The sequence below is a fragment of the Ananas comosus genome, linkage group 17 (assembly GCF_001540865.1).
Source record: "Ananas comosus cultivar F153 linkage group 17, ASM154086v1, whole genome shotgun sequence".
Classification (NCBI taxonomy): Eukaryota; Viridiplantae; Streptophyta; class Magnoliopsida; order Poales; family Bromeliaceae; genus Ananas; species Ananas comosus.
The window spans coordinates 1,665,981-1,784,163 of NC_033637.1; the positions used below are offsets into that span (position 1 = coordinate 1,665,981).

Sequence of the window (118,183 nt, forward strand, 5' to 3'; positions counted from 1 at the left end):
TTGCAGCTCACACACATTTGTTTTATTATTATTAGGTAGGAATTCATATGAGAATCTGTGTCCCATTTATAAGGATCCCGACCAACTAAGCTGCTTAGTAGTGGTATAATATTAATTTTGTTAATATCATCATTCTTTTTATAAGAAATTCAAGTGGGCTAAATAAATGATTTGGCATTTTTCAAATGGTTGACGAAATTTTATCCCTACTTTGAAAAAGCTGATAACGAATTTCGACAACTCAATTTTTTCCTCGACATTATTAGAAAACTGGGGAGAAAAATAAAGGGTGCGACCAATACGAATTGATATAAAATTTTCAAACAAAAGAAAGTTTATTTGAAAAACACCCAACCATAAGAGGAACGCTTCGATAGTATTTTTAAACCCATGTAGTCACATTTTTATATCCTATGGAGTCGCTACAATATTGGCGTATAACACACGTTCTAAGAAATATTTTATTTTATTTTCCTAATTACTAAAGTAGTAAAGTAACTGTATTTACTATTCAAAATGTTATCTAAAAGTTTTAACATTCTTAGCCGTATTAATTGTAAGGAGTTTTATAGATAAGGTCAGGGAAGAAATTTGTCCTTATATCCATTCTTATATAGATGTTGATGGGCAGCTACTCTGTATTCAAACAATAATTTTATCGTGAGGAGAGATGACTTGATAGATAAGCAACAAAATTAGTAGGTGAGAAACAGAAGAGTATTACTATATATATACTTAGGCTGTATTTGGTTGGAGAACTAAAATTTAAAAAACAATTTTTATTGTTCTCGAAAAAAAAAATATATTTCTACACAAAATAGAACAATTAGAAATTTTCGTTTGGATGCATTCGGAGATATTTTAGAGGATATCCTTAGTAGCGTTTGGATAAAAAATCAAGAATAATGTCTAAATATATTTTCAAAAATAAAATAATTAATCTATATTAGTATATTTATATAAAATTATTTACAAAATTATTTCATATAGTAATTTATAATATAATATTTTATGTAACAATTTAATTTAAAATAGTATATTTATTTTATTATATATAATAATTCATTTTATGTAATTATTTATTATATATAAATTATTCATAATATATGTAATGAATAAAGTATAGTACTAACAATATTCTTATAATTTTAACTAATAATAGTATAAATTTCAATACAAATTAAAAAAAATATATATAATACATAAAAAAATAATTTTTTATATATAATACTTAATATAAAAAATAATTAAATATTAATATATAATGAAAAAACTTAATAAAATAAATAATATATCAAATTTAATTAATTTATATTATATAATAAAATTTAAGTATAAATATATTATTATTATAAAAATAATAATATTTATATTAATATATTTATTTATATATCCATTTATCTACTAAAATATAGAGAAGAATAAAATTGTTCTCAGTTCAATTCCCTTAGGAACAGTTTTTAACAAATTGGACCGTCCAGAACAACCGAGAATAATTCATTCTCCGCAGTTCTCCTACCGTTTAGTTACAAATTGGGAAATATCTCATTTTGTTTCGAGATATCCCTTCTACCAAACGCAGTCTTAAAGTGGATGTGTAATTTAAATTATTTCAATTTTTTTTGTTATATATAGTAATTTAATTATCTTCTTATTTTTTAAACTAAAAAAATATATTTACATTTTTTATGAGTTGAAGGACAAATTTATGCTTTTTTTTGGGTGTACAAATGAATTTTCTCGAGATGTGCTCTTTTAATTGGTGCAGTTGATGGGGGATATGTAGGGCAAATTACTTACGCAACAGGTGTATTTGTGTACTTCTCATAAATCGATTCGCAATTGATATTTTAAATTAACAAAGTTAATATAATAAATATATCTATAATTTAAAAAATAAAAATAAAAACTATAAGTGGGAAAACCTTATTCCTAGACAAGAAAGAGAAAGAATTTATTTGAGTAATGAAAAATACCTAAAATTTATAATTTTTAACATGTAATTTTATAAATTTTATAGAATATGTTTAGTAAATTAAATTTTAATTTTAAAATTGTAACAATATAATTTTAGAGTACAGTTTAAGATGCATCACAAATATTCAAAATGTCTTGTATGATATATTGAAATTGACTAATAATATTCCAAAGAGTGAACAAAAAATAATTAAATCTGTCCACAACGTAACACTATTTTATTCCCTATTTTTTATGTAATCAACATGAATCCCCAAATTAGGTGTACTACTTCTTTCTAAAAAAAATTATGTGAATAATAATGGGTTAGGCTATCAGGGAGATTTCCCAATCTTTCCGTCTATTAAGGATCCCACCGAGGGCGCCTTCTACTTAATTGGCTGGGTACAGTGGTATACACGTAGAACTTTATTTAATTATTCCATTGAATGTGATGTCCAAATTGAAATAGGCTTTTGGATAAACTAAAATTTACGTAAAAATTAATTTTCTTTCACTATTTATTTTTCTCAATCCTAATATTTGTAAATAATATAAAAATTGAAGGTGTGGAAGATGAGCTAATATTTTATTATTTATATAATTAAATTCAGTTTGAAATGAATCGAAGCTAATTATATTATTTCAGAGAGTTTGGCTTTCGATCGAAGGTGAAATTACGGGAAACAAAATGGTAAAAGAGAATAAATTTTTATCGAAACTTTAGCTCGCGAGAAAATTTACTGGGTCTATCTAATCAAAGTAACATGGAACACCATGACCACCCAAGAAAGTACCTTCGTGGGGTTTTGCCGTCTTCACGAGGTGCACATTTATTGACAAAAACTACAACAGTTACAGCGATGTATTCGCTTGTAGGATCCGAAAGATCTCCTTTGTACTACTCTAATCACAACACGCTACTCGGTCCATTTCTCTTCTCTCCACTCCGTATCCTCTCTATCCTCCTCTCTCTCTCTCTCTCTCTCTCTCTGTTACTCTCTCTGTTACTCCTCTCCCCCCCTCCTTTATATATACAAGTATACAACACCTCGGATCCCTTATTAGTTTACTCAATACACACACACTCTCTTTCTCTCTCTCTCTCTCTCTCTCTCTTTCTCGCGCGCGCGCGCGCGCGCTCTCTCTTTGGTCTCAGTGAACTCGGATCGATTAGAGAAGGGGCGGGGATGGCGAAGGAGGGGGCGAAGGGGGAGGCGCTGAGGGGGAGCTACGGGGCGGGGAGGACGAGGAGCTACGAGTGGAGGGTGGCGCAGCTCAAGGGCATCGTCAAAATGGCCGAGGAGAGGGAGAAGGACATCGTCGACGCGCTCTACGCCGACCTCGCCAAGCCCGAGACGGAGTCCTACCTCCACGAGGTCGAATCGGATCCCTCCTCACCCCTTCTCTTTCTCTTTCTCTCTTCTTCTGTTAGTTTCTGTATCCTCTCTAGTTGTTCTCAGATTTTTTGGGGTCTAATTGATTACTATTTTATTAGTTTTATTTTTGATTTGAGTTGTGAGAAATTTGTTGGTGTGAGTGGTGATGGTGTTTTCTCAGCAAAGTAAAGCTGAATAGTGAAAAGGAAAGAGAAATACCTGGATTTTACTCGAATTACAGCGTAAAATTTAAGATGTTGAGATTTTTTTTCCAACTGGACGATAATTCCGTGCCCGTTTTCAACAATTTTGGCTCGCTTTGTTACTCTTGCCCTTTGATGTGTTCGGCTCGACAATTAATCGTCTTAACAAGCGACTGACCAAGTTTACTAGAACAGATACTTTGAAGTGAATTGCTACCAAATTATCAATTACCATAGTTTTAAATTTGGGTGGTAAGCTGCAGTTCGAGCAAACATAAGATGGTTTTGGCAATTTTTTCCCCCGAGTGTTATTGTAAGTAATTGAAAGAGCGTAAATACAGCTGCACATTTCTTAGCTTGTACTTGGTGGTTTGTAATACATTTTATTTCTCCCATTTAGTTTCTTTTCTTGTTTCAAATATAAGAAAGCAAATGAGAATGGGAAGTGGAATCGGATTGCATTGGAATGAACAATGGAATGACGAATCATCTACAAATATTTGGTTTATCATTGGAATGAAAATCGGCATCAACAATTGTGACACCTAAGATTTTGAGAGAAGGTTTTTGGTTAAGGGAGGAGAGAATGATGAAGGGAGAGGAATGAGGGGTGTTTGTGAGAGAGAGTTTTGAGTGGTTAACTCTAGAATGAGTCAATCGACAATTCAAAGATAGGGCTAATTACCATTCCGGAGTGGATTGGGAATTGAATCGAAATCCAATTTCTGTAAAACAAATTGCAACTATTCGAATCGGTAAATATCATTCCGATTCCAGAGTCTAAAATAAGTGAACCAAATAAGCCCTATTAATTTTTCTAGATCAACATTGTATTGGCAAGAAGTCCTTTCTGCATCAAGCATGGATTACTGACTTGTTTGTGATATCTTTTCTTTTAACCTGTTCAGTTTATATATATATATATATATATATATATATATTTTATCCAATGCATGATCAATTGTTTATGATGCAGATTTCATTGATAAAATCTTCGTGTAAGTTTGCTTTAAAAGGACTAAAGAATTGGATGAAACCAGAAAAGGTAATGGTCAAAAACATCTTGTGGTTCGAGAGAAAGAAGCATTGACTATTCGCGTATTAATTCTGATAAAATTCTTTTGCTAACATCATTGACTTTAAACCAATTAATTCGTATGCAGGTGTCAAGCTCCATCACAACATTTCCGTCAACAGCACTAGTTGTACCCGAGCCACTTGGTGTTGTGCTGATTATGTCCGCATGGAACTATCCGTTCAGTAAGTCATGAAAATCCAATATATTTTGCACTACCTACTTATTAGCTTGACGAAAATACTAAAACCTGACATGCTTACAAGAATTGACTTTCTAAAATCATTTTATCATATGTAATTTTACCCTAAAATCAAATTCACTTATTTTGAAATTGCGCAGCTGCTACAACCTTCGGGGATCATTTGACTATAGAAAACTGGTATTTTGTCTTTCTTTGGTGTAATATCTCTGTCTGCCGAACCAATTTGAGTAAAATTTAGGGGCTATCTCCTTAAATGCATCAGAAGCTTAGGAGACAACTATGCTGGAACCGTTGATGAATAGGAGGTTTATATTTTCAAAGGCAAAGGATATTTAGGTGGTCTAATTTCCATAATTGTTGACAAGAATTGTGATTTTCTGTACATTACTAATTAGAATAATGCAAAAGTTGAATTTGAAAAATATGCTATAAATTTAACAGAAATGTCATAAACTAGATGGATGGTAGGATGCTGTTAGTGTTTCTTTTCCCCATTAGTAAAGATTCTGTAAAACTGATGTGTTATCTCATTCTTGGTGTATATTTGCTTTTTGCAGATCAAAGTTAAAATACTCTTATCTCATTCTTGGTGTATATTTGCTTTTTGCAGATCAAAGTTAAAATACTCTTACCAAATTCCTCATTTGCTATGCATCTTAAATTGTTGCTCAATTAGTACACTAACATTTAATTGTATATGGATAGCTTTTTCTACTGGGCAAAAGTATTAACATAGGCTGTTCCAAATCTGTACAATCTGTATAATGCCTAGAATAGCAGGTTGGTGTGCAATGTTATATTTTCTTTATGAATCACCTGCTCATTTCCTAGGTTTCCTCAATGTTCTTTAGGTATCCACTATATCCTAGAACCAAAACATTGGTCTTGAAAGCTATTTGCTTACAGTTGGAGTTTTCATGTAATGGGAAAAGTTCATTATCTCAATCAGAACCCCGAAACTTAAGAAATAACCGTTATCTTTCTACTTTTGACAGTATTATCTCTTGACCCACTTATTGGAGCTATTGCTGCTGGTAATGCTGCTGTGTTGAAGCCATCAGAAATTGCACCAGCTACATCATCATTATTAGCGAAACTTTTACCTGAGTATTTAGATAACTCCTGTATCAAAGTTGTTGAGGGGGCGGTTCCTGAAACAACTGCGCTCCTGGAACAAAAGTGGGATAAAATATTTTATACAGGTTTTTCCCTTTTCTACCATCTTTTTCTCTGTACAGAAAAATGTAGCTTATATCTATTGTATCTTTATAATTTTTTATGTTTGAGAGCGTTTAAGTTCTGTTATTTTTTTTTCTTCTATACCTGAGGTTGTCAAATTCCTGCTCACTCTTTGCCATCCTTGCTTTTTGACCTTTTATTGTATAATATATTTAAGGCTATTTTTTCAAACTTCTTATGGAGACAATGTTGTATTCTTAAAAGAAAGTAAAAAAATTCCTTGCTGCAACAATCCTAATACTGTAATTGATGACTAAGAACCTGGCATACATTGCAGGTAATGGAAAAGTTGGTCGTATTGTAATGGCTGCCGCAGCAAAGCATTTAACACCAGTAGTTTTGGAGCTTGGAGGAAAATCTCCTGTTATTGTCGATTGTAATGTTGACCTAAAGGTAAAATCTTTTCCAGTCTGTTAAGATATTATGAAATCTATCATGTTGTTCCTTCTAACTGATTATTCTATTTAAGCTGATGTGGCTACGCTCATTTGTTTTCAGGTTGCTGTTAAAAGAATTGCAGTAGGCAAATGGGGATGCAATAATGGACAAGCTTGCATTGCTCCGGATTATATTATCACAACCAAATCATTTGCACCAAAACTGGTAAAATAAACAGATGGAAGTAGCTGAAGAATTTGTAGAATAATAATTCTAATTTGAATATGAACTTTTTTTTAAAGGTGGATGCTTTGAAATTTTGTTTGGAGAAATTTTATGGGAAGGATCCATTAGAATCAAAGGACATTTCCCGTATTGTGAATTCAAACCATTTCAATCGCCTGTCGAATTTATTGGATGATAAATTGGTTGCTGACAAGATTGTGCATGGAGGCCAGCGAGATGAGAAACACCTGTGAGCATCATGAAATCAGAACTCTTTTTTTTATATATGATAAAAGCTATATGAATACAAGAAAATTGCTCTAACACCCGATTTTATCGCAGGAAAATTGCACCTACACTCTTATTAGATGTTCCAGATGATGCACTGATTATGAAGGAGGAGATATTTGGTCCCTTGCTTCCTATCATCACGGTTAGAAATTTTGTTGTAATTCTATTTTCCATTAAGAATAGAAAGTTGAAAGCTGTTATTTATATACTCGAAACTATCTTTTTTGAATTTGCATGAGAAACTAAGCATATTTGGTTTATGCTTGATTCTCAAAGCATGGAGTGCATTAGAAGCCAACTCTAGTATTGTCTAGTGAGAGAAAGTAGAAAGATTGTATATGAAATCAGGATACAAGCATGCATATACAACTTAGACTAGTTCTAAGTTAGAGAATAAGAAAAAGGAAATGAAATAGAGTAATTGTACATCTGGTTGAAAAGGTTGTTTGCTGAAGTCACCCAATTTTGTTTTAGGCAATTTCTAAGATTTCTATACTGTTTTAATTAGGTCGACAAGGTGGAAGAAAGCTTTGGTATCATCAACTCGAGGACAAAGCCTCTTGCTGCCTACCTATTCACTAAAAACAAGAAACTGGAAGAGGCATTTGTTAGATCTGTATCTGCAGGGGGATTGCTCATAAACGATGTAGCCTTACATGTATGTTTTCTATCTTTATTTTTCTACATTTTTTTTGCGCTGCACATACATATATTGAAAACATTATTTTTTGTTCATCTGATAAAAACTGTTAGGCTCTTAACAGTACTAATGCTGTATATCTGAAAATCAAAAAACATTGTAAGGTTATGTAGTAATGCGCTGTCCTTCATGTAAGATCTAGACATTCTTACTAAAGATTAATTGACTAATGTCCACAGGCAATAAACATTAGTTTTATGCAATTTTTCATGCAACGACCCGACACGCTAACAACAATAACTCGTTGGGCCCAAACCACCGGCCAAAAATGCTTAAGTCCAGTTATTATTACTAGCGTGTAGGTCTTATATAAACTGATCGGAATCAGTATCCCATCCGATGTGGGACTATTGGGGCGTTACATTCCAACAATAAGCCACCGACCTAAATCAAATATCCATCTATTCTCTTTTTGTTTGTGATGCAGCTCGCCAACCCTCATTTGCCATTTGGAGGAGTACAAGAGAGTGGAACTGGCTCTTATCATGGCAAATTTTCATTTGATGCATTTAGTCACAAGAAGGCTGTTCTATCCCGCGGTTTCGGAGGGGAAGCTTCAGCGAGATATCCTCCCTATACACCACAGAAGCAGAAAATTCTGAGGGGGCTGCTGAACGGTAGTTTCCTAGCCCTAATTCTTGCTCTAATAGGATGGCCCAGAGATTAAGCCCCCCTTGATGTATTCGTTGTATCCCTATTGTCGTACGCAATAATTGCCTTAACTATGACGGTGTAAGGTAAAACGCTTGTGAGCGTGCGTTCCTGCATTTTATATTTGGAGAAATAATATACACTATACAGTATGTTTGGAAACACGCTTCAAGCTTTTGGCTGCAACTTTGTCGAGACATTGCAATGGGTTTGGTATTACTCTCTTTGAACTTCTTTGTTTTTTCAGTATTGGAAAATATGAATATCGCAAAGAAGTCGGTACCTGCTTTGCATTGCCTTTTGAGCTTCTCTATTATCAAATATGCGCGAAGCATGAATGTCTCTCTTGATCAAGCTAATAAACAATAGCAAGCATGTTAAATTCTATCATTGATGCGTTAGATAACATAAAATTTAGAAACAGTACGTAAGAAGCAACGTCAAACAACACCTCACACATTATTTATCCTAAACGTTCCACATTTCATGTTGCTTGGTCTCTATATGTAGCCAACCAATTGAACAGCTGTTCGTGTGAGAAATAATTATGTTATCAGTGAGGTCTAGCACACGAATGTAAGAAATACTTGTGCTATTTTAGTTATTGCAAAACAAATTTTCACTCTTCGCAACTAAATACCGTGGCACCATTAAGAATAAGCAAAGCAGAGAGCCAGATATAAGATTCTATTTTGTAATTGTACATATATAAGAATGGCCCTCTCCTTGTCCAAAAGCAATATGCCGCCAGGGGAACATTAAAGACAAAATAAAGGCATAGAACAAAGTTCAATTTCCAAGTAAACATATCAAAATGTAGCCTCAATTTTATAAATTTTCTCTCATCTTCACCAGAACTTAAGAAGTTAAAAGTATTTACGCATTGTTAAAAAAAAAAGCGCTTCGTCTGATATTATTAAACGATGTGGCAGAACAAAAGATGATTGCTTTTTTTTATCCCTCCAAGCCTTCAAGTCTTTAGGAAGCAAAGCAGCATGTCTTAAGCTTGAACGACTCCTTGAAGCGGTAGGAGGATACACATAATAACAAAACACAGAGTTAAGAAGCTACCAACTTACTTCACCATACGGTGCTGGAGCCTCCGTGTCATCATATTGAGATACCCTGCAGCATTTCCAATGAATACATCTTTAAACTCAAGAGTTCCCTTAAAATGATTATATTCCGAGTTACTAAATATTCCAAGTTACTTTTCAATCTCTTCTTCAATGATCTAACTTACTTATATGCCCTCACAAAATGATCTATTACATGGACACCCTGTGAAATCTTAGTTTTGTATATATCCTCAAAAAACTTGATTTCTTGCACGCATACTTCTAAAATATTCTTTAAAAAACTTGTATTTATACAAAACTAGCTTTTGTCATTTCCCCGAGTTGGATGACTCTTTTGTAAGCGGGGAAAAAAAGAACTTGCGAGGGGCATATATGAATATTCAAATTTTACACGACCACATATAAAAATAGGTAATTTTGCAGGGGCATGTCTATTGAAACCCTTTTTTGGCCAAGATGAAGGCTTTGCTAATAATAGAAAACATTCATAAATTTTGATTTTGCATGATAAATTACCTCTGGAGGTTCAAATTTTGCACCAAGATTACTGAGCTTAGCATGAGCTTCAGCATAGTCCTCAAAGAATGCATCTTGATCCTCTGCATATTTCTCAGCATAGACCTGCAAACAACGGAGCTTCTTGTGGTAAATAAAGGTCGAATCCTACTGAGTAGCAGTGATTAATCATCAGCATTCACCTTGAATGATGGGTCCTCAAATAATACAGCGTCAGTGGGCAAAACTAGAAGGTCTTCATCTCTTCGTTCTTTGACATCCTACATGAATATCCTTGTTGAACTCATTTCATATTATTGGATGATTGAATATAGTTATCACAGCATTTAGAAGAGGATTTATTACAGCATTACAAAAGAATCTTACCTTGAAGTAGCTATTATCGAACTTTAACCACTGAACGGTCCACGACTGCCCCCCAGGTGCTCCAGGTCCATCTTTCTGTTAAGCAACGAAGACTGAATTAATGACCCAATATTCACCACCAACCCAGCATTATTTCTTAACATTAAACTGTGCATGTTATTGAATTAGATATAAGAAAAGTTGAAGAGTTATGTGGCAGTAAGAAACATATAACTAGTTTACAGGACACAAACAACAACAGTATCACTTGTGAACATAATGAACATTGCACAATCAGCAATACCACTGGCGGAACAAAATATTGACCAACATCCAAAAAGCCATTGAGAATGTCATTATACAACAAGCAAAGCTTAAAGAAAAGAATAGAAAACCAACTAAGCTTCCTTGCTCTGATAAGAAATTTGGAGGGAAAAGAAAATTTGAATTATTGAGCAATTTGCTTTTGCTCATATTTGAACAAAGAGAAACTGAGGGCCAGGTTATATCCGTATAAATTCGCAGGCTTTCAAATTTTTGATCACAAGCAGAGAACAGAACAGATAGATCATACACACTGATGAAAAAGACCTCATGCCAGAAAAAGAATTTCTCTGAGGTTTGTCTATCTTAATAAAAAACCAATGTTGATTAGCAACTGCAGACCTTGAAGGTTCCAGTACGGCAGTACAAAGTAGATGAAATAGGGCAATAAAAGGAAATGGATAAGAGGGGGCAACAGATGGGTAGAGAAAGAAATCGGGAAAGGGAGAAGAAGAAAAGCAAGAAAGGCACAGAGAGAGACCGGAGCAGCACCAGAAGAAAGCGAAGAAAGTATTGATGTTTTTATAAATATTCTGTATTTTGAGCAAAAGCCTGGGAGCAAAACAATGAGAATAACATACTGTGTACTTTGTTTCGGGCTTTCCCCAGCCACTTCGCTCTGGTCTAGCCCTTCCCAGTGTATGTGCTCCAGATAATGCAACTATCTCCTGCAAACAAACATCATACATCTTGAATTATGTACTTTGATACAAACAATTATACTTGCAAGGATTATCATGATCATAATAAACCTTGTCTGTTAGGCCCATTCTGTAGAACACCTCCCTTAAGTGATCAGCAGGTGAAGGTGGGCCGGCAGCTGAACACAGAAAAATTTTAACAATATTATGGAATGTAAGAAAACAGAGCAAGAGCAAGAGCAACTAAATGGTAAAGTCACAGCAATATTGGTAAAGTTTCAACAATGATTCGGCAAGATAATAAAAAGCATAAAACTAGTATAATAAAATGTACGAAGATTGTTGTAACTATTGAACCGCGGGTCAAAATGACAATTTGGCAAGAGAAAGAACGCATAAATTACCAACAGAAACTTTCAGGAAAATGCTGTGATGACCATGCCATAGCCAAGTTATTGAGCATTCTTATGGCCAAACCAATGTAAAAGCAGATAAGCTGATCCTATACCTTCTATACTACAGTGACACTAAGATCCAGATGTCACTCAAATCCTACAGATCATACACTTGGTGTAACACAGAAATGTTAGAACAAAAACACGAACTGTCCGATCAAATAAAACTACTGACCGGGAAGCCTCCCCTCGGGTGGGCATTGTTCAGGTCCGCTAACGTCAACCCTCCCATACTTCATCGGAATCTTTGGTCCACCAGCTTCCTGAGATAAGAACAAGGGGAAATATGAAATTCCACAAAGTATAAAAAAAAGGGAGTTTCATCACTGTAAAAGTCTAAACAAATCAAAAGCCAACTAATTCATTGGAGGAAAAGACCTCAATGGCTGTAGCACTGGCTAGCTGGAATAGATCTGCATAAGTTATGCCAGAATACTTGTCCTTGATAGGCTGGATAAGCTTTAAGGCATTTACAAGACCTGCAGTACAGTATAAGAATCCCTCCATGGCAGTTTAATAGTAGATTGAATAGGGTACAAAAGAAAAAAGAAAACTACCAGCATTTGCTCCATGCTTCAATTCTACTTCAAATCTCAGGCTTCCATTAGCTCCTCCTCTTTGCGGCCACTCTGTGATGTTCTTGTCATAAGTACCAGCATCATGCCATCCCAGACGAACCTGCAATTGAATGGAATCATCACAGAAGCTAGATGCGTCAAATAGAGAAGTCAAAAGTTAAATTTTATGCATCAATAGTGGTAGCGCTTAAACAATATAACCTTTACAATAAAACCCAAATGGAACATAAATATTTTGATTTTGTTCATTTTAATGTTGTTCAATTCAGTTCACTTCCAAAATTTGAAAGCCAAAAGTTGCAAACCAGTCAAGTTGTCCTCCAGATTTTGCTTAACCCACTAAAATGTATAGTCACGTACTAGTACCAAATACTTGGCAAAGCCATTTTAGAAACACATAACACGTTAGAGGAGCTACTTTATTGTAAAGAAACCTTGAATACTAAGTGTTCCCTACACTAATATTCTCTCAACCTTCCTCTAAAATATATTGAATTCCTTTCCCAAAATATTTAGGTTTAAGCTGCACTACCTAACAACTGGGCCACTATTATCTCCAACCTATAAATTAAACTAAAAACCAGGTAACATTTAAGTTCCCAAGTAGCAATTTCAACTGATAGTGAGATCAAAAGAACCTTCCAATCTACTTCAACAACTCAAATACAGCCAATATTTTCTCCGTCGAGAGCTCGACAAACCAAATCAAAGCACACAAACAAGATGTTCACCAAAGAAACCGAATCAACACGAACGCGATTCTCACCAATAGAAACGAGAACGATGACACCATACCAGAATCGGGTGGCAAAAGGTGGCCTTAAGGAGCTCCTTGATGTCCTCCCTCGCGCTCCTCAGCTGCGCCGGATCCGACGACGAGAACGTCGCCGCCGCCGCCGAGCTGATCCCACGGCCCATCGCCGGGATCTGCGAGATCCCCAGTACGATCACGAACAAGGAGATCTACAAGAGACTCTGGATTAGGGTTAAAGAGTGGAGAGAACGAACCTGTAGGATGCGGGGGTGCTGAGAAGAGAGTGGCCAAGGGGAGCGGAGGAGGGAGGAGGAAGAGGAGGAGGTGGAGAGAAGGGATCGGGCGATGGAGGGGCGAGGGGAAGATGAAATTAGGGTTCGGGGCTTTGCAGCGCCGCGCTTGGGGAGGAGGGAGGCGATGGAGGTCGCGGAGGAGAAGAGGCGCTGCGCCATCGGAGTAGCAACGACGTGTGACGAGCACGCGACGCCGCTCGGATTGGTTGGCTTTGTGTGAAGTTAGGACTCGGCGAAAAGTCGAGCGTTGGCTCGATGACGACCAATTAATAAGAGCAGGACATAAGGTGTGTGCGCGTGCAGAAGCTTTGGTGATCAGTAAGTAATTGGTCGAGCTCATGCGTATTATTGGGAATGCACATTCACCGAGACTGGTCTCAGCCGCCCAAATCAGCCTCGAGATTCGTGGCCTCTCTTCGCTTCTTGTTTTTTTTTTTCCAAAGGCCTCCTCGCCTCAAGTTTTCCTACCTTCTAAATAAATGAAACCATAGTATACTATCAATTCTTTTTAAAAAAATTTGATATATAGATAATTTTAATATTTTTTAAAAAGTGGTGAATAATTGTTGTATTTAAAAAGTGATAATTTATTAGCTGCATATACTTGGTTTCGTAAATAAAATTTTTATTAAACTATTTTTATAATTATTATATTTTTTAAACCTTTTAATAAAAGATGTTTTTTTAAATTAAAAACTTGTCACGACCAATTTTTGTCAAGTTAAGCCTAATTGAATTAGTTACCTGGTTAGATTGAAATATGGAGAGTAAGGCAAAATTTCTTGACAAAAAGTGAATTGAACTGAACATCATCATCTCTTCACTAAACGTGCCTTGAAATTGGATTAAACTGGCGCGCGTTGTTACAATGACTAAGACATTTTTAATATGATTTCGAACTTCCATCCGAAAGGAGTATTTGTGATTTGAACAATGCACTCTATCATTATTTGTACATCCAAAGACTAAGCACAAATTTTATACTTTATTCATAAAAAATAATATTTTTACGCCAAGCGTATCAATTTTTTTAATATTAAAGTTTAAAAAAGGTGTGTAAATTTTAGACGAATGGACATAATATTTACATTAATTTTTGAATATACAAGCAGCTAGCATAAATTTTATAGAAGGCTCAAAGTTTTATAGAAAAGGTTTTATTTTAGCCTCTTAAAGACTAGAATTTCTAATATTTTTATATTTACTATGCGTAATTATTAGAGACTAATATGTAATTTTTAAAATTCTCAGTGGGATCATAACCACTATTATGCTTCTTAATATAGCTCCATCCCCGCATATATGTATATTTTATTTACTGTATGTCCGGATTTCATAAAAATAAATTATATTCAAAGTTAAAACTTACTTTATAAAATGTAGAGGGCCGTAACATTCAACAACCTTATGGAAAAGCATAAGTGCAGCAATTATATANAATTTTAAGGCTACTTGATGTTGAGACAATAAACATTTAAATTTTTTAATTTCATGCACTTTTGGTATTATACATCAAATTTTAAGGCTACTTGATGTTGAGACAATAAACATTTAAATTTTTTAATTTCATGCACTTTTGGTATTATACATCAAATTTTAAGGCTACTTGATGTTGAGACAATAAACATTTAAATTTTTTAATTTCATGCATATATATATATATACTCCTAAATTTTAAGGCTACTTGATGTTGAGACAATAAACATTTAAATTTTTTAATTTCATGCACTTTTGGTATTATACATCAAATTTTAAGGCTACTTGATGTTGAGACAATAAACATTTAAATTTTTTAATTTCATGCACTTTTGGTATTATACATCATATTTAGTAAAGTAAAATTTAATTTCAAACATATATTTTAAAATAATACGCTTGGTTCGTGCAGGTCAACAGGTTCGTCCGTAGTATATATTTATTATTGTCCAAAAGCAGAGTGGATTTGTCTGCGTCCGTTCCAGTCGCACTGCAATACTGCATGCCGCGTCGCGGGAAAGCCATTTCCCAACTTCGCGAGGAAGGTAAAGAAGCATGACCAACCACCCCTTTCCACTCACGCCCCTCCCATCTCCCAAAATTACATGCCCGTCCTAACTAGAGTTCACTATAAGGCCCTCAAAATTGAATTGATCCTAGAGTACACATTCACTGCAGATCAGGCCTACACAATAAATTTTTTTTCATAATTTAGAAAACTAAGTTTATAATTAATTATTGTACTGCTAAATATGTATGCTTTTTTATTTTAGAGAGAAAGCCAGCATACTATCCGTTTTATTTATTTTTTTAGAAATAAATTTAACTAAATCAGTCATTTTTTACCACTTGCGCTAAAACCTATCGATATATATATATATTCTTTTAGATAATAAATATGAACTTATTTATACCGACATATCAATCATACATAAGGCTAAAGTATTCATTTGGTTTTTTCTACGAAAAAAAATTCTTACGGCCGATGGGCTGCTTAATAGAGGTCGGTACAAGTGGAGCAACTTTGCATTTTCTGTGCTTTCAATGTGGAAAGCTGCGATCACCTCTTGTGTAACTGCATGTTTGTTCGATATCTTCTTTTTTGTGCGGATGGTTTGAAGGTTCTTGCTTAGGTCTTGGACGACGTTTGAATACTCTGGTCAAGAACATCTAATCTAAATGATATTGTAAAGAGAACAAAAGGTCTAACATTTTTGTCGACAATCTGGTGGGTCGTTTGGATAGAGAGGAATAATATTATCTTTCAAGCGAAACTCCTCAACCTTATCGGATCTGTTGAGCATGTCGAACTCCTAATGGCCTTTTGGAATGAGATCCACTGACCGCTGACCGCCGACTGCCGACCCCTATATTCGTCTTCAATTTTTTTATCCCTTAATTTTTTTAAAATTTTTTTTTTCTTTTACTCCTCCTTTTTTACACTTCTCCTCACTCTTCTTTTCTCTTACTTATGTCTCACTTTTTTCTTCTTTTTTTTTTTTTTTCAAAAGTCCTAACATCTTTCATCTTATATACTTAACTATATAAAAAGACATTATCTTACACGACACGGGTCAAGGGCAATTTCGTCAACACAATTGTCGGTTTTAGGTAGCTGCGGTACGCTGTCCTTTTCGTCGTACCAAAATTCGGTCGCCTTCCAATTGTCCTCAAAGAACACCTTTTCTTAAAATGATCCTACAGCAAACGACAAAATATGGTCGCTTACGATTACAAATTCACCACCAATAAATGCGGGGCTTCGTGTGGCCGCCCCCTCCCCACCGTCCGCTCTCTTCCTCTTCCCCTTCTCCCCGCCATCGAAATAAGCGAGCAAATCCTCCCCAAATTAGCCAAGAAATGATCCATTCATTTTAAGCAAATAAGAAAAGGAAAAAAAAGAAAAGAAAATTGTATTGTTCAATCCTCCTCTCTCCCTTTTCGTTAATTTACTTCGGAAGAAACTTCACATTTTAGCAGAACAAAGGTATGCTTCGAATCTCGTCGCTCTCCGTCTCGGATCCATGTGCTATTATTTACGCATTTTCAGTGTTTAGATTGGCTTAAATTAATGCTTGTTATTGTTTGGTGTTGACGAGGGATTTGAGGCTGTTCTGGTGCATTTAAACCTGTTGTATATTAAATAGATATCAACGCTTCTTCTAGATGCTTAATTGCATTAATGTAACTTTTTTGGGGTACCTGTAATGCTAGTTTTGGTGGTGATATAGTTTTATTTATGCTGTATTTGGCACCGTATGCAATCTTTTGGTTTACGCAATGAACCTGCATGGAAAGTGATTAATCAGCAGGCTTATATGCGGCTGTGCAAATTTGTATTCTTCATTTCCAATGTGTCGTCGATCGTTTATTGTTTTGCTTTCTCAATTAATGAGGAATTTTAGATCATTTGATTGTTGGCGGCAATCTATTTAGTTCTGCTTAGTTATTGTAGTTTGAATCTCTTCTTTGCTTTTTCCTCAGATTCAAAAGAATATCGCTTCTAATCCTCTTCATTATGTAAACTGTTGAATACTGCATTACCGCACAGTTTTTAGAGCTGTTTTTTTTTTTATTATTATTTTGATTTTGCCTCTGATTTTTCAGATACTTTTAAGATCTTTTTTATGTAATAAATGGCCCTATTCGGGAGAAGCCCACGAATGGACGGTAGGAGGTCGTCATCATATTGTTCAACGGCGACTTTTGTTGTATTCATCGCTCTTTGCTTGATTGGTTTATGGATGATGACGACTTCAACCGTCATTCCTGTTGACATGTCTTCATCCAAAAACAAATCTGACATGAAATCAGAGATTACGGAGATGGATTCGAACACCGTCGAGGATAGGTCGATCGACACCTCTAGTAATCCAGTCCAAGGTGATGCCGATCGTAATGCAAATGATTCTCCAAACGAGGACGGCTCTGATTCTGCTGAAGAGCAGAATGTGATTGAAAAAACTAGCGAAAATTCAGTTGAGAAGAGTGAAGAGGAGAATCCAGCTAACGGGAATGATGGTACGAAGGATGATTCAGATAAGACATCAAAGGACCAGTCATTTGATGATGCTAATGGTGGTACGAAGGATGAACCAGACAACGCATCAAAGAACCAGTCATTTGATGATGAAAATGGGAAAACAGAGGGTGGAGAGTTAGTAAAAGGAGGTGATGAAAATGGAAGTGGTGAGCGAGGTGGCCAAGATAAAGACGCAGAAGTGAACCGTGAAGAGGTTAATAATAACAATGGGGAGGAAAAGGAAGGGCAAAGTCGTGATGACACTACCGATAAGGAGCGAACGGAAGACTCGGATAAAATTTCAAGTGAAAATGAAGTTAGTAACAAGCAGGATACTGATGGCGAGAATAATTCGGAAACACAGGAAAAGGATGAAGATAATCAAGGTCAGAAAGAGGAGAAGGAAGAAAAGAACCAAGACAAGGATACTGAAAAGGATTCTGGTGAGGTGAGAGCTGCAAACCAAACAAAAGACGAGAGTGCGAGCGAGGTTTACCCAGATGGAGCTCAGTCGGAGATTCTGAATGAGACCACTGTACAGAATGGCGCATGGTCGACACAGCGCGCGGAGTCGAAGAATGAGAAGGAATTGCAATCCACATCTTTGACAAAGAGGGGAAATAGAGTGTTCAGTTGGAAGCTTTGTAATGTAACTGCTGGAGCAGATTATATTCCTTGCCTTGATAATGAGGAAGCTATTAAGAAGCTCAGAAGCACTAAGCACTATGAGCACCGTGAGAGGCATTGCCCTGATGAGGCCCCCACCTGTCTTGTTCCTCTTCCTGAAGGGTATAGACGGTCAATTGAGTGGCCAACCAGCAGGGATAAGGTACATAAATAAGTCATTTACATCAAAATGTATATACGCTGTCCCTTCTATGAGTAGGATATTTCATCATTTTGATATACACTGCAGATATGGTACCACAATGTTCCTCATCCTAAGCTTGCAAATGTAAAGGGGCACCAAAACTGGGTGAAAGTTTCTGGAGAGTACCTCTCTTTTCCTGGTGGTGGTACTCAGTTCAAGCATGGCGCACTTCACTACATTAATTTCATTGAGGAGGTTCACTTACTTTCTCTATATCATCTCAAGTTTAGTGTTTTTGGCATATCTCGCAATTTCAGACAACACTTGATCAGAATCTTCTTCGTAGTCAATGTTTCTTCAAACTGCAGATATCAAATTTGAACGAGAATTTATCTCTGTATGTTGTTTGAGAGTTCGCGTTTGGTTAACCCCAAATGTTGACAAAATCCTTCTTTTTTAATCCGATTTGCCATTCAAGTGTAAACCACTTTGATGAACCGAATGAATACGTCTATCTGTGTCAGATTCTTAGACCATCGTAGTTCTTCTTTTTTAAAGAAAGTAAATATCTCATCCTGTTTCTAATGTGATTGTGCTCTTTTCAACAGTCTTTTCCTGATATAGCCTGGGGAAAAAGAAGCCGTGTTGTATTAGATGTTGGTTGTGGAGTGGCTAGCTTTGGAGGCTATCTTTTTGATAGAGATGTGCTTACTATGTCCTTTGCACCAAAAGATGAGCATGAGGCTCAAGTCCAGTTTGCTCTTGAGAGAGGAATTCCAGCTATATTGGCAGTCATGGGCACCAGGAGATTGCCATTCCCCAGCAGGGTCTTTGATGTTATTCACTGTGCACGGTGTAGGGTCCCATGGCACATTGAAGGTAGTTACTTTTGAACTTGAGCTATATTTCCTTGTGTAGTTTTGTTAGTTTACTTAGATGGTAGCTCGCAGGTGGTATGCTTTTGCTGGAGCTGAACCGATTGCTGCGGCCTGGTGGTTACTTCGTATGGTCTGCTACCCCAGTTTACCAAAAACTCCCGGAAGATGTTGAGATTTGGAAGGGTTGGTATTTCTTTTTACTTGAGAGTTTTCTTTTTCGCGGGGGAGGGTGGGGGCATGGGGGGTTAGGATTTTATATTTGCATCTTCGCTCCAAATCCTTTCTCTTCCAAATCCTTTGGTTATCAATTATAGATTAATGAAAGTACTGTAAAAACTGTTATACACTTTGATGGAATAATTCTTGATGGCAATTCCTGAGCAGCTGCCTATAGCGACCTTCTTCATGTTTTGCTGATTTATGTGTAGTTCTTCCTTTCTTCTCTTTTCTCTTTTCGAAATGCGGCTTTACAGGTAGATAATAGTACTGAAGCCTTAATCTGTTCTAATTTCTTGCTCTCTAAATATTGATTGCAGCCATGTCCGCGCTAACAAAGTCGATGTGCTGGGAAATGGTCAATAAAACAAAAGACTCGGTAAACCAAGTGGGTTTAGCTATATTTAGAAAGCCTTCCAACAATGATTGCTATGAGAAAAGAACAGAAAATGATCCTCCTCTCTGCCAAGAATCCGATGATCCAAATGCAGCTTGGTGAGTGTCCTGTGAAAAAGAGTACATTATCCTTTTCTACTCTTCTACATCATATACCTTACAAGGAAATATTTGCATGTTATAGGAACGTATCTTTGCAAGCATGCATGCACAATTTGCCTGTTGATCCCAATCTTCGCGGTTCACAATGGCCTGAGAAGTGGCCTCAGAGGTTGGAGGAGACGCCGTACTGGCTAAATAATTCTCAGGTTGGAGTTTATGGTAAACCTGCTCCTGAGGACTTCAAAGCCGATTATGAGCATTGGAAGCACGTCGTAAGTAACTCGTATGTTAATGGAATGGGAATCAAATGGTCTAATGTGAGGAATGCAATGGACATGAGATCTGTTTATGGAGGGTAAGCAATACTCATGAATTGATCTCACAGCTACATTAAAATGATTTCTGAAAATAATTCATTTGCAATGGACTCTGTCTGATTAAAACGTTCTGCTTGAAGTACTGATGATTCTAAGATCAGCAACTATGTTCAACACTACTTTTCCTTCTCTTTTTTTTTTTTTTCTTTTTTTTTTCTTTTTTGTGGAGAGGTTAACACTACTCTTCCAGTATTGTCGTTATTGTATTACCTTTTCGTAGTATTATATTTACTATATTCTGCTTGTGATCTTAATGTTGAGCTTCCTTTCATTAATGAGTAGTTTTTGCACCTGAAACTACTGTTTATGAGTCAGCTTATAAACTCTTCTGGCTTGGAACAGTTTTGCAGCAGCTCTTCGAGACATGAAGGTGTGGGTCATGAACATTGTAACAGTTGATTCACCTGACACTCTTCCTATTATTTACGAGCGTGGATTATTTGGGATGTACCATGATTGGTGCGAATCATTCAACACCTATCCGAGGACATATGATCTACTCCATGCAGACCATTTATTTTCGAAGATAAAGAAGAGGTCAGCATCATCTACTATTATCTTCAGTTATCTGCAATAATTTAACCAATTGCCGAAAAAAAACCATTTGTCTTTTTCTTCAGTTCCACTAACTGTAAACTATAATCCTTAGCATAATTTGTCATCCTTTATGAGCACTTAGCCAGTTCGCCTATATACATTGCATCAAGATTATATTCCCACCAAGCCTTGTGTTGCATGAATACATAAAGATTCTTATCTGTCCTTTAAGTATTGGTTTTTCAGTCGATTCCACTTGATTTTGCCTTTTTTGCAAAATATCTTATTCATGTCCAAAACTCCAAGCTTTAGCTTTTTCGGGTCAAAACTAGGGTGATCCTTGTTGCTAATGCTTTAAAGATAATGTGTCGCCCCACTTTCGAGGGAGTCATCCATTTTAGGACTACTCTAGTCCTAACGCGCTTAACTCTTTTAACCTGTTGCGTCTAGCCACCGCCCAAAATGCTATAGTCGAGTTAAGAATTTTAATTAGTCCTATTATCTCTTATATATAGGACTACATGGGGTCTCACATTCTTCCCCCTTTAAGTCTTGACGTCCTCGTCGGGCTCAGAATCTTATAGCCGGAATAAGAGTTTTTAGCCGTTTTATCTCTTAACATATAGCTTTTATTTTTGGGGTCTGGAATCTCAATGTTCGTCGTAGGCTTTCAGCTTCTCATCACAGTAAAGGATCTAGACTTTCTGTTTGCCGAGACATCTAGTTTTTGCTTCTCGAAAGTTGTTTCAAAGCCAGGCCAAACATGCACTGAGTCGTTTATTTTGACAAAGTAATAGTGCTCTTCTTTTGCTACATTTTTCGCTACGTATTTATATGTGCGCAGGCTTAAGAGCAGTGTTCTCGTGCAGGTGCAAACTGTTGTCAGTGATAGCTGAAGTGGATCGCATACTGAGACCAGAAGGTAAGCTGATTGTGAGGGATGAAACAGAGATCATCAATGAGGTCGAGAGCATCGCGAAATCATTGCAATGGGAGATCAGAATGGCGTACTCGAAGGAAAATGAGGGACTTCTTTGCGTTCAAAAGACCATGTGGCGGCCTAAAGAGTAGAGTCCAACACCGCGCCCTTGTCCTAGAACCAATTCCGTAATTTAATTGGTAGTCATTAATTCTTTTTCGTCATTAATTTATTTAAAATATATTATTAGAGCTGTTCATCTCCTCCATCGTGGTCGTTCCATGTTAGGAGTGGGATCGAGTGGAGGAATCACATTACGTTTTGATGTAGCATTTATATATTGGAGGAAATGCGATTGATTTATATTGCAATCGCTTATACGCACAAGTAATTGATTTATGTAGTTGTCCATGTATGGCATTTTTTTTTTATTATTATTTGATTGTTTAATTTTTTTTATAAAGTGAATTTAGTTAGAAATATAAAGCAACTAGATTTTGAATTTGAAATTTTGGATATCAATCATCAATCACTTAAAGAACTACAGTAGGTGTAGTTCATTTGAAACAAAGTTGATAAAAATAGGATATAGCCAATTTTTGTATGCGGGAACTAAATTATAAAAGAAAATCATGTTGCTTTTGAATAAAATATAATTTTATTGCCCTACATAATACGATGGAATTATTTATAATTAGTTATAAATAGAAGCAATTTAGTCCTAAATTCAGGATCTTTTTACATGCATAAATATCTTATTTGATACATTCGTTTGGTTTACTCAAGAATAATATAGCTTTCGGTAGATGAGCAGGCGGCTAGAGTGTCGCAGACCTTCAACTCAATTTTTAGAAATAAGATGAATCGCCTTATAGATATAATGTACTATATTCTACTAAATCATACACACTAAGATTTTTTAAGAATAAAAATTAAACTCACAACGGATCATTCTCAGCTCAAGTGACAAAGGGCTGTATAGCTAATACTTGAGATTTCAAGTTGAAAGTCTAATCGTTTTACATTTTTAGTTAAGTTTAATTTTTCAAAAAATAATCTTATCTTTTTTTCTCTCCAAACAAAGAAAAAATTTGAGTTCACTGCTTCTAATTGATATGGAACAAGTGATCAACTAAATATTTTATTTCGACAACCGAATATGCCTTTAATCGGCGTGAATTGATGGAGTAATATTTTCGGCACAATTTATTAATTTATATTTGATGAAAATAATAATGATTTTGAAGAAATATTCATGAAAGAGTCAAATTTAAAACTGTCTATATGTAAGGGGCCGTTTGATCAGATGTAGTTACAAAAACAGTATAGTTTGAAAAATATACAGTTGCAAATGCTGCAGTAATAACTATACCTAATCTGTTTGATTTTATACAGTTGCACTTACTGTAGTTACATTTATTCTGTTTGGTAGGCTGCAGATGAGATTTGTATTTGTAAATTCTGTCAATTTTTAGATAAAACGGTAAGATTACTTTTTCTGAACATAACATAATCATGAAATCTTATTATTATTAATTAAGGCTTTTATACCTATATATAATTTATATATTATAAAATTATGTATGAATTTAATGAATTTTAAGTACAAAGATATTATAGATTTGATCAAAACAAAAATTAAGATATTATTAAACTAGCATATTGGAAACAAAAACGTATGAAAAAAATTATTGAACCCTAACAAATATTATTAAACTCTAGCAATATTTCACGAATAGGTATTTTAGAAAAAAAAAAAGTTTTAAAAAAACGTATGGAAAAAAATCACACTTTATTTTCTTTTTAATAGATGAGCCAACTCCGACCCAACTACTACAGTTAGACCTTGTCGTATAGATACAACTACAGTAATTAAACATAATTATAGTAAATTAAATAAAAATTTAATAGATACATTCAAAATGTTACTGCAGTTAGACCTTGTCGTATAGATACAACTACAGTAATTAAACATACTTATAGTAAATTAAATAAAAATTTAATAGATACATTCAAAATGCATGCAACCAAAATACTGCTGTAAGAGGAAACCATCATTCAAGCCAATGATATACTAAGCGGAAAGGGACAAAAGAGGGGAGCAGAGATGACGTCATCGAACGACCCAACGCGACAGCACACCGTGCGCCGCTCGTGCGAACAGCTGGGTCACAAAACAAAAAAAAAACAAACGCCCCCTCGCCTCGTCCGTGGACCGACACATGGGCCCCGCCACTACCGCGGGCGCCCCCCCCCGAGCCCGTGACACAAAAACCGCGACCCGGTGGCGTTGCACCAAAGCGCACCGAATCGGTCCAAAAATAATCCCTCTGTGGCTCTGTCCTCATCCTCCGAATCTGCCACCTCGAGTGCGGACAAACATCAACCGCGAGGGCGCCTGCACCGTCCACCCTGCGTCACGATCCGCGCAAAAATACTTCGCAGCGCTTTAAGATTCGTGCGCGGATTCAGAAAAAGACAAACGACCCGTACGATCATTGTTATATTACTGTTATTATTAATTATTAATTATTAATTATTATCGCTGCTGTTTTGTTTTGCATTAATTTCGTCCGTTACTCGCTGCCTATTTTGTCCTCTTCTGTGCATCGAGCGTTTCTTCCTCGCGCATATAAATGCCCACTCACCCACACTCCACTCCCTCCTCGTAACACACCACCCCCTCCCCCTCCTCCTCCTCCTCCTCCTCCTCTCACAGTTCGAACCATATTGTTATTCGCCTCTCTTTGTGTTACTGTAAAATAAATAAATATCATCGCCTGATCTTATGGCTCTCGATGCGGAAAAAGGTGCGCGCCACTACATTTTCGACTCCTCCGTCCTGAGCGCCCAAACGAGCATACCCGCGCAATTCGTGTGGCCCGAGGACGAGCGGGTGCGCTCCGTCGACGAGCTCGACGCGCCGGTCATCGACCTCCGCAGCTTCTTCTCCACGGACGCTGCGGCGACGCGCGCCGCCGCCGACGCGATCCGCGCCGCGTGCACCTCCCACGGCTTCTTCCAGGTGGTCAACCACGGCGTCGACGCCTCGCTGTGCCGCGACGCGCTGCACTGCGCCGCCGAGTTCTTTCGCCTGCCGCTGGTCGCGAAGCTGCGAGCCCAGCAGCGGCCCGGCAGCTTGTGGGGCTACTCCGGCGCCCACGCCAATCGCTTCGCCGCCAAGCTCCCCTGGAAGGAGTGCGTCTCCTTCCACTCCGACGCCAGCGCCGTCGACTACTTGGCTTCCACCTTGGGCAACGACTTTCAGCCCATGGGGTACGTACGTATATACGTGTATATATATACTGTATATGGCCCCCCAGTTTGATAATTAATTAACGCGCGTGCATGCTATATATTCCAAAAGCAATATTAATTTCTACACTGTAAAAACATGATCTAATAAAAAGAAAGCAAAAAAAAAAGTCTTTTATTTATAGTATTTTTAGCCATTGTATTATCAAATATGGCGCTCTAATTAATTATAATTACCTGCTGGATGATCAGATTGGTGTGCGAGAGATATAGCGAGGCCATGAAGAAGCTAACGCTCTCGATCATGGAGCTTCTGGGAGTGAGCTTGGGATTAGAGAGAGAGCGGCGTTATTATAGGGAGTTTTTTGAGGATATGGAGTACATAATGAGGTGCAACTACTACCCGCCGTGTCCGGAACCGGACCTGGCGCAGGGGACGGGCCCGCACCGCGATCCGGTCGCAGTCACGATCCTGGCGCAGGACGATGACGTGGAGGGGCTCGAGGTGTTCGCCGAGGGCACGTGGCGCTCGATCCGCCCCATCCCCGGTGCTCTCGTGGTCAACATTGGGGACACTTTCATGGTACGCTACCCTGTTAATTCCTATATATATATATATATATATCTTTATCAGTATAAGTAGCATTTCTCTCGTGAGTATGTGTGCGTGCATGGTGCTGCGCTGGTTAAAGGCAAAAACAGAAAAATATGGTTTTCCCTTTTTGGGTCCGGGTGGTTCTATAGATAGCAAGTTGTCCACTGGTGTCGTGGCATCCAAGTTTAATTTAATTTTTTTTTTTAGAAAAAAAATAGTATGCTATAACTTCATTCAATTAGACAGTGAACTTAACTATACGATAAAACAATCAGACTTTGAAAAAAATATGATAGTGACGTTATATTACTTTTATTCGGTTTGCTATCAATAGCATTCCAGCTCAACTCTATATATATATATATATATATATATATATATATATATATATATATATATATATATATATTCTTTTCTCACTGCTATATATAAGATCACTGTCATCCATCGATCCCATCATGCATTCCATTTTACTTAAACAGTACTAAACACACTTTTACCTATTGAAAAAAAGGTTGATATAAATTCTATCTTATTAAAGAATTATGGCTTTTTCGAAGCTTTACTTTGGGAACCTATGCATTGTATCGCGCCGCCACGTGTGATAAACATTGACGAGAAACGCTGCAGCAGTGTTGCAAATAAATACAACTCAGGTGGCCTTTGGAATCTGACTTGGCCCTACGCAATATTTTGTGCTGGCCCTTTACCTAGCTATGTATAGATAACATACGTCGACGTGGTATTTATTCCTCGGTTTGGTTTCGAACCGAATCATATCTCATAGGCCATATCTCAATAGCTCCGATCCGCACGGTTCCCCCTTTTTTTGGATATTAGTGGCATTTACCAGTGTTTTAAAATTTAGGACTCTCCAAAAAGATTACAGAGTCGGTTTACTAGTACAACCACTGAGTTGAATGCCATGAGTATAACATCATAAATATTTAATTATTTTTTATATTATATATAATAAATATATATTCTAAGTATAGTGTTCTATTTTATTTTTAAATATTAATGTATTATATATACTATTAGATAGAGTCTGGCTATTATACTATTGATCCTATCGAATATTTAGCCGTTAGATTTATTTTTTGATCATTTCTATCTGTTAAATTATACCATTTATTCTTTGCATATATTTTCATCCAAGAGCCGAAAATTTAATAACATCAATGACTTTGTGCTATATATATATATATATATATATATATGTATATATATATAGTTAGGCTAGAATACTATCGATAGCAAACGGGTTCCGTTGCCACCCATTTGTTTTCAATGATGGAGCCTTCAAATTGACGATCGGCATCGTTGAACATGATCTATACCACTTGAAGTGTTTAGAAATCAAATTTCATATATTTTCGATATTGTTCTTTTATTTATCGAGTGGACACAAAAATGAACGGCTGAAAATGAATATTCTTTAAAAAATAATGATAGGAGTTTTGTAGTCAAAATTAAGAGTATAGATCTTGTTTTAAATAGTTTAAAAAATTTTATAATAAAAATTCAATTGATTTGGATATTTTTACGCCGTTAAACGAGAAAATACCTCATATCAACCATTAAAATTACAAAATTTGAAACCCTTTGATCATTAGGCAAATGATGTCGAAAAGATTTGAAATTTGATTTCTAAATACTTCAAGTGGTATAGATCATGTTTAACAGTGCCGATCGTTGATTTGGAGGCTCCATCATCGAAACCAAATGAGTAGCAACGGAGCCTGTTTGCTATCGATAACATTCTAGCTCAACTCTCTCTATATATAGAGAGAGAGAGAGAGAGTCCGGCTGCTATGCTATCGATAGCACTAAGCACTTGGTGCTATCAAGTTTTCTGCCGTTAGATTAACCCCTTTGATTATTTTTACCCGTTAGAATATTATACTATTCAACCAACTACCCACTCAACCCTAGGGGGCTCACATCATCCTAACCGCACATTTCTCAATCCAAGGGCTAAAAAACTAATAGTACCAACAACTTGGTGCTATTGATAGTATTCCAATCTAGCTAACTTTTATATATATATATATATATATATATATATATATATAGCTAGTATAGGTCTCCTATACTATTTATAGTACCGGAGCCTATATATATATATATATATAGCTAGTCTCCTATACTATTTATAGTACCGGGGCTCCGGTACTATAGTCCAGTTTTCTATCTTAGGATATTCAAATCAATGATCCACACCGTTAAAACTGATCTAGGGTATTTAAAGTTTTTAGAAATAAAATTTTATATTTTTCGACATAGTTTACTTTATGATCAAACTATTTCAAAATTGTCAATTTTTAATGACTACTATGGCGAGTTTGGAGTTTGACGGTGTAGAAGAATAAAAATTTCTTCAAATTTTGATAGAAAATACTTTAAACTATCTAAATTAAGGTTGACATTCTTGATCTTGAATTTAAAAGTCTTTTGTTCAAATTTTAAAGATTATTCAATTTTCACCATCTATTTTGACATAATTTAGTTACTAAGTAAACGATGTCGAAAAAAATTAAAATTTTATTCCTAAGAACTTCATATATCCTAGATAATATTTAACGGTGTGGATCGTTAATTTGAACACTCTAAGATCGAAAACAACACTATAGTACCGAATCTCCGGTACTATAGATAGTATAGTAATCTAATTCTATATATATATATAGAGTTGGACTGGGCTACTATTAGTAGCAAAATTTCATTGTTGCTATCAGTTTTTTAGCCTTTGGATCAACTTTTTTCCTTATTTCTAATCATTGGATTAAATACTATAATCTAGTGGGGACCACTCAACCCTAGGAGGACCACTCAACTCTAACCGACTAATATCATCCTAACCCTATAATTTTTCATCCAAGGGTTAAAAACTTGATAGCAAAAAGAGCGTTTTACTATTAATAGTATTCTAACCTAATTTTATTTCTAATCATTGGATTAAATACTATAATCCAGTGGGGACCACTCAACCTTAGGGGGACCACTCAACTCTAACCGACTAATATCATCCTAACCCTATAATTTTTCATCCAAGGGTTAAAAACTTGATAGCAAAAAGAGCGTTTTACTATTAATAGTATTCTAACCTAATTCATATAGAGTTGGACTAGACTACTATTAGTAGCAAAATTTCATTGTTGCTACCAGTTGTTTAGCCTTTGGGTCAACTTTTTTCATTATTTCTAACCATTGGATTAAATACTATAATCCAGTGGGGACCACTCAACTCTAACCGACTAATATCATCCTGACCCTACAATTTTACATCCAAGGGTTAAAAACTTGATAGCAAAAAGAGCGTTTTACTATTAATAGTATTCCAGCCTAATTCTATATATATATATATATATATATAGAGCTAGGCTACTATACTATCGGTAGCACGGAGCGCTCCGTGCTACCAAGTTGTTTTCGATGATGTGGCTTCCAAATCGACGATCGGCTCCGTTAGAGTTAATCTACATTATTGAAAGTATTTAGAAACTAAAATTTATAATTTTTCGATATCATTTACCTATCAAACAAGTAGTCTAAAATTGAACGGCTGAAAATAAAAATCTCATAAAAAATGATGATAAAAGATTTAAATTCAAGATCAGATATACTGATCTTACTCTAAATAGTGAAAAGAATTTTCTATAAAATTTTCATCGCATTTGGATTGTTTTACACCGTTAAACTCACAAACACACCACATCGGCCATTAAAATTGTCAATTTTGAGATCTTTTGATCACTAGTCAAATGATGTCGAAAAAATTTGAAATTTAGTTTCCAAATACTTTCAATAGTGTAGATCAAGTCTAACGGAGCCGATCGTCGATTTGGAAGCCGCATCATCGAAAACAACTTGGTAGCACGGAGCGCTCCGTGCTACCGATAGCATAGTAGCCGGACTCTATATATATATATATATATATATATATATATATAGAATTGAGCTCCTATGCTTTTAAAAGTATCAAGGCATTGGTGCTTGTAGATTTTTAGCCATTGGATTAAGAAATATGCGGTTAGGATGATGTGGGCCGCTTAGGGTTGAATGGGTGGTTGATTGAATAGTATAATCTAATGGTTGAAAATGATCCGTGGAGTAAATCTCACGGTAAAAAACTAGGCTAATATATAACTAGGATAATATATATTAATAGCACCAAGTTATTGGTGCTACTAAGTTTTTGGCCATTGCATTAAGTGATGTGCGGTTAGGATGATGTGGGCCCCCTAGGATTGAGTCGGTTGGGTGGTTAGTTAAATAGTATAATCTAACTGGTGAACATGATCAAAAGGGTAGATTTAACGACGGAAAACTCGGTAGCACCAAGTGCTCCGTGCTATTAATAGCATAGTAGCCGGACTCTATATATATATATATATATATAGTCTATCTACTATCCTATTAATATGATTGAGGACATTGTCCTATCAAGTCGTTTTGAATGATCGGAACTTCAAATTGATAATCGGCACCGTTGAAATTGATCTACACAATTAGAAAGGTTTAGAAACCAAATTTTATAATATTTAAAAATTATTACGAAGTTCATTGAGGAGTTGAAAAATGAACGGTCATAAATGAATAACTTTCTTAAAATAGAAGTTTGACTTTCTCAATTCATAATCAGAGTTATCAAACATTATCTAAATAGTATAAAGAATTTTCTATCGAAAATTCAAGCAATTTGGATTGCTCTACACTGTTAAACAAGCAAACGGCTCATATAGGCCGTCAAAAATTGTCGATTTTACGACACTTAATTTGATCACCATGTAAATAATTTTTAAAATTTATGAAATTTAGTTTCTAGATATTTCAAATACTCTAGATCAACTTCAACGGCTCCGATCATCGATTCAAAATCTCTATCATCAAGAACAACTTGATAGGATAAGTTCTACTATTCTTTTAAGAGGATAGTAGCTCCGGCCTCATTATTAGTATATATATATATATATATATATATATATATATATATATATAAAGATAGTTAATAAAAGAGAAATATGGCCGGATCTTATAAAGCTAGGCCGATCCAAAATTTTTTTTTTTTTTGAGATATTGATAGCACGCTACGCTTCGTTTATTTCATTTAGAAATAAACTTAGCTGGAAATGTAAATCAAATAGAATTCGAACTTAAGTCTCGATTACCAACTACCAAATCCTTTGCCACTTACTCTAGGGACGGTCGGTGCCGATCCAAAATTTTACTGCATGAATCAAGAATAGATAGACAGGATGTTTAAGCAAGTCTATTTTTATGGAATGAATCGAACCGATTTAGGCACACTGGGTTGTGGTCCGGCACACTGGGTTGTGGTCCGGTGCGACTCCGCTTTTAAAACAAGAAAATTCTAGAACGGAGAGGAACTATTAAAAGCCTATATATATGTGTGTGTGTGTGTGTGTGTGTGTGTCTGTGTGTGTGTCTGTGTCCGGGGGTATGTGGGATCGGGAATTGGTGGGTGACTCGGGTCGCAATGGGGGGCTCACTCACCAACTCCATTTATTTGCCCCCACGAATCGCTCCGCGCCAGCGGTTCCCCCACCACCGATCACAATTTAATTCACAACACCCCCCCACTCAGCCCCGACCCTGCAAACAACATTGTCGCCACTAACCAACGGTCCTAGCGCAAATGATAAAGAATTTGATAGTTGGAATTCGAGATCCTAAGTTCGAATCCTAATTGATTCACATTTCTAGTTAAATTTATTTTTAAATAAAATAAACAAAACATGTAGCATGCTACTTATTTCTCAAAAAAAAAAAATTATCACCACTTTACATTTCATCTACTGTTATAATTTGCACCATCTCCCTCAAACCTTAAATCATTTGGATTCCCACGCCCTCCCCCCTTTGTTAATAAAGAAATAAACTCAGCTGAAAATATGAAGTAATTAAATTTTAAACTTTGGACATCGAATACCAACGAACGGTTAATTTTACTATATTAGATATTCAATTGTATCAGAAGTTGTTGTGCTGGGCATTGAAACGATTTCTAGCGCATGCGTCAAAAGATTTGATAATCGGTATTCGAGATTTCAAGTTTGAAATCTCATTGCTTCACATTTTCAATTAAACTTATTTTTTAAAAATATTAACCGAAACATATAGCATATTATCCTTATCTCTCAAAGAAGATAGTTTCTATCCAAAATCAATAACTTTTTTTACGAAAGCGACGTGACCAAAAATAGCTAACTAAATATTGAGAAAATTGATTGATAAAAAAATTAAGAAGTGGGGACCAAAATTCAGAATTGTCGATAATTGCCATACGGTGCGTGTGTAAATTACATGTGATATGTAGCATGCCATTCGTCCATCTATCTCATACGTTAACAAATAAAAGCGACTTCGTAGTACTCACAATGTTTTTCTTTTTAATTTTCTCTGCTCTTCTTCTACATATATTGTTGGTTAATTTGCAATGCACTCAGGCTTTGTCCAACGGGATATACAAGAGCTGCCTCCACCGGGCGGTGGTGAACCGGGTCCACGAGCGCCGGTCCATCGCATTCTTCGTGTGCCCGAGGGGCGACAAGGTGGTCCGGGCGCCCGAGGAGTTAGTGGGCCCAGGGCACGGCCCACGAGAATACCCGGACTTCACGTGGGCCGAGCTCGTGGGCTTCACGCAGAGCCGCCACCGTGTGGACCAGAAAACCCTCCAATGCTTCGTCCACCATCTCCAATCCACCCCCGACTCATCAGCCTAATTAATTACATCGTACCCTTTCTTTTAATGGATTAATTTCACCGCTTATCCCAAATTTTTATCTTAGGTTTATGCTTTGGTCTCAAAGATTGAGTCTCTTCTATCAAAAAATTTATCAACTTCGAGATTGTATTGTTGATGTGGCAAATTTTCTTTCGAATTAATTGAATTTTAGACCAAATTAGCAGAACTGGGATAAAAATTGGTAACTTATGGTGAAATGAATAATCGATGAACCTGGGCGCGCAGATACTACTGTGCATGTGGATGTATTTATTTGTTCAACCTTAATAAAGAAGAATAATCGGCACTGTTTTTTTATTATTTTTTATTATTGTTTTTAATACTATTCTTTGAGGCCATCCTGTTCCAGTTATTGCTGAAGCTCACTTGTTGGTGTTAGGATTTTGTTAGATTTGTAATTGAATTCTAATTGGATTAGAATTAATATTTAAATCTATTTGATTAGAAATTTGGTAGCTTTTGATATAAGCTATAAATATAGCATATGTACTATTATTTTGACGGTGGTGGTACGGAATAGCTCCATCCATATGGTATGACTAAAGTGGTCATAATTTTTGATGCACCTAATGCATGGGTGCAAGAGAACGTGAGCGGAGAAGACGAGAGAAGAGTATGAGAGATTCAAAAAGAGAGCTCGGGATTGTAGCTACTCTGTTATAGAAAAAGAGTCAGGTGTAATCTTCTCTTATTTAATGAATACACCTTCTCTTATTTAATGAATCTTATTTTATCTGTTTGATCGTTTTCTCTTTTTTATGATTGTATCAGTTTTTGCTGAGGAGACGAGTTTATAGTAAAAAATCTGATTCGACGCTTCCGTTGCGGAATCCTAATAATCGGTACCAGATCAATAGCAATCAGTGTCGGAGCGGATTGCGGATTCTTAAAATTCAATACCGGGGCGAGTACTGGATTCCCAACACTTGGGAGCTTTTTTTTTCCTTCCCTTCTGTTAAGGTTTGCACTGTCTCACCGATGTTGCTAAATTTATAATTTTAATGAATGAAACTTATAGAGTGCTATCTTTTTTTTTAAAAAAAAAATCTATGAAAAGATTTAGTAAACAGATAAGCAGTGTGTGATACTGATGGATTAATAATTTTGTCTTTTCCTGTCAAATCTTCCAAGCGGCGGGTAGCAAATTCTAAGCTTTTTGAAGTTCGCAAGTAGCCATAAATGTTTTTAAGATCTATTTAAGAGTTACTTGGGATCGTTTGTAGAGGTATACTTGTAACACCCTACTTCAAAACAATGAAAGTGATCGTTTATGGCGAAAATAATTTTCCTTCTCTATACTTTCACTCTACTTCCATCCAAACAAACATACCTTAATTGTCTCATATTAAATAATGGGGAAGAACGCAAGGGACTTATACGCGTTTGGCATATTTTAAAATTAATAAAGAGTTTTAAGTATTTTGGGTAAGTGGTTTAAGCCAAACCACCGAGTTATTAGAATATTAATGGGCTAAGCAATTACAGTTGGTATCAATACTAGTCCAACAGCTAAATTTTCGACTGTATGTGTGATTGACTGACGAAGATATCAAGGTGTAAAATAAAGGGCGACATACTTGAAATAATAATTTTTTTTTTTTAGTATAACATGAAATAATAACCAAACTTAATTATTTCGGATAAGTGGGTTGAATCATTATAACACTAGCTACCATTGTTATCTTTGTAAATGAGTTATACAAAGATCTTTGCAACCTCAGGAGGTAAAAAAAAAAAAAAAATTCACAATCTATGTTTAAGAAAAAGCGAGTCAAAAAGTTCTGTAATTCAAAAAATTCTGTACAGATCTATGTTTCTAACTTTAAGCTGACTACACATATACTTCCATTCAAAATAAATTTTGTGCAATGTACAAACTATAAGAAGGGACGAGGGTTAGACCGATAACGTATTCCACATGCGTTGCAAAGCGTTCCCGGTCCGTTCGGGCCCATTCGCCACTGCGGCGTGTTTGTCGCGGAACAATGGCTGCACTGCCGTCGGCGTTCGGCCGATACGGGCGATACCGAATTGTCTTGCGGCGGAGGTGACGACGTCCCAACCACGACGAGATCCTGAAACTGCGTTCTTCTCCGTGCGCATCGTACTCTCCACCGCCGCGCCACGTTCGCGTGCTTCTCTGTTGAGTTCGAGTTGGCATGAAAAAAGAACCCTGGATTTAAACTATGATTCGAAACTTGATTGAGTAGATGCTCATCAAAGTGAGTCAAAAACCACGGCACGTTCTCTATCGGGTCGGTCGGAACGCCGAGGATCTCGCTTTCTGATTCATCTGCTTCTGGCTCCAAACTATCTTCAAGAGAAAGAGAGTTTGTGTTAGTAATTCTATGTCTCATATAGAAGAGTAGAATTGTGCTGTGTTGGGGCTGCACGGTTCAGTTTTTGTTGGAAAAGTAGGCCTCTCTTCTTCTCCTCGCACATACTAGCTTGTTGAAGGACGACTTCAATAGTTTATATTTATATATTATACATTATGTTGGGGCTTTATACGTATTTGAATATATTCTGTTCTAATACTGTATAACAGAATAATTTTAGTTGATATAATATAATCATAAGAAACAGTGGAATCTTAAAGAGAAATAGATGATAGAGACGGGGATTTTTTTTTAAAAAAAATGTACTTTTTCACTGTTTTAGATAACTTCATATATACACTTTAAGCTAGCGTATTACTACGTATCTATTGTGTAGTACGAGGGCCCCAGGGGCAAAGACTAGAAAGAAGAGGCCTGTGTAGTACGAGGGATCCAGGGTCAAAGACTAGAAAGAAGAGACCGCATTCTAAGCATGATATTCGCTTCATTTATTTTATTTAAAAATAAATTTAGCTAAAAATATAAATCAACTAGAATTCAAATTGAGATCTTGAATATCAACCACCAAGTCCTTTGTCACTTGCGCTAGGGACGGCCGGTAGAGGAGGCTGCATCCTCAGGCAACAAAAATTTATATTTTCGGGCTGAAAATAAAATAAAAGAATAATATCTAATAATACTCTTTAAAACTTAAAAAATATCCTATACTCTTACTTGACCAAAATGTCCTAAACGATTTTCAAAAATTCCTTCAAAAATTCTCAAAATCATAGAATTTATTAATAAATTTTGAAATTTAGAAAGATATTTTGAGTATAGAAGGATAAATTTTTAAAAAAATTTGAATAGTAGTCAGGATACATAAATAAGCCAAAACCCCTACAATAGAAGTGCTGTTCAAATAATATAACAGAGTCATTTTTCTGTACTCGGACTGCATGAAAGTAAATATCATGATCCAACGGTCGCAGTTCGTGGTGCACAGAAGCAAATCATTAGGATCAATTTGAATTGCATGTTTTGGCATTAACAGCAGTTTGGCACCGCTGACAATATCTTAGGTCGAACTTGATGAGAATTCAGCTTCTCATTTATCTCTCTAAACTTCTCCTTCAGCCGCTGAATCTGAAGACAAGGAACAGTTTTGATTCAATTCTTGTGAACTCGCCGCAGGGAAAGAAAAGTTTCAAATCATAACATTATAAAAAAGAATACCCGTTTTAACTCGATTTCTAACTCCCGCTTCTGCTGCCCTAGCTTATGGCGCATCTGCGTGACGTCGAAGATGCTATCTAAATCATCTTCGAGTGCTGACTCGAGATCTTCCCTCAATAAGGCTGGCAGCTTGTCGACAACCGGCATGAGGAGAAAGCAATTAAACTGCATTTCATAATAAAAAATGAAATAAGATTAGCATTAAAAGAAGGGATAATAGTAGCAAAATCCACCAAGTTTCTTCCTATTGTAATAAGACCACGGACTTTACTTTGGCGCATCAGAACCCACTAATTTTTTGTTGCAATTTGGCCAACAGAGATTGATTTAGTTCACAAAAACTCCGCATACTATCTTACACCATGGTTGTTTTCCTATCAAATCATACTTCACGGGCCAAGTTTAAAGTTACACGCCTAGAAGAAATTTTCTAATAAGCATGATTTAGAAATAAAACAACTATGAGAATTGATTAGTTTAGATGAGGATAAAAGGTTTGGTATACTAAAAATGGTATACTAAAAATGGTATACTATGAAAATGGTATACTAAAAATGGTATACTAAAAATGAGGCAAGTGTTCTTCAAAACCGGCTTGATATTGAGAATAAAAGGTTTGGTGATTGCTAGTAAAGATTGATGGATACAGAAATACTATCAAAACCTAAATGAGAAGAGAATATAATCATGGTATATGGCTGAGTAATATGATATGCTATGAAATGATTTTAGATGATACGAACATGTCATGTAAGCAAGAGGACATCCTCTGTGATTTCAAAACAAACAAGGATATAAGTAGAGCATAAGAGCAAACCAACGGATAGCACTGGCGCATTACATGGTATCCATTAGACACCATATTATCTACATTATATTTGCCGTTTGTAGAATCATAATTAAAAATATAAAAAAAACACCACAGAGCAAGACATGAGAAGAAAACAAAACTGACCAGATATAGCATGATAATAAAATTATCAGTAAACATAAGCATGTTTTTCTCTCTGATAACACTTGATCGGAAGTAATCTCGTAGTAATCTCGTAGCATTAGAAATCAATTAATTAGAATTGATTGTCACAATAACATGACTCTCAACACAAGTCCAGAGAATTAAGCGACCATAAAAATGACATAAAAATTTTATTAAAAAGACCAAAAAGGAAAACAAGGGATAAGGGAGAATACAGCTACCGACCTTAAGTTCTGTGGAGACAAGAAAATGCTCTTTAATTCCATGGAAAATTTGATGCACCAATGCATAGACTAGCCTTTCGGATGAAGGTGCGAGCCTTCTATTCCAGAGTGTGCTATCTAACAGATCAACAAGCCTAGTCTCTGATACAGGAGAAGTGGAGTCAACAGGTGTGGAATTATTGACTCTTGAATCTGCTTTAATCCTGTCATGCTTATTCTCAGTGGCTCCACAAGGTGACTCCATCTGGACGCCTAAATAGGCAGTATTTCCTGCAGAAGAAGAGTGTTCTGTTCCCCCAAATGAATCGAGAAATTGACGTAATCCAGCTCGGTTCTGTAGATCATATGTCAATAAAGGTTAAATTATTGCACAACAGAGATGCCAAGCAGGGAGAGATTATTGCCTGTGCCTGATTCACCATGTTATTCATGCACAGGTCAACGATCCCTCCTTCCCATCTCTTACTTTCAATCCTCTAGTGTTAAAAATTATCTTCTTTTCGATAGTTGGATTGAAATTATCACATGGGATGAACAGCGGATCACTAGGTGGTGCACAGTCTGACGGGTGCACAAAGTGCAGGCAATAATTTCTCCAAATCAATGGTCATAAAGTCACTGACCTTGTTGTGAAGAGACCACGTGACATAACGTGTAGTGCTTTCTAGATCCTCCATGCATCTGCAATATTTTTCTTTGTTAAGGATATTGATTTCTTCTTACATACTTTACAAATTACCAATACCTTTCAGGTATCGCTATTGTGCTCAGTAACTAAAATAACAGAAATCATAACACCATGTCCGGGTCAATCTTACCGGTTGACTTAACTATTTTTTCAAAAAAAAAGAAGAAAGAAATCATAACACCATGAGCGTAATTAAACTTCAGATTGGCAAGCCTTGTAGTTTGACAAATATTTGTTCTTATAGTGCTTACAGGATATAAATCCCTAGTATAGGAAAGGAATTGATAAGTCAGTAGCTTGAGAGTTATCACGGCTATGCGTTGTTTAAAAGAGACCTATTGGCATCTTCTCCACCAACCTGGAGTTAAATATTACACCAGCAAGAGAACGAAGTCTTGTTCTACATTACTGATGTTAGATGCCTAATTAAAGAGTGTAACCACGGAAAGGACAAGGTTTGTTGAACATGCAGCATATCCAAAATAAGAAGTAAATCAAGTCCACGTGAATTTTTTGATTAAGGGAAGCAAATTTTGTGATATACATTTAACATGTACATATATTACTGCAGAGTGAAGAACATGGACAATTTCAACTGTAAAAGAAAAAAATCATCAAATGACAGAACAATAAAGATGTTAATGTATGAAGGTAATCACTTATCACGGCATGACCCTTCAGTAGATTCAGCAAAATTGGTAAAGGCGGTCTCAACACGCCTTAGAAATACTTCATGACTGCTAAGATGCTCGCCATCTTTCTGTTTGTAGTCGGTCATGAGATTAATGAGGAAACAAGAAATCTAACCAGCAGCAAGTAGTCTAGTAGAAGCAATACCTGAAGTAGATATACAGAGATTGGAAGTAACCTCTTCAATATATACAAGAGCCTGCAGCCCAACTGTATTAACAGAAAAGGTCAAGAATTTTACCAGAAAATAGTACAGAAGAAAGGTGTAGAGGAAACTTAATTATGTATTCATATGTTTACAGATAAGTTAAACACAAATTTGAGAACACAGCTTCTTATTTTTGGTTTATTGTGTCAAGTAAATGTTCCAAAACTATTTATTAAATGGGTTCTAAAAAATATTAATGGAGCTGTGAGGCTTAGTTGTTTTGACTATCTCAGGTGCATCTATTTGGTAACTCAGGTCTTATGGTTATTGCTACATGATTACCAGATACAATAAGAATAGAACCTACTTATTGAACCACCAATTCAGATATTTAGGGGCTTTTCTTTTGCCATTATATTGAGAAGATGAAAGCAGATAAACGTTGATTGACACCCAAGAAACATCTAATTTCATATCCTAAAGCAAATAGTACAGTATGATTAAATATTCTACTAATAAATATTTTCCAGATGAAGAGCAGAACCACACCAACTAAGCTCATATGAAACAAAACAGAAGAGAAGTGTAAATACACATGTAGAACAACAGATCAAAATGGTGCTAAGCACCAACCTGGTGAAGAAATGGTTCAAAGGTGTCACGTGCTTTTGCCACAGCAATAACACAAGCAGTCCTAGGATATCAAAGTACGAAAATAGTTACAAGATACTCTTTTCAGGAATTTAATAGAGTATTATTCAAACTACAGAATAAAGTACCTAGAGTAGTTGGTCCCATCATGAATATCTTCAACTCCACAGGCATTTACAATTTCCTCCCTGCTAATTGGAGGACACTTAACACCTCCAACCACTAGACGGAATTCAGCCATTGCGCGGTGATATTGCGCACCACCATAAAGACGCATTCCAGCATTCTAAGAGGAAAAAGGAAAAGAAAAGTAATAATTAGAAAAGGATTCCAGTATCCTTTTCCACCTATAGCCACGTTATTCGTTATGTTTCATTCTATTATAGGAGTATATACTCCAGAGTAACTGGACGAATTATATACAGGAAATCTGTCTAAAATAGCGCAGCTGGTAGTTCAAAAAGAAATTCCACAATCTTAATGGCATTCTTGAACAGTATTATAATTTACAGGCATCATTTTGTGCGGAAGTTGGAGGCTGTCAGTTCCGTTGAATGTTCCCCCGTTAACTCGTTCGTCTTGTAATGTTTCTCCTGCAACCAGAGATTCCTTATGAATTTAATACCAAGAGGAACAATATGTAAGCTTTTTCTGTGGACAAACAATTGATATCAAATGGAATTATTAAGCCATTGATCGATGAACAGACATGAGAAGATCTTACCGAATTTGTCAGGAGGTGCCACCACCGAGCCTTTCAATAACAAAGATAACTGAGATAAGAATGATTTTGCCATCAGCATATGATATTCGAGAACAAAGAGTTTGACAGTACATACTAATGTTACAAAAATCCAACATAATGGGAAGCGGTAAATAAAAATTGCTCAAAACCATGAAAGAAAGTGTTTTTGAAAAATAGTGAAGTAGTACCAACCTTCGTCAGAAATGAATCATGAAATGCACGTCCCTTCTCCTTCAATTTCACTTCATCCAAATTGCTACATGATATCGCATGTGACGGACATGTGAGGGAAAATATTAGTTGGTACACACAGTTTTGAAAAAAAGGTATATGACCTTAGGTGATTTTTTCTATGAGTCACATTGGTTCTGTGCCCACTAATTTGTTGAGGAACATCATGTGTGACGGTAATTTTTTGCACAATGGTGTGCTGGGGAAAGCGCTTGGGTAAGCGAAAAGCCTCTTAAAAGCCATTTTACTTCGATCAAAACAGAATCCATAATTTCTGAAAGCTAAAATCTTTTTTAACAGAGGACATCTTAATAAGAGCAGATTCTTAAAAAAATGTTTAATTATAGAACAGACTACCTGATTTCTTGATTGACCATACGCAGCTTCCTTGTTGCACTTCGGTATTCCCTTTCAAGGAGTGGAATAATTAGTGGAACACTGTCCATGTACCTTCATAACAACAAAATGAAATCACATGAACCATTTAAAAAGAAAATCAGCTGAAGAATAATACGTGGGAAGAGCGTGTCTCTCCACCTCTTTTGCAGTAGTTCTTCCAAAAATAGCCTTAGGCTGCTCACTCCAATTCTACTCCTCTCCTCTTTTGACAATGACCTGCCCAATTTTTCTTCCAGAGATGCAATATCTTCCAACTCCCTTAGTGAAATGGCCTGAATTAATACAAGCTAGGGCTTAGTGTCCTTGTTGTGTATTGATGATGCTTCAAACTTAAATGATTGTACATCGGCGGATTTTGAAAAAGAATTGTACTTTTTTGAATTCTTCATTTGATCTAAAGACAGCTTCATGTCCAGAGCCAACTCTCCCAGAAGGCACAGACGTAAAGAAGGGTGAATCGCCCAATAAACAACCATCTAATATACAAGCGGGCGGTCGAAGAAAAACTTCCACGTCCGAGGCACGGGCAAATTGTGGAATTTTTGTATCGAGCTTTGTGGAGACTATTACAGTCCTTGATAGCTCAGGGTCAATCTTCACAACAGTGCAAGAAAACATTTAATAGCCAATACCTCTTACCACATGATTTCAAATGGACAAAAAAACTGAAACGAAAAGAATAAACTGATCGAAGAAAAATGCACAAACTTGCATCACTACTCTCCGCGTAGTTGCGTTACTCCAATCACTGCAATCTTCAAGGCACAGTATTATGAATTCCTTATGCTGCATTTTGGCTCGCACTAGTGCCTCCACTGCGCGAGCTTGGCCCTGCAAAGGCTTTGCTTATTAAAGGAGGCAACATTATGTTCGGAGATACCGCCAGCTTACAAGACCTAGTCAACGTGACTTAGTTTGGATCTTGGAAAAGAAGAATTTATTGTTTGACAAGTCAAGCTCCAGCTGCGGACCGATAAATCATCCGCACAAAATCCAATATATATATATATATATATATATATCGATATGCAGTTAGAAAATCTTAACATGTAGATCGTACCTGCAAAACTCGATTTTTTCGACCGGGAGCTGGAAGGATAAGTCCTGGAGTGTCGATAATGGTCAGATTTGGGCAGTACTTGTACTCGACTTTAATTATGATTTCTTTCTCTGAGAACTGGCAAGGATCACTCTCCAACCGCATGTTTTCAGCTTCAATATATGCCTACGTTCAGGGCAACAATGAGACAGACAGAAGGGACGCAAAATAAAAGATACACGTGTGAGGAAAGAAAAATTATAAATTACGGCTTTGAAAGCAAGTGTCAGAGAATTGCGTAATTGTCTTACACCTTTTACTTCACCGCGGGGGGACACTCTCATCATTTATTTAAAGCACCCTCGTTCGATCATGCAGTTTTTTTTTCTTTTTTTTTTCGATAGACAGCAAAAATTAGATTTAGTGATGCTTTCAAAATGGCGTTATTCTTTCAAACTCAAGGAAAGGAATTCTTCCGTAGCTTTCACATAATTCGATTCAGCTGTCGTTTCTAAATGGTTTGTCTCTTTAATATTTAAGAAACACTTGAACCTAGTTCTTACATACGTTCTTTACCGAACACTTTCTATGCAGTGCATTACGTGAAACAACCTTTTATCTAAAAAAGCTTAGCTTGTTCAATTATATGAACAAGCTGCCTGATGTTTGGGCTCGAAAACTTTTGGTAGCTCAAATCATGAGAGCTTAAAAATAATAATAATAGCAAATCAAATGAGTTTAGAAAGCTGGAAAATACTTAAACTGGGGATCTAGAGCAGTGCTCAAACGACAGAACGGTGTTACGATATACATTATTAAATTCGGTAAAACGGGGCGACCTGGATGTCGGGGAGGGACATGGGACAGGCGTGGTCGCGGTCGGGGTCGGGGTCGGGGTCGGGGTCGGAGAGGAGGCGGCATCGGGGGAGGTGGGCGGCGGGGTCGTAGCGCATGTGGAGGGCGATCAGCGCCTCCACCAGCGCGCTCTTCCCGTCCGTCTGGTGCCCCACCACCACCACCGCCGGCGCCTCCACCTTCGCCTCCAGCTCCCCCGCCACCCCCTGCAGCTCGTTGTACGCCTCGTACAGCCTCCCCGCCACCTCCTCTTCCTCCTCCTCCGCCGCCGCCGCCGTCCTCGACGGCGACTCCTCTCCCCCGTCCTCGTCCTCCGCCGCCGCCGCCGCCGCCGCTTTGGAGACTACGCCCTTCTTCATGGGAACGGGGATGGTGGCGTGGGGTGTGATTAGTTCGTTGTGTTATCTTCAGTGGGAAGCGCTTGGTTCGGGAGCGTCGTCCGGGGTTGGTTTGTTTTATCTCTCTCTCTCTCTCTCTCTCTCTCTCTCTCTACCCCTGCAGAGGAGACACGAAAAGGGTATAGGGGAGGGAGAGATGGGGGATCCACCGTTCGTATTATGTGTTCATTGAATCTTCACCGTTGACTGTGTTGTCCAGAGCTTGGAGCATGGGCACGAGTAGGATCTGTCGCTTTCGCTCGTTGGTTTCCACGAAGTCGGTGGCCTAGAGGCTTCGACTGCCGTCTTTTGCGTTACGACGCGCTGAAGTCCCAGGCGTAGTATAGTAACCCAGGATGCCGGCTTCCATGTGGGCATCAGCAGTCAGGGTGCGGCCCAGAAACAATGAAGCCGGTGGCGTAATGCGTTATGACGCCGAATTAGAACAAGGTCGGTGACGAAGCAGCTTGATTTGCCGGGTTCCAGACAAAAATCCGCTGCCGCAGCCGCAGACGGAATTGCGCACAATGCCGACTTGCTAATTATGCAGTCTTCTTTTTTCACTCAATACAGAAATTACAAGGAAAAGGTTGCTCTCTGTTTTCTTATTTTGTGATTCCTCCTTCAGTTATCTAGTGTACGCAGAAATAATCTTAAATGTACTATACTTTCAACAGGTTGATTTATCAAGACATTGAAATGATCAACAGAAATGCAAAATGAAAAATCCTACCATGCAAAAACCAAAAAAAGAAGGAAAGAGAGAGAGAGCACACATAGGATACATTCATCAAGTGAAAAAAAATATATATATAAAACAAAAGTGAAACAAATTAAGGCAAATGAAGCAGCAAAACTGTCTCCGGATACCCATCAAAGCATCTATTTCTTGGATTTTATTCCGAAGTGTCACCTCCAAAGACAAATGGACTCCATTATGCAGGGCCCATGCGAAATAATGTACATTTACTTGATCTTTACTTCTTTACACGTTGTGTTGTAAAGAACCAATGATATAAACATAAGCATGGAGTACAAGCAGCCTGCTAAAATTCCTTCGTGTCATCAAGAAGCAGTATTTAAATACTCCGGAGTTCTTCTAAGCATTCTCTTTTTGAGACCAACTACAATAGCACAGGATTATCTCAAGCGCCTATTCAACTGAGACTAGGCACAGCAATGCTTCCCATTTCAAGCAATCTGGGCAGTATCTGCATGGAAAAGAAAGAAATACAGAATCACAAACTTATAATGCACATTCATTGGGAAGATATTTTCAATGCTAAACAAAACAACCAACCGACCTCCCCACATCTCGCGCTTATTTTCAAGGATACAAGATCATCAGCTCGCGTCTCACCAATATTGATAATTGCTATAGGTGCATTTGCTTCATGCGCAGCACTGCAGAGTTAGAAAGCTGTCAACAGAGCGGCAATTTGAAATTCTTTAACCACATCACTCACAAACACATTAGTGAACGTAAAATGGCCCTCCACCAAATAAAATCGATTAGTGAGTTGTTTTCCATAGAAGAATAAAATGATCATTTCAGAGGACTGGGCTTCCCTGTAGAGTACATGACTTATCGGACATTGCCTAGTAGAAAGAGCCAATTAGACTAAAATGTTATATGAGAGATCAGGAACTAAGTAGTATTGTCACAAAAGTACGGGGACTATCAATGCATTTTGCCCGATATTAAAGAACCATTAAAGTTTTTGATACATTGTACACCTACCTGACAAGTCTATAAGCAGACATTGTCATCAGCGATGAACCCAGCACCAAGAACGCATCACATCCTCTTGCAGCTTCCATAGCTTTATCAGCTCTGTCTTTCAGGACATTATCACCAAAGAAGACTACCTACAATTTTTACAAGAAACATCATAGATTAATTTTGCTTCCATTTGAACAATTAACAAAATTGCTTTCCCCATTTGCAAGGACAACTATGTCAAAGGTTCAACCAGTAATATATGTGTAATAATAAAAAGGCATGCGGACATAACATGGATAAACCAACAAACACTCCCAACAATACAAATACTGCACCATGACTACCACTTACATCAGGTTTTAGCATTCCACCGCACTGCTGGCAATTAGGAATATAAAAATCTTCTTCCCAAAACTTCTCATTAATCTCAATGTCGCCATCAGGGCGTTGTTGCATCCCAAAGCTTTTGTCTGAGCCTGGAGGACCGCCTCCCAAGCTTTCAATTGCAGAAGCCCACTACAAAATATACACAATATAGAAAGTAAGATATGCAAACTACCAACCACAGATTACCAAGAAATAATGAACACAGAGTAACTGATTTAAATGATCCACTAAGTTGCTTAAGATATGTACTAAAGGTAAGCGTATTCTGAACCATTACTAACCAATACTGACAAAAGCAAGCTAGACCAGTTGATTGGACCGGAATAACCCTGAACTATCTCATATTAGAGAAGAATAAAGACCACAGATTAACTGAAGTAAAATAATTCACTAAACTGCTCAAGATATTTCAAAAGTTAAGTCAGCATATCCGAACCACTAGTAACCAATAATTGCAGGACCAAACAGAAGCAGTTGGTTGGACAAGATTACTCGTGAACAGGTCACCACTCGATTTAATTCAGTTAAGCAAACTGCTAAAACAAAAACCAGACAGAAAAAAATAATTAAAAAAAAAAAAATCAGACCTTTGGATTGAGGGCCTTCACTTGCTCTTGGAATAATTCCCTGCTGATGGAGGTACTACAGTTTAAACATATTACAGTGTACACAGTTCCATGCAACTCGAGTGGGTTGCTTCCGGCTCGATGATGCAACCTGAAATTCCCATGAATAAGTAACAAGGCAAACAATGTTACAGGAGAAACACAAATACAAAAACTAAAGAATGAGTTGCCTCACCTATCAACATTTTGGGTGACCATTAAATTGACACGGCCAAGCTTTTCCAAAGAAGCTAGGGCATAATGGGCTGCACTTGGTTGGGCTGCAGTAAACCTTCTCCATCCGGCATAGCTCCTAGCCCAGTATCGCCTCCGGGAGCGGCTTGAACGGACAAACTCCTGTTTATTTCGTTCAAATCAGTAGTATTACAAAGATAGAAGTTATTAGAAGAAAGTAAATGAACACTAGTGGGTGCAAGTTCAATTGGGATAGCATAGATGAGCAGTCAGCAGGTGCCAACTTTAAACATGGCCAACAATATAAAACTAACAGCTGTTGCTCAGTCAGTGATAGACTGCCAGGAACCCATATGCAGGAAGGCTTACATGCTTTAAGTTTCATTAATATGTGATATGTACATTTATTTATACTCAATTGGATAGTTGGAATTCAATCTAACATTATTCTCCTTTAATTCTATATTAAAAAGAGTGCAAATACATTACAATAATATGCTGTTAATATGCAACTAAAATAGATTTAGTAACTTATGCAACTTTTCTTGGCTGATGATTCACACATATTACTGCATATTCCAACAAATATATGACAAAAATTATCGGCATGAAACTGAGGCCACACCTGATGAGTTATTGGTTTGAAACCAGTACTATAAGCTCCATTTGGACTGCCATAAAAAAAAGCTCATATTAGTGTCATCAAGCAAAATGAGAAATGAAGCTAGCTGTAGAAAAAAGAGTTACAAAAGTCATTAGATAAACAAAGGATGCATACCTTCTATAATCAGGAATCCCAGACTCAGTGCTTATTCCAGCTCCTGTTAACACCATGACCTTGCCACTGACGCAATTAATCATAGATGAGATCTAAATCACCAAAGTTCAAAAAAACAAACAAAACTATTCTATAGAAGTAGACGGCTATCATGTCAAATTTACCTGCGATCAAAAAATTCATACAGAAGGTTCATATCCTTAGAGCTTGGAGGATCTGAATCAGGAACTATCTTCTTTTCCCTTAATAGTTGGATAGAAGGTCTGCATTGATCCTTCAATGTGACGCTAGCTGCAGAATTGCTGTAGGCCACTGGTATATGCCTAATGGGGCATTTGAAAGGAACAATACTCTTCCTTTTATTGCAAAGTGGACCATCCTTGAAGCTTCCTTGATTAGAATTTACATGAAAATGAAACCCTGATAATTTAAGACCATGTGAAATGCAATCCCGCCGAAACTAAAAAAGCTAACTTTTCTGAGTGAACTTGCCTCTCGATGCCGCTCGAAGAGCCTCTCTGACACCTGCAACGATCTGCAATCCTTAACAGGTAAAAGAAATGATACCAATCAAACAAAGATCGCAGGTAACCGTGTACTCTCCTCTACTCAGATAATAACAACATGTGACTTGAAAAAAAAAAAAAAGATCACAGGGCATAGACATGCAATTGCAAGACAAAATATGAAGTTATCAACTTGAATAGACTAATTTCATTACTTCAAATAATTTCCTCACTATTACTTTACGCAGCCTCTTGCTGTTACAAATTTCACAAAGCAACAAGCATACATCTCGCTACAAAATGGGGAGAAATAAGGGATTAAATTGGGCCACAACAATTCGCCTCTTGAGACCTCGATCATAAAATTCACCAAAATGACCATCGAATTCGCCGCAAAAGCGATAAATAAGGGATTGAATTCGCAGCGAAGAGTCGGGGAAATGTTAGAAGCACACAGCGACTTACGGTTGCGGAGGGGCGGGAGGTGTTGGTCATCATCATCGCCATGAGAGGAATTGGTTGAGCTCGCGATGCTTTCAATGGGAGGCGAAGGGTTCGAGAGATCGTCGGAGGCCGCGAATCGCGAGCTCCACGTAGGGGGCGTCGTCGCCGAGTTCTCAGCCGCAGGATGTTGGAGGGCTTCGTGCTTTCGCAGGGAACGGTCGTTTACAGCGCGTGTTTGGAGAAACGGTAAGTAGACCTGGTTCAGTGGACCATACCAGAAATGCTATTCCCTTTTCTTTTTTTTTTTTTCTTTCCTTTGTCCCATAGACATAGACTGAACTCCCACCACGCACAACCGAGCCCTAACTAAGAAAGACCAAAGAATGAATCCTGTAATATAACCGGCCGTCTCTAGAGCAAGTGGCAAAAAATTTGATGGTTGGTATCCGAGATTTCAAGTTTGAATTCTAGTTGATTCATATTTTCAGCTAAATTTATTTTTAAATAAAATAAACGAAGCAGGTAGCGTGCTACCTATCTCTAAAAAAAAAAAATTCTGTAATATAAGTACCAACCACCAAGCCCTTTGCCACTTACTCTAGAGACGCTTGGTAACATGCAGGAATTGATACCCCTGACCTCTAAGTTATCCCCTTGTATATATACAGTAGCTGGCGCACTAATTATATATAAAGTTTCTATATAGATTATAAATATATGTATAGAGTTCGGCTACAATACTATTGATAGTACCAAACACTTGGTATTATTAAGTTTTCTACCGTTAGATCAATCCCTTTGATCATTTTTATCCCTCATATCATATTATTTAACCAACCATCTACTCAATTCTAGAAGACCGCTATCATTTTAACCGTATATCGCTTCATCCAAGGACCGAAAACTTAATAGTACTAATGACTTGGTGCTAATAGTATTCTAGCCTAATTCTATATGTATAATATTTGATCTCTGGTTCAAACTGTTTAATAATTTTTTCGGTCAAAATATTAAGTCACCTTCAATCTTCAATTTAGGCAAAAGTTTTTCTTATCACACTTATTCCGTATAGAATGTATAGTTGTCTAATAAAAAATTTCCACATTACACATAAATAAAATAATTTTTTAAAATATAATTTTATTATAAAATTACCATATTAGTTTTAATTAAAATTATTGGTATCCTTGATGGCACAATAGTATTAGCTAATAAGTGCACAATAGTATTCCCGGTCCAGGGTTAAAAAACTCCCACCACTAAAGCCCACTGTCCCCTCTTTTGTTCTACTTCTCTCGGCCTAGCTAAGATCCTTTTGATTTATCTTTTTTCCATGTTTTTTTTTTTCACATGAAATGAATTGTTTAAAATATAAAAGCAACATATTTTGACTGTTTTGCTTATATATATATTTTTTTTGTAAAATGAAGATATTATTTCTTTATTTATCTATTCAAGTCTTTTTTGAGAGATAATTAATTCAAGTCTTATTTATCTATTCAAGTCTTGAAAATTAATTCATATTTAATTGTCTAGACAATGGTTCGGAGAGATTACCTTGCTGTGCCGATCGAGAAACTAGCGAGCCGGTGTGACGCACCAATTTGTGCAGGTTTGAGGCCGGAACTTTAAAAACTATCGCTATCTGTGGTACAAAAAATACTTTTCTTATAATTCAATAGTTATATTTTAACTTTAAAATTACAAATCATTCTTACCTTTTCATAATTTACATTTTTATTAATTAAATATTACTGTATATAAGCATAATATTATTGCCGTGCCACAACCTCGATTCAATTTCACCTACTGCTGGTGGTGGAGAGATTCTACTGTATATCTGTCATACCATATCAGTTATTAACAGCCTATTATATTATTTATTTTAAATAAAAAATATTATAAAATTATTTTTTTAACAATTATCACAGAATGTGTAAATTAAAAAAATAATTTAATTAATTAATTAATAACGTAGTATCTACAATGTAACTAATACATTTTAGATTTTTTTTTCATTGATGGCATGAGAATTGCGACAGCATATACCTTCTCTCTCGGAAGAATAAGGCTTAGTTTGGTATTGAGGTGGATCTAACGTTATTAGATAGAATGGAGTTGAGAAAAATATGTAGGAATATGCTTCTACGTTTTTCGATAGGATCGTAGAAAATATATCGTAACCTACTGACCACAATATACGGAACGTAATATTACGTACGGAAATAAACAGAATATTTTTTTATCGTTATTTTTTATCTCACGTAATATAATTTTTCCGCAATTTCAAACGAAACCTAACTAATTACCGTGCACGTAACGCCATCTTTCCGCATTCCCAAAATGAAGCCTAACTAATTGCCGCATAAGGCGTCAGCTGTCACCAATAAATAGCACCCAGCAAATAACTCCCCCAAAACGTACCCGCCACTGTTGAAGCCCAAAACTCCTTTTGTCTCGGTTCTTTTGAATCTTTTCTCCTCCTCCGCACCTAATCCCACGTTTCCTCTTCGTTTTCATTTCACACTCGGTGGATTCCTCGTCCATTTTCGTAGTCGAGCCCTCCCCGATCTCTCCCAATTCGTAACCCTAGCCGTACCCCGGCGCCGCGCCTCCTCCGCAGCCGCATCAGCCCTTCTTCCCCATCTCCGGCGCCGGCGACGGGGAGCTTCATCGCCTACCTCCGTGGGTTTTCTCTATGGTCGCTTCTTCTTCCGTTGCGAGATTCCGAAGCAGATGCAGTGGTATGCAGTGGATCTGTCTCTCTTTTTGCTGGTATTAATTGGTTTCATGCGGTTTCTTCGTTTACGTTAGTATAAGTTTGCAATTTGGGGAATCAAGAGTAGGGAACTGGAATTTGGCGTATAAAGAAGAAGGATTAGAAACGCAGATAATCCTGATCCGTTAGGCTTTGAAGCTCGGAGTTGACTTTGAGATTGCGTAGATCTACCACTTTATTGGGTGTTAGTTTGTATACATATGCAATGTTGATAACTTTTTGATGCATCCTTCTTTTGTTAAATTGGGTGAGGCCACTATTTACTACAAAATGTATACTAAGCCTGAAGAATGTTACTATTGACCGGATCAGCTACTATTGTTCTTTCTAATCTAGTTATCATCCTTTTTGGTGCAAATAAATTGTGTAAACTGTGTAAAATTTGAAGAAAACTATTGGGTTAGTAGTTTTGGTTAGATATTATGATGGCTAGGGTATTTGAGGTTAAATTGATGTTCAATTAAACAACTTAAGTATGTTGAAGGGCAATAATTCCTTGTAAGCACTCCTTCAACTCTTGTCCTCTAATTTCCATCAGAATTTTCTGTAAAGTAGCTGTGCTAAGTTACACATGGAGAATATTTAGACATTCTAGTTGTAATGTTTTGACAAAGTTACTTTTGTTCTTGAGTTTTTGGTGTCGTTGGTCTCTTGCTTTTCAGAATGCTTGATACAATTTTATTGACCAGTAGCGCTCTAGGTTTTTCTATTCTTGGAAGACATTTCATAATTCTGGTTCTTCTCCACCCTTTCTTTGGTTCTTACCAGCTAGAAAGCAACAAAAGTGATTAGCTATTTGGATGGGGTGAAGCTTTATGTCAGTACACTCTGCTCTCCCTATCAGATCTACTCAAAATAACTTTTTTACCTTCCAGTTTCCATAGTATGATAAAATGGAAAATACGAAGTTCGCTTGCAAAATCTTAGAGATATCAAATGGGCCTTCTCCTTTTTCTTTCGGTTGGATTCATTCTTGGTACCTTATGTGTTTAGTTTATGAACGTTGTTAAATGATTTTAAAGTCTTCACTTAATCAATGGAATGTGTTGACACATGTTGGCGGTGGCGGGTGCCATCTAAGTGATCACCTCTAAGTTGATTTAATCAACAATGTTGACCTGGACTTGTATTGTTGTGAAATGACATGTTTGTACATTGTTCAAAATTGATGTTCACATCCTAGGCATTTGGTCAAGGTCCTCACTTGTCATATGATCTTGTCATCGCCACGTAAAAATCATACTAGTAATAAGTTTGTAGTTAACCAGCTTTACATATTCTTACATGCTACTAGTTGTTTAAATTAATATAAAAGAATGCCAGTTAATAATGACTTGCATTTTTTTTTTTTTTTTGTGGTGAAATACAGACTTTGCATAATACTAATGATATAAATTTTTAAATGGTTAGATAGTTGAGTAACTTCAAGCTGAAGTCTGGTGTTTCTTAGGTGGATCTATGCAAATGCTTCTAGAGTTTTGAATGTGCTAAGGGATGGAGTAAATTTCCAGCACTATATTTGTTTTATAGCAATTTTCCTGACCTAAGTATAAGCAGCTGCAGAAAACTAACGTGTTTTGGCTTGTCTTTCTCTGGAATTCAATTGAATGCCTTCATCTTAATTCCCTTTTTTTCTTGACTCTTTTACTAGGTTTTCTGCAATATTTTCAGCAACTCGAGATTGTAACTTGATGTAGCTGATCACGCATCCTGATTTGCCATCTGTATCTTATGCCGTGATACCATTCTGTGCTGTCCTTCATAATGGGAGAATAATAAATGTGTCATCTGTCTCACATATCATCATCCGTAGAAGTAAAAGGGATAAAGATATGTTCTGATAGGAATTTCAGGAGAAGATACATGGGTTGCTAGGAAATTTGACTTTGGTTTGGACAAGTACACATCATCTTTATGACATAAATCAGTTGCACATGGCGAAAAAGCGGTACATTATTGTTCTACTAACATTCCTATGCACAAATGTATGCTACATCGAGCGAGTTGGCTTCTCAATTGCTTACACAGCTGCTGCAGACGCCATTGGTGTGAGTCAAGCAAGCAAGGGCCTAATATTATCTACATTCTACTATGGATATGTTGCTTCTCAAATTCCTGGTGGGTGGGCAGCTCAGAGAGTCGGGGGGAGACGTGTCCTTCTTTGGTCCTTTGCTTTATGGTCTTCAATTTGTGCTTTGGTACCACTAGACCCAAATCAAGTAATCACATTGGTCCTTTCCCGCCTCTTTGTTGGTGTGGCTCAGGGTTTCATATTTCCTTCCATCCATACAGTTCTAGCGCAATGGGTCCCACCACACGAGCGGTCCCGCTCTGTTTCCCTTACAACTTCGGGAATGTATCTTGGGGCGGCATGTGGCATGCTAATGTTGCCAAGTGTAGTAAAGCATAATGGACCCCAGTCTGTTTTTTTGATTGAAGCGGCGCTCGGTTTAATTTGGTCCTTCGTGTGGTTCAAATTCGCAAATGACCCTCCTCGCCCTGATCAACCGAAGGCAACAGTTTCTAATTTTGGAGAGCATTTATTGCCTATTTCAAGATCAAAAGAGAAGATCAAAGCACAAAATGTTGTTAGTTCTATACGTGGACCTAAGATCCCATGGAAACAGATAATCTTCAGTTTGCCAGTTTGGGCTATTGTGGTTAACAATTTCACCTTCCATTATGCATTATACGTGCTTATGAACTGGTTGCCCACATATTTCGAGCTCGGACTCAATCTTAGTCTCCATGACATGGGACCTTCAAAAATGCTTCCTTACCTCAACATGTTTATATTTTCAAATATAGGTGGGGTGGTTGCGGATCACTTGATTACTAGAAGGATCTTATCAGTTACCAAAACTCGCAAATTGTTGAATACTGTTGGGTTCATCGTATCTGCCCTTGCTTTAATGGCCCTTCCTTTATTTCGAACATTTACAGGCACTGTGTTATGTTCGTCGCTCTCTCTTGGTTTTTTGGCTTTAGGAAGGGCTGGGTTCGCTGTAAATCACTTGGATGTGGCCCCAAAATATGCAGGCATTGTTATGGGGGTTTCTAATACAGCAGGTACATTGGCTGGTATTGTAGGTGTTGGGCTTACAGGAAACATATTGGAGGCAGCAAAGAGTGCTAATATGGATCTCTCGAGTTCTGAGAGTTGGAAGACAGTATTTTTTGTTCCAGGATACCTCTGCATTTTTAGTTCTTTCATTTTTTTGATATTCTCGACAGGAGAGAAAATTTTTGAGTAATGACATACTTTTTTATTGAAATTCTGAAGCATTGCATGGCTTAATCGGCATTTGTGCCGATCTATGAAGAGGCGTTAGACTGTTATGTCAGATAGTGCCATTTAATTTTGGGACACGGTGCAGTTTAGCATGGAATAGCACTCAGCAGATTATGATGTTACATGCAAATTGGCAATAGAGTTTTATCATAATTATTTTCTCAATACACGTTCTTTTCACATGTTATTGATGCCATTTCATCTTATCCTCTTATAAGTTAGTTTTGATTCTTATCAAGTGGTTGTGTGTAAGAGGATTATGACTCTATTGTACCAGCATATGAAGTGGCCATTTCGATGGCCTTTGGTACGTTATTCTTTCTGTGAAGAGGGGTTGGGATATCATTTCGGATAGTGCCATTTAGTTTTGTAGTGAAGTGCTGCGGCTAATTTAGCATGGAGAAACACTCAGCTGTTGAGGATGTCAACAAAGGTTGTGGATGAGTTTAATCATAATCAAGTCTTCTTCTCTGTACATGTTCAGTTACTTGTTACTGATGCCATTCAATATTGTCCTCTAATACTTTAGATTTATATTGAGCAGGTGTATGTAATAGAATCATGGTTCTATGGCGGCGACATAAGAAGTGGTTGAGTTATTTGTTACCATGCTTTTTTCAATTGAACTCATGTCAGAATTGTTTGATAATGTAGGTACTGAAAATTTAAATTCTTCTCCTCCATTTGAGTGGTGCGCATACTGCAGCCTGAAATGTATCAGAGTGGTGTATGCTTGTTGTTGCTTGTATGCCGGTAACTTTCATTTTCATATGTTTTTTGGTGCCTTTTGACGTATTTTCTGAAAAATATACTTTCCTCGTCTGTCCAATTACTTCAGTGTTCTTCATACAGCAGTCATTTCTCTAACTATGCAGTATGGATCATTATAAGATATTGCTAGACGTTGTATCTCTAGTTTCGGACATCAGCAGATTTGATATGCCCTGTCAATAAGTTTTCTAAATTGTTTGACGCCACTACTTATGCTTCTCATCATTAGCTGTCACAATTGTTCACTCCGCATGACCAAATTCAGCATGAAAAATGCTAACTGGCTACACTTATGAGGAGGTGTAAATCTTAAACCTCACTCATTCCTTGTGGGTTTGTATTAAAATAAAATTGTTGATAAGATTTGTGAGAGAATAATAATTTTTGGATGAGTGGGGTGTCAGATTTACACTGTATAAATAGGTGTCCAGTTAGCATTGCTCATTCAGCATCCATACATGGAAACCTCTTTTCGAATTTCATAATGCATCAAGTTTCGTCCAAGTCAAGCAACTGTTGCAAAGTGAATACAGATTAAGGAAGAGTCAAGGATAACACTTTTGATATTTTTAGTGGAAAGAATAGCAATCGATACTGAATACCCTCATTACAAAAACTCTCATCTTAAATCCTAGCGGAAACCATCATTCTTGCAAACCAATCACTCAAAAGCACACTGTAAGTATCAACTCTCACCTTCATATAATCATCTGCCCTACAAGAATCACCAGCATTCCCTTTGCCCTTTTCACTTTCCACCATCCTTCATTTTCATGGCCCTCATTGCTTCAAACCTCGGCTCCTTGGGGAGAAACTTCTGCTTCACATAGAAATCCATATAATCCCCGAAGACAAACTCAGGGTACAAACCCCTACCCCCCTCTCCTTCGATGGCCGGAGCTATAGTGGCCTTTAAGGCTGGATTGTAGAACGAAGCAACAGAACGGCGATTGCCGGCGCGTGTCGCCAAAACACGGTGCAAAACACTCTTATACTTGCCATTGCTTAGGACCTCAATCTGGTCACCGGTGTTGATCACGATGGTGTTGGTGATCGGCTGGACGTCAATCCAGCAGCCATCCTTCAGTATCTGCAGGCCGCCGACGCGGTCGTCCTGGAAGAGGAGGATGACGCCACCGGCGTCAGTGTGGGCACGGAGGCCGTTGGCGAGGTCAGGGCGTGGGCACGGCGGGTAGTGGCTCACCTTCGTGCCAAAGAAGGGTGCATAGTCGCCGCCGCCGGAGAAGGCCTTCTTGATGTGGCCTCTCTCTAAGCCCAGGTTCTCTTCCATCACCTCCATTACTTTCTCAGCCAGGTTCCTAAGCTCCCTCCTACACTCTTTCATTATCTCCCTGCATTTTTGTGAAAATTTATGGTTATAATTTATTTCGTTAGCTGGAGTGTGGTTATTATAGCTGAGCAAATTTTAGGAGCAAGAATTTAATTCCTGTTATATAATTATGTAAACGTTTTTTCTCGACGCACTGTTGATATTTCAATGGTAAAGCACCAGACTAGGTTTGAAAGGATTGTGGTTTCAAGTCTTTGGTGGGAGGACTGAGAGTCAAGATTAAGAGGCCAAACTCTTGATTTTACAATGTAAATTACTGAATAAACTTTCTAAGTAAAATAAAAATTACATATGGTTAAAAACAGCCTTTTGTAGGAAAGGTATGATCAAACATTGGAATCTTTTTGCCTTCCCCACTCATATACTCTGGTGCAGGTAAGGATATCGTGCCTGTTCCGTTCACCTTCTAAAGTAACTTTTGTATTCTGAAAAGTACTGCACGATGTCAAGCGAGCAAGAAATGCGAAGCTTTTATTATGTTGAAATTAGCTTCTGAGCCCAATTCAGAAGGTGAGAATTTAATGAAAAAAAAATGTAGGTGATCTTTTAGTCAGCTTTGCTCAAGCAGAACTTCATAGCTTCACTGAAACTGTTTCTATGGCTACACAATGATAGAATCATGTGGAGGTATAGGATTAGGGGGCTTACTTGAACTCAGGGGGGTTAGATGGCCACTGGTTATCATCTTGGAGGAAAAACACATCCTCCCAATCAACATTATCCAACTTCTCGAAGGAGTGCCCTTCACCTTCCTGATCCGCCAGCTTGTTCAATTGCACGACAGGGTTGGACCTTCTGAACTCTTCCTCTCTCAGCTTATAGCATTCGGAGCACACCTTCTTCACGCCTTCGAGAAGCTCAATCGGAATCCCGTGGTTTACGAGCTGTTAGTGTTAACAAGATGATGACTCTTATATTGTCTGCAAGTACTATGATTTACGGAAAAAGCATTGATGAGGATACAGTTAGATGTTCACCTGGAAAAATCCCCATTCCTCGCATGCATTTGCAATCTGCGCCAAAGTTTGGGTCCTCTCGTCGCCATCCAACTTCGAGAAATCAATGACTGGAATAGCCATTATTAGAGAAAAGACAGTTAGGGAGAGATGAAGAGGAGCCTCTTTGAGAAGCTTAGGAGTCTCAGTAATGCAATGAATGACCAAGTATGGGGTTGGCCTTTTATAATGCACAAAGTTGGATAATTTGATATGTACAAGTATATGGAAAATTGTAAAGTAATGTGAGGTCAATGCAGCCACCGGATTGTCAGGGCCCTTTTTGTTGTCAACGGCCCTGACCTTGTCAATAACATTGAGTTTGTAAAGAGTCTGGCTTGGCTGGCTCGTTCTGTGCAGGTGAGTCATTTGACCCGTGACAGGATGGCGCACAAATCAAGATTGGCATCCAAGAGACAATCTCTATCAATGAGTACGGGTTGAAAGAGAGAAATTATAAATAATGGGATTTGACTTGGTAAACGGGCAAATTAAGTCACATTTGATCAGGAGGTCAAGCATGTTTGAGGTTAGAATAAAATTTGGGCCTAGTGCTTCCGTAGCCGACACAAAAATGTGTTTTAGGATTTGGATCTGGACGGTGGATTGTGATGCTGCGAAGGTTCTTACAGAGGCTCATATCAGGTATTAAAGTTGTCAAAATTTAAAAACACATAATTTTTTCTTAGGAAAACGCTCTCGTGTCGATACACTGTGATAAGAATATTCGTTATTTTATCAAATCTTCTATATTTTATTAGAGTTATTATTTGTTAGTTTTATAAAAAAATACATATTGTATAATATCTTATCAGTATGGTATGATATGTTGGGCACATTTTGTACCGGCGGGCATTTAAAATTTTGTATTTCATATCTCAGTTGAGTACATATACGAAAGATAATAGTACTAATTTATCACTCATTTGGGATCCAATTCTCCAAGTAGATTTGTCGGTGTCGGCCATTCTTATAGCGTAGCCAAGAGGCTAGATCTATACTTTGTTATAGTTATTTATAATAATCTAGTTGACCAAGCTGCTTTTTCTCTCTTCTTTATTACTTTTTTTTCTTGGTTTGCTTCTTTGTACTAACTAATAATGTCTTCACAAACACAACAATGTTGTCTTGCAAATAAATAAGCAAACAACTTATTTAGGCTTAGTTTGGTATTGAAGCCTATCAAACGCTATTAAATAAAATAGAGTTGAGGAAAAAATATATAGGAATATACTTCTACGTTCTCCGATAGAACCACAAAAAATATATCGTAACCGACTCATCGCGATATGCGGAACGCAATATTACATACGAAAACAAACATGATATTTTGCCAACATATTTTCTTACCGCACGTAACGCTATCTTCCCACAATTCCAAACGAAGCCTTAGACTAGTTTGATTATATTATATGATTAACGAACTTTATTAAATTTTCTGTTGTTACTGGGTAATTTTTGGCTTTGGGCGTAAGAACTAGGTTTCTTTACTTGATTCAGTCTAGTAAGATGGTTTATTTCGCCTAATGTTTTTTAAAATATTTTTTTCAAAAATCCTTTTTTGTAACTACTTATAAGAGTTTGTGGAGTATCTTAGTAAGCTGGGATCTTAGCTGATGTTCAGGATAGAGAAAATCACGTAGCCACTTTGACTTGCACCTCATTTTTCTTCCGTAAGCCGTAGCTTTTTGCTACTGACTTGCTATACTTCTAACATAGGCCATTTCTATTGCAAGTCGCAAAGAGTTTAATAGTTGATATATATTTACAGTTCAAAGTTTAAAGTCTAGTTATTTTTTATTTTTCGCCGAAATTATGTCTACAAAAAAAAATAAATGAGGCAGCAACATACTGCTATTCTCTCTCTAGCCCCACCCAAAAAAATCCACAGCGAGTTAATCGGCCGGGCCTTAATGGGCCAGATCAGAAGCCTAAACCCAATGAACACTGGATCAACTTTTTTTCATATAACTGACCGTTCCTAGAGCAAGTGGCAAAGAACTTGGTGGTTAATATCCGAAATCTAAGTTCGAATCCTAATTGATTCACATTTCCTGCTAAGTTTATTTAATTTTAGAAATAAACAAATCGGGTAGCGTGCTACCTATCTCTCAATTTTTATTTTATTTTATTTTTTTTTATATGGTGGTCGTTTTGAATTGAGCGGAACCACATGATCTTCCGAAACAAGGTTAATTCACAATTTGGCTTACTTGCTTTGAAGTATCAATCAACTTTTAAACTCTTGGGAGGTGCTTTGTTGAGTTTCAAACTGTTTTTCCTTCTGAACTTTCACAAATTTTGATTGTCTCCATCATTATGACTAAGTTCATTTCCTCACAATAAATAAAACAGGTAGTTTGCTATCTTTTTCTTAAAAAAACTCTACACCGTAAAATTAAGCAGGTGGAGGGATTCTGTATGTAGTTGCCGCTTATTCGTATTTGCTATTACCTCTGCCTCGTTGTAGTTGCATGGTACGTGGTTTATTTTTTCAGTACTTCGTATCTAGTTATAAAAGTGATTCGTTTATACTTAGTTATCTAGCGTACGTAATTCATTGAGATTAAATTGAACATTTCAAATCATCTTTACGTGCGTGTAAAACAAACTCCAACTAAGCAACCAATAATAAAAAAAAAAAGAGACAAAATTTAGGACTCATCACCACCATCACAACTTAGACTTTTTATCTCAATAAAATGTACAACCATGCATTAGACTCAAACACAAACCTTTAAAAAGTCCATGCATGCCATATCCTACGCTCAAACATTTGCGCAATTAAAAAGCAAACAAGCTTCTCCAAACCAACACACAAAAGATGGCCATGCAACAAATTAACTATCTATACATGCACCACTCACACAATAAGAAAACAAGGAACTACCATTTTCACACACCATTAGTATATAGTGACTATGAATTACTAGCACTGTACGATCGATCGATCGATCGACGGAATTACACCTTCGCCATGGCGTCGAACCTGCGCTGCTTGGCCTGGAACTTCTGCTTCACGTACACGTCCATGTAGTCTCCGAACGCGAACGTGGGGTATGCGGCGGCGGCATTGGTGGCGGGGCCGATGGTGGCCTCGAGGGCGGGGTTGTAGAAGGAGGCGATGGAGCGGCGGTTGCCGTCGCGGGTGGCGAGCACGCGGTGCCAGACGCTCTTGTACCGGCCGTTGCTGATGACCTCGATCTGGTCGCCGGTGTTGATGACGATGGCGTCGGCCAGCGGCTGGACGTCGACCCAGCGGCCGTCTTTGAGGATCTGCAGGCCGCCGACCTCGTCGTCCTGGAAGAGGAGGATGACGCCACCGGCGTCAGTGTGGGCGCGCAGGCCCGTGGCGAGGTCGGGGTGGGGGCACGGCGGGTAGTGGCTGACTTTCGTCCCGAAGAACGGCGCGTAGTCGTCGCCGCTGGTGAATGCGCCCTTCATTATATCCTTCTCCAGGCCTAGGTTCTCTTCCATGATCTCCAGCATCTTCTCCGCCAGCTTTTTCAACTCGCGCCTATACTCCATCATAGTTTCCCTACAAGTTTTTTTTTTTTTTTTTTTTTTTTTTTTTGAGTGAATAATTTATGAGGGACGGTATAATTTACTTGATCCAAATTAAAAGTAAAAAAAAAAAAAAAAAAATGTTGTACATATGAATGCACCCCTTGTTGCTTTTCTTTTTCGTTGTTCCCCCACGTATTTTTCTAAATTTTGATCGTTATAAATTGAATTATTTTGAATATTCAAATTGAGGATTCGCCAAACTGTAACCGGTTTTCAGATTGTTTATAGCTAATAAGCTATTAAAATTTACTGGAACCTTTAATTCCTAAACTGATTGGAATAATAACTCGATGGAAATCAATTGACTTAATTATGAAAAAAAAAGGGTGATCGATCGAGGGGGATTCAGTAAAAACTTATCAAATTCCTTCATAAAAAATTAAATTTAATGACGACAAAAGAAGAAACGAGGAACCGGTGAATGTTCAGTTATACTTTAAATAGCAATATTAATTTGCGATTTCTTTATTAAGTTACGTATGACGGAATCATGATATATATCAAATTGTATGATCATCTTGCTTTAATATTCGCGATGCCAATCCCATCTAAAACATTTTCATGCCAAGTGATTTTTCAAGGGTCGCCGTTTTACAAATATCAGGTTAATAAATTAATTGATTTATGGGCTCTAGCTAGCAGGTTAGTAAACAAATTAATTAACGATTGTGTACACATGTTGTTAAACCTCGCACAATAATCCATACTTCTTTTTTTTTTTTTCCAAAAAATTTAAAAAAAAAACCCCCATAAAGATTAATTAGAAAGTTGCATTGAGATATATAAGAAAACCAGATTCATAACGATTTAGTGTTCATTTGTTAATCTTTGCTTGTGCAATCACCAGCAAGTGTAGTAATTAATATACTAGGAAATATATCTTAATTTGATCATATCATATGTACGAGATCATCTTACTTAAACTCTGGAGGGTTGGATGGCCACTGATTATCATCTTGGAGAGTGAACACATCCTCCCAATCCATATCATCCAACTCGTTAACAGCGAGCCCCTCGCCTTCTCGGTCCACCATTTCCTTCAGCATCTGTACAGGCTTCGACTCCTTGAACCCTTCCTCCCTTAACTTGTAGCATTCGGCGCAAACCTTCTTCACGCGATCGAGTAGCTCCACCGGGATCCCATGGTTCACCAGCTGCAATGCAACGCACACAGTATCGCCGAAGAATATCAAAACTAGCGAGAAAAGTAAAGCGATCGAATTCCAAACAAGTGTGTCATGCATGCTACCTGAAAGAATCCCCACTCTTCGCATCCGTTAGCGATCTGGGCCATGGTTTCGGCGCGCTCCTCGCCTTCCAACTTCGAGAAATCGATGACGGGGATCACCATCTTTCGATAAGATAGATACGAGAAGGAGATATAAATAAATTAAGAAGAGAAAAATGTAAGGGGGGAGGAGGGTTAATTTGTTGCTAGAGCTTTGGAAGACTCTTCAACTGCAATTGAATGACTGCAAAGGGGAGAGGCAAAGGCATCCTTTTATAATAGCACAAACTTGGTGTCAAATGTTAGTTTATTCTCACGGGAACTGTATCTGGATTAATCAAATGAGGCATCATTTTGGGCGGTGTACACTGCTCTTATTTGTTTATCATTTGATCATATGTATAAATATATATATAGTTTGAAATAACATAAAAGAATATGAAGGTCAATGTAGCATTGGAGGGATATTAAATGCCCACAGCTCAAGCATGCCCATGAGGTGAACATATATTAATCAATATATTAGTGATTGATTTTGCTTGCTTTGACTTAGTATAAGAGGGTGATTTGTCACCTTAATTAGGGCAATATTAATCAAGCTCTCCAAGATTAAAAGTGCCCTCCATCTCTCCACATTGTCTAGATAATTTCATATTGAAGCATAATTGCCACTAATCTGGCCTAATCGAAGTAGTTAACTTCACGTTAAGACATGAAAGCGTTTGCGAAGGGTTTTCGTTATCTGGTCTGTGATTCATGAGACATGCCCTATTTGGTTTGCTTCGGTCCGGTTTTTCTTAAATTGGCAACTAATTTGCCGAAAGATCTTCTTAATTTAGGTTTAGATCTTTAATCCTAAGCTAGTTGTGGAAAAGGAACTTCTCTAAACATGGTTTCTTTTTTTCTTTGTTTTTTACAAAGTGAAATATATTTTCTTTTTGTATAGGATGACTGAATAGTTATAGATGGAGACCACATGATATGGACCCCCTGATCACATGAATAAATTGGACAAACATAGTTCTCAACATGTTTTCTCCTCTTTTTTTTTCAAAAAAAAAAAAAAAAAACATAGTTCTTATAATGATATGTTTTGTTGCAACATCTTTTTGAATCATATGTACCATCCTACAAGTTGCAATATTCTAACCCTGCCGACTTAGGAAGCATATCTTTGATGTGAATCTTGTAATCTTTCTAATTCCAAGCTGCACCTGATTCTGAGTTGTTAGCTGCTGCAATTCTTAAGTGAGATTCTCAACAACAACTGGCTAAAAGTTGTACTTCTCATTACAACAGGACGCAAGGATATCTACATATGTACATATTTGTTTATATAAGAAGTCGGTAAATTGGTAATTGCAATAAAATAACAAACTAGGATTACAACTCAGTGGGGGTTTTCTTAGATTAGGGAGATAATATTTAAATTAAAGTACAATTAAGGACAGGTTTGTCTAAGACAGCAACAGTTGATCAATCATTAGGGACTCCAATTCCTAGTTTTGATGTTGGGAGTTAGTTGGGCATCTCTATGCCGACTTCGCGCTCTTTCGGGGGTGGTGTGTGGAGGGGGGTTGACATTGTTGCATTATCCCTTTAACTTTGCTTCTCTCAATTAAAAACTTGCATTTTTCTTAATCTCTGACTTTTTTCACATGGAATGTAACATGCTAATCGGTATGAGTTTTGACTCAAGAGGAGAATAATATCCCCTGATCTCAGCCGCGCACCTTGGCCGAGCTGAGATAATCTAATGGAGGAGGAAGAAGACTTTGGTGGATTAAACAACACAATACCATGACAATATCTCCTCTAGACCTTCTAACTTTCTTGTCATTTTGTCACTAACTTATTTTTTTAGTTGAATTGGTAGAATGGTAATGCAATCGCTAAGTATTAAGGAATAGAGTAGTTTTTTTGTTTTTAATCTTCTAAATAATACTCTATTATTTTATCATTCACAATCGCAAACCATTTATTTGTGTGTGCATTGCATTATGGTGCATAAATAAAACTTACAGAATCTCACTTTGTCGCTTCCTTTTATCAGAAAAATAGGGGATGAATAATTTGATGCAATATATTATGTTTCTCGTCTCGTATACTAATCGTGGATGAAATATTCTTGGCATGCACAATATTCGCTTACCGATTTGGAACATCATTCTCATATTTCTTTTTTTTTTTTTAACATTTCATTGATGAATGAAAGAAAAAGCACCCAAGTACAGAAGTTACAATGATCTTCACAGCAAACAAAACAAATCGATCAGAGTATAAAACACAGCTCAATCAAAAGAGGCAAAAGACCACAAGGAAGATCACAAATAAAATAGAAGTTCATGCATACGTTAGCGATGACTTATGATAGCTAGCGTTCTAATTAAGTTGTAACCATAATTTAAAGAGGGGAGAATTTAATTTATTCTATAATGATAATCATTGAGTTTTGTTTGAGAAATGCATGTAGTAATGGTTTTTGTGACTGCGATATTATATATGTTCGAATGTTTAAGTTCATATTATTATCTTGTTATGGATAAGCATGATGTTGAATCCTTTATTTGGTCCAGACCCTTATGTCTAAGAGTTATGTATTCGCATTGTGCGGATAAATAATACATAGAACAGTAAAACGTCAACAATTACATGGTAAAATACACATTCATGCTATTGCTACGTAATATGTTGCTTACCATAATGCAGTAGAATCTCTTGTTACTAGCAATCAAAAATTGATCAAAAATCTGACATTTTGATTGTGCTTTCCTCTGCTGTGCTGTCCTTAGATGCATGTTCAGAAGAAAGAAAGAAAGAAGTGTGTTTATGGAACTTATATTTTCAAATTTATCAATGTGTTATTTGTGCAGAACAGTAGGAAACATACTACAAAAAAATAAAAGAAAAAAAAGAAGTTTTGTACCATGACTTAAATTTGGGAATGACCTGTATTTGCAACTTTGCATGGCTGCATACTCAATATAGAGATACATTAATTCCACTTGATTGAAAAGATACAATTAATACCAACTGTCCCTAGAGCAATTGGCAAAGGGCTTTGTGGTTGGTATCCGAGACCTAAGTTCGAATCCTAGTTGATTCCCATTTCTAGCTAAGTTTATTTCTAAATGAAATAAACGAAGCGGATAGCGTGCTACCTATCTCTCAAAAAAAAAAAAAAAGAAAAGATACAATTAACTAGGTATTTAATTTCCAGCATAAAATAATGAATTTATCAAGTATGTGAAAGTAACTTACACTGTTAATTAGTCCCAAAACTCTTACGAATGTTCACCTTTAACCCATATTCAAAATTTAAAATAATTTTTTATTTTAATAAATTTATAGTTGTGAGAATTGCATAAAATATACTAACTAAATCTTTAAAGATAAATAATACATTCAAGTTTTAAAGTCAAATTGTCGTTGATTGATTCAAAGAAAATAAATTGAAAAGTTGGAAAGTAAAATTAAAATTTTGAAAGATTGTATTCAAAATAATTCATAGTTTAGATAAATTCTGTATTAGTTTTATCCAAAAAAATTGGAAAAAAAAAGGTAAATGGTTTTTCTTGGGTTAGAGACAAAGAATCCTAATATGCAGAAAAGGAAAAACACAAGTGATTGCATAAAACAAACAAACTACTCATGATTTGGTTGTACAAACTACAAACTCCATTTTCTTTTCTAATCCCAGTTGTCATTCTTTGATTTTTCTTTTTTTTTTTGAGAGATAGATAGCACGCTACTCACTTCGTTTATTTCATTTAGAAATAAACTTAGCTAGAAATGTGAATCAACTAGGATTCGAATTTGGAATCTCAGATACCAACCACCAAACTCTTTACCACTTGCTCTAGAGACAGTTGGTTATCCCAGTTAATTGCCATTCAAAACGCATAACAAGTTGTTCTGATGCGCCAGTAATATTCAGCCCATAATTGTTCAATAATTTTCCTAAACAAGATGTAATTTAAGATCTGGATTGGGATTGGGGTTGCAACTCTTGAGGAGAAATAGAGTGAAACAAATAAAATTTTTAAAAAAATAATAAGAGGAGTTGCCGTGTGATGACTCAGAACTTTTTTTTTTCTATTAAATTAAATTAGGCTCAAGTATATTCATCCCCCCACGGCCAAGTTTCCAGAGAAGGGTTATAGTGCAATGTGTCGGTCCCCCTTTCCCACACTCACCCGTCTCTTCCTCCCACGCACAAACACATAATAATAATAATAATAATAATAATAATAAGATTATTATTAGTAGGGTGCATGAATTTCTTGTTTGGTCCTCAAACTATAGAATTGTTACACTCTAATTTCATAATCTAATTTAGTTAACTAAATATTAATGTATCATTGATATAAAAAGTAAGGTAATATCTTAATTATTAGCGCATCATTAAATACAATATTGTTATATCATTTGTACGTTAGTAATACATCAATATTCAGTCAAGTAAACTGGGTTATAGAAATTAATTGCAACAATTTCAAACTTCAAGCTAAAAAATATAGCAAATTAAAATTTAAGAACCAAAATACCATCTATCTTATAGTTTGAGGAAAAATGCAATTTACCCTTATTATTACGGTGATCATCTCACTTTTGAGGTGTATGCATGGTGTGGTAGTCCACATGGGGAGGGCTCTGGAGGTTCATGGAATCTACTGTTTCCAATATCATCCTCTTCTACGTCAGTGCTTATTTAATTTTTTAAAAGTTTTTTTAACTGTTTTGGGGTCAAATGGCAAGAGCAAATATACTTTTGAAAGGATGCTGCAGGAGTAGTTTTACGATTATTATAAAGTTTGTTGATGTGCTGATAATGACGTATAATATACGTTGATTGGTTCATGAATGCGCCTACGACGCTCTTTAGCTCATTAGTGGTCTTTTGGAGGGTCGCAAAAGGGTATTAGATATAAAACTACAAAAGTATCTTTTTCATTTAGCTTAAGATTTTGGATAATAATGATTATTTCACAAACCTCTCAATCCATCATGCATGCGTATGAAATTAAGTGGCTGCTAACTATATAAGACTAAGTACAAACTATTATTCTTTTATCACATCATGACTTTTAGATAATGTGAGGTACTGAGTATAGATAATTAAAATAACATTCTTTAATGAGAGAAAATTACCATTTTATATATTTTCTTTTGTCATATATATTATTTTATATGATATCAAAATAAGATATCCGGAATTTGAATTTTTCCTCAGCCTTGTTTCATTTAATTTTCTCTTGATTGTTTAGATCCATGCTTTTAGATCGTAGTCAAAATCTGCTAACATGTGAGAGAAGTATTGACCATAAAAAGTTAAAATACAGTTCTTCACTAATTTAAACTTTTATAGAAATTAGTTGTTTCACAATTGTTACCTCTGAGTAATTATTTTCTAAAGAAAATATATTGGTATTAGAAAAATAATTTGAAGGGAGTGGAACAACAATTTCGAAGTTGACCTAACACAACTGTATTTAAGTTAATCTTAATAAAGATTATTACTATATCAAGGTATGAGTTGATATCTGTGACACGTATCAGGTAATCTAAAGCCTTTTGTACTAATTAAAACAGATAGTTTGACCTCCACCATTTTATAATTATTTGATTTTAGCTTCTTGATTGGTGAACAATCAAGGTGGCAAATATATTAGCCTCCTTAGAAAAGGACTTGGCAAGTTAAAGGAACTTGGTCCCCCATATGATTTTTTTATCATCATCATCATCATCATCATCATCATCATCATCTCTGTCCCGATTTGTTGATCAATAATCTATTGTTACAATAATATTATTTTTGAGGTGCATAGAGGTGACATTTTGCTACTATATATTCTCAAAGGAAGAGCTTTTGTTACTTCCATTAAAATGGCTGCGGATGATGGGAGATTTTCCTACAATATCTTGGGCACGAGGCCAATTCTCATTGGTTGTTAAGCATATAAGATTTCTATAAAAATTTAAACAATATATTTTAAACGAATTGTATATCATCTATCATAAACAACTAATAATGAAATAATACCAAAAACCCAGGTCATATACAGTGCATTTAGTTATTCCTCTATTCCGAATATGAATCAACGAAGAGAACAGTTTATACAACTTTAAGTTGAGGAATAAATGGATGAGTATAGCATAGAATAAATTGAGGAATCACATAGATCCTGCAAATGGATGAAAAAAACAGTTTCAGCATTATTCTAACCATAAAATTTAATTATTCTAAAAGATTTTGTTTATTGTGTTTGGTGTAATAATTAGGGAATTTTATAGAAACAACAAAGTGGGTAGGAGAGAATTTGTGTTCTAATTAATTATTAGATCATTCCTCTGGAGAAAGGGACTTTTCCATCTATCTTCTAATATAAAATTATGTATACACAAGTTTAATTCATTTTGAGCCAGTCACGTATGGTTATTATGATATCATAACTACAATTAATGATTGTTTAAGCTCATGGTTCTTGGATGCATTATCTCATTTATATGGCATATTCGTTGGCCAAATATTCCTATTTGACTCGATTGTTATATATATATCTGTTTAACTTAACATAATACACTAAACACTAACAAATAAGATATACAATTAAAGTTTTACTGTATCAGGAAGTTAAAATGAATTTGTAAAATAAAAAGCCAACACAACGAATTCATACGTCGAAGCCATTAAGCTATGAACTTTAACAAACGATAAGGGGAATTTGATTTTTAGGTTTTTTTTTTTTTGTTGGAAAAAGGCTTCGTTACAATTGAAAATAGAACTCTTCCATGCAATATTTATTCAGCCTTTTTTTTTTCATTTACAGATGTAAAAAAAAGAAGTTTTACTTTTGTCAACGATCAACAAATGTCATTTATAAATTTATAAATATAAAAAGAAGTTTTACTTTGTCAAGGATTTAAAAAGGCATTTATAATATAAAAAGAAGTTTTACTTTGTCAATGGTTAATATATGTTCATTCTCATTTAATATGAAGCACTTTGACTTAACGAATATTTTAAAAAAAGTAAGCTCCATTAAACTAATGAAATATATTTCCACGTATGCTGACTCCTTCGTGGGTCCCAATAATAAATATATTGAAAACAACAGCGAGCCTCGCATGAAATCCGTTTCTCCAATAAAAAATTGTGGCAAAAATTTTCAAATCCAAAGTCAAAAGCATAAAAAAAAAAACTTTAAGTCAACATTATTTTATTTAAAAATCATACTGTTTTAACAGCTAACCCAATTCATCTTGCCAAAAATGGTTTTCAAATGATTTATATATCTCCCCTCGTGATATGCATTTTGTTTTATTTTTTTCAGAATACCTAACATGTTAATGTTATCCTAATGTTTTCCACCAAAAAGTGAATTATATTGCAATAAATTGCAACTTGAAAATATGCTTACCCTTTTTGAAGGACTATATCATAAAGGACAAAAAAAAAAGCATAAAATATTCATGTTTCCAACTTATTGGAATTATTAGAAGTAGAAGTGTTTTTATTATCAACATCTCCACCTGCATTATATTTTCATTTTGAGCTACGTACAAGGTTTGAGTCACAAATTTGCCCCTAAATACGAGGAGAATAATCAAATAAAATTAATTGAATTTTCTTTTTCATTCTTGTACTTCATAAAATATCATATTGAAGGCCATGAAGATAGTAACTTTATTGTGTGTGTATTCCGATTACAACTTATTGCAGGTTCTCCTCTTTTCTTTTTTTTTTCTGCTGCAAAGTTTCTGATAAAGAAAATTCAACTATAACTAGTAAATCAGTTTATAATCTGGCACTAGAAATAACTTGCCTAAATATGTGCCTAAATATGGTTCTGTTTAGGTTCGGAGACCTTCAACTTTAAGGAAATTTGCCTACAGTAATAATGACAGTTGATTATTGGAGATAAGCAGTGATCATGAGTAACATGTTGAACTTGAAATGCATGGTCACAACAATAAAAGCATATGTTTAGACAACGAAGCACCATATAACCTCTAGATTAAAAAGAGACCAATCTTCTGATTACGATAATTCATTCTTTTTCAGCTAGGGCTCCCCATATTGTCAGAATCGCATACAAGGATAAACTCATAGAATCATCAGACGGTAGCTAACGGATTTAATAGATGGGTTGATTTATGCTTTTCCCTTGCCTTTTCAGTTATGTTGCGGCTGGAATACGAAGGAAACGATTGACATGTTGAAGATACCCTGCTAAATTAGCTATATAGTTTAGGAATTTTCTGTACTGAATAGGGAATAATAACTCTATATATCTGGAAAATTTATAATTTCAATAAAGAAAGGATGTTGACAGCTTACAGTACTATTGCCTGCAAACCCCACTAAAGGGTTGTATATTTGGTTCTTATTATAACAATAAAAGTCATAATAAGTATATACAAGCCAAGGAACTAAATATGACTTACTTGTGGGATCATTTAGGAGAACATGTACAGGTATGTACAATTCTTGGGGGGGAAGAACCAGGCCTGTATCGTCACAATGCCTTTTGATCTAGTCTTTCATTCCAATTTAAACATCTAATTAAGCTACGGAACCAATCACCTGTTTGATCTGACTTATTAACAGTAGGCAGCGGGTGCTCGCTCATGCATATGCGAACAGAATCTCCTCTAGAGAGTTGCTGTCTTCTTTTGCCATCAAAAGAAACCCAAGCATTGCTTCTTGTGTCCTCTGGAATCTGGAAAACAACATAAATGGAGAGCGGATTCAGGGAATACATAAATGTGAAATGTAAACTTTGGCACTTGTCAATTAATCTAATTCAACTCATCAAAGATAAGCTTTCAGTCTACCTTAACTTTTTTTAGGTTGCTGTGGTTATATATATGCTTAGCTCTCAAAAACAAAAGAGACATATAGCTTCACAAATACATATGCCTATCTCTAAAAATCTGATGATTGCAAATATCACACAAAAAGTTTGAACCATGCATACATACCATACTAAAACATTGAAATTTGTATCTATGCCCTTGTGATCAGGCGATGATAGTGATTAGAAAACATAAATGCAATTATTACATTCTGATGAAAAACTGGCCATTTAACAGAAGAGAAGTTCTGTAACAAAATATTCCGAAATTGTGGAAAGACGATGCACTAAATAACCTACAAAAGCTGATATATATATTGTTTACATTTTACAGCAGATACAATATACTACATAAGATTAATGACGAACGATAGGGATTTCCCCAGATAATTTTGGATAAAGCTCGTATGTTTTGTTCATAGTAATGACAGTAAGTACTCCACCAGCTCAAGATCACATGACAGATCAGACAAGGAACTACCTATTAGAAACTGACAAAAGGATAACTAATTCTTTGTGACAGCCAATTTTTTTCGGCCTATTATTGATTGATGATGAGCCAATGACGAGCCCTCGTATGATATTTAAAAAGCTAGATGTGACATCTTCAGGTATAATGCTGTGTTTCTCCTTGATACTGACAATATGAATTATTTATTTCTCTGATAATGTACAAGTCAATAATGTGGCGCTCGATTGACATACATAATAGCCACTGTTTCTGGATAAACAAACTCATTTCCAACAATAATTAACGTAAGCACCTGAAAATGCAGTTATATATTTTCTCATGTAATCGACCTAAAATCGTATATCAATACTTCCAGCAAGTATATATTAAATAGATGAGTTGCTAATTGAAAAGATTAATGTAGAAGCAGCCCTGTTTACCAAATATTCAAAGGTAAAAATAGACCTTACCTGAACTAGAATGTAATATAACATAGGACCTGAACTTAATAATTGAAAAGAAGCAGCAGAAAAAAAAAAAGTTAAATATATGAATTTAGAGGCAATTTAGCTTCACAATAAGTTGAACAGATAAGAGAGATATTATGGAAAAATCAAGCAAGCAATACAACAATAAAAGAATAGTAAATTAGAAATATGCTGATCAAGGATCAAGGTTACCCACCTTTAGTTCAAGTTGTGCAGAATCAGGAAGTATGACAGGTCTAAACGACAGAGAATGTGGGCAAATTGGAGTAAACAGCATGCATGGAACATTTGGGTGGACCTGCATAAGAATTATGTCAAAATAGTTACATGCATGCATAAAAAGTTTTCCCACGTAAAATTAAGCAAACTCAAGACTAGAGTGAAATGACCTAATTTTACTCAAGACTAGAGTGAAATGACTAGGTCTAATAAATACCGTAACAGTTTGGGAGGGCATGAAGCCCGTAAGCCAAGCCACTTTCACGCTGGGTTAAGGAGGGCCTATTACCAAAAGGGCTGTATGTTTGTGTGTGTGTGTCTGTGTGTGTGTCTGTGTGTGTGTAGGGTACATTGGGAAAAGCCCTGGGCCTTGATTGTCAGAGTCAGGCCCTGGGCCTTGATTGGTCTGCAGTCAGATCTGCTAAGGCTAGGGCAGAGTCTGCGTTCAAGCCCGATCTATTGGCAGCTCTACAGCAGCAGAGCTAAATAGATAACAGCACTCAAAATAGAACACGGAAATTGTCAGAATAAGCACTGTTCTATATAGACATATCGAAGAACAATGAGATACTAACGAGGGGAAAAACAGAAAAGTGGCATACAGTAAGATGAAGGCTTTCAATATCGGGATAGTACAGGAACTAAGATGCATTTTACCCAATGAAAATGCTCATATCAGAAAAGAAATTCAGCTTTTAGAAGAACTGCCTTCCACTTTTGGTATGAGAACCAATATTGAAAAGTAAATACAAGTAAATTCAAAGAAGCACGATGAACAATCCAAAGAAACAAGGTTAACTTACCATTGAACCTCCTGCAGCAGTTGAGTAAGCGGTGCTTCCAGTAGGAGTAGCTACTATAACCCCATCACCTTGCACCTATATTAATTCAAATGTAAGATACAGGACAAAGGGATATTTAACTGCAACAAGTATCAATAACAATTATGTGGAAAAAAGCAGTAACTTGCAGATCAAAGCAAGGACTAGTAGAAAAGAAGAAAGTATTAGATAACACAGACAGGATGCTTAATATATCTTACTTTAGTAATGAGGCGGTTGTGCTCATAACATTCGATTTTGGAAAGATAAGGGTTAGAACCACGATCCACAACGATTTCATTCAAAACATCGAATACTTTGCCAGGCATTGCTTTTCCATTGCGAAAGATTTCACATCGGAGACGCATCCTAAGAGTTATGTAAACTCCATCCAATGTTTTGTTGCCATGAATGACCGCCGTCAGGTCTTGTCTGTAATCTTCAAACTATGATAAGCATAATATGAGATTTAGAAGAATGGAGCATTCTAGAAAGGAAAATTGTTGGGTAAAATATACGGATAGTCCCTGTGCTATTGCATTATTACAATTTAGTACATGAAAATTTCAATCAACACTTTACTATCTGAGCTCTCTCATATATTGCAATCTCATACCTAGCCGCTAACAAAAATTTGGCTAGATGTGAAATATTTCTCATAAGATGATCCTTTCGATCCTGTTTTGTAAACTCTGAAACAAGGAAGTCATTTTACAGAAGGGGTAGAATAATCATTTTACCCCCCCAACCCCCCCCTACACAAAAAAAAAGAAAGATAAAAGAAGACCTAATGGTCAAGGGTGATGTTGTCATATATGAGAAAGTTCAAAGACGAAAGGGTTCGGGTGGAAAATACAAGGACTAAGTTGCAAAATCAGTATAGTAAAAGGACTATCCATAATTCTACACAACATTCTTTCCACTGGGTCAGGTACATACAGTATGTGACGTGAGAAACCCAAGAGATCCAAGATTAAAGGAGACCACAGGAGGGACTGCACCTCTGAATATGTTTGAGGCATGCAAAATAACACCATCGCCACCCAAACATGCCACGAGATCAACCCTCTCATGAAGGTCACTGCATTATTAAAAGCATATAGTATTCAGAAATACTATTTAGTGGGATCTTACTATTTAGAGTTTTTCTTTTCTCTTTCTTTCTTTCTTTCTTTGTTCAGCTTTTATGACTTAAATACCTTGTATCTTGACTGTAAAATGTTTGGATAAAACCATAGCCTGGGATTCTTGCAAATATATCGTGCACATCAGGCTCTACAAGAACATTCATTCTCTCCTGATGGTACAGAAAGGATGCAACCTACACATCCAGAAGAAGAAAATTAAATTGGGTGTTGAAAGCAGTCAGCTAGTCCTTTTCAACCGTGTAACTAAAGATAGGTATCATCAGATCACAACAACTCTTTTTTTCTTTTTCTTTTTTTTTTGTGTGTACTAGAGCTTAATACTGCGAAGAAGATGAAAAAAAGATTGCATTGCATAGATCAAAACAATTCTGACTGTAAAAATGACATCATTACGTTATGTCAGGCACAATAATTTGCGATTTGTTTGCAAGATAGTCTCTTGCAGAAAGAAAGAGAAATGGCGGATATTTTTCTTTTACATCCCAACTTGCCAGACAATCATTTTTTATCAACTGAAACATGGTGCCAAAGGAATAACAATTCACATGCATCAAGTTAAAATAAAAAAGGCTGTGCTGACAACTACTGGGAGAACATACAGAGTTATTCGTAAATGTAAGACAACTAATTTTTCCAGTTTGTACCTCTTTAGCTTCCTCCATGAGCTCCTTTCCTAACTTTTTTAGTAGTAAGACCGTCTTTGGAGGAGACTTCCACATAAGCATTTGCTGCTGGGTGCTGGGATGTGTGAAAGCCAAAGAGGATTCTGTTACTTTTTCTCTGGTACAAGTATATCCGTCTGTTCGCACTAAAAACATTTCCGCCTTCTTCCTTGATTGAACTCTAACAACACCAGTCGCAGAAGCACACATGTTTCCCTCAACAAGATCCAAACTGCAACCTTCCGAATTAATGACAGCATTTCTTGTGTTTTCTTTCACAGCTGCAGCCAAATTGTTTTGACTGAAATTATTGCCTCCGTATCTCTCTTGACCATCCATACCATTGCCATTCAAGCCAAAAGATGCGGAACTTCCATTGCTTACTAATTTGCCATTGATAATGCTAAGAGCATTTGACCTTACAATGTATTTATTATCCGCAGGTGACCTACTTCCTAAATCCGTCAACCCTGATGACTGGGATTCCTGCAGAATTGCATTCCTTTCAGCTTTTAGTTCATTAGTTTCCCCTGATATAAGCAATCTATCGATTCTTGTCTTCTGACACTTAAGGTAAGTTTTAGGAGATATTTCCCTGCTTTTTAAAAATTGAGCCATTTCTTTTCTAGAGAAGACATCACATTTTGGAAATTGTGCCTTCAGAGGATTATTAGCAATAAAAGATTCTGATGCAGCAGTCTCCGTACCATGTACAGCTGCAGTATTTTGCAAGGAGGCAAGTCCATTTGATAAATTCCTGTTTGGAAGTTCCATGCGTACATCCGAGCCAACTACTTCGCTACTTGTACCCGCATAATGATTGGCTGTATCTAAGACTGACAAAGACTCATTTTTATTCTCCAAGTCCTCATTCTTGCCATCGTTAAATGGTTTGCCATTTAAATTAAGGGGGCGATTCGGGACACTCTGCTTCAAAGAACGTGTAATGAACTGCCTCCATCTTGAAACCATAGCAGAAGTTCTATTAACTCCTTCTTGACTATGAAGATAGATTGGCCTCCTATTGGAGTCTGAAACCAATGAAGCAAAATGCTGGACCTGATCCATTGAAGGAGCAGTTCCAGCTTCAACGGGCAGATTCACCACCTCTATCTTCCCACATGAAACAGCTTCTTCGATAGCAGGCTGGTAGTACTCGTCTTTTACATTCTCCTCCCTGAGGTCAACAATAGTTTTAAATCCCTTTTCTAGCAACCACACCAGACCTTCATCTGTTACCTGACCTCCTCTCCAAAATGCTACTTCAGAATTTTCCATCACTGAATCTTCTTTCGAAATTGAGAAGTAAACTGGACACCAGTTTGCGAAAATTGTCGGGCAAGGAGAGCCATCTGACCGGGAGAAACCCGCATCGTAACAAACATTCTTCAGTCTCTGCAACCTCCTCCAGACATCAATACTGCGGGTATCAGACGGTGATAAATACTTTGTGAGTGCGACTTGCAAGCTCTCGCAGCACCTCTTCATCTCACCTCTGAAAATAGCAAGTGGCGGGAGCTTCCCTTCTAATATGTTCACATCTGTTAACTTAAATGAGTTCATGTAAGTGGATCTCCCTGAAAGGACGTCTTCTCGTCCTCTATTCAATAAAACCAACATACAGCCAAGTACTGCAACCACTTTCTCCTCCAAAACAGCCATTTCCTCAGAGGGAGTCTCGTATGAAACACCGCATTCCCCCGTCTCTGGGTTGCATACAGTGTTCATAATAGAAGAATGGAGTTGTTCCGCAGCTCGAAAGATTCGACAGTACGCCTCGACTTCGGCAATGTCACCCGGAACAGGACCAATCCACAGAATTTGGGACAACTCATTGGCATGCGGGGTCTACAAATTCAAAAGAATGCCTTACCACCATTTCTCGTGACAAGCAGAGGTGCATGCAGTGAGCGAGAACTAGCATACAGAGATGTAAATTTTGGAACTAGAAGTAATTGCTCAATGCAGTGAGTGCGAATAAGTATGTTGGGGATATAAATTTTGCAACTTGAAGCAATTGCTCACCAAAAATCACTAAATCGGTTCAACAACATTGAGAAAGTATGGTAGTGCACCAATCAATGAAGTTTGCATTTTGAATAAAAGAAAGACGAGCTGAAAAGGAGAAATTACGGCAGAGAATCGACAACTAACCAATTCAACACAGAATTATTAACAAACTGAGCTCCTTTTGCTAATTTGCAAGTAAAGGAAAATCCAAAAACGGCGGAGTGGGTCGATGTAGAAAAGGGGGAAGAACCTGAGAATCTAACCCAATCCGAGAAGAGAAGAAATTGGAGAGCCGAGTTTGAGCGGAGACGACGACGACGGATCTCGGCGCCGCCCCACCATCCACAGATCCCCGTCCAATCCCGATCCTCCTCCTCCACCGCCGCCGCCGCCTCTCCTTCACCAAAACCCTCCTCCTCCTCTCCCTCCTCCTCCGCCGCCGCCACCACCGCCCTCACCGACCGCCGCGAGGCCGCGAGCTCCGCAAGCCGCCATCGCCGGATCCATTGTCGATGGCGCGCGCGCGCGAGAGAGAGGGCGAGAGAAAGGAGAGTGTGGGAGGAGCGGATAAAATCGCCTTCTTCTTCTTCTTCTTCTTCTTCTTCTTCTTCTTCCAGGGCAGGGACTAATACTCGTGCGGGTGTGGGGCGGTGCGGGGATAGAAGGGTGGTGTTGGTGTTGGTGCTGGTGCTGGTGTTCGGGAAGGGGAGGGAGAAATTGGGCGGGACAGAGGTGCTGCCGTCCACATAAAAATGGGAGCGCGTCTACGTCGCGGGGACGGTGACACGCGCTGTTGCTGCTGCGGTAAGCGGGAGAGGCCGGGACGAAAGTACCACTCGAAATGTATGGGGATGGATTTTTTGGAGAGGATAATCCTCCAGAGAATAGTAGTGTACTCGTCGTCTTTTGGATTGGGTAGGCTCAGCCTCTTCTTCCACTTCTCCTCTCGTTTTATCCGCCCCCAAGTATGCTGTTTCGGTGGGTCACTCACACCACTGCTGTTTCTGACTTTCTGTTGAGGAAGAAGCATTTTGTAACGTGTTTTGTGTAAAGCTCTTACTGCAGGGGCGAAAATAATATTGGGCCTTATTGGGCTTTCCAATATCCGATTCCGGACCCTGCCCAGAGTTTACAAGTACATATTTGCGAGGGCTCGTGGGGGAGGCTTAGGGCCTAGGTTCGTCCAGGCTCTATCTTCTTCCAACATTTTGGGCCAAGTCCGGCCCACTAAATCACTTTGGGCCAGGCTTAAGATGCCCGTAAATGCTAACTCGCTTTTATATAGAATGGGAAACGTGCGGTATAACTCTTACAATTTAATGCTTTTATCTCCAAAAAAAAAAAGGGCACTTTCATTTTCAAAAAGCTATTACAATAAAAACATATATTAAAAAAATATTGATATTTTTAAGAGTGGCTCCCTAGTGAGCCTTACAAACGATTGAGATTACAATTGAGTTTCAGGAAATACAGCAGCGCACTGCCTTGGAGCCTTCAATTGCTCAAAGCACATTGAAGGCATACATTTTGTTTCAGCTCCATGATCAAGAGGGCAAAATGCTGCTCACGGAGCCTGGTACACTTCTCCAAAATTTAGACAGAGAGGGGGGGAGAGAATTTCATTCGCTTAAACCACAATTCTCAGCTTCTCGTCAAAATAATATCGATGGCACAGTCGGAGAGCTGAAGTTAACAGCTCGGCATTTGCGGCCTAAATATGTAGGTATCCTCTTTGTGTAGTGGATATCTAACCACCTGAAGGCATTTCATTTGAGGGAGTCAAAGTGAAGCTTTGCGAGCGAACTCTATCAATAATCTTTTGCCTCCCTGACAAATCTTCTTCATATCCAACCACCTGAATACATAAAAAATGCACACTTGCTAGATAACTGACATGTTAACAAGTAAAGAAACTGTAAGACGAGGCTGGTGACAGACCTGAGACTCTGTTTGTGTCTCACTGAAAGCATCGTAGGAGCTTGGATTTCCATTGTGACCCGCCGTATCAGGAGTGGTATCTTGTTTCTGAGCCCTAAAGAAAAATGATAGACATTTAGACAAAAAGAATTTTAATAATGTTAGTAACTCTAAAAAATTGAGAATATTGACAAGTTGAGCTTATTTGCAAAGAATTATGCTGTTATGTAGAAAATAGGGCTTTTTTTGCATTTAACCCCCTGACAAATTTTTATTTTAAAAATAGACCTATCAAAATTTAATTTGCAAAAATAGTCCTGAGCCTGCCACGCAGGCGCCACGCCAACGCCATGCGGACAGGGCCGGGACGAGTGGGTTAAGTTGAACACGGTGAATCATTCACCGTGCTCAAACACGGTGAATAGTTCACCGTGTTTCATATTTGTATTCCTTTTTTTTCCCTTTTTCAAAAATCCAAATCCGAACCCGAAAATCAAATTAAAACCCAAATCCGACGGATTTTAAAAATTCATACCCATATCCATATCCGACCAAAAACTCGAAACCCGAACCTAAACCCAGCGGGTTTTAAAAATCTATACCGTTGAATAAAGATCTAAGGAATAAAAATTATTAAATATTTTATATATTATATAAATAAATAAAAATAAATTATGTATATATATAATTTATTCGGGTTTGGGTTCAAATAATATTTCGGATCTCCATACCCATTGACATTCCTACTCGCTATTCCTCTTTTCAATATTTATATTGCAAAAAATACGTACTAGCTCTAAACACGGTGAACCATTCATCGTGTTTAGACACGGTGAATGGTTCACCGTGTTTAATTTAACTACCGCCCCCAGCCCCGCCCACGTGGCACTGACGTGACGCTTGCGTGGCAGGGGCAGGGTCATTTTTGCAAATATAAATTTGCTGGGATTATTTTTAAAAATAATTTTTTTCAGGGGTCCAATTGCAAAAAAAGCCCTAGAAAATATCATGTCCTCGTTCCATGAAGTATGATACAACAAATTAACTCAGGATACCTATCCAGCCATTTTCGAGAAATGCCAAAGGTAGAGTGTGAATTTTCACGATCTTGACCGACGATAGAATGATCAGGTGCATATATCTGCAGCTTGGAGTTAAAGAACAATCCTCTCCCAAAAATTTAAAGAACAGTTTATGCATCTAGATTCATAGTAAGCTAGCCTCAAAGAAAGACATGCTAAATAAAGGATACACTCCTTTCGCAACCAGACCTCCCTGGCGATTTCATGTCCTGGATCTAACATTTAGGGGGAAAGAAATAAAAAGGGTAAAAACTACACTAGCAGTAAAGATGCGAATTTACCAAAGTTCGAAAATGCAATATTTCTACCTTGGTTGACTGAGCTAATAGGTCCTCTATGGCATCTGCCACATCAGGAACAGTATTTGAGCTTCCCAAGAGTTTTCCAGCCTCTTTATTTTTTCCTGATGTTTCATTAATGATGTCACACCCTGACAATCTTGGCCCCTTGAAAGAAGTGCTTGGATATCTTGGTTCTTTGCGAAGACTATCATTTGGATTGCCTGTTTATCGAGTATCGACATTGTCAGTTGGCATTGTCTTAAAGGGTTTTTTTTTTCATTCAACTGATTCTTTGAGGAGTCCATATGAAAATTTAGATTTCACAGGGGTACATGAATAAACAGATGATTTGCAGAACCATATATACATAAAAGACCCTATAGAGATTTACCTGGGTTCTGCTTTAAACTGTCCGTTGGTACTTTGGGTTGACTGGGCAACTCAGAAATGCAATACCCAGAAACCATCTGAGCCGCCTGAGTAGGATATTGAGTCATTGTGCATAAACCTGCTTCTCTGTCCTGAACAGTAACTGCTTTTGGCCGAAAATGATCAAGACCAACAATCATATCCTGAAAAGAAGCAATCGGAAATTTGCTTCTTCATAAGCTCTAGCCCGCACATAAGATTTCCGTATGAAGTTTGAATCATCAAAGATTTAGGGGATATTACCTGTGAGACACACTCAGTAATCCACTCAGCAGTTACTGATGGTATTCCCCACTTACAGGAAGCCTCGTACTTTGGACCACTCATGAACTTACATAATAAATGAGTCACTTTCTTGGTCAACTTTTCAGTGAATTTAGCTCCTAGAGTAAAACACAAGTTCTTCAGTAAAAGCCTTTCTTTTTCTTCATACTGTGACACACAGAAGCGCAGTCCTTCAAAACCAGGTAATGGAATGCGGCATTGTAATGGGGAGTAGATTATGTGACTTCCAACATCCTGCAAGCATCCCTCCTTTGAAAAATAAACCAACATAAATCGGAAGTTGAAAGCATGATATTCCAATTAAAGAAAACATATTCCAACAAGAAGCACAAATGTGTAGCATACCTCTAAACAAGAACGTATCCAGTGAGTAGAAACAACAGTAGAGTGAGAAATGTCATTGGTAATGCTGGACAGACCATGACACTCAATTATGAAATCAGCATTGACCCTTTGCTGACCATCCAATGTTACTCCCCCACCTTCGCTGACCCATTCAAGAACCTGAGCCCTCTGATCAACAATAATAAAGCCAGTTAAACTCAAAACCTTTAATATTAGTACATTATTAATTTATTATAATGCAAACCGGCAACAAAGATTCTGATGTCAAGTAGCAAATAGATCTGAGTATTTATATTATATGATCAGTATCCTTAAGCAGGAAAGATTCACAATGAAGAGGATATCAGAATGAAGTGTACCCGATCACGAGGAAATGAGGTTGAGAAGCAGAATTTTCTACCCTTGAAAATATTTGATGATCCGCTATTGCTTGCATCCATTGTGCCAGTAATGGCTTGTGCTTTAGATTTGCCCTTGTCAGTAGTTTTCATTCCTTGACATTGAGTTGATTGTTCAGACTTGGATAGTAGTTCCACAAAACTGGTGCTGCTGATCTCATTTTGAGATTTTTCTCTTCCTTCTTTTATTTCCGAAGATAGTTCCACTAGAAAATTTTTATCTTGCAGCACATGAGAAACACCAGCAGAGCTTTTCATTCTCTTTGTATCACGAACATCTGAAGGCATGTCCATACTGAAGCATGAAGTATCTGGCCTCGGAAGTATCGGTTGAGGGGAAAAACACAAAAAACAGGTTGACACATGAGATTGATTATAAAGTAACTGTTTGGTCTAGCTTCTGGAGTAGCTTTTCTTCTCCGATTAGTAGTACTATGCGTCATTTGGTAAGCAAAAGGCCTAGAGCTTTTGCTCTAGCTGGAGGCTGAAAAGAGCTTCAGACCCCCAAAAGCAAAAGGCAATTTGAAGCTTCTGCCTCTATTGCTATAGGAAGCTGTTAGCTACAGGCAGATGATACAGCGGAAAGCTGTTCGTGCTTTAAACACCTTAACCCAGCAGCCACTTGTGCAGAAGCTCCAGCAGGGTGAAACAGGAGTCACAAAAGATATATTTCAGAACAAGTATAGCAAATGAACTTGCTTCTTCATGATAAAAAGGAGAAAAAAGCTGAGACCTTTCAAAAGAAGTAGCTCAGAAGCTATGTGCCTTGAGGAGACAGTAACTTCTGTTTTTACTTGATCACATTCTTCTAGCCAGGTAGCTTTTACCACATTTATGATGCCCCACGAAGCAAGTCGCCTTACCTCTTTCTTTTCACTGTCAAATCAAAAAATCACCAAAGGCTGCAAATCTATAGTTACAAATATTAATATTATGAATTAAAGCAGCAAATCAAACTGAGAATATAGCTGGTTGTTGGGATAAACTTACACCTCTGAAGGTGTGCCCACGATAATATGTGTTAGCTTTTCACTTAGCAACATATATCGAGAACCACCACCTTTTCGTATCATTCCCACTAATTTTGCTAATTCATTTTCACCAAAACCCACAAGGAAAATTCTGCAGTCTGATAAATATAGGTCATTATCTTCTGTCTCAGAGTCTTCAGCAACGCGTGAATTATAATTCACTTCATCCATCTTCTGTAATGTTGGCGCTTCAACACTTTGGGTGTTGATCCTAGAAGCATCTGAATATGAAGTAGATATATTCTGTGATAAGGTAGCTTCTAACTCCTCGCTTAATGATGAGGGGGCTGGTTGAAAATTTGTGTTGCTGTTCTCTTGATATCGCTGTTCCTTCTGAGTACTTTTCATGTCATTACAGGAAGCTGAATTTTCATTAATGGGGTAGAAGCGCTCATCTAGGCAAGCTACACAAAAGGGCGAAAAGACAACAGGTGAGTAAAATTTGTATTTTCAAACCAACAAATGGTTTCATATCAAAGTGAAATAGTCACCTGGGGCAACACAAGTATTACCTCTTCTAGCAATAGATTGATCAACCCATCTGCGATTAGCAATATGAATATGACCCCATCTTCGTGCAACCGTGTATTTGTCACCTCCAGCAGCGTGTAAGGTGTCAAGGAATAATTTTGACGGTAACCGAGAAAGTTATGGAATGCAATGCAACAGCGTGCACAGAAAACTAGTGACTGCACAAACCTTTTTGAAATTTCAGATAGCAACAAGTAAAAGCAGATTTAATCTAGTGAGGAATCATGAACTGTTACAAAAAGGACATTTTAAAATAGATATGAAAAAACTTATTTTGCTGCTTGCAGTTAGAATTGCAATGTCTTGTCAAGTATCTATATGCAGAATGGTTCAGTAGCTTTTCTGTGCCAATTCACGGAGTCCTGGCAAATGCATTGCATCAATGTAATTCTTGCTTAGGAGAATAAGCATTGGATAAAATAGACCTCTTGGAAGTTACACTGAAGATCTTACTATGGAGTTCTTGATTTATTTGAAAATTAGAATTTTGAATATGTTACCTTTCAAAGATCCAGCCTCACATATAATCCTGAAAACTCAAATTTGCTCTTAACAATGGCTACTTCATAACAGTACACAGATAAATGTAAATTTTCAGTTGTAAAATTTATAATAAATGAAGAAAAAGTATGAACACTATGAGACTTGCTTAGAGCTCCGTTCTTCAAGGAGCTCAGAAACATTAATCAAGTCAGGTAAGCCAACTTGAAGGATATGTTTGAAATTAGGTGAGTGCACTTCTTCGTAAGATCAGCTGAATAAATTCCACCATTCTGCAGAATCATTTTCTCTAGCTCCTTCCTCTCATCTGATCAAATAAAAGCTTCATCATTTCCATATGGCATTAAATATTATTAAAGATAATTCTTAAGAAGATGGCCTTATCAAGCAAGTATTATTGAAGAACAGTTGCTACAAAATACACTAATCACTAGCATAGAAGGACCCATTCCCAGAGCTTTTATAAGTACTCAAGAATGGGATCTGCCAGACTGTCAGACTTTTCATGGACTATTACCCTTATGAATCAACAAATTATAAATATCAAACATTTTTCATCAGAAATCGACAAAGCTCTTTAACAAAAGAGGCATCACTCATTTTATGATAGAGTACCAAGTCTTGCCTACCTGCAGGGATTCTAGTGACACAGATAGTTAATCCAGAAAAGGGAAGGACTCTATAAGGTTCTTGAGGTACAAGACGGTGCTCAGTCCAGCACTGATTTAACCAGCTCATATTGACAATCGGTTTCTTGAGAACATTTAAGGCCCACTGCATCATAGCAAGAAAGTTCAAATCCTATTAGTGGATAATTATGATTTATAATAGGAATACCCAATCAAAATGGAGCCAAGAGGCTCTATTTTGGAGAATTGGACTGTAGAAACACAGCTCTAAAATAACGATACAATTCATATGAAAAAAACTACGTGAAAATTACCTCTAGCAACAAAGAACACTAAATAATTAACAGTGTTAATGCTCGATCATCCATGCATCGAGGAGTGCATCATAAAGGGCAACTTCTATTAGACATGGTAGAGAAAAGGCAAACAAATCAGAAAGTGTGAATTTAATGAGCTCCTTGGTTTCACTATGTAAGGAATACTCTTCTAAACCCTCTTAACCTAGAAAACAACTTTCTAAAGAGCAATTAAAGATGGTGTTCAAATTTATGAACAGCTAAAAAAAATGGTATTTATGTATGTGTTAGTGCATAATCAAAAGCCATTTCTAATTTTGAATAAGAAGAAAATAAAAACAGGATATAGGCAAGGAAATATGCATAAAATATTGAGGAAATCGAAAGAAAAAGACTGAGCCCAATGCTAACTTTGTATTTGGCAGCCAAAACATTTTTTGCAATGACAAAATTAACATCCAGAGATGCCTTGGTAAGTAATACTCCACCCATCGCAGTCACTAGCTGCTCAATCTTAACCTGCAGGAGCATTGAACACATAAAACATCATAGAGAAGTCAGACATAAGAAAACACCAGTAACCAAAAGTAATTGAGATAGTCAGAAAGCATCCAAACAGGACAGTGAATGAAAATGTGTAATAACTTTACCTTCTCATCTTTTTCAAATCCAGATGCTAGTACTTTAACTCCATCCATTGCAAGGCAACATGTGTAACCTTCTTTAGGCAAAACTCGATGTTCTTTTGCGCAGGTGAGAATGCATTGTGGTCCTGCCATGCAAATTATGGAAAATAGAGTGAAATTATAAGGAAGCTCCTACAGACAATTACCATGAATAAAAAAATTATTGCATAGTGGATGCCAAAAATGCTAATTTGATTGCGAGAAGTCCTATTTTATGTAGATTTTGTTGGCGTTAAGATAGAATACCAAATTGTTGCATTGTTAAAGTTGAAGCACGCTCGTGCTTCTTCTATCTTTCTGTGGCATCTTAAAATCCTTTTCTCCCAAAAAGGAAACTTCAAGTTGAAATATTTATAAAATAAGTAGCTTTACAGTTTTTTCCCCAAAAAACGAAGGCTAGCGATCTGATTATCCATGCTTCCATGCATTTTACATGAAAATCTCAAATTATTTGCAATTTAACGAATCGATCAAATTTACCGACTTAGCTTAGCTTACAGATACTCAATCAATCGAGAAAGGAGGAATCTTACCAAGTAGATTACAACCCTTCGCTCTAAGATCCGCGAACTTCTCCTGCACCCGCGAATCAAGCACAAAAGGATGGAGAAAAACTCGAATTAGGGCAAGAAATCGTTAGGGGCGGAAGAGGATGAGGAGGATGAGGATCAGTTTATACGTGATCGGGGGAGGAGATGACGTGGTAGTCAGAGGGGGAGTTGCGGGAGGGGTCGCAGCAGAGGAAGACGCGGGCGCCGTTGAGCTTGAGGGCGTCATGGAGCGCGTCGAACACCTCCGGGGGGACGAGGCTACGCGACAGGAACACGTTAGCCCCGTCGAACGTCCCCGTCCTCGCCGCCGCCGCCGCCGCCGCCGCAGCCATCGCCTTCGTTCTCGCTCCCACGCTCTCCTCTTCTCCCTGCGTATCTCTCTCTCTCTCTCTCTCTCTCTCCCCCACTACTCCATTAACGCTACTGATGAGTGGGATTGGGCTCGTGGGTTTCGCCCTCTTTTGCTCCGCTTTATTGCTCCCACTGGGGAAAAGAAGCGGGAACGGGGACGAGAGACGTCCCCGACCAACAAAAATGGCTGGGAGAATCCGTAGCAACGATCAACAAGGGCGACAAAGCACCAGCTTACACGTGTCCTCGCACGAATCTTAGAGCAAAACTTTTATTGACGGGTCTAAAGATAAAAAAATCTATAACGGAAAGAATCCGATGAGACCTATATCGGATCCGCAGAAACAAGGTATGAAGAAAAAGTGGCAAATCTGACTCAATCCGACCCAATTTTTGCCCAAATCGGATTTGGCTGGTTCAGTTTAAAACTGAAGGTTGAAACACAAATTATTATAGTATTGATTCACGGTGGGACCAATTTATTGTGATCCGAATCCAAAATTAAAAGTATATGAAAGTCCTCGTGCAAGATCAGGCTCGGGTCGGGCCAGATTAATCCGACCCAAACCCGACACTGCCAGGGTCTTGTTCAGGCCTATTCCCTATAAATAGTTTGCGCCGCTCGTCGCCGACTCCGACCAACTCGCGAAGAGTGTCGATTCGACATTCACAGCGGCGCTCGGAGGAGGCGAAGATGATCATCCCCGTTCGCTGCTTCACCTGCGGAAAGGTTCTCTCTCTTTCTCTCTTCTAGGGTTTTCATCGGCTCCATGAGAGGCCCCCGACGCAGGGTTTCAATTAGGGCTTGATAATTTCTCCTAATCACGCGCTTCGTAATCGCAGGTGATCGGAAACAAATGGGACACCTACCTTGATCTCCTCCAAGCCGATTACACCGAGGGGTAAGAGCCGCTTTTTTTTTTTTTTTAATCTATTGAAGAATTTTTTGTTTATTAGTATGAAATTTTAGCTTATTTTTAGCTTTCTCTGTTAAATGTTAGATATCGGTTAGTTGATTTGACCTTCATCTTGTTTGATTCATCATGTATGGCAGTTTGGTGAATGTTTTTGAGTACCCTTTCGATAATTACAAGGAAGATGATATGTGATATGTTTGTTTAGTTTTGGAAGCTTTTCTGATTTTGAAATTTAACATCGCTTATGCCCCTGCACGCATCTTAAGTAGATATATGGTAGGAGTAACCTATATGATTATGTTAGCTGTGCATCCTTATCCGAATTATCGAGTATGAGAATGTTGTATAAATAACTATTAATAACAAAATCAATAAACAAAAGGAAACTTTGCTCGAGGCAAGAAAAGGCACTAAACAAATGGAAGAGAGTAATTTGGATACCATGAAATAGAGCTATAATGTTCAAAAGAAAGAGATACAGCCATATTAATTAGGTAAATGCTTGCACTTTTAAGTTATTGTTGGCATGGTGTTCCTTTTCTGCAGTATATGGTTTTAAAGGAAAGAGATATGGCCATAACCTTTTCTGTTTTTAATTCAACCGTGGTGGACATTCCTTTTTCTAAACTTTTTAAAGAATGTAAGCTTTGTCTTTTTTAAACATGATCGGTGTATGATACTGCTCTTTGAACAATTATTCGTGAGTATATTTTCAACTGCATTCCCCTTGTGGTCTGGATTCTGGAATGTTTTCATTCTATGACATGGGGCTACTTCCTTGCTGGTATCAAGATTGTTTGGCTGTGCACTAAATTCGATGGTGTTTTCTATTTTTTTCGCATTGTTTTGTACTGTTTTGTGCCTTAACTATTCCCAACTATTACTAGTAAATGTTTCTCCAATCAGTAGAAACAAGGGAAAGTTGTTTATTTTATATATTTTGTTATTTTATCAAGATGGAATGCAACTTGTTGTGCACCAGCTATGGCGGACTGTGTCTAACTGCTGTAGGGGATATGGTTAATAGAAATCTAAAAAGTCATGTACAATACTGGTATTGGGTGGCCTACTAATTGACTTGAAACTGCTGCAGATGTTATCAATGTAAACACATTAGTTCCTCTCTTACAATCAGTGCTTTATAGCTCAGAAGAAGTTAATTAGACTAGATCGTTTTTTTGCAACCAACCGTAGGCTCATAGCTGTTCCCTGTAATCTGCTGAAACTTGTAAAAATAAGACTTCTGAAATTAATTATGAACTAATGGTACACAATCACTTATAGAAGCTGCATTTCTACCCATTTAATTTTTACGAAAAGAAAGTCAGGACGTGTTCCGGCATTCATTTTACCGGTATTTTGGTCCAAAACTTTTAAATTATGGGTCAACTTGTGGAAATATCATGTTTTTGGCCTTTGTTGATGCATGTATCATTTAGTTCTTCACTTCTGTTTTGATCGTCAAGCTAAATTTGTATTGCTCTATTCTCTTTTCTTCAGGGATGCCCTTGATGCTTTGGGCTTGGTGCGCTACTGTTGCAGGCGAATGCTTATGACCCATGTGGACCTCATTGAGAAGCTTCTCAACTACAACAGTAAGCTACTCTTATTTTTCCTTTTTCGGTAATGATCTGCTTCCTTTCACTGTTTTAAGACGGTTGTTGTTATTTCTCCTATGTTCTTGAAACAGCTCTTGAGAAGACCGAGCCAAGCTAACCTGGCAATGGATTGCATGAGGATCTTTCTGCTAGTAGTCTTTTTTTCGTGGAGGCTAGGAATGCTATAGTGGTAGCCAGGTGCAAAACTATGTTTGGAGTCAGTAACAGACATAACCTGATGCAAGGATACATTTGGTTACTGTATCGAGTGTGGTTTTGTGATGTGTCAGCGCACGTGATTTCAGATAGGGCTTTATACTGTTTGTTGTGATGATTTACGGACACTAAACTATTAAATTACTGCTTTGCTCCCCTGATGTGTTAATGGGTACTTTTTGTGCATGTTGATGCTTTCTCCAGATGTAGTTTGTGGTTACTAGGGTTGTGTTAGTACTGGTTTTTCTCTTTCTGCGTTTCCATATGATTTAGTATATCTTGGTTCTCTCTTTCAGATGATGCTCCTCGGGCTTTTGCTGCATCCCCTTCATACATTTGTGTACTGCGTTTGCAGTCCATCCTTCATCCTTTGTTAAATTTAGGTTTTACAAGTCAGTGGGACGGAGGTATTTTCTCTTCTGTGTGTTGTTGGATTGAAAATATATATATATATATATATATATATATATGGATACAGTGCACAAATGCAGCCTTTGCAGGGTGCATGGAATACAGGCGAAAGTGATTTTTTCTCTCTTTATGGTGTGCGTGGTTTCTTATTTGTTCTCTTCCAGGAGGATTGAAAAGTATATTTTTAAAGGCTTCCATTACTATATGAAAGCGTGTACTAGATTAGCTCCTGGGAGAATCTCATGAGCTGAATGAGAGGATCCTGCTATGCTGTACCAAACTGAGAACTATTGGGCTCGGGGATACTTTTTAGTCACTTTTTGTGAAACGTGGGGAATAAACTAAAATTTTGGTCCAGCTATGACTGAATTGGGTCGAATAAGGCAGAGTCCAGTAGAAAAAGGTCTGAAATAAAACATTTAGGCCCAACCCCGGAGATTTTCGAGCCTCAAAATTCGAATAAAACGTAGGGCCGGGCCGTAGAGGGCCACGCGTGCTTACGTGGTGCACTCGGTGCATGCCATGATTTTTCCTATTCGGAGCGGTTGTGTGGAGGTTCCCTGAAGTACAGAACCCTTCACCCCCAAAGCCCATATCAGGAAAAAGCTCTCATTAGTCATTTCCTCTCTCTCTCTCTCTCTCTCTCTCTCTCTCTCGCTCTCTTGTAGAAGACAAGTGATTAGTGAGGGGGATGTGGAGGAAGGGGAAGAAGAGGACGGAGGAGGAGCCCGCGGGGGACAGGGACGACCCCGCCGGAGCCCCCGCCTCCAAAAGGCCCGCGAGGGCCTCCTCCGACGACCCCGAGGACGGCATCGTCGTCTGCGAGGTCTTCCCCTAAACGCTAACCCTAACCCTAACCCTAGCTCCGTAATCCCCGAACTCATCATGGGGGGTGTGTTTTTGTTGGTCGCAGATATCGAAGAATCGGAGGGTTTCGGTGCGGAGTTGGCAAGGGAAGGTCGTGGTCGACATCAGGGAGTTCTACTTCAAGGATGGGAGGCAACTCCCCGGAAAGAAAGGTCCGAATTTCTTTTTTTTTCTTTTTCTTTTCCTTTTATCTTCTGAAATATGTAGGATTTGGGAAAAGGAGTGAGTGGATTATCAAATTAATGCCTATAGTTAGGAGAAAGGGAGGTTTGTTTCGCAGATTCCGTGTCTCATTGGCATCATTATCTGATTGATTTGCTAATTGCTTTCTATAAGATTTATTCTGACTTGGAATTATGTGCTCTTATTGTTTTGTTAAATCCAATTGTTATTGTTTGTTAATGTATTTTGTGTCTAAACATTTTCACTCCTGCTATATATTATAGATGGCGATTTACTTTATAATTGGTGAAAAATATGAGAAAGAATGAGAAATGATGGTGTGAATTGCTCTCACATATTGAGGGGTAAAAAAGAGAAAGAAAAGGGGTTACTATATATCAGATACTTATCTACCTTAGGTACAACTCAACTTACTGTATTTTAAATAAAAAAATTAAGGAAATGTATTTGAACTTGATTGAGGAAGAAGTAACTTGTGTAAGGCCTAGATTGGGACCCTAACTCTGGATTAGTATTTACTTGTTTGTATATGGGTATTTTGAGCATTCATAAGTACTGCAAAGTTGCTTTTGTTACATGGATTAAACTCTAATGTAAAATTTTTCATTGACATTTTGTGCCTTTTTTCAGGTATATCACTTCCAATGGATCAGGTATGTGGACGTTTACTACTATTTCTTTTTCCGTTATCTTAATTTATTCCGTTAATTTTTCATTAGTTCAGCTATACCTTTCGGGCTTTGTTTGTAAGCTCTTTAAGATAAGTGATATATGGAATAAACATTGGGGCTTGAGCAGATAACATATTTGGAAACACCAATTAACTTGATAAAGAACCCAGCTTCAGTGCTTTTTTGATGATTATAATTTCAAGTTTCAAGTCTCAAATGAGACTACTTAAACTAGCTTACTTCTTTAAATTCAGATGCAATTGAGTAGCATAAAGTCTAATCCGCAAAAGTTAGCATCACGGCTTAGTATTGGATGAAATCAGGTAGTTCAAATTCTGAACGGGGGCTATATTAGCAGATGCATGCGAGAAAATGGGGCTGCCATCTTTTAACATTAAAGTAAATCACCAGTGCAATCAAGGTGGATGATAGTGCTCTAACATTCATCTTGCTATTTATGTCCCGATATCTTTGTATTTATTCATGTTATTCGGATCTCTGGTGTTCAAGGAAGTTACTGAATATCCGTTTTCAGTGCAGAATAGATTCTTTTCCCATAATTTATAGGTTGGCATTAAAATGCTTGCTTTGGTTTCTGTGTCGGCTACTAACTAGTTCTTTTGTGTCTAGTGGAAAATCTTAAGCGACCACATTGAAGAAATCGACGAGGCGGTGAAGGAAGAAGCATAGTTTCTTACTTTTAGTAGGACTTCTGGCTTCAACACATCTGCTTTTTGTCTCTCGACATGGTTGGAGCAGAATGTTCTACAGACTTATTATGTAATGTACTTAGGGTTGACTTGACGAACCTTTTTAGTATTAGCTTATCTCGTTATATGGGTTTAACCAACTAATACTCTCCTCTGGGAGTTTTGGTTTGACACATGATACTTGCTGTTTGTGGTTGGTAGGAATGTTTGTAATTGTTCGCCAATTTCGTTGCGTTTAATCAAGTTAAAGCTGATGGCTTCTCTGTTTTGATGGGTTTGATGTCTGTTGCTCATGATTGCGTTCATTTGCAGTGAACTAAGCATTTTTAGTTGTCTCGTATTGAGGAAATCAAATCTATCTAGTTTCTGTTCTTTTCAAAGCCGATTACTGCTGCTAATTGAATCATCTATTAGTGCACCTTAGTTCTTTTTACTCACTCTTTTACTGTGCTACTGATATTTAGGCCCGAGCAAGCTCTTACCCATAACATGAAACAAGTTGGATGATGTTGCTTGTTTGTCTTTTGTTTGTTTGTTTTTTTTTTCTTTCTTACTTCTTTTTTTTTTTTTTTTGGTACTGTGTNGAGGATGATTCATTTACATTTGCTTTTTTTTTTTCTTCTAATCTCTGTTTTTTTTTTTTTGGTACTGTGTCTTGTTAAAGTAGAGAATAGGGCGGTTTACAAGGAAGGCAACTAGGCAATAAAATTACCCAACCAAAGTTGCCCCTTATTATTACTTTATATTTCACCATATTTTAGCGTGTGGTTGTTATACCGAAAGCAGCGAGATGTAGATTTTAGCTGTAAATGCTCACTGTTTTGTTTGGTTTGCTGAAATTTTATCTTCAATCGAAATTCAAAATTTCTAAAGTATCAATATTTTGGTCGATCCTGAGTCGAAGTTAATTAGAAAAAAGATAAAATATTAACAATAGAAAATTTAATTTTTACGCCTTCTGCCAAACAAATATCAAAATTGGAAGAATTTTAGTTCTACATGTATAGAAATAAAGTAAGGGAAAAATAATTATATCTAAAAATCAACTTTAATTTAAACTGAAATTTTACTTTCCGTAAAATAAACAGATCCTTGTTGGCCTGGCTTTCTGTGATCTTCATGGTCATCAGTTGCGTCGGTGGATCAGCTGCCGGTGAAAAATTTATACGCCAGACGACAATGCTGCGTCGTCATCATACAGTAAATGCAATGGTTGTCAGCCGCCACTTCATTCTTTCTTTTGGAACATCACAAGCCAAGGGAAAAGAAAAGGATGAAAAGATAACTAAGTTAACTGTAAACTTTTCGCCTTTCCCCGAAATGCTATCCAGCCCAGACCCTAATGTAACAATAGGTTCCCACAACCCAAAAGCCTAGAGTAGACAACATAGTACAATAAATATGTAGGGCATGGCCCCTTTTATATTGATTTAAAAGCAAGAAAGTTACACTCTTCCATTATTATCTAACTTATGGATCATTGACCCACACCCCCTCTCTCTATTATTGTTCCCAAATTATTGTCCCCAACCTTTGGTTGAGAACATCCAGAGAGGGGAGAGAAAATGATGATCATTGAGGAGGAACATACCCAATAAGGAACAATGCTTTGAAGGGGCCCTGGAGGAGGGCAAAGCATACCACCTCTCTTCCTTAAAAACCCCCCATTTATACTGAACCAACAAATGCCTCTAATGACGCAAGATACATAGACGACGAATCGACAAGATCAAATTTATGAGAGAGACTCGTCTATTGGAAGCTCGATGACCGACTCCATCTTCCCTGAAGATATTCCTCCAGGGAAGTGTTTGCTGTGACGAAATCAGGATGCTCTCCGCTGCTTACGGAGAGAGAATCATCGTCCACGTCAAGCAATGCGAGGTTTATGAAGGATTGGATGTTATTATCTGGGAATGCGGCTTCATCATCCACCCTATCTAACTCTTCTGATGAACTACTTTGTGATCTCGCCCACTTGAGAATGTCATCATCTCCTTGTAGTACCTTCAAAACCTAAAGAGAAGCCGACATTTAACAAAACGGCATTATCTTATCTTATACTATATCCATGAAGTTTTCGCTGTGTAACAGTTAGGCCCTTGATACAGAATGCACCAGAGTTGGCATGGGTAGTGCTCATGGGCAAAGGCGGCGAGCTATGTAATATAATGTGGATCATTTCGTCAGACGGTAGACTAACTAAAGGACTAAAATGTTACACGGAATAAGCTAGAGAAACAAAATGTAAAATTCGAATTATGACGACATTGATTGATATTGGGATTAACCTTCAGGGGCTAAATTTGTAATCAATCCAAGTAAAATGAAAAGAAGCATATCAGAATGAGAACTTACGAGTGCTATTCGAGGACGAGATTGGGGAACTCGCCTGATGCAGAGGGAAGCAGCTAGAATCATCCTCTCAATTTTGTCATTATGGCACTCTGTACTTAAATTAGGATCTACCAATTGCCAGACTTTCCCATTTCGTAGGATAGAATTTGCCTGCATATCACGTTGCCATATTCAATTTTAGCATACCTAATGTATATATGATACGGAGAAGAAATGCAACTGCTGCATTTTAAGTCGATAAGCGAAAATATTAAGTACAAGGAGAACAAGATAACTTAGTGCGATTACTTACCCACATCACTAAACTCTCGTGACCTTTTGGGCACCCTGTGCTCACCGGTTTTCTTCCTGATATAAGCTCAAGGAGGACTACTCCAAAAGCATATACATCAATTTTCTCGTTAACCTTCCCATGCATGAAATATTCAGGAGCCAAGTATCTGAGATTCAGAGAGTTTTCACATCAACAAACGCCAACAAAATGTAGAAGAACTAAGAACCATGAGTTATAGGATTGCCGACTCACCCGAATGTCCCTGCAACATCATTGCATGTGATTTGTGAAGTTGCATTTGATGCCCACAAAGCTAGACCGAAATCAGACAACTGTATCATTGCAAGAAGAAATTTTTTGAGTTAGCGACCGGCAAAAGATAATAACTGATTGAGAAACTGAAACTTTGCATCACTGAACCAAGAGAGTCAAGATCAAATCTACCTTTGGCTCAAAATCGCTGGATAGGAGAATATTCGAGGATTTTACATCCCTATGGATCACAGGTTGGTCGTTGCCAGTGCCATGGAGATAATCAAGTGCCTGTGCAACTCCTACTGCCGCTCTGTATCTCTCGTCCCATCCAAAATCACTTCTCTTTGTCTCGCCTATTAAGGGCAAAAGAGGGGTAAGCAAAAGGGTTTAAACTTGCAAGCTTATGAATCCAATTTTGAAAACATACCATGCAATACTTCTTCTAAGCTGCCTCTTGGTAAGTAATCATACACCAATATGAGATTATCATCCTCAAAACAAAACCCAACAAGAGAGATGATATTGTTATTCTTCAGTGCAGTAATAATCTCGATTTCTGAAACAAACTCTTTCTTTATCTCCTCGGACTTCTTTAAAATCTTCACTGCCAATTCCTTCCCATCTGAACAACAACCCTTATAAACATGACTGTTTCCGCCTCTCCCGATCATATTCTCTGCATTAGTACACACAACACAATCAGATCGAACAAAAGAATCACAAAAGATAGGATAAAATAAGCGAGGAGAAGATGATGGAGAAAAGGTCACCTTGAGTGAAGTCAGATGTAATATGCACAAGTTCCTTATAGCTGAACAGAGTACAAACCGATGAATACTTCTCTTTAAGTGATTCAAACTCCGTTGGAATTTTCTTCTCCACTTCACAGATCGAAGGCGATGGTTTAATTAAATTGGTTTCGCTAGGAACCAAAGGTCCACTATTCGATGTTAAACTCGAAGCAACATTTATATCAGATGAAATGGCCTTGTGATTTGGATGAACAGGGGATGATACTGCAGTGTACCGGCTCGGAAGGCGCATTGCCCATTCGACCACGGACATATTTGATCTCTCTAAGTAACAATTTCTGCTATTCTTCAATATGAACTTCTTTCGAAGTAGAGGCCAACCGACTTCGGATTTGTTAACGGGTACTAATGCTAAAGAATTACTGCACTTCAACTCACTTCTAGCAGCCTCTGTAGCTGCATAACCTAAAGCCCTAATTTGGACATGGTCACCTGCATATAGCTTTAGGAATTGGAATTGCTATAATGAACAGAATCAAATAGAGGAATTTAAAGAAGAATTATTAATACCTTTGGAACTGGGATTCGACCGTGAATCCTTCTGGAAGAGGATCTTGCCGTTGTTCACAGCGAATACTGAGCAATTCTCTGGTAATCTCTTTGCGCAATACTTTGCGATCGAAGTCGAAGAAGATCTAATTTGATCAAACCGGATTGAATAATACGTAACGCGAAATAATTCAAAAAGGGAACAAAATTAAGATAAAAAATCGATTACGCATACCCAAGAGCACGGCTCTTCTTGGCGACCCCCAAAATTAACTTCACAGGCGAGCAGGAATTCGCTTCCCGAACCAAAGCTTTCCGGATCGACGATCCTCTGCATATCTTCAACTTCAAATCGATCTTACCCAAAAAAAAAAAAAAAAAAAAAAAAAAAAAAAAAAAACGAGGATTAGAACGATCAAATCAGCTTCTGTAGAACACAAATTCGATTGAAACTAACCAAAACGAAAGGGGGATTGAAGCTGGGGAGAGGATCAAAAACCTGCTTCAGGTTACAGAATCCGTCGTAGACGGAGAGAACATCGAGGAGAGAACTCGCGCGCGCCTCATCCGACTCCGAAGCGGCATCTAGTGTTTCAAACCACACGCGATTAGGATCGAGACATTGCGACACGTCGACAATGACGACAAAGTACACAGGGCCACTCCGGCGAACTTACCGGCGGCGGCGGCTGCGGCGGAGGAGATGATGTGGAGGGCGACGACGCGATCGCCGGGGCTCGCGACCTTGACGAGCGCCCACGTGAGGAGCTCTCGGCTCGGGGCGTCCATCTTTATCCCCACCATCACCGTCTTATTCTCCTCCTCCTCCTCCTCCTCCTCCTCCTTAACACTCTTATTCTCGCACTCTCGTTTCCTGATCTTCATCTTCGCTATTCTCTGCGGAGTTATTCGCGTCTTCTTCTTCTTCTTCTTATTCTGGTTTCTGGGGCTCGGCGTCGTCGTGGGAGAGGAAGAGGAAGAGGAAGAGGAAGAGGAGGAGGTTGGAATGGTGTGTTTTGCGTGTCGATCGAGTGGTATTTATTAGTGAGGCGGGGGGATCACATGGAAACATACTAGCTTTCGAAATTGCATCATTCGTCTCCCTTATTAGTAACTTGTTCTACTGCTATTCCGTGCCACAACTGAAAAAAATTTCCAAAACGTGGCTATCATACTATATTATTATTAAATTAAGCTCGTATGTTTTTGAAAATATTAGGTTGTTGATGTTTACAATTTTTTAATACTTATACGTTTAGAATGCGTATAAAATGATAATAATCTGTTGAATAATATAATTTAATGAATGAAAATGATTGAATAAATAAATTTAAGTGTTTGGTGCTTTTGCTTTTAAAAATATCACAGCCGAACTCATTATTATTTCTCTAACCAATTAAATTTACTTTTTATAGTTTTTTTAACAAATTTAAAATAAAAAGGGTTGGTTTTTAAGCGACCCTTTTTTGGTTTTGTATAAATAATAATAATAATAATAATGATGTATTGATTAAAATTTTATCAAATTTAATGGTTTAGTCATTTTTTTAACAAAGGAAACTGAAATAGTTAATCACCACCACGTAATTTAACAAGAACGGCTAAAAAGAATTTTAATTATAAAAAATAAAAACTGAGAACATCTTTTTTTTTCTTTTTCTTTTTTTAAGGAGGGAGTTTTACATTAGCATATATATACTTAAGAGCGTTTTTGCACATTTTTATCCCAAAAAAAAGAAAGTAAAAAAGTCTAATAAGTTGGTTAGATCCCTCTACTATGTGAGGCGAAAACCGCTGCTTGAGGGTAGAACCTTTGTCCCGTATTCGCAGTGGTGGAAGAGCGTGCTCTGTTGTCGAGAAGTGTTTTCCTGCGGGGTAACCTTTGAGCTCGGCGATGGAAGAAATATCAGGATGTGGCACGACATCTAGACTGGAGAAATCCCTTTGCGTACACTATACCCGACCATCTTTCGAAATATCAGGAATAAGGAAGCTTCGATTGCTCAGTGTTGGAGTCAGGGGGGCTGGAGATGGCGCTATATTTGTCGTTGGTCCACGGCGGCCCCCTCTACCGAAAGCCGCAGACAGCTATCGATGCTTAAGGACATGCTCCGAGGCCGACGTCCAAGTGACAGACCGGACTCGATCAGATGGCGCTGGACCTCCGACCAACTATTCACTGTCAAATTCCTTTACCAGTTCATCACGGATGCTGGACAGTGTGTCCCGATGAATCAACACATCTGGAATCTGAAAATTTCTGTTAAAATTAAAGTCCTCATCTGGCTGCTCCTTCGGAAGAGATTACCCACGGCAGACAGACTACTTAACCGAGGCATGCACGTAAACCAGAACTGTCCTTTCTGCGCGGTCCTCAGGGAAAGCTGCGACCATATTTTCAATGATTGTGTTTACGTTCGATTCCTTCTTCTCAGTTTAGGAAGACTGGACATAACAGACATCAGTACAGGCGACGTTCGAAATCTCTGGGCCAGAACTACTGGAATCCTTCCTGACTCGTCGAGGAAACAAGGCCTGATCCTTCTAGCAGCGACGTGGTGGGTCATCTGGACGGACAGAAATGACTCTATCTTCAGAGGAAAGCCGCCCATTATCACCGGGTCTCTGGAACGGGTGAAACTACTAATCCGTGATTGGACCACAATGCTCTGACGTCTCTTATGTACCCCTCATCTATTCCTCTTCCCCTTACCCCTCAACTGTTCCTCTTCCTCTTGTTACCTTGATTTTCTTTTTGTTTAATTCCTAACTTTTACTTTTTTGTTGGCTTTCCGGAGGCCTGAGCTGCCTCCAACTTGTATGCTTAGTTCATTTTACTTAATGAATGAAGCAGGTAGCTTGCTACCTATTTCTCAAAAAAAAAATAAATAAAAAAATAAAAAAAGTCTAATAAGTGGTTTTGCACAAGAGCAACGTTTCTTTGTATATCTAAACTTACATTTTCCCCAGAGAATATTATTTTATTGGTCTTATCAATTATTTTCTAATGGTAAAAGTTAAAACAAAAAAGAAAACTTATAAATAAGTGGGTATACACTTTACAAAATAATTACAGTGTATAGATAATATTTTTCTTTTCAAAATCAGCAATTATTCCACATCATTGCGGATTTTCTGAGGCATCCTAGGCCGATTTGTTTCCTAATGTGTTCTATACATCAGTGAAATAAGCTTCCTCCCGTTAGGATTTTTTCTTTTCTTTTTTTTTTTTTTTATAGTAAAAACGTACTGAGCTCGACTAAACTGTAGACTATTTTGAATAAGCTAATCAATTTTGCAAAAATTTTGATTTTATTAATCAATCTTTCAATTTATTTAGTTTAAGCCAGTTTACGGTGCTTTGATCATAAAATTTGAATGTATCATTTATCTTTACAGATTTAGTTAGTATATTTTATATAATTAACACAAGTATAAATTTATTAAGGTAATTAATTAGTTTAAATTTTGAAGCAGAAATATTGCCGACCGATTCAAATTAAACACGTTAAAATGTTTGGATCGTAAAACTAAAATTTTGAAGGGTTAGATTGCAGATTCAAAATAATTCATTTGTTTAGATATGGTCCCTGCATTTTTATTTTTTATTTTTAACTTTTTTTTTTTGCACTATTTAAAGTGCGTGAAATCACCTGGGGGTAGGGATGCAAATGGATCCGGGTTGGTGGAGCTCCGCCCCGATCCGCCCCGAATGGGGTGGTAAGTGGGAACAAAAAATATAAAAAAATATAATCCGTCCCGAATCCGCCCCGATCCGCAAAGTAAATGGAGCGGGAGGTGGGAGACTCTTTTCTTCCTTCAATCCGTCCCGATCCGTCAAAAATCCGGCTCCCGCCCCGATCCGCCCCGAATGGAGCGGTAAGTGAGAGTCAAAAATAAAATGAAAAGTAACCCGTCCCGAATCTGCCCCGCCCCGATAAGAAATGGAGCGGGAGGTGGGGGAACTCTCCCGCCCCGAATCCGCCCCGTTTGCATCCCTACCTGGGGCCTAACGCCATTAACGCCTCCCAACAGCTATATGAGGTGGCACCCGATCTATACATGGCAAGTTATTAGGGCTTAATGGGACCACCGAACGTTCATTTTTTTCATTAACAGGTTCATCCAATAAGGGAAAAAAAAAATCATATTTGAGTTATGTTCGATATAGTAGTGTTGGTTACAAAGCATTATTAACAAAAATAATACATTTATATATCTTTTTGAAAAGATTTAGAACTTTTATTAATTGCTAGCTCGATATGGTTATGCATACTAAAGATATGCAACATTTCTATATATACATTGCTAAATGTATACATACACGAGCCCGACTACAATACTATCAGTAGTACTAAACACTACTGATTGTTCTTAGAGCAAGTGGCAAAGGATTTAGCGGTTGATATCCGAGGTCTCAAGTTCGAATCTTAGTTGATTCACATTTTCAGTTAAGTTTATTTCTAAATGAAATAAACGATGCGGGTAGCGTGCTACCTATCTCTCAAAAAAATACTTGATGCGACCAAATTTTTTACCGTTAAATTTATTTTTTTGACCACTAAATTAATTCTAAGAACCACTATCATCTTAACTGTATATCCTTTTATCCAATAATTGAAAATCTAATAACACTAATTACTTGATGGATACTATTAATAATATTCTAACCTAGTTCTACATATAGTTTCATATTATATAATAATCATGTACATGAAAATAATGTGATAGTTAAGGGACAATAAAAAGATGCGATACAAATATCAAAGTTACAGACAAAATTAAAAGAAAACTAATTATGTAAATTTAGAATATTTCTCTGTGAAAAGGGATTAAAAAAAAAGATTCACAATTATTAATATATAAGAGAGTGCCTGCATGCGTTGAACTTTGTTCATTATTGACCATCAAATTTGTATGAAATAATAGCGAGTATTAATTGGCGGGATCGTCATATATATAATAAAGTATATATTGAAAATCTTATTATTAAATCCAATGATTATCCCTTTATTAACGTAGAATAATGATACTACTAACCTTGATTATTACGCCTATGGCGCCTTATTTTAAAAGACACATAAGCACTCCAATGTTTACAATTGTAGCGTAAGCACTGGGCTTAGTGCTTTTAATTTTTTATCGCGCTTAATTAGTTGACCAATCGAATAATAAATTATTGTTGATTGTTGATGGTCAATGAATATCATCTCCTCTGTTTAACGAAGTATTGTATAAATAATTCTAGTAAAACCTTAAGTACAATAAAATAACAGCTTTTGTTTTCTAAATCTGACAATTTGAGTCATTTTTTGTTGGCCGAATATATATTTTTTTAAATGCCCAGAGAAAACAACATATACATTAGTTTTCATACAAAACAGAATTTGAACTGATGTCGCACATTTTGATAGTTCGAATACCAACCAACTGTCATAAATACCGGCAGTTGTTCATCAAATACTTTACTAAGTATGGATAATATTTTTATTTTATTATTATCATTAGACTTGTAGATCCCTGAGAATTTTTCTCCTAATTCAATTCCAGAATCCAATTAATGGTAGACATTGATACAGTCAAAAGCAAACATTGAAGCGTGACAAATAAGCAAGTGTTGGGTTTTTCTCACCCTGACCTATTTGGATAGGTTTTTGTTTCCTTTTGTTTTGTTTATTTATTTATTTATTTTTATATACACATGCAAAGTAAACAAAAAGAGAAGTCACGACGTGGGAAACTGCAGTAACCTTAAATTACAGGAGTGCACAAACTCAGGTGGTTCCACATTCCATTAATCTTTAACTTAATTATTTTGTCTTTTTCTTTATGACCTCATCTGCTTCTAAACATTACGTTGTTTTCACGCTAGCTAGTCTTTAAATCTTTATTTTTTCGTTATCGGGATCTTATTGTTCAGTTTGATCTCTATTTTTCAAATTATTATTAATTTTGACGGAATAGATCATAGCAATTTTAATAAAGTCATGTCTATTTATATAGAGCCTTAACTGCTTCCGTCATATACGTCTAATTCATTTTGCTTGATGAATGAAGCAGATAACTAGCTATCTCTTTCTCAAAAAAATATATATATATATATATAGATTACAGTTAACTATAGTCCAATAGCCTTCAATCAATTTCTGTACTAATTTTTTAATGAAGTATCTGGCCCGATACTAGAAATATGGGGTATTTCTGAAGAGAATATATCACACGCTCTCTTGTTCTTTATTTTTTTTGTGGATTAGCTTATTGACACGTTCACTAGCAAATTTGGACAGGTTTTTCCACTTAAATCTCTTTTTGTTTTTCTGTTTCCTTGGACAACAAATATTCTACTTACAAATAGAGGTTCTAGAATTGTGACTTTGGCGTGTTTCTCTTAGCTCCATTGTGGGATATTATTATGGAATAAAAGTATAAATTTAAATAGCATTATTAATATATATATAGAATTAGGCTGAAATATTATTAATAGCACCAATGACTTGGTGTTATTAAATTTTTTATTATTGGATTAAAAGATATACGGTTAGAATGATGTGGGTCTCTGAGGATTGAGTGGGTGGTTAGTTGAATAGTATAATCGAACGAATGAAAATAATAAAAGAGCTAAATCTAATGGTAGAAAACTTGATAGCACCAAATGCTTCGTACTATCGTGAACATCCCAGCCGGACTATATAGATATATAAAAGGAAAAATTTCATCACTACCTTTCCAAATAAGTCTAATATCATGAATGCCCCTACAAAAATTAAAATATCATAAATAATCTTTTAAAAGAGAAAAACTTTCAAAAATAACCTTTACACTAATTTATTATCAATTTTGAATAAACAACAAACAAAATTCCAACTTTGCCCCTATTGTCATTACCATCTTAAAATATTTAATTGACTATAAAATCATTTATAATTTTATAAACACTCTTTTAAATTTATAAATAACCTACATTTAGAGATAAGCTTTTATCAATTAAAAAATATATTTATAATCCTGACAAATTAAGCTAAAAAAATCAAAAAAATTGAAAAAAAATTTAGCAAAAAATTATTTAAAGTATCAATTAACTCATTAAAATAAGGTTAAACAATTTATTCAAAATATAATTTAAATATATATGCATGATGTGAACTAGCATAAATTTCTGTGCTTTGGCATCTCGAATTTTAAAAAAAATGATATAAAGTATTTTATTTTAGTATCTTATTTTACAAACCACACAGTTTATTTTAATATTTTAAAATAAATATTATCATGCTAAAATATTTTTGTAAAAAAATTTTAGAAGTTAAGGGCAAAATAGATATTTTGACCATATTTATGATAATCTAAATATTTTGTTATTCTATAAAGAGATGAATAGTAAGGGTAAGGGTATATTTGAAAAATAATAAGTATTTGCAGGGGTATTTGTGATATAATCAAATTTATAGGGGTATCTATGATTTTTTTGAAGTTTAGAGGGGCACGAATGAAATTGACCCTATATAAAATTATACAAAATTATAATTATTTCGTCGTAATCCTGTATCTTAACAATGAAAACCCAAATACATCTTCTCCCCCCAAAAAAAGCATAACTAATTGAAAAACTCTATATTAAAGAAAAATATTACATTTAAATAAATAAAATGTAAATTTGGCCTTTAATTAAAAAAAAAAATCCCGAGGAGCCCCCGCTCCAATCTCCTAACTCCGCTCCCACATTCACGCGATGGACACCCACGCACATACGCGCGCATGCACATATTACGCGATGTAATAAATTATTTTAAATTAAAAATTCAATTTGATAAATATCATCTGTACTATTTAAGATAATTTTATATAAAAAAATTATAATATTTAAAAATTTGAAATAGTCAATAGCTCTCCAAATTAACAGTATAGAAGCCCGTGTCGTTTGATTTATAGACAAACGACATTCAAATTTTATAAAATTTGATATTCAAATCTTCTTATAACCATATAACCCATTCGAAAAATTAAAATTTGATTTTCAGATCTCTTTCGCGATATTTTCATGAGATATACACGCGGCGCACTCAAAAGGGAGGATCTACGGGGCTGCGTAGGAGGTAGGAGACAACAGTCATATTTCATTTAGTATTGAGGCTCATATAATGTTAGTAAATAAAATTGAGGCAAGGACAAGACATAAGAGTTAGATTGTCAAAACAAAATAAGTGATAATTAATATAAGTTTTATACATGTTTACTTCTTAGCTTTGGCCTACTCGGTCGGTTCAATTACGTACCTTGCTCCATGACCTACGTATGATCGATGCTTTGATCGAGCTCGGTTCAGATACAATCGGTATATATATATTCGCTAACAAGCCGTTCGCATGCTATATCAATTCGAGCTATTCATCGCTTCTAAAATGGAGTATATATATAAGCAGCTAAGATTTATAGTTGTGATCAATTGTAGAATCACCGGGCAACAATAATGAAAGATGAGCAGTTCATGTTGACTCTTTAAAGTTTAATTTGTTAGCGGATTCGACATTTAAGCTGAACTCTCATTAACTTATCTGTAATTTTACAAGTTGAGTGATTTTCAAGCTCACTACAGAACAAAAAAAAAAAAAAAAAACTTTTCGCGACAAGAAAACATTTTTCACTATAAATTATAATGTCGACTCAAAATATTTCGTTGTAGCCCAGTCACTAATTGTCATCGATGACCAAAAATAAATTTGGTGGCTAATTTCACAGGTTTTAGCAAATCTATTTTGTTGGGTGCAATTTTTATGATTATCGTGGCTACAAGTACTTAGCCATGGAATTTGAGGATGATTATTAGGAACAATCTTTTTCTTACCGACCGTCCCTAAAACAAGTGGCAAAGAAATTGGTGGTTGATACCCGAAACTCAAGTTCGAATCCTAGTTGATTCACATTTCCAGCTAAGTTTATTTATAAATGAAATAAATGAAGCGGATAGCGTGCTATCTATCTCTCTCTCAAAAAAAAAACATTCTTTTTCTTCATTGCTGTAATGAATTATTAGCGAGCTAATATTTGGTCACTAGTCTTCAAATTTAATTAGTTGCTAGTGGTTGGCTTTAATTTAATGGGTTGTTTAACGAATAAAATGTGAAATATGGTGAGGCCCATAATTAAGGGTAAGTACTTGAGACAATTAAGCAGATAATATCTGAAGGTTTTTATTGGTTCACATGCACTCTGCCCAGGGGAACATGCTTTGCTTGCTTGCTTGCTTTGTAATGTAATAATAAATAAACAAATATATATATATATATATAGAGAGAGAGAGAGAGAGAGAGAGAGAGTAGTGCAAAAATATACACGGTGAAAATCAATTTGTTGAAGTATATTTGCCTACTGCTTCACTGTTACTTCTATATTTTTTTAAGAAATAGATAGTATGTTATACGCTTCGTTTATTTTATTTAGAAATAAACTTAGCTCAAAATGTGAATTAACTAGGTTCGAACTTGAAACTTGGAACACCAACTACATAATTAACTACATAAGAGTAATTAACCCTTCTTTGTATATAAAAGCAATAAACTTATCTTTCCCTAGAACAACATAATTAGAGGTTTAATCAAGAACGATATAGTAACTTCAATTTGACAAAATATTTGAAAAGAAATTCATCGTACACTTTTGCAGTACACGATAAATTTTTTATTAAATATCATATTTCTACGATAAATATTTGTTACAGTACAAACTTTCTGGAAGCGAGTGCTTGGAAACCACAAATCCCCGGTGGCCGGCCACCGCCTTTCGGCCATGTGGCTTGTAGTTAATTCCCTCCACATTAATTTAGAAATTTCCAAACATGGGATGGTCCCTTTGCTCTCTCTTATCCCATATTCATTGTTTCATTAAAAAAAAAAAGAATTCAATTGTTCAATTGGGCACCACATGGAGGGTCTCTCTCTCTCTCTCTCTCTCTCTCTCTCTCTCTCAAGCTTCTCAAGTTTAATTATGATTTATGAGTGGTCATTTAGATTATGTACTGTGTCCAATATTTAAAGGTTATGCAATAAAGCCAGAAAAATTAGGTTGTACTCTCATAACTACAAAAAAAAAAAAAAAAAAAAGGAGCAAGAAAACTTGATGTGATGATAGAAAAAGATACTTTACTTGCTCATTACTTTATTAAAGTGAGCTTAATTATCAACCTTCTCCATAATCAATATGGAATTCAAAATTTAAATATTGCATGGGCAATAATAGAAGTAATTTTAAGTATGCATATGGCAGATATCTACGAAAAAGAACTTAACAACTTAGATTAATACCAGCTATAAAATATATTTCTAAATTGTTTCCTGTCGTATCGATGTTTTGAATAACATGATATATATCGTGATCAAATCTAAATTCTCATCGTCGGCACCAAATGAACTGTATATACCAGGAAACTAATGAACTAAGTGCCCAATGTTAGCTATATGTAAAGTAATTAATTTACAAATCTACCCCTAAAATTGGGATGGAGAGTACATTTTAGGTACAACTAGCAAGGGGCAAAAATGACAAAAAAAAGACCAAGAAAAGGACAGTACTTCAAATAGATCATAAGATGTTAGATATGAATTATTTGTTTCATGCACATTACTTAAACTCAAAATAAGACGGAATCCAAACAGCTCTAAACACGGAAACTTATTAGTTTCTTCTTATATAATATTTTGTTAATATTATTATTTTATTATTATTATTTTCCTGCATTCGCACGAGTCCTGTCCCCTTGAGAGCAGATTAGGAGAAATAGCAAGTTGTTGCACGAATTTTTGGAGGATTACAATATACCAATGTTATATTCAATGATATGATAGCGAAAATTTTGATTATGGTAGTGGCGGAGTATTCGGGAGATAAGTTTTCGCCTCGTTTTAACTGTAATGTCGGGCTTACGAATCATAATCTAGCATTGCTTGTGCCCGCGATTCTCGATGTCGGTCACTAAGCATACCACACCAGCTTATTAGTCTTTCTACATGTGTAGGTAAGTGAAAAGAGGTTTATATAATTGCTGGAACATTTTGCGGGTCACACATACTCATGAGTTGGGGCCCTAAGCACTAGCTTATTTTGCGGATTGAATTGAATAGGATAAACAACTTTGTGGTACGTACTCGATGATATATAAAAGCCCTTTTCTTTAAGGCTAGTAAATAGGAAACCGATGATATATAAAAGCCCTTTTCTTTAAGGCTAGTAAATAGGAAACCAAAAATCAAGCGCCGGATGTGCGCGTTACATCCACTAGGTTCCAATGAGTAGGACCAAAACTTTTGGCTCAATGAGTTGGACCAAAACTTTTGGCTGCAGCAAAAGAGAGATGATTAAAGCATCTGCTTTTAGTAGCTTCCATTAGTTGGGGAATTCCAGAGTGAGGAAAGAAAACATGGTAGAACGTACAGTTTTGAAGAGTTCAACAATTAATACTTCGAAATCATTACTATAATAATAATGAGTATCCAATCCCCGAATGAGTAGATCTAATTAATACCGAATTGTGGCTCTTTTAGCTTATAACTCTAGCTGTTGCTGTTTGAACTAAAGGAATTTTCTGAACTAAGCGAAAATAAGTTACTGTGTGATATCCGCGTAGTCGGGTTTTGAACATCGAACCCCATTATTGTGGTTCGAGTCGTGATTTTGTAATGCCAAATTGGCTTGAACAAATAAGATTCACCGTCCTTGGTGGCTTCCTTAATACTATATTCCGCTTCTCTAGAAATCAGAAGTTTCAAATTAGAACTAATACTCTTCTAATTCTTTGTTTTGCTGAATACTTGGTTGGGCCGAAAATTGAATCAAAATTATTTGGGCCGGTCTAAAACTTACCATGGGCCGGTCTTGAACCGTCTCGGCCTAAGAAATAAACAAATTAGTTACTAGCCCGGGCCTTTGGTGACGCTACTTTGGCCCATCACAAGTTCACAACCGCTAATGCAAAACGGAGGAATAGGGGAAATTATTATGGACCATGTTCATTACGCCTCCAAAGACCCGCCTCACCAAAAATTTCAAATCTAATTTATCATCTAAAAATCAAAGAAAAGGACTGTATATATATATATATATATATATATTCGGTATAGTAAATTAACTATAAAGATTTAAGTTTTTTATTTTGGCACAGTTGTGATTAAAGTCAGAATAGCGGTTCACGGTAGAGTGGTAGACCGTGGTTCACGCAATATTTTCTTCGGGTAAAATCTTCTTCTCTCTCCTTCAAAAGCGGAAAATAAAACCCCACTCTCTCCCCGACCTTAAACCCTTCCTCCCATGGCGCCTCTCCTCTCTCTTCCCCTCCTCTCTCCTCTCTCTCCCCCCTTCGCCTCTCGACCCTCTCTCTCTACCTCTCCATCTCAATCCCCTTCTCTTACCCCGTCCTCTACTCCCTCTCCTCCTCCTTTCCCCCTATTTCGCCTCCAAAAGAGGAATCGCTTCGTCCCTTCCTCACTCTCCACGTCTTCTTCAACATCTTCTCTCACTCCCTCCCCCCATTCCCCAAAGGTGCGATCTTTTCTTGTACCCACATCATAAATTTTGGTATTAGTGGTTTGTTATTCGAATTTTTCCATTTAGTTGTTCTTTTTCTTTTTTGGTCGGTTTCAGGAGAAATCGGCGAATTGGAAAGGTACAAAGTGGAGAGATCTTTGGAGCCTGAACAATTGGGTAGTTCGCGATTATTATCGGCTTGTCGATTCCGTTAATGCCTTGGAGACCTACACTCAGACGCTTTCCGACGAGCAGGTTAAATGCAATCTCGCAATTCTTAAGAAATAGGATGTAAAGATGGTTGGATTGTGGAAAAAAAAGAAAACTAATTTTGAATCATTCTGTTATGGTGTTCTTTGTCGCCTTGATGTGATGTCTTCAGCTGAGAGGAAAAACTGCCGAATTCCGCCTTCGCTTGAGTCGTGGGGAAACCCTAGCTGATCTCCAAGCTGGTTCATATCACGTTTCTTTAATGTCTTTTCTTGTTAAGTTGTCTCGAGTTTATAATTTTCTTTTATCTGTTTCTTTGATGACTAACACGCAGAGGCGTTTGCCGTTGTACGAGAGGCTGCAAGAAGGAAGCTTGGCATGCGGCATTTCGATGTTCAGGTTTTGAGCTTCTTCTTCTTCTTCTTTCTCTTGTCTCCATCTTTTGCGTCATGAAATGAAGATAATGGTTAATTGTGCTAAATTGAGCAAGTTTTTTGTGTTCGCTATATTTGTTATCAATTCTATCAGATAATTGGTGGGGCTGTTCTTCATGACGGGTGCATTGCAGAGATGAAGACCGGTGAAGGAAAGACGCTTGTTTCCACCTTGGCAGCTTATCTTAATGCACTCACAGGAAATGGGGTACATGGTATGCCCAGTTTTCACCGATGGCATTGAGATATAATATGATTTAGAGGAAGAAAGGCCCCTTTGTATACTGTCACTGAATCCAGATGTTGCATATCTGTATACCAAACACTGTTCTTGATGTTTTGGGGAATTAGAATTTCATATTATAACGTAGAATTTTTTAAGTTACATGTGGAAGGGCATGCTATTTCACCCACGAACGGCTCGTGAACTTCCTTGCTGCCAACCTTATTAATGTGGGCGTTAATAATCTTGTCTTCCTCAGTGGTGACTGTAAATGATTATTTGGCTCAACGCGATGCTGAGTGGATGGGCCGCGTTCATCGCTTTCTTGGTCTATCTGTGGGTTTAATACAGGTATTTCTTTTCCACTAAATAATATATGGGGTTAATACAGGTTGTTCATTAAGTATTTTGTGGGTTGTATGTTGAAAAACTTATCATTTTTCTGGGGGCTTGCCACCTATTTTCTCATGTTGCTTGCTTCCATAGGGTGGCATGCCAGCCAATGAGAGGAAAGCCAACTACAGCTGTGATATTACGTACACTAATAACTCGGTAATATGCCAAATACATGAAACTCTCATCATCTGAAAATGTGGTTCATTATAACTGTTTTCATGGAAAATCCTATTATATATTTTTTATTATATTTTACACATCTTGCAGGAACTTGGTTTTGACTATCTTCGTGATAATTTGGCACGGAACAGAGGACAACTTGTTATGAGATGGTACACTTAAAGTGTCTTTGGATTCATTCTTTGATTTATTGTTGATAGCAATTGATACTTTTCCTATGCCTTTTGAATCAATGAATGAGAAAATTTATGTTTTTTTGTTAACAACCAGTAATGTTCTTGACAGGCCAAAGCCATTCCATTTTGCAATTGTTGATGAAGTGGATTCGGTTCTTATCGATGAGGGAAGAAATCCATTATTAATCAGTGGTGAGGTAGTTTCTTAATTTTCTCTGTCATTCATTTTCTTTCATATGTGCTATCATTATTGACTGGTTGAAACTTTGTGAATTTTAGTTGCTAATTCAGTTTATTACTGAATATTTTGGAACTAGGATAGTAAAGATGCAGCACGATATCCTGTTGCTGCCAAAGTTGCTGAGCTTCTTTTACCAGGCATTGTAAGTTTTAGCTTGGGTGAAAAAAAAAATCCTCAATAGCAAGTTTTTGTTTTTTTCCCCTTTTCCTACTTCATATTTCCATATTAATCACTATGAGATGACTCTCTATCACAGCATTACAATGTGGAACTCAAAGATAATTCTGTAGATTTGACTGAGGAGGGAGTTGCTCTAGCTGAGATGGTTCTGGAGACAAATGATCTATGGGATGAAAATGATCCATGGGCAAGGTGCTTTTATATGCTTTTCTTTAATTTGCAAAGTAGCTGTTGGTGCCGTGGGGCCTTCAATCATTTTAGTAGTGTTTTAAAGGATACGTATGTTGTATATTTCTTCCAGTGGCATTAGTTCTACAATGAATGTATCATTGTGTTGCAGGTTTCTTATGAACGCATTGAAGGCCAAAGAATTTTACCGCCGGGATGTCCAATATATTGTTAGGAATGGGAAGGCACTCATTATTAATGAGGTAATCCCTTAGTGTATGCTAGGATTCTTTACATGTTTTGGATTTTTGTGATCACGACGGACAATCTTATTGATCGCCATCGGTTCCTAGTTACCTTACATATTCTTAGTTTTGGTTCATAAGCTTAAGTATACAAACAGTTGTCCAATTTACTTTTATTTTTGAGATTACCTAAAAATTTTATTTTTTTGCTGAACAACTTAAAGGGTTTCAGACTTATATATGACAGAAAAGAAAACTGTTTCCTCATTCTGCTGAAACAGTAATGTTTATTATGTCCCAGCTTACTGGGAGAGTTGAGGAGAAAAGGAGATGGTCTGAAGGCATTCACCAAGCGGTAGAAGCTAAAGAAGGCCTGAAAATTCAGGTACTTATTGACTTTCATGTTTTCAAGCTTTTCCCACTTGACAAATTTAGTGAAATATATGGCTAAAATTGCAAGCAATTTGCTTAAGAGTCTTCTATGTGATTCCAATAATGATATCATCAGGCAGATTCGGTTGTTGTGGCCCAAATAACGTACCAATCACTTTTTAAGCTGTATCCGAAGCTTTCGGGGATGACAGGAACTGCTAAAACAGAAGTATGGTTTAAACTGTTTTGATTTCTAGATGACTTTCTGAACTTTTTTTTGTGTGAATATTCACAAAATTTGTTTCCATTTTTTCCACTATACATATCCACAGGAAAAGGAATTCCTTAAGATGTTCAAGATGCCAGTTATCGAAGTCCCTACGAACTTACCAAATATACGAATTGACTTGCCGATTCAGGCTTTTGCGGTAGGGCTTCTCATGAAGGTTTGGGGGTACAAACTAAGTGAAAATTTTCTGATCTTATTTGGATGTTTTAGACTGCACGAGGGAAGTGGCAATATGTGCGGGCAGAAGTAGAGTCGATGTTTCGGTTAGGTCGCCCAGTTTTGGTTGGAACCACAAGGTGAGTCTATATTTCTAATTTCTTAAAATATAAAACATGAATATCTGGTTTTGAAAAATATATCTTTATCATTTCTTCCATTGGAAAAATCTACATTCATGTCACTCTTTAGTGTAGTGATTGTTCCAAGGATCAATATTAATTTGTTCGTAATAAAATCTTGTAACTATTAATGCCTGGTGAATGGGTTTTTACAAGTTTGGCCTTTCAGATGTTGTCGATCACTGCTGCTGGTTTAAACATTGATTTTAAGGATCCTGTGCTTAAGTTTTGTAAAACTCTAAACTTGCACCTGTGTAATTCAATCTTTACTTTTTATTTGTATGTGCTTCTTTTTGCTGTTGCAGCGTTGAAAATTCTGAACACCTGTCAGATCTATTGAAAGACCGAAATATACCTCATAACGTTCTTAATGCTAGGCCTAAGGTTCTTCACCAATCTTATGTGCCTTCAGTTTCTTGAAATTTTTTTTAATCAAAATTTTCAATCATAAAAAAGTGTCATTTGGTAGTATGCTGCAAGGGAGGCTGAAATTATTGCACAGGCTGGTCGGAAACATGCCATCACAATTTCAACTAACATGGCTGGCAGGGGCACTGATATTATCCTTGGTGGCAATCCGAAGGTCTCTGAGTTCAAAATCTCTTAAGTTGTTATATTTCTTTCTCTCTGAAGAAATGAAAACAAAGAATAATAATATCTTATATTACTATTACCTGCTTTATGTAATTTTTAGCAAGTGTTATAAGGATCATTTACTATTTTCTCTTATTTTCTCACTAGATGCTTGCAAAAGAAATTGTGGAAGATAACATACTCCCTTTTATGTCACAAGAGCCTCCAAATGTTGTAGCTGCTGGGGAATCCATCTCCCAAATGGTGATTTTCATCTTGTTCTTTTCTCTACTAAAAAGGCTTTTATTTGCTCTAATACTTTTGAGTTCTATCTGTGTTGCAGAATTTCCCAAAGATAAAGATAGGACCATCTTCATTAGCATTGCTTGCAAAGGCCGCAGTGATTGGTAAATAATATATATTAGTGCCGATATTGGGTTCTACACCTATCTTTTTGTTCCAGAGAATTCAGGAAGTTAATACTAATTTTAAAAAAATGGTTTTCAACTACCTTGTTTTGCAGCAAAATATGCTGGTAAAAGTGAGAGGAATGGCTGGTCTTGTCAGAAAGCGAGGTCCATAATTTCAGAATCTATAGAAATGGGCCATGTAACTGGAATGGAGGAACTAGAAAAGTGTTTGGCTGAAGAGTCTGAGACTTATCTCCTTGAACCTGCTATTGCACTTGCGTATCTCACAGTCTTGAAAGACTGTGAAGTGCATTGCTTCATTGAAGGGGCTGAGGTGAAACGATTGGGTGGGCTTCATGTGATTGGCACTTCTCTACATGAGTCTCGACGAATAGATAATCAGGTGAGGTCACAGACGTAAATATGCACATTGGGCTAACTAATCTTGAACTGTCTTTGCTTTTTCGTTGCCTTAATCTTGATATTTTCTAAGCTTTGGAATTTTTCAAAGTAATGCACAACTTCTAATCCTAATGCCCACAAAATAATAGTCTGCATGCTTTCCGGTAAGTGTATCTTCTGAATTATTTAATTATCCGAGGTTCTGTGATGTGATTCATTTAATATGTTAAAGCATGAATGGGCTTCTTGTTTTGATGATACTTTGTGCTGTTTGATGCAATTATTTACTGGCCTAGTACTTTAGTCCTTTGTTCTTTGGTTCTTCCCTGATGCATGTTCCTCTATTAAGGGCCTTTCTTTTTTGTTCTAAACCTAGTATGATGCTGTTAGGTACAGTGAAGACTTGTTCTAGGCCTGATTATGACTTGAGAAAATCTACCAACTGTTAGTCATGCCGACAAAGGAATAAAAAAAGAGTATTCGAGTCCCATTCCCTTCTCAATCTTGTTTCTCAGTATACTATGACTAGATGACTCACTGAAATAGTTTTTTCTTTGCTATAGCGATGTTCAGAAAGGTATTGTATGTGATGAAACACCCTTTGTCTTATGTATGGGATAATTTTAATGTTCTAGAAGGGCAACCTATAATTTTACTAAGAAATCTCATGTGAGCCTATGCTAGTGTGTTGATGGATGTTTGTTTATTTGCCTGTTGTCAGCTTCGCGGGAGAGCTGGTAGACAAGGTGATCCTGGATCAACAAGGTTTATGGTGAGGTAGCGTTCTGTTTTAGACTGGAAAAAGCAAATTGCTAAAATTGTAACTCGATTAGTTCTCCAACAATAACTGTGATATACTCTGCTTGCTATCCTTTTCGGGAACATTGCTGGTACTTCTTCTGTCGTAAGGATGGATCTACTGCACCATAAAAAGGGTACTAAAACATTAATATGGAATGATTAGGAATAAAAAACATTAATCTGGAATAACTAGGAAGTAGGAATAAATTACTTTAATTTGAAGATAAATTATATATATTATATTATATTATATATATGTGGAATATATATATATATATATATATATATATATATATAGAATTATGCTACTATACTATCAATAGTACCAAGCCCTTGGTACTATTGAGTTTTCGGCCGTTGGATGAAAAGATGTGCGGTTAGGATGATAGTGGTCCCCGGTTAAATTGATAGTGGTCCCATAGGGTTGAGTGGGTAGTTGGTTTGTTTAATTGTATAATCTAATGAGTGGAAATGATCAGAGGGTAGATCTAACAGTAGAAAACTCAATACCAAGTGTTTGGTACTATCGATAGTATAGTAGCCGGACTCTCTATATATATATATGGAAACTAGGTTTGCTCCTAGTCTTGAAGGATATGTATGAAAGTCATTGTTTTTCTTCTTTACGGAGTCAGAACTCGTCGCCTTAATGCCATTTCTTGATCTCTTCATTTGAAGAGATTCTTTCTTGTTATTATTGTAAATAATATATCTGCAGCATTTATATTTTGTGTTAGTCAGTATCAATCAGTTTTGTCCTTTAGCTCTTTTTCGTATATGGAGTCTGAATGATCTTTTTGTCAGCCAGTTTACAGGATGAAATGTTTCGAAAGTTCAACTTCGATACTGAGTGGGCAGTGAGACTCATATCAAAGATAACAAATGATGAGGACATACCAATTGAGGGCCATACCATTGTTAAACAGGTCTGCTTAGCTGTTGACTTATTAACATTTCTTGCCTCTTTCAGACCAATGGCAGAAGAGTAATTCTTTACTAATGCTTTTCTTCTTTGTTGCAGCTTTTAGCTCTTCAAATTAATGCAGAGAAATACTTCTTCGGCATAAGAAAGAGCCTTGTCGAGTTTGACGAAGTCTTAGAGGTACATCCTCTGCAACTATATTAAGAAGTAATTTTATCACATGGGATCCAACCTTTTTGTTGATTTAGTTATTAAAAACCAGCTTTGATTTTAATTTGAGAAAATCCTAATTTTTGTTCCCCCCAACATTACTAGGTCCAAAGAAAGCATGTGTACAGCCTTAGGCAATTGATATTGACCGGTGACTCTGAAAGCTGTTCTGAACAAGTATTCCAGTGAGTTTAAAAGTTTGCTTATTCAATTGTTTAACTCGAATTTGAGCGGAAATAGATCAAATTAGGACTAATGACTCATTCCTAATTTATTTTTCTAATATGTTTTTATATCCTATCAATATTGATCAAGCAGTTATTTTAGCTTACCTTGTTTTAATCTTCCTCACTATATTCAAAACCTTTCTAGATGGGTGGGTTTATCAGAATGATTGTTTTCCAAAGATCTAATCTTTCATAAATTTGGTTGGTTTTTCTTTCAAAAGAAATAAAAGAGAACTTCATTTTTAACTTTTTGACACCAGATCATGTTCCTCTTAATTCCTTCTCTAAGAGGCATTGTGAAAAAACTGTAGGTACATGCAAGCAGTAGTTGATGAAATTATTTTTGGATGCGTTGATCCCCATGAGGTACTTACATGACATGATTCTTTTCTTTTACATTATATGATTGAATGTGTCAATGGATTCTGATGTTATTAAATTCAAATAATCTCCTTATCTATTTTAGCCCCCCAAGAATTGGAATATAGGAAAGCTATTGGATGAGTATATCCAAATAGGCGGAAAGCTATTATCCGGTAATCAATGCTTGTGCATGATATCCTTATATTATCAGTAGTTACTTAAACTGTATCACTAACTAAGCATAGAAGCAATATTAAAGGTTTGCTTTATGAAAAACTTGCAGAATCATTTAAGCAAATCGCGGAGGAGGATTTGCTTTCATCACTAGACCAAATACATGGATTAGGCTCTATTGAAATTGATACCTTCTCTCTCCCAGACCTTCCAACACCTCCAAATACATTCAGAGGAATCCGAAAGAAAACGTCTTTGTTGAGACGCTGGCTTGCTATTTGTGCTGATGATACAGTGAAGTAAGTTCTAAAGCTGATTTTCTTAATGTTTTTATTTGTGCGTTTGCTTGTACATACATAATAATATGTGCGCACTTTTTGTGATCTTTTGGTTTCGTTAAAAATGTAGGAAAGGCAAATACTTGTGTATAGTCAATCTTCTTCGCAAGTATTTTGGAGATTATTTAATTGCTTCTTACTTGGAAGCTGTAGAGGAGTCTGGTTATGATGATGCATACATCCGGGAAATTGAGGTGACTTCTGTTTTAACAGTTTGTTTTCTTCTTTTGTATCACATGATGCCAATGTCTCTGCCAATCTTCTTCTGGAGATAATGTTGTTTTTCAACATTAAACAACTTTTCGCCGAATTCTCTCTCTTACCTTGTTATATTTATATAGTATATGTGATAATACTGCTGTGGTAGCTAGATGTTCTGCAAAATTACCTACAAGCTTATGTTCTGTCAGCTGTTGTGAACGAATATTTCACTCTGACTTTTTTTTTTTTTTCTTTTTCTTTCATTTGCTGCTTTCTTGCTTGATTTCAGAGGGAAGTAATTGTTAAGACTCTAGATTGTTTCTGGAGGGACCATTTAGTAAATATGAACCGGCTTAGTTCAGCGGTAACTTTTCTGCAACTTTTTATTATCTGCATAATTTGCTCTCCCCTCAAATCAGCCTTGTGCCTAGTTTAAGTTGATATTTTTTTTTTCGCCACTCTAATATTTTTAATCTGTTTGGTAGGTGAATGTTCGGAGTTTTGGACATAGAAATCCTCTTGAAGAGTACAAAATAGATGGATGTCGCTTTTTCATCTCAATGCTTAGTGCGACGAGGAGATTGACAATCGAATCGTTGTTTCATTACTGGTCATCTCCTTTGGAGTCTGAAGAACTCTATGCGCCGTAAATGCAAGTACATTAGGTAATGAATACACTGTTTTGACATCGAACTCTCTAGCTGATTTCGTCTGTAAAATGCCACCGTTTGATTTCGTAGGAAGAGATTTTGTCTTTCTTCAAGCAATCAGGGCGCAACTGCTATGAATGTCAAGTAGTAGGTTTGTTACGGTCGCACCTCTGGTCTCTTCTGACAACCAGAAATGGTGCGGCCGATTTTCTTTTCTTGAAAGAGGGTTTAGGGGGTGGTGGGAATTGGAGAGAGGTGAAACTAAGCGGGCCGGCGCAGGGTTGGATGTTGTATGTTTACAGGAGATGGGGCATCTCTCATCCTTCGATGCTCGCTACTGTGAGCAGCAGTATGTGTCTCCCTCCTACTTCAGAATTAACTTTGAGAGGTATGTATCAAAATGTAGTATATAGCACTCGTACTTTTCATTCATATTTCTCACAAATTTTTAGATAATCATGAAATAAAACTGAAGTAGAAGACACCGCAAATTCTGCACATACTGCTTCTTTTACGGTTTGGCTTTTAATTTTTATTTCCTTAATTAATTCTTCGCTTTTTTGGTGATTTTGCTAGCATGGGCTTGTGGTTGAGAACTTTATGATTAATAAACTGTGTAATTTAAACTTAAGCCATTAAGACTCTTTTTTTAATTTCTGTTTAATTTTTTGGGACATGTACAAGGATCAGCCTGAGCCCCTCAAAAGGAATCTGATTTAATTATTTTGGATTAAGAGATATTTCGCGGTCGCTCGTATCTTTTTATACAATTAGTAGTTACACGGTCCGTGTTGTTCCACAACATCTGAAGCTATAAAATATTGGAGATAGATATATTCAGCGATGATTGTGCTCATCATAACGATTACCTTTGAAAAAAAAAAAAAAAAAAATGGGAATCTTTGTCAACTACTGTTGTTTGAAATTATTTTTGTAAGCTAAAGTAGGAATTTCGTGAATTTCGAGCCAATTAGTATTTTGTAGCGTCGTTAACGTGGGCCATAAGGCAATGAATTTACAAATAATTTAGGCTGTTGGATCACATCATGCAATAGTTGCAATTTCAACTAATCGTGGTGGTCTAATTACTTCAATCGAGATCAGATCTCACTCAAGGCTCCAAGAAATTAGCCTCTGGATGTGGAATCTGTGTCTTATTAGCAACGCTATCAAGTAATGAAAAATATACATTATGAAATATAATTGATGAGTCATCCGGTGGTTAATGCAACATGCGGTGCTGGTGGATTGCCCATTGCTTACAATAATTTTGAGTTAAGATAATGTCATTTTCCGTAGGATCACCTAGTATTTTGGCTTAACCAAATAATAATATCGAAAATAGAAAAAGAATAAGCAAAAGCAATATTAATATATTATT

At 36.8% G+C, this 118,183-nt stretch overlaps 15 protein-coding genes across 21 annotated transcripts; 7 read left to right on the forward strand and 8 right to left on the reverse strand.

Annotated features, from left to right (window-relative positions):
- On the forward strand, nt 2,891–8,532 carry LOC109723285 (aldehyde dehydrogenase family 3 member H1-like). Its single transcript, XM_020251610.1, has 10 exons — nt 2,891–3,335; nt 4,515–4,583; nt 4,702–4,798; nt 5,814–6,020; nt 6,335–6,450; nt 6,556–6,660; nt 6,738–6,910; nt 7,003–7,093; nt 7,460–7,609; nt 8,079–8,532. Exons 1-10 carry the CDS (start codon nt 3,147–3,149, stop codon nt 8,316–8,318), a joined length of 1,437 nt encoding a protein of 478 aa, XP_020107199.1. The 5' UTR covers nt 2,891–3,146; the 3' UTR covers nt 8,319–8,532.
- On the reverse strand, nt 8,983–13,574 carry LOC109723286 (probable L-ascorbate peroxidase 6, chloroplastic). Its single transcript, XM_020251611.1, has 11 exons — nt 13,249–13,574; nt 13,036–13,167; nt 12,220–12,340; nt 12,041–12,141; nt 11,838–11,925; nt 11,319–11,386; nt 11,148–11,234; nt 10,264–10,338; nt 10,080–10,157; nt 9,898–10,002; nt 8,983–9,427 (listed from the first exon to the last, which is right to left on the reverse strand). The coding sequence occupies exons 1-11, from the start codon at nt 13,444–13,446 to the stop codon at nt 9,413–9,415; spliced, it is 1,068 nt and encodes a 355-aa protein (XP_020107200.1). The 5' UTR covers nt 13,447–13,574; the 3' UTR covers nt 8,983–9,412.
- On the forward strand, nt 16,524–22,452 carry LOC109723284 (probable methyltransferase PMT26). Its single transcript, XM_020251607.1, has 9 exons — nt 16,524–16,750; nt 17,371–18,614; nt 18,702–18,851; nt 19,205–19,475; nt 19,547–19,657; nt 20,011–20,185; nt 20,271–20,543; nt 20,908–21,102; nt 21,972–22,452. The coding sequence occupies exons 2-9, from the start codon at nt 17,400–17,402 to the stop codon at nt 22,171–22,173; spliced, it is 2,592 nt and encodes an 863-aa protein (XP_020107196.1). The 5' UTR covers nt 16,524–16,750; nt 17,371–17,399; the 3' UTR covers nt 22,174–22,452.
- Nucleotides 24,715–32,937, forward strand: LOC109723391 (gibberellin 20 oxidase 2-like). Its single transcript, XM_020251735.1, has 3 exons — nt 24,715–25,297; nt 25,529–25,859; nt 32,342–32,937. Exons 1-3 carry the CDS (start codon nt 24,810–24,812, stop codon nt 32,615–32,617), a joined length of 1,095 nt encoding a protein of 364 aa, XP_020107324.1. The 5' UTR covers nt 24,715–24,809; the 3' UTR covers nt 32,618–32,937.
- Nucleotides 35,787–43,362, reverse strand: LOC109723002 (dynamin-like protein ARC5). The gene is made up of 17 exons (XM_020251189.1): nt 42,825–43,362; nt 42,007–42,171; nt 41,655–41,777; nt 41,319–41,540; nt 41,085–41,218; nt 40,905–40,997; nt 40,509–40,572; nt 40,296–40,344; nt 40,082–40,164; nt 39,700–39,857; nt 39,554–39,614; nt 38,920–38,982; nt 38,742–38,842; nt 38,018–38,075; nt 37,396–37,728; nt 36,195–36,359; nt 35,787–36,104 (listed from the first exon to the last, which is right to left on the reverse strand). The coding sequence occupies exons 1-17, from the start codon at nt 43,197–43,199 to the stop codon at nt 36,006–36,008; spliced, it is 2,346 nt and encodes a 781-aa protein (XP_020106778.1). The 5' UTR covers nt 43,200–43,362; the 3' UTR covers nt 35,787–36,005.
- LOC109723003 (NAD-dependent protein deacylase SRT2) lies at nt 44,061–48,069 on the reverse strand. 2 transcript variants are annotated; one of them, XM_020251191.1, is made up of 11 exons: nt 47,877–48,069; nt 47,398–47,440; nt 47,070–47,295; nt 46,906–46,971; nt 46,753–46,798; nt 46,129–46,289; nt 45,915–46,044; nt 45,292–45,456; nt 44,959–45,086; nt 44,522–44,621; nt 44,061–44,428 (listed from the first exon to the last, which is right to left on the reverse strand). In XM_020251191.1, the coding sequence occupies exons 1-11, from the start codon at nt 47,916–47,918 to the stop codon at nt 44,375–44,377; spliced, it is 1,161 nt and encodes a 386-aa protein (XP_020106780.1). In that variant the 5' UTR covers nt 47,919–48,069; the 3' UTR covers nt 44,061–44,374. The 2 variants fall into 2 exon arrangements, with proteins under 2 accessions (XP_020106780.1, XP_020106779.1); XM_020251190.1 differs by having other exon boundaries at nt 47,070–47,325.
- Nucleotides 50,276–54,598, forward strand: LOC109723244 (probable anion transporter 6). 2 transcript variants are annotated; one of them, XM_020251551.1, is made up of 2 exons: nt 50,276–50,630; nt 52,286–54,598. In XM_020251551.1, the coding sequence occupies exon 2, from the start codon at nt 52,569–52,571 to the stop codon at nt 53,886–53,888; it is 1,320 nt and encodes a 439-aa protein (XP_020107140.1). In that variant the 5' UTR covers nt 50,276–50,630; nt 52,286–52,568; the 3' UTR covers nt 53,889–54,598. The 2 variants fall into 2 exon arrangements, with proteins under 2 accessions (XP_020107140.1, XP_020107139.1); XM_020251550.1 differs by having other exon boundaries at nt 50,276–50,599.
- On the reverse strand, nt 54,602–57,882 carry LOC109723245 (1-aminocyclopropane-1-carboxylate oxidase-like). Its single transcript, XM_020251552.1, has 3 exons — nt 57,026–57,882; nt 56,697–56,932; nt 54,602–56,049 (listed from the first exon to the last, which is right to left on the reverse strand). The coding sequence occupies exons 1-3, from the start codon at nt 57,410–57,412 to the stop codon at nt 55,446–55,448; spliced, it is 1,227 nt and encodes a 408-aa protein (XP_020107141.1). The 5' UTR covers nt 57,413–57,882; the 3' UTR covers nt 54,602–55,445.
- LOC109722938 (1-aminocyclopropane-1-carboxylate oxidase) lies at nt 59,697–62,057 on the reverse strand. The gene is made up of 3 exons (XM_020251117.1): nt 61,860–62,057; nt 61,529–61,764; nt 59,697–60,581 (listed from the first exon to the last, which is right to left on the reverse strand). Exons 1-3 carry the CDS (start codon nt 61,959–61,961, stop codon nt 60,008–60,010), a joined length of 912 nt encoding a protein of 303 aa, XP_020106706.1. The 5' UTR covers nt 61,962–62,057; the 3' UTR covers nt 59,697–60,007.
- LOC109723062 (probable NAD kinase 2, chloroplastic) lies at nt 69,825–76,898 on the reverse strand. Of its 4 annotated transcripts, none has more exons than XR_002219600.1 (9): nt 76,746–76,868; nt 74,468–76,333; nt 73,875–73,996; nt 73,615–73,756; nt 72,897–73,121; nt 72,658–72,732; nt 71,832–71,933; nt 70,287–70,561; nt 69,825–70,068 (listed from the first exon to the last, which is right to left on the reverse strand). XR_002219600.1 is itself a non-coding variant. In XM_020251272.1 (8 exons), the coding sequence occupies exons 2-8, from the start codon at nt 76,211–76,213 to the stop codon at nt 70,358–70,360; spliced, it is 2,616 nt and encodes an 871-aa protein (XP_020106861.1). In that variant the 5' UTR covers nt 76,214–76,333; nt 76,746–76,898; the 3' UTR covers nt 70,131–70,357. The 4 variants fall into 4 exon arrangements, 2 of the variants coding, with proteins under 2 accessions (XP_020106861.1, XP_020106862.1); XR_002219601.1 differs by having other exon boundaries at nt 69,825–70,071; XM_020251272.1 differs by lacking the exon at nt 69,825–70,068 and having other exon boundaries at nt 70,131–70,561; nt 76,746–76,898.
- Nucleotides 77,851–85,991, reverse strand: LOC109723172 (DNA topoisomerase 2-binding protein 1-A). 2 transcript variants are annotated; one of them, XM_020251448.1, is made up of 18 exons: nt 85,586–85,991; nt 85,440–85,482; nt 84,871–84,992; nt 84,632–84,739; nt 83,925–84,069; nt 83,511–83,602; nt 82,776–82,869; nt 82,223–82,667; nt 81,966–82,108; nt 81,194–81,543; nt 80,835–81,002; nt 80,448–80,723; nt 80,167–80,347; nt 79,803–79,996; nt 79,665–79,709; nt 79,468–79,553; nt 78,434–78,527; nt 77,851–78,350 (listed from the first exon to the last, which is right to left on the reverse strand). In XM_020251448.1, the coding sequence occupies exons 1-18, from the start codon at nt 85,787–85,789 to the stop codon at nt 78,243–78,245; spliced, it is 2,898 nt and encodes a 965-aa protein (XP_020107037.1). In that variant the 5' UTR covers nt 85,790–85,991; the 3' UTR covers nt 77,851–78,242. The 2 variants fall into 2 exon arrangements, with proteins under 2 accessions (XP_020107037.1, XP_020107036.1); XM_020251447.1 differs by having other exon boundaries at nt 80,448–80,738.
- Nucleotides 86,397–88,744, forward strand: LOC109723459 (DNA-directed RNA polymerase subunit 10-like protein). The gene is made up of 4 exons (XM_020251821.1): nt 86,397–86,538; nt 86,652–86,710; nt 88,226–88,320; nt 88,416–88,744. The coding sequence occupies exons 1-4, from the start codon at nt 86,503–86,505 to the stop codon at nt 88,439–88,441; spliced, it is 216 nt and encodes a 71-aa protein (XP_020107410.1). The 5' UTR covers nt 86,397–86,502; the 3' UTR covers nt 88,442–88,744.
- On the forward strand, nt 89,537–91,652 carry LOC109723458 (RNA polymerase II transcriptional coactivator KIWI-like). Its single transcript, XM_020251820.1, has 4 exons — nt 89,537–89,776; nt 89,864–89,969; nt 90,631–90,653; nt 91,302–91,652. The coding sequence occupies exons 1-4, from the start codon at nt 89,642–89,644 to the stop codon at nt 91,359–91,361; spliced, it is 324 nt and encodes a 107-aa protein (XP_020107409.1). The 5' UTR covers nt 89,537–89,641; the 3' UTR covers nt 91,362–91,652.
- LOC109723479 (probable serine/threonine-protein kinase PBL6) lies at nt 92,653–96,633 on the reverse strand. The gene is made up of 11 exons (XM_020251860.1): nt 96,247–96,633; nt 96,069–96,154; nt 95,805–95,926; nt 95,591–95,715; nt 95,039–95,512; nt 94,696–94,944; nt 94,458–94,621; nt 94,266–94,345; nt 94,032–94,179; nt 93,740–93,889; nt 92,653–93,397 (listed from the first exon to the last, which is right to left on the reverse strand). Exons 1-11 carry the CDS (start codon nt 96,452–96,454, stop codon nt 93,134–93,136), a joined length of 2,070 nt encoding a protein of 689 aa, XP_020107449.1. The 5' UTR covers nt 96,455–96,633; the 3' UTR covers nt 92,653–93,133.
- LOC109723213 (protein translocase subunit SECA2, chloroplastic) lies at nt 107,847–117,493 on the forward strand. The gene is made up of 32 exons (XM_020251499.1): nt 107,847–108,094; nt 108,197–108,334; nt 108,462–108,531; nt 108,624–108,688; nt 108,818–108,938; nt 109,206–109,297; nt 109,433–109,498; nt 109,610–109,674; nt 109,808–109,895; nt 110,016–110,081; nt 110,196–110,311; nt 110,460–110,550; nt 110,834–110,917; nt 111,041–111,133; nt 111,237–111,332; nt 111,404–111,489; nt 111,837–111,915; nt 112,001–112,114; nt 112,273–112,368; nt 112,448–112,511; nt 112,628–112,917; nt 113,638–113,693; nt 114,526–114,643; nt 114,739–114,819; nt 114,955–115,034; nt 115,388–115,442; nt 115,543–115,612; nt 115,723–115,912; nt 116,022–116,145; nt 116,442–116,516; nt 116,638–116,817; nt 116,893–117,493. Exons 1-31 carry the CDS (start codon nt 107,864–107,866, stop codon nt 116,800–116,802), a joined length of 3,225 nt encoding a protein of 1,074 aa, XP_020107088.1. The 5' UTR covers nt 107,847–107,863; the 3' UTR covers nt 116,803–116,817; nt 116,893–117,493.

Excerpts from the sequence above, each read along its gene's own strand:
- LOC109723459 (XM_020251821.1), top strand. The coding sequence starts at position 86,503 with ATGATCATCCCCGTTCGCTGCTTCACCTGCGGAAAG. Across the intron at positions 86,711-88,225 it reads CAAGCCGATTACACCGAGGG|GGATGCCCTTGATGCTTTGG; the intron begins GTAAGAGCCGCT and ends TCTTTTCTTCAG. Across the intron at positions 88,321-88,415 it reads GAAGCTTCTCAACTACAACA|CTCTTGAGAAGACCGAGCCA; the intron begins GTAAGCTACTCT and ends TTCTTGAAACAG.
- LOC109723391 (XM_020251735.1), top strand. The coding sequence starts at position 24,810 with ATGGCTCTCGATGCGGAAAAAGGTGCGCGCCACTACATTTTCGACTCC. Across the intron at positions 25,298-25,528 it reads AACGACTTTCAGCCCATGGG|ATTGGTGTGCGAGAGATATA; the intron begins GTACGTACGTAT and ends CTGGATGATCAG. Across the intron at positions 25,860-32,341 it reads ACATTGGGGACACTTTCATG|GCTTTGTCCAACGGGATATA; the intron begins GTACGCTACCCT and ends CAATGCACTCAG.
- LOC109723244 (XM_020251551.1), top strand. The coding sequence starts at position 52,569 with ATGGCGAAAAAGCGGTACATTATTGTTCTACTAACATTCCTATGCACA.
- LOC109723458 (XM_020251820.1), top strand. The coding sequence starts at position 89,642 with ATGTGGAGGAAGGGGAAGAAGAGGACGGAGGAGGAGCCCGCGGGGGAC. Across the intron at positions 89,777-89,863 it reads ACGGCATCGTCGTCTGCGAG|ATATCGAAGAATCGGAGGGT; the intron begins GTCTTCCCCTAA and ends TGTTGGTCGCAG. Across the intron at positions 90,654-91,301 it reads TATCACTTCCAATGGATCAG|TGGAAAATCTTAAGCGACCA; the intron begins GTATGTGGACGT and ends TTTTGTGTCTAG.
- LOC109723285 (XM_020251610.1), top strand. The coding sequence starts at position 3,147 with ATGGCGAAGGAGGGGGCGAAGGGGGAGGCGCTGAGGGGGAGCTACGGG. Across the intron at positions 6,451-6,555 it reads ATTGTAATGTTGACCTAAAG|GTTGCTGTTAAAAGAATTGC; the intron begins GTAAAATCTTTT and ends ATTTGTTTTCAG. Across the intron at positions 7,094-7,459 it reads CCTTGCTTCCTATCATCACG|GTCGACAAGGTGGAAGAAAG; the intron begins GTTAGAAATTTT and ends TGTTTTAATTAG.
- LOC109723172 (XM_020251447.1), bottom strand. The coding sequence starts at position 85,789 with ATGGCTGCGGCGGCGGCGGCGGCGGCGGCGAGGACGGGGACGTTCGAC. Across the intron at positions 79,997-80,166 it reads CAGTTTAAAGCAGAACCCAG|GCAATCCAAATGATAGTCTT; the intron begins GTAAATCTCTAT and ends CTCGATAAACAG. Across the intron at positions 79,554-79,664 it reads GGTCTGGTTGCGAAAGGAGT|ATATATGCACCTGATCATTC; the intron begins GTATCCTTTATT and ends TCCAAGCTGCAG.
- LOC109723245 (XM_020251552.1), bottom strand. The coding sequence starts at position 57,412 with ATGACTCACCTGCACAGAACGAGCCAGCCAAGCCAGACTCTTTACAAA. Across the intron at positions 56,933-57,025 it reads AGGAATGGGGATTTTTCCAG|CTCGTAAACCACGGGATTCC; the intron begins GTGAACATCTAA and ends TAACACTAACAG. Across the intron at positions 56,050-56,696 it reads TCTAACCCCCCTGAGTTCAA|GGAGATAATGAAAGAGTGTA; the intron begins GTAAGCCCCCTA and ends ACAAAAATGCAG.
- LOC109723003 (XM_020251190.1), bottom strand. The coding sequence starts at position 47,918 with ATGGCGATGATGATGACCAACACCTCCCGCCCCTCCGCAACC. Across the intron at positions 46,799-46,905 it reads GGGATTCCTGATTATAGAAG|TCCAAATGGAGCTTATAGTA; the intron begins GTATGCATCCTT and ends TTTTTATGGCAG. Across the intron at positions 45,087-45,291 it reads GTGGAATGCTAAAACCTGAT|GTAGTCTTCTTTGGTGATAA; the intron begins GTAAGTGGTAGT and ends TAAAAATTGTAG.
- LOC109723213 (XM_020251499.1), top strand. The coding sequence starts at position 107,864 with ATGGCGCCTCTCCTCTCTCTTCCCCTCCTCTCTCCTCTCTCTCCCCCC. Across the intron at positions 112,369-112,447 it reads GGGAATCCATCTCCCAAATG|AATTTCCCAAAGATAAAGAT; the intron begins GTGATTTTCATC and ends TCTGTGTTGCAG. Across the intron at positions 114,820-114,954 it reads AGTTTGACGAAGTCTTAGAG|GTCCAAAGAAAGCATGTGTA; the intron begins GTACATCCTCTG and ends CAACATTACTAG.
- LOC109722938 (XM_020251117.1), bottom strand. The coding sequence starts at position 61,961 with ATGGTGATCCCCGTCATCGATTTCTCGAAGTTGGAAGGCGAGGAGCGC. Across the intron at positions 61,765-61,859 it reads AAGAGTGGGGATTCTTTCAG|CTGGTGAACCATGGGATCCC; the intron begins GTAGCATGCATG and ends GTTGCATTGCAG. Across the intron at positions 60,582-61,528 it reads TCCAACCCTCCAGAGTTTAA|GGAAACTATGATGGAGTATA; the intron begins GTAAGATGATCT and ends AAAAACTTGTAG.
- LOC109723284 (XM_020251607.1), top strand. The coding sequence starts at position 17,400 with ATGGCCCTATTCGGGAGAAGCCCACGAATGGACGGTAGGAGGTCGTCA. Across the intron at positions 18,615-18,701 it reads GGCCAACCAGCAGGGATAAG|ATATGGTACCACAATGTTCC; the intron begins GTACATAAATAA and ends TATACACTGCAG. Across the intron at positions 20,544-20,907 it reads ATGAGATCTGTTTATGGAGG|TTTTGCAGCAGCTCTTCGAG; the intron begins GTAAGCAATACT and ends GGCTTGGAACAG.
- LOC109723286 (XM_020251611.1), bottom strand. The coding sequence starts at position 13,446 with ATGGCGCAGCGCCTCTTCTCCTCCGCGACCTCCATCGCCTCCCTCCTC. Across the intron at positions 12,142-12,219 it reads GAAGCATGGAGCAAATGCTG|GTCTTGTAAATGCCTTAAAG; the intron begins GTAGTTTTCTTT and ends ACTGTACTGCAG. Across the intron at positions 10,003-10,079 it reads TTGAGGACCCATCATTCAAG|GTCTATGCTGAGAAATATGC; the intron begins GTGAATGCTGAT and ends CGTTGTTTGCAG.
- LOC109723002 (XM_020251189.1), bottom strand. The coding sequence starts at position 43,199 with ATGAAGAAGGGCGTAGTCTCCAAAGCGGCGGCGGCGGCGGCGGCGGAG. Across the intron at positions 41,541-41,654 it reads CGCGGAGAGTAGTGATGCAA|ATTGACCCTGAGCTATCAAG; the intron begins GTTTGTGCATTT and ends ACTGTTGTGAAG. Across the intron at positions 38,983-39,553 it reads TTGAACCATTTCTTCACCAG|TTGGGCTGCAGGCTCTTGTA; the intron begins GTTGGTGCTTAG and ends CTGTTAATACAG.
- LOC109723479 (XM_020251860.1), bottom strand. The coding sequence starts at position 96,454 with ATGAAGATCAGGAAACGAGAGTGCGAGAATAAGAGTGTTAAGGAGGAG. Across the intron at positions 95,513-95,590 it reads GTCGAATCCCAGTTCCAAAG|GTGACCATGTCCAAATTAGG; the intron begins GTATTAATAATT and ends AGCTATATGCAG. Across the intron at positions 93,398-93,739 it reads CTCGTCCTCGAATAGCACTC|GTTTTGAAGGTACTACAAGG; the intron begins GTAAGTTCTCAT and ends GCTTCTCTTTAG.
- LOC109723062 (XM_020251272.1), bottom strand. The coding sequence starts at position 76,213 with ATGAACACTGTATGCAACCCAGAGACGGGGGAATGCGGTGTTTCATAC. Across the intron at positions 73,997-74,467 it reads TCATGGAGGAAGCTAAAGAG|GTTGCATCCTTTCTGTACCA; the intron begins GTACAAACTGGA and ends CTGGATGTGTAG. Across the intron at positions 73,757-73,874 it reads TTTTACAGTCAAGATACAAG|TGACCTTCATGAGAGGGTTG; the intron begins GTATTTAAGTCA and ends TTAATAATGCAG.